The sequence below is a fragment of the Archocentrus centrarchus genome, chromosome 18 (assembly GCF_007364275.1).
Source record: "Archocentrus centrarchus isolate MPI-CPG fArcCen1 chromosome 18, fArcCen1, whole genome shotgun sequence".
NCBI lineage: Eukaryota > Metazoa > Chordata > Actinopteri > Cichliformes > Cichlidae > Archocentrus > Archocentrus centrarchus.
Window position 1 is genome coordinate 22,481,023 of NC_044363.1, and position 103,194 is coordinate 22,584,216.

General features: G+C 41.0%; 4 protein-coding genes, 1 long non-coding RNA gene and 1 pseudogene across 9 annotated transcripts; 4 read left to right on the top strand and 2 right to left on the bottom strand.

Moving 5' to 3' along the window:
• Positions 1-9,360: 9,360 nt before the first annotated feature.
• per1b (period circadian clock 1b) lies at positions 9,361-31,740 on the top strand. 5 transcript variants are annotated; one of them, XM_030753195.1, is made up of 20 exons: positions 9,361-9,536; positions 17,667-18,574; positions 19,619-19,872; positions 20,110-20,231; positions 21,270-21,471; positions 21,560-21,754; positions 22,562-22,640; positions 22,818-22,924; positions 23,422-23,575; positions 23,875-24,145; positions 25,214-25,322; positions 25,527-25,686; positions 25,766-25,881; positions 26,012-26,158; positions 26,715-27,122; positions 28,116-28,900; positions 28,983-29,169; positions 29,467-29,680; positions 29,893-30,043; positions 30,142-30,634. In XM_030753195.1, the coding sequence occupies exons 2-20, from the start codon at positions 18,165-18,167 to the stop codon at positions 30,400-30,402; spliced, it is 4,332 nt and encodes a 1,443-aa protein (XP_030609055.1). In that variant the 5' UTR covers positions 9,361-9,536; positions 17,667-18,164; the 3' UTR covers positions 30,403-30,634. The 5 variants fall into 5 exon arrangements, with proteins under 5 accessions (XP_030609055.1, XP_030609058.1, XP_030609057.1 ...); XM_030753198.1 differs by having other exon boundaries at positions 29,893-29,968; positions 30,367-30,634; XM_030753197.1 differs by having other exon boundaries at positions 29,467-29,540; positions 29,951-30,043.
• A 1,786-nt stretch (positions 31,741-33,526) lies between these two features.
• pcolceb (procollagen C-endopeptidase enhancer b) lies at positions 33,527-41,802 on the top strand. Its single transcript, XM_030753865.1, has 9 exons — positions 33,527-33,677; positions 34,840-34,948; positions 36,801-37,059; positions 37,254-37,378; positions 38,906-39,042; positions 39,192-40,015; positions 40,126-40,206; positions 40,564-40,734; positions 41,435-41,802. Exons 1-9 carry the CDS (start codon positions 33,592-33,594, stop codon positions 41,563-41,565), a joined length of 1,923 nt encoding a protein of 640 aa, XP_030609725.1. The 5' UTR covers positions 33,527-33,591; the 3' UTR covers positions 41,566-41,802.
• A 3,927-nt stretch (positions 41,803-45,729) lies between these two features.
• Positions 45,730-47,556, bottom strand: LOC115797081 (transmembrane protein 272-like). Its single transcript, XM_030753558.1, has 5 exons — positions 47,538-47,556; positions 47,152-47,228; positions 47,009-47,059; positions 46,708-46,872; positions 45,730-45,950 (listed from the first exon to the last, which is right to left on the bottom strand). Exons 2-5 carry the CDS (start codon positions 47,204-47,206, stop codon positions 45,730-45,732), a joined length of 492 nt encoding a protein of 163 aa, XP_030609418.1. The 5' UTR covers positions 47,207-47,228; positions 47,538-47,556.
• A 2,784-nt stretch (positions 47,557-50,340) lies between these two features.
• On the top strand, positions 50,341-54,114 carry LOC115797369 (cornifelin homolog B-like; annotated as a pseudogene).
• A 5,952-nt stretch (positions 54,115-60,066) lies between these two features.
• On the bottom strand, positions 60,067-64,511 carry LOC115797585 (uncharacterized). The gene is made up of 4 exons (XR_004021436.1): positions 64,403-64,511; positions 62,766-62,940; positions 60,188-60,264; positions 60,067-60,095 (listed from the first exon to the last, which is right to left on the bottom strand). It is a non-coding gene; the product is annotated as an uncharacterized LOC115797585 (long non-coding RNA).
• Positions 64,512-65,601: 1,090 nt separating this feature from the next.
• LOC115797399 (cornifelin homolog B-like) lies at positions 65,602-69,088 on the top strand. The gene is made up of 4 exons (XM_030753968.1): positions 65,602-65,711; positions 67,240-67,350; positions 68,098-68,246; positions 68,602-69,088. Exons 2-4 carry the CDS (start codon positions 67,242-67,244, stop codon positions 68,767-68,769), a joined length of 426 nt encoding a protein of 141 aa, XP_030609828.1. The 5' UTR covers positions 65,602-65,711; positions 67,240-67,241; the 3' UTR covers positions 68,770-69,088.
• Positions 69,089-103,194: the final 34,106 nt, after the last annotated feature.

Consider the following 103,194-nt stretch of genomic DNA (forward strand, 5'->3'; position numbering starts at 1 on the left):
GTCGGTTAGCAAGTAACAAGGAAAGAAAGAAATGTAACTTGATTACTGCCTTTTCATTGGTAACTATTAAAAGATGTGTTGAAGACTGACAACTATTAGTTTCAAGAAAATGCCTGAAGCCTGTCGCAGATGACTTTGGGCACATGAATACATGCAGGCTTGCAGTCTATCACAGGGCTAAGACAGAGAGACGGACAACCGCACACACATATCTACACAGTTTAAATCACAGTCACCAGTGAACCTAACACGGGTGTCTTTTGGACTGTGGGGGGAAGCTCACACACACTGTAAGAAAGAAAGAAAAAAAACGGAAACTTGCTTTCGCCACTTTTTTTTTTCTTCACATTTTTATTTTTGAAATTTCTGGTTCCCTTTTTTAGAAAATGTAAACATAACCAAAAGTTTGAGTCAGTAAATGGAAGTTTTGAGATAATAACGTGTTTATCTTTTTCATTTTTGTGGAAACAAGAACCCTAAAAGATGGGAAAAGTTAGAGGGCAGCCGTTAGACGAGGGGTGGGCATTCAATTTTCCCATGAGAAACTGGGACTGCTGTGGAAAGCTGTGAAATCAGTTCTGCTCAATATTCATTTTATCTCTTTATAATCTGCTACTGGTGAGACCAGATGTTAAATTAGGCAATGAAAATGTGCAACAGGCGTAGTAAAAAATGCCAGAACTTTATCACAATTTAATCAGCATTCCCAGTTTGTCCCATTTCAATCCCAGCCTATCCAAGCTTACCTTACAAATCACTCCCTGTTGTAGTCACTGTACAGAGATATGTGAGTTTGCTGGCACCAAAAGATGTCAGCTCACATTAAAAAGGAAAAAAGAAAGAAAGCTCAGAACGCAGAGCTTTAACAGGAAGTGGCCTTGTAAGTATTTATTTACTGAATCAGAGGTAACGCCCTGTGATTAGTTTGTGTGGAGCCGATTGCTGTGTTTAGGGGCTACAATCAGAATCAAGAAATACAAGAACTTGACTGATGCGAGATCAGACATCTGAACATTTGCTGTCAAAGCTGCAAAAATAACAAGGACATTTTCTTTTTTCTTTTTTTAAACTAAGCTGCACAGATCCATGGTTAGAGCAGCCAAACACAACTTTGTGATTTCCCACAAAATGGCAAAAAAAAAAAACAAAACAAAACAAAAGAACAGTAAGCCAGTCTCTGGTGGGGAGTTTATCAGAGTGTTTGGTAGTGAAATGGGACAAAATGCATGATGTAAACATATCCTAATTTCCCATTGACCTCACATGTGCAAGTCAGGGACAGGACAGGGACACAATTTCTGTCAGGAAAGCACACCAGCCAAGCTAAGACTAGCTCAGCTGGCATTTAAAAGGCTACTATGCTATTTCAAGGGTAAATTAATTAATGCTGTGCCCAGCATTGAGATGCTGTGATTCACTATAATCATGTGAACTCAGTGACAAGGCCGGTTAGAGGCCTTCAGCAGGTGCAGTGATGCTGCAGACACACTAAGTGAGAGTGTCCTTTCCTTTTTTGAAGCTGTTTGCTTGTGATCACAAACACTTTGGCTTTCTGGTGCAAAGAAAGCTTAACCTAACCTCATGCATGTCTTTGGACTGTGTGAGGAGGCCAGACTACCCGGAGAGAGCCCACACAGACACTGGGAGAACATGCAGACTTCCTGTGAGGAGACAGTAGCACCCTGTACTTCCAAAGTCTTCTCTCCTTTTTGATTGTTTTGTTTAAAAAAAAAAAAAAAAAAAAAAGCTCCACATAAGAAGAGTCAGTAACGTAAAGTCAGCAAAACTTCAGGGACATCAATCTGTCCATTTAGGAAGCATAAATGAGGAGGACATGAACAGGAAGAACTCCACACAGAATGGTCTCAGCCATTCTGTATAGTATATGAAGGCAGAAGGTAACTGATCCGAATGAAGCACATAGGTCCTGATTTGCATATAAATATAAATTTACTCATGTGCTATGAATGTGTGTCTTCTGTGTTGTGGTTCATGAGCCTATTTGTAGTTCAGAATCTGAAATTTGCCGCGTTATGTAAGACAGGGATGCTCTGATGCCTCTGACGTTGCGTATCAGTCTGATGCATTCCGTTCAGTTCTGTGTTGTTCTCTGTTTACACCAGCAGATGGCAGCAGAGCTCAAACTGCACAAAAGTTGTCTCTGCGAAATCAAATCCCTCACATTTTTCTTTGAAGTCTATTAGTTGAATAAATAAATAAGTGATTAATTAATTCCAAAATGTTCTTAATGTTTTACAGGGGGAAAACTAACCATGACCACAAAATATCCCTTTTGTGTTCATCTTCAAATTAAAATTACAACTGACTGTACACAAGGTGGCGCACTTTACCCACACTAAATGAACACTGCAGCCAGTTATTTGAGCTGAACAACAGAGTAAACGGAACTGACTCACTTATTACTTCATTTACAGATTTTTTTTTTAACAATCAGCAATTCTTAACAAAAAGAAAAACAATTTACAGCAAACATGTCCTGTGACTTTTTGCTTTTACGCATTTTTGAAACTCACATTTAAATGCAACTTTAGAGCACTGACATGATCCAATAAGGCCCATTAGCCCCCAAATAAGATAGAGATAGATAGATGGGAGTGATGTGGAGGACTTAATCTGCTTGCTTGCCAGCATCTCTACCACGCTGACCCATGAAGAGGGACATAACAGCAATCTGAGGTTCTGGGCCCCTAAAAGAGGACCTGATCTGTGGTATCACAATGTACAGGATAGAGATGAGAAGGGAAGCTGGGAGGATGTGTGCAGAGTGTGCAGGCAGGGCCATGTGGTGACTTAAATGCCTCTGTGGCATCTCTGTATGCGTTTTATACACCGTGCACTCACCTGTTGTCATCTCTGTACTGCATGAAACACTGTAGCTATCAAAAATTGAACACTTTGTTGAGTTAATTATTTAGAGTGTTCTGCAAAAGATGGGTAACAAAACAGTGAACTGACACCTAAATTAAATAAATTACACGTAGCATCCAAAATCATAGGGTAATTACAGTCTTTCCATCCTGTTCAGCACATTGTTTAAGATCAATTAAACAAGTGACTCCCAGAGTGGGATCATTTATTTGATTCAGGAATACTTTATATCTACAGTGCTCTAATGTCATCAATTATGGTTCGTTTCATGATCATTTTATAAGCAACAAAAGAAGAAAAACAAATAGCAGGAGCAAAAATGACTTCATGTGTTACAGTGTGGAAGAATTATTTTACCACCAAATTACAGATGAACCGGGGCAGCTCACTGGTTGAGCAGGTAACCATATGGCAAATAGCTGAAATGCACCTGAGTTTGAGCCTGACCCGTGGCCCTCTGCTGCGTGTCCTCCCCCGCTCTCTCTGTTCCTGTCTTTCCTGTGTACGCGTCACTGCTGAACTATCGAATGAAGATAAAAAGCTCTAAACTACATCTTTAAAACAAATTAAAAACTGTAGATGAAGTCATACTTTGATCAGCAACCAAATGCAGGGAAGTTGTTTTTTCATCCTTTGCTACCTCCATGCTTCTGTGTGAAATAAAATCCAAACGTGGTTTGTACATGTGAAATATTTAAAATATTTTGATCTGAAACATTAAGAATATTTGGATTACTGAAATGTCTGTCAAAATCATGCCTAATTATGGAATAATTACCAACAAACTACACTGAAATAAAAACCTAAAAAGCATATAAACATTTCCTGTGCTGTACAAGCGTGACTGACATATTTAAAAGTATTTTCTCGATTCCTGATTTCGTAGTTTTTTGGGGTTTTTTGCCACGTTCATTTGTCACGCTTATATGTTTCAGATCATCAACCAAATTTGAATGTTAAACAACAATAACCCAAGTAAATACAAAATGTAGTTTTCAAATGATTAATTTATTAAGGGAAAAAAGGTATCCAAACCTACCCGGCTCTGTGGAAAAAGTAACTGCCCCCCGTCTTAAACCATGAATTAACTGGGTTCATCTTCACCAACCACACCTGCGTCTGATTACAGCCAGTGCTGCTGAATCAAGAAATCACTTAAATAGAACCTGCCTGACAAAGTGAAGTAGGCTAAAAAAATCTCAAATGCAAAACAACATACCAAACAGCTAAAGAAACAGCTGAAACAAAGTCACTGACATCTATCAGTGTGGAAAGGCTTACAAAACCATTTCTAAGGCTTTGGGACTCCAGTGAACCACAGTGAGAGTCATTATCCATACATGGAGAAAACTTGGAACAGTGGGGAACCTTCCCAGGAGTGGCCGGCCTACCAAAATTACTCCAAGAGCTCATCGACAACTCATCCAGGCGGTGACAAAAGAACCCAGAACAACATGTAAAGAACTGCAGGCCTCACTCGCCTCAGTTAAGGTCAGAGTTCATGATTCAAGAATAAGAAAGAGACTGAGCAAAAGTGGCACCAATGGGAGAGTTCCAAAAGAAAACCACTGCTGACCAAAAATAACACAAAGGCTCGTCTCACATTTGCCAAGAAAACATCTCGATGATCTCCCAAACCTTTGGGAAAATATTCTGTGGACTGACGAGACCAAACTTTTTGGAAGGTTTGAATCCCGTCAGGATCTGAACGACTTCCTGTAATTGATGGAAGCATGAATTCTGCTCTCTACCAAAAATCCTGAAGGAGAAAGTCCAGCCATCAGTTCATGTCCTGAAGCTCAAGAGCACTTGGGTTATGCAGCATGAAGAAGATCCAAAAAAACACCAGCAAGTCCACCTCTGAATGTCTCAAAAAACACAAGTTGAAGGTTTTGGAGTTGCCCAGTCAAAGTCCAGACTTGTCCTTAAAGAGGCCGTCCACTCTGGAAAACCCTCCAATGTGGCTGAATTTAAACAATTCTGCAAAGTAGAGTGGGCCAAAATTCCTCCACAGGGCTGTAAAAGACTCATTGCCAGTTATCACAAATGCTTGATTGCAGTTCTTGCTGCCAAGGGTGGTGCAAGCAGCTATTAGGCTTAGGAGGCAATTGCTTTTTCACACAGGACCAGGTGGGTTTGGAGAGCTTTTTTCCCTTAAACAAAACCATCATTTAAAAACTGCAGTTTATATTTTACTTGAGTTATTGGTATCTAACATTAAACTTTGTCTGATGATCTGAAACATGTGACAAATATGCAAAAAAAACTAAGAAATCAGGAACGGGGCAAATAATTTTTCATGCCACAGTGTATGTCTTATATGGACCTGTAAATGGGAGAGGCTGAGGCTACTGGAGGGTTAAACTCCCTGTGCATGTCAGCACACATGTTGAACTGCTTAGAGTCTGGCTGGGTGGCCAGCAGTGGAGACAAAACAGTTCAGGAGGCCAACCACGACAAAGAAATGCCTCTGGTGGCTTGACTTGGCCAACATCAGCGCAGGAGGTAAGGGGCTGATGATGGCAACAGAAACCCTCGGGTGGCAGGGCTGGAGGCTGCTGTCGGAGGAGACAACAGGACACCTCTGGTGGTTCACCGGGGGGCTGGCATCGGCGAGGACATCTCCAGTGGCTGGGGATGAAGGAGATGGGATACCTGTGATGTAGGCAGTGTCAGGCCTTTGGACTTGGACACAGACTCTGGACACTCTGGCGGAGCAGAACCCACTGGTCCGGGCTAAGGAGACTCAGACTGTTCCACAGGCCCCTGCTTCAGCCCTAGGAGTCAGCAGTGGGCTGAAGCAGGGGCCTGTGGAACAGTCTGAGCTGTCCTCATCCCAGAGGCAGGTACGGGTGCAGGGATAGGCTGCTTGTTTGCTTGTTTAACTCATATTGTTTGATTTCTTTGACTCAGAAAAAATGAAGATAATGTGAGTGTTGGAGAGTAGATCAGGTAAGTATGTGTGTGCTCTCTCATCTCATAAGTGCTGTTTAGTATTTATTTTATGAATACATTATTTTTGTATCAGGGGCATACTGGCAATGCTTTGTCATTAGTAAGGAAATATTTAAGGTTGTTTTTTAGTACGTATCTTGTGGATTTTTCTCCATAACTTCTTGCCATGGGTTTACCTGAATTTCTTTAGGTACTGCAGGCAGTTTGATGACATAACAAAGCAGACTGATCTTCTCTGTTGTCTTTGTATTTCCACTGCCAGCATACAGAAGGATCTCACAGAAGAAAATGTGGTCCCTGACTCTCCTGCTGTCATGTAACGTCTGTGTGGCAGGCAGGAAGGAGGACCCCAACGCAGGACACGCCAGGCAAAGGTAAAAGGTGACTCACTTTATTTACAGGTGCTGAACAAAAGGCCAGACTAGGCAGGGCTAGTGGCGAAACTCAGGGCAAAAACACCAGACTTAACTCACAGGCAGAACAGGACACACAGCAGGGAGACGAGACCAGGAAAAGACAACGACGCGACAACAGGCACTGAAAACACTAGACTAAGATACACGGGGAACTGATGAGGGAAGAGGAAACAGGTGGGAACACAGGTGACACTGATTACCAAGACGAGACCAGGGGAAACAAAACCGAACACAGACAGAGACCAGACGACTATCAAAATAAAACAGGAAGACAGATGGGGGAACCAAGACGCAGACTTGACACAGAATACTGGGAGAACACCAGGAACTAGAAATAACTAAATAAACCCCACAACCAAAAGGACAGAACAGACAAGATAAAACAAATCACCCCCGGACCATGACACCTGCCACCTCCTCTGCCACAGTCTCACCTCCAGCGGAGCCTCTCAGGAAAAAAGAAAGAAGGCTTCCTGGTGGCGCAGATGGCCTTTCTTTAAAGTAAGTTTAACAATGAAAAGAAGAAGCTCTAAACAAACTACGCTGGAATGTGTCTGTCTTGTATGTGTTTTACTGGAGTTATTTTTAACTAACAGAAAAAGCCAAAAGTTTGTCCTGAAAATGAAGACAAGGCAGAAGACACGGTCCTGCCAGCCGACCCAGAACAAAAGTGACTGAGGCTACAGTCTGCACGAGCTCACCACAGCTGGACAACAGAAGATCGGAAAAACGTTGGCTTGTCTGCTGAATTTTGATTTCTGCTGCAACATTCAGATTGTGGGCTGCGGTGTTCACCCTATTGTTGCTGAGCATGGTCATCCCCTTGTGGATACAGTGTATCCATCTTCTGATGGCTGCTTCCAGCAGGATAACGTCACGAAGCTCAAATAGTCTCAAACTGGTATATTGAATGTGTCAGTGAGTTCACTGCACTCAAATGGCCTCCACAGTCACCAGATCTCAATCCCATTGAGCACCTTTGGGATGTGGTGGAACAGGAGATTCTCATTAGAGACGTGCAGCTGCCAAATCTGCAGCAACTGTGTGATGCTGTCGTGTCAGCGTGGACCAAAATCTCTGAGGAATGTTTCCAGCACCTTGTTGAATCTGTTCCACAAAGAATTAAGGCAGTTGTGTAAGGAAAAAGTGGGTCCAACCTGGTACTCGCAAGGTGTACCTAATAAAGTGGCTGGGGAGTGTATATTCTAAAGAGCACCTCATGGTGTTTGCTGTTTTTGGTTCAGTGCGGGTTTGTGTTTTTCTTCATACAGTCTCGGTGTTATGCTGGGGACATGAAGTGGACACGAGCACCTGTTGTCAGTCACTTCCACCAGAAGTTTGGTTTTGGTTCGATTTAGTTGTAAATCTAAAGCGATGAAGGTCATACTGAGACTCTTTTTAAAGCCGCTGCAGAGTAAAGCTGGCACAGTCTGCAAAATCCAAACATCAAATATACGAACCCTCAGTGGAATCAAATAAATCTGTTGCTGATATGTAACAGGATTCCATACTGATACAGAAGAGTATCCATGAATGCATATTTAATATTGCTCCACATGCTCATATATAATTGCTGGTGTATGGCACACTATTCTGCAGCTCTCTGCAGCTGCACGGCTCCACTGCCATTTCCAGCAAATGAGCTCAGACAGGCCATGTGCAGGTTTCTCTCCACCAGAGGCAGCCAGGCAGCGAGGCCAACTAAACCAGTGACTGAGGAAGAAAGTGGAGCATTCAGACAAGAGGATTTTGTGGGGTTGTTGATCTGTGCATGCACAAATGTGTAACTTGTATGTATATACATTGTTTGTTGTGTTTAAGATCCACTTTAAACTAATGTCTAAGATAAAAGTAATAAATGCTTCATGTTGTTTATTAAATAGTAATTTTGGCAACTTCTATCCATTTAGAAAACCACCCTGCTGTTTACAAAGAAAAAAAGAATCCATAAGAAGATCGGATAAATTTGACATTAAAGGTTTTGCGCATTGTTTATTTTATGTTTACCAATGATCTGAGTGACACTACTAACAGAGGAAGGGCTCTGTCCGAATTTTTTTTTTAATACTATGTCACTGATAACATTTTATATATTTTTATTATGTTATTGTTCGGGATGGGAGGTGTCGCAATCAATAACGTAATGTACAGTCACTGATCAACACCAGGCCGAGCTGGAGCCTGTAAATCTCATAACGCTGTGTTTTTCTTTTAATTTGTCACTTATTTATAGTAATTGCGCACAGGCATGTGCCCTACATCTGCGTTGTTTACAGCCACTGAGCAACCATCCCATTGCCGCGTGCCTCTGGAGAGGGCATACAGAGCGAATGACGTCATCGTGCTGGGAGCACGTTGAAGTGTACATGTCTGGGCCTTGCCGCAGCCGTAAATACGAAGTAAAAGCGCAGCATAATCAGCGATTTGTTTTTCTCAGCATTTGGGGGCGGGGGGTGCGGGGTTGGACAGGAAAGTTTTCTTACGTCCCTTCTATAACTGTCGAGTTAGTAAGAACCTCCCCCCCCTTCCCAAAAAAGAAAAAAGAATCGGGGTTCAGTTATTAGTCTTTTCCAGGATGAAGCTGCCTTTAAGCTTTTCAAAGAACAAACCTACAGACCAAGTTAAATTAACTTCCACAGTATAACATCTAATATATATGATAATACAAAACTGTTATTCCGCAGATGCACGCAGATGAAGAAGAATATTTCATACTGGTTTCAGCAGTTAATTTGATAACAACAAAAAAATATATAAGCGCAGTATTTCAGTATATAACTTTGGCCTACACAAAACTGCTTATCTGAAACGGCTGATCTTTTAACCAGCTGCGTGTTGAAACTATAAGTGGGCTGCTACTGCGTGCGTTACGGTGAGCTGCAGGCGGCTACACCCTCTCGTGTTCCAGAGCGTTTTTGAAGGGAACTCAAGACCAGTCACTCTGCAACGTGACCGCCAGGCCCCGTGCGGCTAGCCACGCCCCCCTCAACCAATTAAAACCCGCCGAGGCGGGCTTTGGGCGGAGAAACTGTCACATGCCATCCAATCACGACGGCGATTTCAATATTAGTTACCAGAACATGTACGTGCACGTGTGTCCCTGCGTGTAAACTACAGTTGGTGGAAGAACAAAAAATGTCTGGAGAGCCAGTACTGACCGTCAAGCGAAGACAGTCGTTGCTATCGGGATTTATGCTGACTATTTCAAGACTTTTGAGTACCTCACCGTGGGTGATCGAAACGATTGCGTTATTGTTATTTTGAACCATATTTAAGGTAAGCTTTGTTTTGAGTTTGTGTTACAGGTCGGTGATGCTTTGTAGCTAGCATGTTAGCTGTTATTATACTAGCTGTGTATCAGTGTACAAACTGCAAGAATACATGCATTTAACTGCTTCTTATTATAGCTGCTGTATGTGACTCAATATCATCTATAACCTGCTTAACTTCGTGTAATCAGCTGCATTAACAGTATAAATGTATTTCGAAGAAGAAGCTCACACCGTGAACTAATGTAACACTGCAGTAATAACTGGATCTCCCCAGTTCACAGGACCTATTTTTCGTGAACTGTGCGAACCTGGTCCCTTGCTTTCTGCGTGGTGGACGTGCGCATATGAACGTTGCACAGTTTGCTAACAGGGCAGGAAAAATGCCCCCCCCCCCGCCCCCCCTCTCATGTTTACGTTATGCTTACTAGCTGTTAGTTATTAACTTTATTTTATATAATGTGACTTAATTAACGGTTCCTATTTTCAAGTTACAAAAGATAATGCCTTCATATTTTTAATACTTAAGAGGCAAATGGGGGATGGAGGGGCGTAGTGGTCCTAACTGCTAGTTATGTTAAGCATTAGGGTTGGACTCTGATTGAGGTACTAAAGCAACAGCAAATGTTTGCTGTGTGTTTTAACCACACTAGTGTAAACTGCACTTCCAGCTAAAAGGGATTCCTAGAGGCCTCTTTGCTAATGTACACATAATGTTCTTGGTGCAGGCATATTTTACTGAAAGCCAAACATAGTTTTTACAGCTCTACTCTCACTTTGTTGCCCTCCATATGGTCATGAAAAGAAATTAATATAGGGCTGTTTCACTTGTGCATTTACTGTAGACAGCTGCATGCCTCTGCTCCTGTGATTCAGCAGTAGCAGTCCACTCATGCCTGTGATTTGTACTTTGTGCAGTCGCCTGCAGAGGCTGCATTACGTTGTTACTTTGTCATTTCATTATATTAAAAAAAAAGGAAAACATCGCACACCCCTGGTGTTTTCATTCAGCCAGTTTCACTTGGCATCTGCACCAAAATCTCGTGACATTTGAGATGGTGTCCTCTTCCAGACTTGTAATCCCCTCTGAGTGGCAGTTTGACAGTAAATTTTCCATAAACAGTTCAACACACCAGATACCACAGTTTAGAGGCTTGAGGGTCCAACATGAGCCTGCACAGATTCAACCCTGCAGCTCCTTGCAGAAGCTTCTTGCACCCTACTGAGTGACCGTACAATGTTGCACAAAAGCTACTTTCAGCTGCTCCCTTATTCACAAAGGGTCGCCACAGTGGATAGCTCTACATGTTTGATCTGGCAGATTTTTATGCCAAATGTCATTCCTGACACAACCCTGAGGGGATGTGAACTGGGAATCTTTTGCTTTTTTAGGCAAATGTGTAAACTACTAATCATTCCAGAAGGCTTATAGAAGAAACTGTAGAGAGAAGACAAACTGTCTTTCACCCAATAAGTGACCCATCAGAAGGTCTGAGAGAGGACTGTGGGTGGGCAAGAGATGATGGCTCTTCTAGCTCATGCATTAAAAAGAAGTCAAACTTGATTTGTGGCACCATGGAGGCGTGCTAATGTTGCATGAGGTTGACAGGGGAGGAGGAGACGGGCAATGGTTTTCTCCACATTGCAGTCATCTTATCATATGCATGTAGGATAATGACTCAGCTAATGAGACAAGTAAACAGTCTTGAGTTTCCCCTCACAGTCAAACATCAAAGCAAGAATGAGTCATTTACCAAAAGTTTGGTCAGCAAAAAGAGAGCACAGTGTTCTTTCCCTTTTGACTGCGCAGGCGTTGTTCACAGCTGTCAAAAAAAGAAACACTTTTTGATGATTCAGTATTTTGCTCCTTTATTTGAAATAAAAATTGAGAAATAGGTTCAGAAAATCAAAGAAGGCAGAGGGATTTGAGCAGATAGCAGACTGAGCATTAGTATCTGTCTTGAAAAATAAAAATAAAAAAATATCAAGGTCACCAGACTTACCGCAAACTGCCGAGAAATAGCTCGCTTTTTTTTTCTTCTTAGGTTTTCTCTTTAAGCAGCCTTGTTTCTGGTTTGGTTTTGAGGTTTTACGCTCAAAGCTGCCATAGCCTCACAGGTTTTTTTCATTCTTTTATTATACTTTCATTGTTAAAATTTCTAGCTGAACTTGTTCAAGACAAACGTGAACAAGTCTGCGTGTGTGTAGGGTTTTTACTGGAGTGTTTCAGGCTTTTATTTGACCTTCTCCAGATGTGTTGAGGTTTGCTGGCAGGCAATCCAGAGCGTATGCAGACATGCATATCTTCATGCACCTGTACTGTTATTAAATGATCAAGTTACCACATGTGATGTCTAAAAGTAGTAATTTACACCAGTTACTTGATTTTTTTTTTTTTTTTTTTTTTAAATGTCAACAAGTGAGACTAGTGAAGAGCATGTTTGGTTTGGGAATTAAAGGGGTCCCGTTATGCTTTCCTGATTTTCTCTCACATATTTCTATATGTGACTTCAGACTGAGACAGTGAAGCCATCAATAAGCAGGATTCAAGGCTGGCTGGACTTTTTGGGGTGTGTTACAGCACAGTTTACCAAACACTGGAAAACCTCTAGACTCGCTGTTTAGGTTATAAAAATTCTTTTCAAAAGCATCTCAGTAAACTGATATATTTCCAACTGAATCCAGACCACAGGTCACGACATGGAAGATTGACTCAAAGGCACGAATGAGTGTTTGGAGATTTGCTGAATCAGTTTTCTTTAGTAAGGGGAACAGATGTGATGTTAAGACCAAAGACTTGTCTTGACATTTAGGTTGTCATTTAGGCAGATTTTTGTGAAAGTTTGCTCCTTTTTTTTTTTTGGTAATCATAGACTACTGATAACTTAGTTACTCCGAGATCAATGAGTAATAAATGCCCAAGTGTGGTGTACTGATAAAACTTTGGCTTAAATAATCACACATCATCCTCTCAGATGTATGTCAACTAGTGAAGCATAATGGGGTCATAAAAAATAAGTTGACTGAATACACATTGATTCTGATCTAGTGGTTTTTATAGCTCTAATGGTTTGCTTCTGAAAAGGTCTGTTCTCCCGTACGTGTCCTGAAATGTGAACACCTCAGACTCTGGACAAAACTTTCTTTTAAAATCCGTAGCTTTTAATAAATTCACGCTTACTGCCACGTAATTCTGGTGTCTCTGAAAACTGCAACTTTGTGATTCATGAAGCACGGAAAGAGAGACTTTCAGAAATGATGATCCAGACACTCTCTTTATCAGTCATAAACGTTAAGCCAAAACATTAAAGCCACGCTCACAAGTCTCGGATCATTTTTAATGTCTTTATGTTATGCACAACCCACAGGCTCCTTCCTGTTTACACCAGCATACATGCCACGTGTACATGACATCTGTGCAGGTTTGCTTCTAAAACAGCAGCTTAAAATGAAAACCTCTGGATCCAGATGTAGTTTGGGTGTAGTGTTGGCTGTTGTTTTTTGGACTTGACAGGTTCGGGGCAGGTACTCAAAGGACTGTTCAAACATCAAAGCGTATACTACTAGTACAAGTATGACATATACTACCAGTACAAGTATGGCCTAGCATACCTGTACTGACTTTCCAACCTTATTTGTGGTAGTTGTGGTAGCTCCAGCCAAAACAATGAGCACTAATTGAGCTTTCTGCCATTTGTTGACTATAAATTGACAACATCTTGGATCATGGCTAAGCTTACAGTTAAAGCAAGACAGTGAGAAAGTTGCCAGATGTTGTGGTGTAATGCCAACATGAAAATGAAAATAAGCTGTCCTGAAAATGAAGCTAACAGGATATTCATCAGGATTTATTTCCATTCGTTCAACTGTTGCTGAACCACTTTATTGCACATTTATAATATCCAAACTAGGTTATTGTAACATGGGTTTCCACAGCTTGGATTATAAAGTGCCTCAAAGGCTGTGCAGTTTGGAAATACAGTCCTAACACAGGTTTAATTTATTTTGTCTTAAGCTGGAAAACTTTATTTTGTTGTTTAAATCAACTAAAATACTTTTATTTCGTAATCATATAATCATACAATTAATGCAGATACAACAAATGTAAATAAATCCAAAATGTGCACATATATTCTGTAATATATGTTTAATCACAGTATAATAATGCAGTCTCTAGCCCTGGGTGCAGTCATGGTGTGGCTGTGGTGAGAAGCGGTGCGCCCTTTTTTCTGAGTCTGGCTCGTGCTAAGCGTGCGTCTCTGCCACTTAGATGTACATCATGTACAGTACACTGCCGCTCACAATCGCTGGTCATAAATCAGCTCGCGCATCTGTTCGCCATGTTGCAAATTTAAGAGGTAAACCTCTGGGCGGAGCTGAGACCAGTGTCTGGCAGGCCCGTCTGGGAGCGGTGGTTTCGACGCGGTAGCCCAGCCTCTGTGTGTCGCGCTCTGTCATTGGTCGAGCGAGCTGACCAATCAGCACCCGGCGAGACCTGCGGAAAACACCGCCGCGTACACGTGCCGCATGTACACAAAAAAAGCACAGAGAAGCAGGGATGCTGTGCAAGCGCTGTCAGACTGCGCTGTGCTGACATGTGGAGCAGTGGGCGCTGATGCCGGTGAGGGGAAATTGAACGAACATACTTGTTTAACGCGCGCGTAAGGTTACAGAGATGGTGTTGTTAGTTTGAGCTCAGTGGAGTAGTTCACACATGTTCATGCGCGGAGCATCGCCACACCTTCCTGCAGCCTCCGTCTGTGCTTTACAGCAGGGAAGTATCTCATGTTACTCTGAGCTCGCTTCAGGTGGCTGTTGTTTGGGAGAAGCGGTGCCTGCTTTGTGTCTTGTGCTACTGTCCCAGTGCAGAACTTGTGGTGTCATATAGTAGTTGTGTATATTATGGTTGTTGTAGGGTACCAGAGATTCTCATTCAAGTTAGAGCTGCTACCTTAATTTTAGAACTTATAAAAAGCCTTTATATATACACAGGATATATGTTTGTCTTTTCAAAATGTACTGTTGCTCAACAGTAATGTAGTTACAGTCACTTTGATGACACCTATTTCTATGACTGATTAATTACTCCAGTTTTTTGTTAAAATGTCAAAAAATTGTTTGTATTCACATTTGAGGAGGAGCAATCATTGAGCTGTGTGCATTGTTCCCTTAAATCCAACTTTATTGACTTATTGTTTCAGTTTGAACTTTTTAGCTTCAGATGCCTCCTTTTAAGGCCACCCACCATAACCCAGCTGCAGCACATTTCATGAATACAACAAAGTAGCCTCCTCTGGTGTTGAGTTTCATGCTCAGCATTGTGTTGTGTTCTGTTTGCTTTTACAGCCTCCAGGTGTAAAACATTTGCAGGTCTCTTTAGACATGTGATTGTTTTAGACTGCTCATGTTATGCAGATACTCACATTTATTAGTAATTACAGTCATTTTCCTTTTTTTTCTGTGTGAACTATTGATGCTCTGATTGTGACATTCTGGACTAGTACTGATATCGATGTTTAAAATAATAATTTGGCCATTAGCTGATGGTTTTTTTTTGTTTACTTATTCTCCATTTGTGCTAAGGAAACAGATAAATTCTTCATTATAAAATAATATTTACTGGTAGGCTCATGATTTGTTTGACATGTTGGTGTGTCCTTTGTGTAAAGCCTTACAGTTACAGTGTTTGTATCAGATCACTTGCTTCATTACCATCATAGTGAACAGATTTATGGCCAACTGTTGGAGCAGAGCCCAGCTAGAGTCAAGTGGAGAAACACAGTTTCATTGGCATGAATGCTGCATCGCTTCTTTCATTCGCTGTTTTATATTTATCACTCAAGTGAACGCATGATTTACTTAGCCCCTGCAGACATGAGTTCTTTGCATTTTTGATTACTGTCTAATCATTACCACTTAATTTCTCTCTGCACATGTACAGGGCCATACTGTCTGTCAGAAGGTGACATCTCACATGTCTTTTTGTCAGTCCACATGGCAAAGATGGTCAATATGCAATGATTTAAAGCAGAGACAATTGAGAAATTCACAGTAGAGTGTGTTTGACAGCTTTGCCTACTTTCTCTTAAGTATAATACTGATATGTTTAGAGCAGTCCCGATAGGGATAATGCTGTTTGAGGTGTGGTTGTGTAACGCTTTACAAAATAAGATAATTGCAAACTGCTGAATACGAACTTTTGCATTTCCAGATCAAGTACATCTTTGTATCTTTTGATCAGTCGTGCCACTTTACAGGTAAAACTCACAATGAACATCGACCTGCTAGTTCATCTGACTTGGCCAGGAAATTTGCAGGACAGAAATGTACATTAAATGAACCTCATCCAAACTCCTGTGACCCTGCTGTGGATGTCTTAGAGACTCAGGTCTCATGGTGTTGGGAAACTGATTTGCCTCTGTGCCACACTGACACAGCCCAAATAGACTTATAATGAAGCATGATTCACTTAACCTTCTTGTTAAATGTGTACAACACGGGGCAGCCGTGAGCAAGGCAGATTAGGTGTAGAAGTTGAGAAGAAATTTAAGATGTTTTTTTTCTAAGTAATGTGTTAGTCTTGTAGTCAGCATGCCTTGTTACGTTTTCTTTCCCACAGCATGACAGACATATCTTGCATAATCAGGGACTGGTCGTATAACGTGCATTTCCTGTGAAGGTGGGTGGCATACTGGCTCATACTGTCAGTGGCTTGCAGAGATACCTCACGGTCATGGGTTCAGATCTGATCTGGCCTTGCGGTGTGAAGTTTGCATGTTCTCCTCGTGTCTGCGTGGGTTTGTGCTTTCCTCCTATATTTTCACATAGCCTCTCTGATTGGCTGCAGAAACTGAGGTATACAGGGTGCAGTGGGTGGACTGCGATGGTGCATGCAGGTACTGTAATAGTTGAGCACAGTTCTTCACCACCACCTTTGTGTGTGTTTTTGCCATCACCCGTGGAAGTGTGCATGGATGCCAGCCTGCCTCACACCCACTCACGCCCTGCTTGCATATTTCTTCATCATAATTGGTCCTTCCCTCTGCCCAGTCTGGCCATAGTACATACAGTTTGTCATGTGCAAGCGTGCATCATCCATCTGACCAAACATAATGCTGATTAGCATTTCATGCCCAGAAAGGAGGCAGCTTGGTTACGGCGAGGCAGCACTGCATGAATTTGTTAATCGCCTCTCCCTATCTACAGTTTGTTACGTTTTAAGTTATTTATGAGTTACGGTCGTCACAGGCCCTCATCACTTGTTATCTCCTCTTGTCCCCTCAACCGTAATGGGCTGTTGCGTAAGGACAGGTATATCTGAGCATATTTAAACCTGTCCTGAACAAATGCCGCATCACAGCATCAATGCACACCTGTCGTAGGCAGGTAAAGAGGGTTGTGGGGCAGCCAGGTGTATAAACTTGAGAGGATTGACGACTGAGTAAGAGGCTGTGTCGTCTTCTGGTTGCGTCTGCAGGTCTTAAAGGATTATGGGGTGTCACCGCTGCTTGAGGAATAAATAGCACTAGACTCTTACTTGCGTAGGTGGGCTGCATATATATATACTTGGAGTTGCTTCCCGATTATTATTAGCGCTCTCTGATGTGAGCTTTGTTCTCTCCTCCCAGCATACTGCTTGTTTTGACTGTCCTGGGGATAAAAGGAGATTGAGCTTTGACGACTAACCAGTGTCCTATGTCACTTTGGCACCAACACATGTTCACCTGATCTATATTCAGATCCATGCATACGCAGTTGTAACATGCAAATAGAAATAGGAGATTATTGTTATTCTGTGTGCAGGATGAGGAGATTGTTTTTTTTTGTTTCCTAGATAATCTGAGTAAAAGGAGTACAGCTGGGCCCTAAACAAGAGCGCGCACTCTTACACTGTGACATGTAGCCCGCATCGCTCGGCAGGGAAAACATTTCACGCCGTATTTGATTCTTCTTCTGAGGCTGACACGATAAACTGATAAGCTTTTTTTTTTTTTCTTTGCCTTTTTAAAGCTGCAGTCCTTGGGTGATACTAGAGAGACCATGACAACAAGTGTTTTATAATCCTAATATTGCTGTCCTCTCTCTCTCTCTTTCTCTTTCTGTCTGTGCCCATCTCTCTCTCTCTCTTTCATTTCAGGTGGCCTTTAGCGCCTAGAGCAGCACATCTCTAAAGAAGCGAGAAGACCAGATACAGAGTGAAAGGAATGTTTTTTGCTCTCACCGAGAGCTGTTTTTCTCACTCTCCCTCACAATCTCTCATCCCATCTGTTGGAGCACTTATGCCAAGGCTGTTTCATAACCAGAAATTCATGTCTTGTCTGCAGCGCTTTGAGTGACACTTCTTCCCAAGATAATTATTGTTCTGTTTGTTTAGAAAGACAACTTTTGCTTTTAAGTGATTTGTAACAACCTGCAATTTTTTTTCTGAAAATCTGCAAAGAGAAGATTTTCAAAGGAAACAGGAGAAACGATGATGCGCTCTGTGTTTTTTTTATTTTAATTTTTAACTAGCAGCCAACAACTATGATTCACAAGTGTGTACATAGCAGTCCCACTTAAGTTAAAGTTGCTGCTTTTTTTTTTGGCCTTGGCTGACCCCCTCAATCAAGCTGTACCAGCCTCATCTTACACTAGTATGAGTTATGACAACTCTAAATCAACGCCCAGCAGCAGCACTTGGGGGCGAATGGCAGGGGGCGACAAGAAAGACCAGGAAGCGGAGTCCCAAGGGTTAAGTGTGCAGAAAACCAGCAGTGGTCAGCTCGGTGACAGTGTCACCCAAACGGGCCAGAGGAGTGGAGCGGGAGGAGGCTCATCCCCCAGCGAAGGATCTCGATCCGGAGGTTCATCTGGAGATCAGAGGGGGCCGGCATCAGATGATATGGACGGGATCTCAAGTGGGAACGACTCCGGAGAGAGGGAGAGTGAGGGCGGGATGGAGAGGGAGAACAGGTCTCACGGGCATCAGTCCGCACGGAGCTCCCACAGTTCTTCAAACGGCAAGGATTCTGGCATGATACTGGAGACTACAGAGAGCAACAAGAGGTAAGCGAGGAAGAAGTCTGCAGCTTAGTGTGTGTTTGTGTGCGTTCAGGCTGAATTCAGTATAAGTTTAATCAGATTACAGTGAATGAAGTGAGTGGCTGCCTTAAGGCCCAGTGTAAGGAGTCTAAGAATAAAAGTTGGAAATGAGTAGATAAAGATAAAGACATTATAGCTGTGTGCTTTCATTATCAGACAAATGTCAGTTTCACTGATGCAGACAAACAGTGCTGTGCCCTGATTTAACTGTTTTACAAATCAGAGTATATATATATATATATATATATATATATATATATATATATATATATATATATATATATATATATATATATATATATATATATATATGGTGGCTGGTTAGGACCAACTTTTGGTTGCATATACAAAAATGTTTCAACTTTTTTTTTCTGAGTTCTTTGAAATCAGAAATGTAATTTCATTATACACGTTTACCATAAAAGCATTTGAGTGGAAACTTTATGCAAAGATGTACTGATCTGCCACAACAGTAAAATTGCCTGCCTGATATTGCTTAGGGTCTCCTGATGTCCTGTTGGAATGAGGCAGTGGATCATTTAGGTCGTGTGGGTTGCAGAGTTGCGCCTCCGAGGATTGGGCTTGTTCCGGTGCATCCCACTGTTGCCTTATTGTACTGCTGTCTGGGGAGTTTGGAGGCTGGGTACATACTTTGGGCTCTTTGTCATGTTAGTTGAACTGGTTCTGAGCAGTTTTTGCGGTGTTGCAGGGCGCATTGTCCTGCCGGGAGAGGTGGCTGCCGTTGGGAGTGTCGTTGCCATGGGGGGGTGCACCCTGGAATAGGTGAAGTTGTCGAGAACCCTCTTCTCTGCTTCTACCCATTTTAATCTGAAAAGCTTCTTCTAGCTGTCAGAGTGGACATCAGTAGCTGAAACTGCCTATTTAAATAATATCTTTGCATTTTTGGTTGCCTGGTCAGTGCTGCTCGTGCAGCAGCAGCAACACTGTTGATAAACTCATCACTCTTTCTGTGAACGTTGATTGTCTGAATCTGTCCTGCTTACCCAGCTCCAACTCCCAGAGCCTGTCACCTCCCAGTGGCTCCCTGGTCTACAGCCTGCCATCGAGCAGCTCGGAGCACGACCCCCACTCCACCTCTGGATGCAGCAGTGGCCAGTCAGCCAGGGTCCAGACGCAGAAGGAGCTAATGAAGGCCATCAAAGAGCTGAAGCTCCGACTGCCAGCTGAGCGCAAGGTCAAGGGTCACTCCAGCACTCTAAACGCACTCAAGTATGCTCTGCAGTGTGTCAAACAAGTCCGAGGTGAGGGTCTCTTTTGTTTTTTTTTCTCTTTTTATCATGAGAGAGACCTGTTTAAGGAGCTGGCCGTTCTATTGTGACAGACAAAACCCAAATAATGAATTTTAGGCCCTTAGCACATTCTTAAATATCTCTTCAGGTTAATGTTTGTTTTTCTATTATAAATGTTGTACACTTAGATATGTAATGCCACCTATTTTCATATTTACACCCTGACTGAGAAATGTTTAATGTTTCCAGCTAACAAGGAGTACTATCACCAGTGGAGTGTGGAGGAGTGTCACGGCTGCAGCCTGGACTTGTCCACCTTTACGATCGAGGAGCTTGACAACATCACTTCAGAATACACCCTCAAAAACACTGTGAGTTTAAATAGTTATCCACTTATTCCCACGTCTTAAAGCCACTCTTAAAGGTGCAGTCTGAGTTATGTTGATTGAGAAAAGTGCCTTATTACTGTAGTTAATGATTGTTTTATTACTTTTTCTACCTCAGGGTTTAAGATGTAACTTGAACAAAAGGAGGATTGGTTCAGTTTAATGGGCTTAAATGCTTTAAGAGAATTACCGATAAACTAATAAATAGACTCTTTACCTATCACATCCTCAAATAGCTACACAGTGTTCAGGTTTTGCTCATGAAGGGCATTCACAAGGTTTATTTGAATGAAATGCAGCAGCGTGACGCAGTCCAAACAATTGTCTTGCTTTCTCTGCTTACATTCAGGACCAAACTTTGGTCAGAAATGATTTTTTGGTTCCCAAGTGCTTCTTTAAGTTGCTTGGCACAAGCTGGCAGCTGGGGCTGCCTCCTGGTCACTGTCAGTCGGGGACGTTCATAAATTCCCACCATCCAGAAACTCTGAGAAGGAGCATCTGCAAGTCATCAAGGCATGCCATTTAGAGATTTTAAATGGAGATTTAGAGATTCAGCCAGAAAAAATTGATAGGAAGTGCATTTGGTGCCGCAAACTACCACACGGGCAGTTTTGAGTGTTTTGGCAGGTGCTTAGGTGTGTGTGTGTGTGTGTGTGTGTGTGTGTGTGTGTGTGTGTGTGTGTGTGTGTGTGTGTGTGTGTGTGTGTGTGTGTGTGTGTGTGTGTGTGTGTGGATGTGGATGTGGATGTCTGTGGGCATCCAGTACATACAGTCATGAAACTTCAGAACGTGAGTAGCTGGGATCAAAATTAATGTTGAATTTGAAGGTGGGAGCAGTCTTCAATGGTCTCTAGTTTGTCTTTAATATTCTTATTTTTTTGTGCTTGGCTTGTGTTTAAAAATATCCTTTTTCACACTTTCTTCTTCCAGAAACAGGAAATGAAATAATGTGCCCTATAAAAGATCCCAGATTGTTGGAGAAGCTGAAAGCATGCCTCATTAAATTCCTTCTGTTTTCTCCAGGACACGTTCTCCATGGCAGTATCATTCTTGTCAGGGAAGGTTGTGTACGTATCGCCCCAGGGCTCATCCCTGTTGCGTTGTAAGCCCGAGTGTCTCCAAGGAACCATGTTTTCTGATCTTTTGGCTCCACAAGACATCAGCACCTTCTACAGCAGCACGGCACCCTGCCGCCTGCCCGCCTGGGCTTCCTGCATCGGGTCTGGTGAGCATATGCTGACTGAAAATGGGAACAAGACTTAAGCTGTGTTTTTCTTATGTTTCCTGTACTGACTGACTCTGGTCTCCCCCAGTGTCTCCTCCAGTCGACTGCACCCAGGAGAAGTCCATGTTCTGTCGGCTCAGTGCTGACCGGCCGCAGGGCGGCGAGATGCGCTATTACCCCTTTCGCCTCACGCCCTACCAGCTCACCATCAGAGACTCGGACGCCGCTGAGCCGCAACCCTGCTGCCTGCTGATCGCAGAGAGGGTCCACTCTGGATACGAGGGTATTTGATATAATCCCATGTTGTCTGTATGTACAGTTGTTTGTGTATATGTCAGTTTTAAATTACACATTCATCACCAGTTACTCTGTTTATTTGACACTGAGAGGGAGGACATTAAGTCACACACAACTAAAAAGATGTACCAGAATATTTTATATTACATTTTGATGTAGGATCAACATAATGCCTTGCACTTTTTTTTACAGCAGGTGAAATAGTAAATCCATCCACTGGAACCAAATAATTACCTTAAGTTTCCTCCTTTACTGTTATAAAGATAAGGACAGAAATGTTCTTGCATGTAAAATGTAAGCAGACACCAGTGAGTGAATAGAGCAGCACAAAAAACAGCGTTTGGTGTCAGCAATAAAGCCAGCAAAGTAAAAACTGCGTTATGAATAAGTAACTTATGGTCTGACATGTGACAGGTTACTAGTTTGGTTTCAGAGGGTGTGTTTGTTTGGGTGAGACAGGATGAGTGGGCGGTGCGTTGGTGTTATTTCTTATGACAGGATGTTGCAGTGGAAAATGAAACGAGTGAGCCTAGAGTTTTCAGGAAAACAAACAAACAAAAGAACAGAGTCTAGTGTGTCTAAACTCTAACAGGTGCAAAGTCTGCTTCCATTATAGCTCTGGAGGAAATGTAAATACAAGAGACAGACACAGCGCATGTGGAATGCCATATTCCTTTGAATATGGATAATGTAGACACTCAATACTGCATGCCAGTGCCAGACACAAAAGGTCTGTTTCACCCTCCAAACATACAGTTTTTCTCATCTGGTCTGTGCCCTCTGTCCCCGTCAGCTCCTCGCATCCCACCCGACAAGAGGATCTTCACCACTAGTCACTCTCCCAGCTGCCTCTTCCAGGAAGTTGATGAGAGGTCAGTTACCCTACCTCTGGCCCTTTTCTGTTTTTAAACTTCTGTAGTGACATGGACTCATAAATTCACATTGGATTTGGAGACAGCTTCTTTTCTAATTTCACTTCACTTCTATGGATGTGTGCAAACTAATAAATCTCAGGTGTCTAACATTGAGGAAATGTGCTGTGTTTGCAGGGCAGTGCCACTGTTGGGCTACCTCCCTCAGGACTTGGTCGGGACACCCATCCTGCTCTACATCCACCCTGAGGACAGGCCCATTATGGTGGCTATACATGAGAAGAGTAAGCCTCTTTAACCCTTTCTTCGAAACGTAGTCACACACGACAAGCCTCACCTGGGAGTTTTTCTTATTCATTGTCCCCTGAAAGCATCCCTGAAAGAATTCCTACAGGGGAGGTTGGGAGTGGGCATAAAGGTTAAAGGTGCAGGCCACCCAAAAACAGACTGATAGTTTCTTCAGTAGAAAACAACCTTCCATTATAGCTTTGATGAAGGCAGAAGTAAAATTGTCAGAATTAACTGGATTTTTTTTAAAAATCTCATGATAAGAATGGGAAACTTTAATTTTAAAATTGTCACAATGTCTCTTATTGATGAAACCTAACATTGTTTGGTTTAGGCTTGCAGTGTTGCAGCTGTTCCTGTCTGTATTTGGGATGTTATTTGCAGGTGTATCTGTCACAGAGAAGCCCAGGGCTGAATAAACTGTTCACAGCTTTCATAGCTGTTTTACAACTCGGCACACTCACACAATGTCTGCTTTGTCATCTCTGTTAAGTCTTTCAGTTTGCCGGGCAGCCGTTCGACTACTCGCCCCTGCGTATGTGCGCTCGCAGCGGGGAGTATCTCACCATGGACACCAGCTGGTCTTCCTTTGTCAACCCCTGGAGCAGAAAGGTGGCGTTCATCGTGGGACGGCACAAAGTCAGAACGTAAGTTTTTCCCATCACTCTGTTCATGAACAGATTTTGTAGTGGTTGTTTTAGTGAAGTTTCAGGCTACTTGTTGTTGAAGGAGTAAGCCTTGTTCATTGGTCATCTGACCTTAAAGCCCATCAGACACACATTTAATACTGCTTTTAATGATTGAGGAAGGAGCTTCTTAAAAAGTGTCAGCCACTTTAAGTGAACATGAGAAATTGCAGACTTGGAGTTTGTTTCTGATATACTATTTTTCATATAGTTTATATCAGATAAACAGTTGTAAGATATGTCCCTTTCCCTGTCTCCAGGAGCCCCCTGAATGAAGACGTGTTCACCATGCCGCAGGACTGCGAGAGTCGCACCACCACGCCCGACATCGTCCAACTGAGTGAGCAGATCCACCGGCTCTTGGTGCAGCCGGTGCACAGTGGCAGCTCTCAGGGCTACAGCTCGCTTGGGTCCAGCGGCTCACGGGGCTCCCACCGCTCCAACCAACAGCACCTCAGTGCCTCGGCCGCCTCTTCCAGCGAAAGCAACAGCCCTGTTGTAGATGAAGTCGCGGGCGCATTGCACAAACCTGTAAGTCTGAGAAAAGAGTGTTTTGGGGTCTAAATACAAACAAAGGCAACTAATTCTGGGCATGCGTTTGGTTTCATGCATAGCTGAGTTAAACTTCACCAGTTGTGTAAAAAATTTTGACCACATCAAATTTTGTGTCTGCACTGACACTAAATCATTTTAAAGGGAACCTATTATGCCGTATTAAGACAAAGCAAAAGTTTAAAATTAATTACTAGTGATGCAATAGTGGTGTATAAACACATGGAGAGTCAACAAAAGGTGAGTGAAGAAGAAAAGCTCAGTGCATCATGGGAAGCCCCCAGCAGCCTAGGTCTATTGCAGCATAACTGATGGAGGGTCTGTGTGAGAGTGATTGTGATTGTTTGGAGACAGGTCGCCTTGTGATTGACAGTGGTTGCCCAGAGGGCGGCGGGTGTTGCACATTCAACCTCTGGGCAATCAGCTGGTCACTGCAACTACTTGAAATCCGGTCTTTAAGTCTGATGTCATTTCCAGGTCCAAATGCTCCTAAATAAACAACAATGGCATAACCAACGACTGTTCACTATTAAAGGTGATTGTAACATACCTTATCAGCTGCAGCCATTTCCGCTTCTCATTCTCATCGGCAAAATCACGTAAATGGAATTTTATGTCATCACTTAACAACCGGATAGGTGTCCAACTTCAAAATCAAGTCACCAGGCAACTACCAATTTTTTTTTTTCCCTACTTGCAAGGAGATTGCCGTGCTTTTACTCTAGCGTGACTAAATCATAAAGCAGCTTATTTCAGGCATTAGATGAACAGAGGAAGGGTTATTTTTAACTATGAATCATACAAGGCTACTCTAAAAATTATTCAGCTGGAAATGAGCTCATGTCCCCTTTGTGAAATGTTTTTGTTCACAAGCCTGTTTATCACCTCGTTTTGATACAGCCGCGTTTTCCTGGGTAATATTGCATCGTATTTAGGTTGTAGTGTTACGCACAGGCAATATGACACATTGGCAGAAGATCCAGACTGGTGTCATTAACTCATTAGATCTGCAGCTGATTTTCCTTGTTTTTTTTTTTTTCCCCCTAGATGACGTTCCAGCAGATTTGCAAAGACGTCCATATGGTGAAAACAAACGGGCAGCAGGTTTTCATCGAGTCTCGCAACCGCCCACTGCCAAGAAAAAACACCGGTACAGGTAAGAGGATGGAGTTATAGTTTTAGATCTGCAGCACGTGCCGACTTGCCTGTCACAGGAGAATAAATGATGACATAAGAATAGTAAATAATAAATTATGGTAAATACAAACAAATGTTAGTTTTATTGCTGTACCAAGAAAGACATAAAGTTCATAATAAGGTTGTCCGTTTAATTTCCTGATCCTCTTTATTCATCATCCAGGCACAGCAGGCATCAGAGCGATCAACAGTGATCCAATCAGAGGGTTGATAGCGGACATGACAAATCCGTGCAAAAGTTTGGTCCCTGCACCACTTGTACAGAAGGAGCCGTCTACTAGCTACTCCTACCAGCAGATCAACTGTCTGGACAGCATCATTAGGTTTGTGCACAAACCTAAAGTTGTTTCTATGTTGTCATTATTTTTCATCTTTCCACTTATCCTGTGATTTCTCACACAGGTACTTGGAGAGCTGCAACATTCCTAATACTGTTAAAAGGAAGTGTGGGTCTTCCTCCTGCACTGCCTCCTCAACGTCTGATGATGACAAACAGGAGCCCAGCGGCAACAGCAAAGGTACTTTTCTATGTCCTGGAACTAATTTGAGTTGTTAGGCAGGTAATGATGAAGGTAATTAGCTAGAATACAACAAACCTGGTTGATGTTGTATCTGTCCAACTAAATTCTGACGATGTTGTCTCTGCAGGTGGTTCAGTTAACCTCGTAGGTGAACCACCTCCTCTGCCTCCCCTGACCATGGCCACAAAGGCAGAGAGTGTAGCCTCAGTTACGTCTCAGTGTAGCTTCAGCAGCACCATCGTCCATGTGGGAGACAAGAAGCCTCCCGAGTCAGGTGGGCATCGTTGACACTGACACTCTCCTTCCTGGAAGCTGCAGTACGAGTTCCTTGCACACCCTAAATTTGAAGATTTTTTTTTTTTTTTTTTTTTTTTTTGATGTTTAAGGTTGACGTTGAAGTTGTGCTGTTTATGCTTTCATTTTGCAATTGAACCTGTTTCTTTTGTAGGTATACGACCTGGAAATTTTCTGGTTGATGTCTTTGTTTTTCGTTCTTCTGTTATGCTCACTGTTTTCTTTTTAAAACCCACACTGTGTTTTTTTTTTTTTTTTTCCTTGATATTCACCACCAAAATTATAATGTTACATCGGCTCCAGTGAAGAGGAGGCTTCCAGTTAACACACTCCTGTTTATCTGCTGCAGTAGATGTTTAAGTTTGCTGACAGTAGCCACCTGTAGCTCCTGGTCATTCCTCACTAAGTACAGCTGTGCGTCAAAATGTGTGCTTGTGGATGGAACAGTTATTTGCAAAATGAGTCATCTTTATTTCTTTTTTATATCATTACACCTCGCCTTCTCGTCCTCTTCTCTTCTTCTCCTCCTCTCACAGACATCGTCATGGAGGAAGCTCCTACAACTCCCACGCTGGCTCCTCCCTATGCTGCACAGACTCCTCCCACTACCATCACCCTGACTCCTCTCGCAAGCAGTTCAGCGCTTCCCACAAATGCAGCCATCGCTCCTCCTCTCCCTCCCCCTCCGCCACCACCTCCTCTTCTCCCTCAAGCCAGCCAGCCAGATAGAGACAGCCGGAGAAGTGGAAGTGTAGGAGGCGGAGCAGCGGGAGGTGGAGGTGGCCGGCTGGGTCTTACCAAGGAGGTGCTGTCCGCCCACACTCAGCAGGAGGAGCAAGCCTTCCTCGACCGCTTCAAGGACCTCAGCAAGCTGCGTGTTCTCGATCAGACGGTGTCTTCGACTGTGCGCTGCCGCACCGCAGCTGTCAACCCTCTGTCACAAGGTAGGAGCACACTATCAGCCTAAAACACACACACACACACACACACACACACACACACACACACACACACACACACACGCTGTTTACTTACACTAAATTATTTGGCTTCTATCACTATCTGTCTGGCAGTCCACCGAATCAAGCTTTAGGTACTCAGTAACTTAGCCAGATAGGGTAGATACTGGTGTACAGAGAATTACCAGTCACTGTTACTGATAATCAATCAATCAATAATCATTTGTTAAGCTAAAACACCAAACACTTGCTGGATGAACGTTTAGTGTGTTTCCTCACTTTTATTGATTTGAAATAGTTTATCTTGGACCGTTGATCATACAAAACAACCAAAGTGTAGCAAGAATTTAACACTGAATGTTTTGTATTGAGTAGCTGTTTCGCATAATGGAGAAAGAAGTATTTAAAACTTTACTGACTAAAATCCCACCCTTATTTTTAAGTAAAAATAGCAGTGCTACAGCATAAAGTTACATCATACCTATAAATGTATGCAAAAAGGAAATATTTATACAGAGTACCTATAACAGGGGTCTCTAGAGTTACGCGCCTCTTATGCCTACCTCCTGTGGCTCCTTAAAGCTTTCACAAAAAACTGAGGGCTAAGTCGAGATTATAAGGCTCAAATATATTTTGCAGCTCCATACAGTTTTTTTGTGGGGTCTAAAATTGCTTAAAAATGCCTTTTTTGATAGTAAAGGTTGCTAATCCTTGACCTAAAGTTAATGTACTGACTATTCAGAATGCAGCCTTACATACACAGCAATGTTGGTTTGTAATATATGATTCTACATATTGAACTGCATCAATTGATTTCTTTATACAGTGTATTACTTGAGCCAGTTGCACTTTATTTTTGGAAACTTGTATCATACACCTTCACAAGTCCACCGTCAGTACACTAATGTCTCTGAGGAAATGTCTGTGATTTTATGTGAAGCACCAAACTGAATGCAGTGTCTCTTCTATCTGCCACAGGAGTGCGTTGTTCCCGTGACTACCCAGCTGCAGGAGGTGGCACCGGTCACAGACGTGGTCGGGGCGGTAAGAGACTCAAGCACCAGGAGTCTTCTGACCAGCCCAGCTCTCTGGGCCTGAGTGGGAGTCGACAAGACCCCAGAAGCAGCACTGCTCCCATGCCTCTCAACGTGCCTCTCGTTCCTCCCACAACCTCATCCTCCTGGCCTTCTGTAGGCTCCCAGGCTAGCATGCCCTCTGCTCCTTTTGCCCCTGGTATGCTTCCAATCTACCCTGTCTACCCACCTCTTACACAGCCGTTACCTGTCCCAGATCCGTCACGTTTCCCCCCTGCCCAGATGGTTCCTCCCATGATGGCCTTTGTTCTACCCAACTACATGTTCCCGCAGATGGGAGTGCCCATCTCTCAGCCAGGCTCAACTCCCGGACACTTTTACAATCCTAACTTCAGTTACCCTGGGGTCCCCACAGCCACTGTCCCTACTACTTTGTCCAACCCAGTGCCCACGCCAGGCACCTGCGCCCCGTCTCGCAGTAGCACGCCGCAGTCTTACACTCAGACGCCAGTCGATCGTGAAGGTGCAGAGTCTCCCCTCTTCCAATCCCGATGCTCCTCCCCTCTCAACTTGCTTCAGCTGGAGGAATCGCCGAGCAACCGGTTAGAGGTTGCCACGGCACTAGCAGCATCTCAGCAGGCTTCGCCTTCGGTGCAGGGCGGAGCAGCCAGAGGACAGAGCTCAGCCAATCAGAGGAGCTCGGATGATACCTCCAAGGAAAATGAGAATGTAAGAGTTCAGGATAGGATGTCTAAACTAAAATTCAGCTGTTTTTCATGAAAGACTTAAATTTTTATTTCCCTTTCATTAGGCTGAGGCTAATGAGTCCAACAATGATGCCATGTCCACCTCCAGCGACCTGCTGGACATGCTGCTCCAGGAAGACTCACGCTCAGGCACTGGCTCAGCTGCCTCTGGTTCAGGGTCTTCGGGAACAAGATCCTCGGGATCAGGCTCCGGTTCCAATGGCTGCAGCTCATCTGGCACCAGCGGCACCAGTCAGTAGATTAATATTATCAATAACATCTAGTTTAAAGTCTTTAATTTAATGATTTCCATCTTGGGGATTGAGAGTTCAGGGTCACCCTGACAGTTGCTTGTTATTAGAAAATTAGATCTTAATAGATGAAAAATAGATAAAACAAATCAGAAACTCTAAAAGTTGCCAAAAAACCTAAAATTTCACTTAAAAACAATGTTTTGATTGAGATTCTCTTAATCAGCACTTTTAATAATGTTTTATACTGAAGCTCAGACAGCAAACTCTCTGTCCAAAAATGCTTTTCTCCTTTTAGTCAGTAGCCAGGGGACCCACACCAGCAAGTACTTCGGCAGCATCGACTCATCGGAGAACGACCATTCTCGCAAACAGCCAGCAGGGGGCAGCAGCAGCGCGGGAGGAGACGGTGGAGAGGAGCAGTTTATCAAGTGTGTGCTGCAGGACCCCATCTGGCTGCTGATGGCCAACACAGACGACAAGGTCATGATGACGTATCAGCTGCCTGTCAGGTACAGCACTGGGCAAAATGTCACTGAAGACTCATTCATTCAGCTTTCAGTACCAGTGTTTAAAACAGAGCAGTCCAGTTACTGTAGTATGGAAGAGAAATGTGTCCAGATGTCAGATTAATTTCATGTGTCACATATTGACCAAGCAGTTATCAGTCCAGAAAGGCAAGCAGCTTAACACTGTTCCACCTTCTTTGTGTCTTCATCTACAGGGACATGGAGACGGTGCTGCGAGAGGATCGTGAGTCCCTGAGGAACATGCAGAAACACCAGCCACGCTTCACAGAGGAGCAGAAGAGGGAGCTGAGCCAGGTCCATCCCTGGATCCGCACAGGACGCCTGCCACGAGCCATCAACATCTCCGTAAGCACAGCAAATCCAGCCTATCCCTCATCGAGGTGCGTTGTGTGATCTTTTGTGTGGCAGAAAAGACAGGAAGTTGCTTCTCTCTGTGCTTTCAGGGCTGTACCGGCTGCAAGTCCCCCCCCGCCGTTCCTCCAGCTGCACCGTTCGATGTGGAGATCCACGAGATGGAGTTGTGCAGCGTGCTCAAGGCTGAGGAGGAGAGCGCCGGCGAGACGATGAAAAATCTCTCGGAGACAGCTCACCCGGAAGACGAAGAGGACCAAGGCGTTGATGATAAAGGAACCAAAAAGCAAGACAGCAGCCAAGACATGGCAGCAGAGGAGCAGAGGATGGGATCAGACAAAAATGAGACTTAGCTGCTTAAGCCTGACAGGACTCACCACATAGGTGGCCCAAAGTGAAAAGCACTAGCGCTCATCATGAGCTTCATCATGAGGCAGTACGCACCTTGCAGGACTTCCCGTGCTCAAAGCATCATTACACAGGGTGCAAAATGAGCTCTGCTGGGATGCTGAGGTGCATATTGATCCGGAAAACTTCCATTTATTGTTGGACAGCAGGTCAGGGAGGACATGTTGATTCCTTGAGTCTGATTTTGATGTCAGCAGTCCAGGCACGCACTGTAACTGATAATTAAATGCTTTGGAAACCACCGGACACGCACACTCAGTTTTAGAGAGTGAATTAGTCGTGTTTTTTTTTTTTTTTTTATTAAAACTGTTCTTGTAGTACATGGTGTATTTATTTAAGTTGTAAAATAATCAGAGGAGGACTAAGGTTATTATGTTGCAAAAGAAAAAAAAAAAGCGCCTTTACATAAAGATGGATGTGCTTCACTGATGTTTTCATCTTTCCCGTTCAGCGTTAAAGCCTGTGAAGAAAGAAGGGACTTTATCTGACTTTTCTGAATGTTTCTGTTCAGGTCTCAATCCTGACTTCTTCTTTCTTTTCTTTTTTTGTTGTTTTGTTTTGTTTCTTCTTTTGTGTAAACCAAGCCACCCCCACCCCCCCCAAAAATTAAACTACTTTCACCTGATAGAGAAAATGTACAGTGAGAACCAAGTTATTTTGTAAACATTGTGTATATTTTTATACTTTGATGCACTGCAGATGGAGAACACCCATAAGAGGGAGTGTACTGTAAAAAGTGTATTTGAAAACCTATTTGTTATACTATAGATCGCAGTTTTTGGAGTGGGGAGAGTTTGTGAACCAGCAGTCAAGTTGCTTTACTCGAGAGGCAGCGTGGCATTCGCTGGGAGACCGGCCCGAACCTTTAAAAGGTTCTACTCAGCTGGGAGTTAGTTTGATCATTCATGTGGTTTCTCCACGGCGAGAACAATGAACAGTGCCACAAACACTACAGTGTATCCCAAATTGCCAGCCCCCTTTGGTGCTGTAAAGCCTGCAGCGAGAGGGAGAGCTTCTGTTTCGCCAGTGCTTGCTCGTGGTGGTGAGAACATTTTTTTGAAAGCGGCAGATGAAACTCTTTTAAAAAGTCCTTGAAAGAGTTCGGAGAGTGTTTGCTATCGTCTCTATTCCTCTCTGTCCCTTTCTCGCTCTCTTCTCTGTGGCACTGTTCTGGTCATGTGATATCCTAAGTTTCATGGTGTCAGTGGTGTCTGCAACAGTTTCATATTTTTGAAGTTCTTTGTACAAAAAAAGACAATAAAATGACTTAAAATGCCTTTAAATGTGAAGTCCAAATTTTTTTTTTCACCTCGTCCAGAGTTAGCTTTTTGATTGCATCTCGTTGCAGTCTATTTTTGTTGGTGGGTGTTTTGCAGCCGTTGGCGTGGATACACAGAAGCATCCAGAACAAACTGGAAGCAGGGAGCGGATCAGGGCAGCTGCTTTCTTACCCGACCGCAGTCTCCTTCTCCTTCAGCTGTGGTTTCTACCCAAAGTGGTCACCGCAGCTTAAAAAAGACAAAAGGCACGTCCTCCTTCAGGCAAACACAAAGTGGCAAAGCTGACTTCATTGCATATTATGATTATAACAGTGGCAGCAATGATTGCAATGTGTGTGGGTCTACTGGTGGAGAACTGGTATTAATATAATAGCTGAAGATACTCCATCTTTTCATACAATAAAAATGAGTCTTGTAAAAGAATATTTTGCTGTAGAGTTCAGCATATTTCATGCTTTCCGTAATTACGTTTAGGAGCACTGTATGGTTATTTTGGTTACTGTAATTTTTAAAAAATATTCCTGCATTTACACTGGATCGTTTTGTCAGTTATTCTCTGCTGAGGTGGAATTTGTGGAAGGAATTTAATCTTTTTAATGAACCGTCACTTAAATTGTGCTTGTGTGCCCACAGGCTTTAAAAACGGGAGTCGGCATCCATGCTGGCACCAGTACTTTGAAGTAAATGCTAAGTTTGCATGCTAACAATGTGTGGCCAACAGGAGGGATTACTACCGGCTGCAACCAGGACCAAGTTTAAAATCACCGGCACGGCACGCTAGGAGAACATTAAAAGTAAAAACACACAGGAGTGGGCGTCGGTTTCTCGTTTAGGTTATCATTGTTAAATTATAAAGCACTAATAGACACACCCACAAACAGCTCTTTGGAAAGGTGCATTGTAGTCGTCATCCCCTCCACCTGCAGCTCTGACAGCCAGTGAGCAGAGGAGGCTCATTACAGTCAGTAATGTTTTTAGGTTCTTTAACCTTAAAACATGTACTTACAAATATGTACTGATTAGTGTGCAATTACAGCTTCAAACAAATTGATGCATTCTCATAAATTCAGAATTAATGCATTAAAAATACATAAGAGCTGGTGCCAGTTTGTGGAAGCTGTCATGTGTTTGGTTTTCTCCAAACATGGTGCTGTGCATCACGGCCAAACAGACGTATAAAGACTCAGAGTGTGTAAAACATTTTGCTCAGTGTAACCATCTGCACCTCTGCAGGTTACAATGCCCTGGGCAAATACACACTTCTTATCACATCCTCCCACTGAGTTTGTTGTGCTGTATTTACAACTTGAATGCAAAAACAGTTCAAATCTAAACTTCACAGGAACAAAAAAGAAAATCAAACTAAATTACACAACTTCACTGCAATCCATACAAAGGTCATTTCACTAAAAGTCAAAAACCTGAACCTGATGGTTGATGATGGCTAACAAATGCGCGGCTTGTAGCTGGCTGTGCAGTGAAGTGGTCATTATACACGCTGCAACACAGGCCCTCTGTTAGCACACGCCTACAGAAACTTACATTCTCCATATGCTTCACCTAGTAATGAACAACACGAGCTCCACTCTGAGCTCTCCGTGCATTATGTTTGTGAATCAGTGTAAGCAACACCCGATACTTTCATCAACCTGCGTCAACCAACTTCATTCATCCACCTTGTCCTTTCTTCACCTTCCCTCCTTAACACACCACCATCTCACCATCACTTCCCCTCCGTTCCCCGTCTCCCCTCCCCTTTTCAAAACCTTGCATCTCTCCACGCCTCTGCGCTGCTTCTCTCTCCTTCTTTTCCCTTCTGTTTTCCCGTCTTTCCCAATCTGGGAGGACAGCAGGATGGAGGACAGGGAGTGGACCGTGTGCCTTCTTGTCATTTTGGCATTGGGGTGGACTGATGCTCAGACTAACGACACTAACTTAAGGTGAGGTGTGTGCAGTAGTTCAGTTCTTTATGTATGGGCTGTAAATGTGAATCTTTGTGAATCTTTTTTCTTTTCTATATCCTGAAGACCATGTGCACATGTGGCAAGCAGTTTTCAAGCCCACATCTGAGCCGATTAACTACCATGCATGCGTGAGACTGTTTCCTCTCCTGGTTGCAGTATTATGATTACTGAAAGCTCAGTAGAAATGGAAGGTTGCAGTGTTGGAAAGATGTGGTTGGCATCCCATAAACACACAGACAGACAGGCGTACACATAATGACAGCGTGCCGTAATTTATTGTGATTAAAAAGGGCAAATGTGCAGTGGTAGCGCTCTCGTGTCAAATAGGGGTTTTTTTTGTTTGTTTTTTTTTTACAGCTGAGAAGTAAATTTTTTTAAATGCTTGCTGAACCCTTTGTTTGCACAGACTTCCACACAAACAAGGTGTAAATTGAACATGAGAGACAAACAAATGCCTGTGGGCTGTTCAGCTCCAGAGGGTCAGAAGGGAGGGACTCCAGCGCTGGGATATTTTAGCCGAGTGTGGCCTTAGAGTACCGCAATAGACACACCATGCATGCCTGAAGAACATAACAGAAACGAAAACAAGCTGGAAAACAGCTCTACAATGGAAGGGATTATACATTCAGCCCCACTGAGTGCTGTGGAGTAAAGTTTAGGCCTGAATTCCAGCTGCAGAGTTTTGGGTGAAAACCAGATGTCAGATCAGCCAACATCTCAATTAACAAGTCTGGGCCCGGCCAGTGCAGCAAAATTAAAAGTCGAAGCTGGCGCTGCTTTGATGTGTGTTTATCTGTGTGTGAAAGAGTGGGTGTGTGTGTGTGTGCCACCAAACCATGTGTGATGAGGCTTGTGCGCAGTGTTTGCAAAGTGAGTCTAGTTTTCTTGTGGTGCAAAGTGTGGAGATAGCACATATACTGAATATTAGCCATATACCATGAGAGTTCACTGGGAATTTCTCCGGCCTCGGAGAACAGAGACAGACTGTGCCACTGTGGGTTCAGAGTGTATCTAAACACGTGTGTGTCTGTGTGCAGGCTTTTACCTCAATGCTCTTCAGTATAGCTGCATAAGCAAGAGACATTTCCTAAGGTACCCAGCACATGAAGTGAATGGCAGGTTTTCTTTTCTCTTTCAGGCCAGTCTTCCTCTGTGGAGGCCACCTGGTCACAGACTCTGGTATCGTGGCCAGTGAAGGTTTCCCCAGCTTCTACAAACCCAACAGCAAATGCATCTGGTACATCACTGTGAGTCATGGTCATCAGCTGTGGTGTTTCAGGTTGGGACAGGGGTGTAGTGAAACGGTGGTAGATGGAAACCTATGCACATGACTAGATGTTACGAACGTTTTGCATCACCTTGCTTCAAAACGCTGAAGCTGAATCACTTTAGTGCCAAAAGCCTGTGATTGTTGTGCGGCATTAGACAAGTAGAAACAAATAGTAACAAAACTAATGAAATGGAGGTCACGCTGACTCCTACATTAACCACAGGATGAGAAAGAGTAAAAGGGAAAGCACCACCAACAGCCTCGCATTAATGCCATTAATAAGAACCAAAACATTAATTCACAATTCCTCGGTTAATGCTGACAATTATGATTCACCCACACATAAATAATAACAACCTTATTCCATTTGCTGCAGAGCAGTTAGACAGTATATCCCACCTCATGATGCCCGCTTGTTTTCACTATCACTGTTTATGCAGAGGACCTTCAGAAACATCACAAGCAGAACTAAAACTAACTGTGCAGTTATGTGGTGTAGTAATAATCTGAAAGATAAGGTTCCTACTTTGATAATTCACCATTTTATTCCTATGGGTATTCCCTTTGGTGCAGCCAATGGAGCCACTGCAGCATTTCACATGTGGCAGCTGTTTAAAGGGCTCCAACTGGGATCTTTGGCGACAAGGTTTAAATTCAGCACTGGCACCAGGTTGTGGCTGGTGAGGGCCAATTATCACTGTTTGCAGCTATTTTTTTAAGTTGCAATTGATGCTGTCCACATAGAGTCACTTTGATTAGTTTGAAAGTTATTTTTAGCAGTACTCCACATCTGTGTTACATCTATGTTGCTTCTATCCTAGGACACAAAAGTACATAAAGGAACAAACAGCTCAGACACTCCCTTTACACCTGTCATTAGTACCTGGGGAGCCACCCGGGAGCCGCTGCCAGTCCTCACCGAGGCCTTCCCAAGACCGCAGTCTCAGGGTGGTGGACAGGGCTCAGCATGGGGACCCTGACTGGTCTGCAGCTATACAGCCCCATACACAACAAACTGTGATGCATTGTGTATTCTGACACTTTTCTATCAGAACCAGCATTAACTTTTTCTGCAATTTGTCTGTTGGATCGGACCACACAGGCCAGCTTTTGTTCCCCATGTGCATCAATGAGCCTCGACTGCCCATGTCGCTGGTTCACCACTGTTCCTTCCTTCCTTTAAGATACATTGTAGCGATGTATCTTAAAGCCTGTTCCTTTCTTGGACCACTTTTAATAGATAATGAGCACTGCAGGCCAGGAACACTCCACAAGAGGTGCAGTTTTGGAGATGCTCTGAACCAGTCGTCTGGCCACTACAATTGAGCCCATGTCAAACTCGCTCAAATCCTCACACTTGCTCATTTTTTCCTGCTTCTAACACATGAACTTTAAGGACAAAATGTTCACTTTCTCCATATATCCAACACAGTAACAGGTGCCATGACGAAGAGATAATCAGTGTTATCCACTTCACCTGTCAGCAGTCATAATGTTATGTTTGATCGGTGTATCTGTCATCATGACTTCAATACCCTCTTTGTCATCTAGTAACTCACAGGTATAACAAGCCTTACACACATGTGACACTTCAGTATCATCAAGAACACGTCAGATTAATCTGATTCACTTTGAGTATCTTCTTGTTGTTGTCAAAGTAGTACGAGCAGGACAGATAATTAATCATAATGTGTTAAATAATCTGTGGTATAACATTTTTTTCTCCAGCAAAAACCCAAACCATGTTGCTCCTGTGTGCAGGTGATACTGAAGAAAGCACGCCCTTACAAAACATTTACTTCTCTTCTCCAACATGTTATCCCCTCCAGGTCCCAGAAGGTCATGTGGTCATGCTGTCTTTCCGCCTCTTTGACTTGGAGGCTGACCCCACCTGCCGCTACGACTACCTGGACGTCTACAATGGTCACTCCCGATTGGTGCAGAAGCTAGGTCGTTTCTGTGGGACCTTCAGACCCGGTGCCCTCATCTCCACCTCCAACACCATGATGTTGGAGCTGGTGACGGATGACTCTACTGGAGGAAGAGGGTTTCTGGCTTCTTTCAATGCAGGGAAGCCACATATGGAAGGTGTGGACAAGTAATTCTGCAAACATGTTGCTGGGGCTTCAGCACACAGTTTTGTCTCTTCCCTGCAAACACAGGGCAGCACTGTGGTTGTGGATCTGGTGTTGTTTATTTGTATAATCTGGCTGTTAATCTAAACTCAGCATATCATGGCAGGTGCCTCTTTTTAACGCCATGTTCTTTTTATTTCCCCACAGAGAACCAGTTCTGTGGAGGACGGCTGACCAAATCGCAGGGCTCCGTCAGGACGCCCAACTGGCCCAACTCTAATTATCCAGCGGGTATCAGCTGCTCCTGGCACATCTCTGTAGAGCCGAGCAATGTAAGCTGATCGTGCTGCACTTCATCCTAGTCTTGAGTATAAAACATTCCCTTTTAAAGCACCTCACATCAGAATTTCTATTATTATTAGATTTTTTATTAATTAGTAGCATTAAAGACTTGCTTGCTTATATCATCAAAATTGAAAAAAGTTAAACCAATTTTTTATTTATTTTTATTATGATTATTTATTTATTTTTGGCATATCAGCCAAACAGCTTAATATTACTTAATCTATACAATTATTTTGACATGTTTGAGTGTATGTACCAGTCATTTCCTTTACACAAGCTAGAACAACAAACTATAGAGATGAGATGAGTCCCAACTATAGATAGCTAATGGCAGGAACCACTGACAAATTAGCAAACTAAGTGACATGAATGGAAAGTGCAGTAACCATATATAGCAATAGGCTACCAAGATAATTAATCCACCTTAGAGAGTTTTACTTTCCAAAGGTTACAGTGTTGTAAAGGGGCAGCTGAAGTCATTGTTAGCAAATAGCAAAGCTGCATCATCTACTCAAACTAAGCAGAAAAGTGACCAGTGAAATATTTTAGATTCAATGACTATTTAAATATACAATATAGAAACCAAAGGTGCTTTCTGTATCTTTAACACTTGTGACATTAGTAAGTATGTTAAATTTAACTTATGAGTCCACAAATCTCAGGCTCTCAGCTCTACATTAGAGACATCCACAGCTTTTTTAGCTAGCACATTCTTTTTCTTAATCAATAAATAGATAAATGCAACAGCACCACGGAAATAAGTCCAACAAAATAGATGGACATTAGGCTCAAGAGTTAAAGTTAAACAGTTACATGTTCTTTACATAATAATAAACAGTATTGTTAGCTTTGTAAAAATGCACAACAAAGCTAACATTTTTATTTTTTTATTTTTATTTTTTGTGCCAGTAAATCTGACAATGCACTGGGCATGTAAAAACTGCAAAACAAGCAAGCAAACAAATAAAATGCTCAAAAACAATTCACATATGATGCATATAGCAAACAAAAACCAGGCTTAAATCCTTATAAGATACACAGATAGGTCGCAGCAAGATTAGAAAATAGACACAAGAGCTGCAGTATCTTTACAGTTTTCATTTCCTTGCACCAAATATTAGACAAAATCGAATTTCAATTGTATGTGCAGCTGAGTATGTTAAATGTCTCGTGTTGGAGGAACAGGAATAAATTGGTAGTAAAGCGGCCCATCACAAGGAAGTGTTGTACCTGATACACCTCATGCAGTTTATGTATGTGAGTGTGACAGCAGCCTTATGACGAAGTTAAAATGAAAGAGCTCTTTGAGTGCCTGCAGGCCTGATCATGTGTGCCAAGAGATTGAACTTAAGGAAAAGAGAGGGAGTAAATGCCCCTCTGTCTTTAAGAACTCCACCACCACCTCCTGATGGCTGCACTGTACATGGTTCATGAAAATTAGTCAGGAGTAAACTTGTGGCAGCTCCATTTCCTGCCAAGAATTTCATAGTTTTGTGCTGCCACCTCTTTTACAGGTGATTGAGGTGAAGTTTGAGAAACTGGATCTGGAGCCTGACATGTACTGCCGTTATGACTATGTAGCATTGTTTAATGGGGGGGAAACAGATGACTCGAGGAGGATTGGGAAATTCTGTGGAGACAAACCACCAGGGTGAGATTACTGTTCAGAAATAAGCTAATTTAAAATAAGCTACATACAACTCACAGCAGAGCTTTGCCAAAGTTTTTATAATCTTATATCTCCTTTCTTCCACTTGTCCTGCTCTTTATCCTTTCTCCCTTTCCCTATACCTTACATAGCACTATAGTGACAAATGGGAATGAGCTCCTTGTCCAGTTTGTGTCTGACCTCAGTGTGACCTCAGATGGATTCATGGCCTTCTACTCCAGCGTGCCTCGTGGGTCCCGCAGACCCACTGCTGGAGGTGACTTCATCCACAGACCGGAGATCACCTCCACGATACAAACATCAGTCTTGAGGCCGAGCAAACCCACCAAACCCACCAAACCAACCCTGAAACCAACCCCCAAACCCAAACCAAGCCCCAAGCCCAAGGCCAAACCCACCCCCAAACCCAAACCCAACCCCAAGGCCAAACCCACCCCAAAACCCAAACCAAGCCCCAAGGCCAAACCCACCCCAAAACCCAAACCAAGCCCCAAGGCCAAACCCACCCCAAAACCAGCTCCCAAACCCAAACCAAGCACCAAACCCAAACCCACCCCAAAACCAGTCAAAAAGCCATCAGGAAGGCCACCACTAGTAAAGAAACCTCCACTACGCAGACCTACTGCCAAGCCAGCAGTCAAACCCACATCTAAACCTACACCAACTAAACCTACACCAACTAAGCCTACACCAACACCCGAATCTAAACCTGGAATTAAACCTACACTTAAACCTAAAGTCATTAAACCAACTCTTAAACCAAGAATCAAGGCTAAAACCACACCTAAACCTGGACCGAAGACTAAGCCCACCATAAAACCTAAAGTGAAACCAGTGAAGCCGACCCCTAAGGCGGAAGTTAAACCAACAGTCAAACCTAAGATGAAGCCCACATCATCACCTAAACCAGAAATAAACGCAACGGTGACAAAGAAGCCTGCTGTGAGCACGAAACGTAAGTAGAATGAAATGGCTCTTGAATGTCCAACCTGCTTTTTGCATCCCTGTATGTATTTGTGCTTACCTGTATTAGAAAGTGTTTATTGCTGCATTTTTTTCCTGTAGCTTTACCACTGAACCCACTGTGCACACAACCTTGTAAGAGGACAGGAACCCTCCAAACCAGCTTCTGCCCTCATGACTTTGGTGAGCTACAACACAAGCTGCACTTTGAGTTTTGCAGAGCTTTGCTCCATCTATTTTCACATCTTTACATTTACAAACTATCACTTGTTTCAGCACATTTTCCCCTTGGTGATGCATGCCTTTCTTGTGATTCTAGCTCAGGTTTTTTTTTGTTTGTTTGTTTGTTTTTTTAGCGATGGGTATTTAATTAATAATCGGGTTCCTCAGATAATGGTTCAAAGAGTTCATGGATGTTTGGCCAAAACATTGGCACTAGATATTTGAAGTTTAAACATAATTCAATAGTACTTTATTAAACATCATAACCTTTGTCCCTTTGTGACCGCATCTCTCTTTATATTTTTTTCTTTGTTTCAGTGATTACGGGTAAGGTTACATTTATAAATTCTGGTCCAAGGGGCTCAGCAACCATTGAGGTGTCACTGATCAAGGCCTATAAGAGAGGAAGCCTCAACATCACCAAATCAGGACCTGTCAAGACAGTCACACTGACTTCTACCTGCAAGAGATGCCCTGGGCTAATCAAAAGTAAATTATTATTATTATTTTCTTGTTCTTCTTCTTGCAATTTTTTTCCCCATATAGTATGGATTGTAGTATTATGGTATGGTTAAAAAACCTCTGTGTATGTTGAGTACCAGTTTTAATGTCTTAATGTTTAAAAGATGTCAGATTGTCAGATGAAAGTTTAGATGTACTTTTAGCGGTGAACCTTTGCCAGTTTTATTTTATTTGGGTTACCTTTCACAGCTTTTTGAGTCAAGATAGTAAACACAAAAACTCTTTGTACTTTTGGGGAGATAATCAAACTATTAGAGTCTATTAGATCCTGGCCTTTGCCTTTTGTATTTGAGGTACTGCCACTGAAGAAGTCAGTTCAATGCCAAACTGTCAGTGTATGCAGATGATGTTATTTTGTATTTAACCAATATAAGCCAACCAAATATAAAGGCAGCAATGTAGCTTATAAAAAAGTATAAAAGGTGTCAGATTACAAATTATCTAATTTAAAATATGGAACTTGTGTGTTTCCTTTGGGATTATTATGAATAAATAACTGTCACATAAAGAATAGGGAAAAGAAAAGAATGGTGCAAATTGATATAGTTTATTTTCAGTGTTTGTCCTTTAATGGTTTCCCTTTAAAAACCTCAAGCTGCTCTGATGTGGATGTTAATGATTTGGTATGTGGCTTGTCCTGACATTTTTTTTCTTCATTCTTGTCCAGGCCGTAACTACGTGTTGATGGGAAAAGTTGACGCACAGGGCGACGGACATTTGAGCCCCTCCAGCTTCACCCTCCTCTATAAGCCTATTCATGCCAAAGCACTGGATGTCCTTTCTCGCAAATCATGCTAACATCATGGCCTAAACCACCAATCAAACTGATAGCCCTGACTCTTTAAAAAAAAATTTAATTTTCATTAAGAGTGAAAATATTATAAGCAATATCCTACAGGATTTTTTTTAACATAATAAAATATGGCTGCGAGCAGTTACACTTTAAACATACAATATTAAATATTACATTTTGTATTTTGTATGTAAATTATAAAGTTCCTGTGTTAAAAGATACATAATTAAACACAGTTTTGGGGGAAATATTAGTCTCAGCTTTTCGTGGTACAGTGTGAGATGATTAACAGGGGCACAACAGCAGCAGAGGAAAACTACAATGCTGCCTGGCCATTTGACAAACAGGTGAAGTGTGTGAACATAGAAAGCACTTCCTTTACTTTTTTTTTATGTTGTTATGATCATAGATGGAGTTTTGTGCCCACACTACAAAACAAAACGAAACACAGAACTGGATGAACAGCACAAAATGCTGTACAACACAAAGATCTTGGAGAGCATAGCCAGAAACATCATTACGCCACTGACTAGCAACAATACGGTACATGGTTGTAAGGGGTAGCGGTTGTGCATAATGACTTCCTGAAAGCCACTCCAGTGACCTCCAGATGTTGACCAAACAGCTGCTACAGATGCAACCTAAGTGTGAAAGCAGCAGATTCAACAAGGTGCTGGAAACATTCCTCAGATTTTGGTCCATGTTGACATGACAGATTTGTCAGCTGCACATCCATGATGAGAATCTCACATTCCACCACATCCCAAAGGTGCTCTGTTGGATTGAGATCTGGTGACCGTGGAGGCCATTTGAGTGCAGTGAACAGCATGCACTCAGATGGGGACTCAAACCAGCGACCCTCCGGTTGCAAGGTGAGCACCTACCTACTGTGCCACTGCCACTCTTAAGTTTCCTGTTCTTAGCTGACAGGAGTGGCACAGCAACAGAAGACTACACAGGGCGCCAATCTGCTTTAAGTGTGGATGTGGTGTATGTTCAGAGATGCTCTTCTTACACCTTGGTTGTAAAGAGTGATTCTTTGAGTTACTGTTGCCTTCCTATCAGCTTGAAGCAGTCTGAACATTCTCCTCTGACCTCTGGCATCAACAAGGCATTTTCACCCAGACAGCTGCTGCTTACAGAATATTTCCTCTTTTTCAGCCCATTTTCTGTGAACTGCACAGATGGTTGTGTGGAAAATCCCAGCAGATCAGCAGTTTCTGAAATACTCAGTCCAACAACCATACCACTTTCAAAATCACTTTTCTTTCAAAATCACATTTATTCCCCATTTTGATGCTCATGGGGTCATCAGAATAAACTTTTGCAGGTCATCTTGATCATGTCCACATGCTTAAATGCATCACATTACATATTTGTATTAATGGGCAGTTGAACATGTGCACCTAATAAAGTGCACATAGTCAGAGGACAAACATTCAAAAGTCTAAATTATTAAATTGACTAAGTTCAAAGAGTCACAGTAACTGGTGGGTTGATCAAACTTGCCAGGAGAGGGAAGCTGAAGTACAGTGCACTCCATAAGATTTGGGACAAAGACATTTTTTGTAGTTTTGCCTCTGTACACCACCACAGTACATTGCAAATCAAACAATCAATATGTGACAGTCAAGTGCAGACTTGCACCTTTAATTCAAGAGGTTTACAAAGATTTTGCACAATCTGGTTAAAAATTACAGCCAATTTTATACAGTCCACCTTTTTCAGAGGTTGTGACATTGGCTTTTTTTTTTTATTGGGGTGTGGTTTCTAATAGATACGTTTTACTCTCTTCTGCACTACTTGTCTTACTGTGTAAAATAATGTTGCCTAGGAAGTGACTTGCATCCACATTTACTGTATGCTTTGTAGATTATGAGGTCGTTCAGGGTTTAAAGCAGATCCTGGCTGGTAGTAAAAAGAGGATGGAGAAGTAGTGGGAGACCAAGTATGCTAGTGAGAATTCGTTAGGTGGTTGCAGAAGCAGAAGTGAGAAAGCTGCAGTCATGAGTTTCCAGAAGTTTTTCATCATACTGTAAATACAGAAATCCACAAAAAAAAAACCCCCACAGCCCCCAATTTAGATTACTTTAGACAAGTTTATTCAACTTTTATACTTTCTCTGGTAACTGTTCCTTGACAGATCTCAAATGGGCCAAACCTCTGGAATAAAATGACCTTGAAGAAAATGTTTTTGTTTTGGGATAAGAGCACTTCATCTCATTTGTAATGACTGTTAAAGAGGTCTTCTTAGGTCAGGTTTTTCTCAACAGCATGAGGTTTCTCTGTTAGTACAAAATTCCTGTTTTCAGTTCCCACTCTGACATGTTTGTTCTGCTCCACCCTTTAGTGTAAAAATGTAGTGGATGAAGATTAAAGAAGATACAATACACCAAGAATAAGGACAGCTACCTTTTTCTTTCATTTTTTTTTTACAGTATTATTTTCTAACAATGAAAACAAACAGCACTAGCTTCTTTGGCATGGAGTACTTTGTAAAAGCCTTGACTGACCTGTGATTTCTTTATATTTTGTTATGAAAATGGGAAGTATGTGCAGTGATTTATTGAAATGTGCAAAAATACATGGAAATGCAGTACATGAGTCAAAAACAGAGTTTGTACAATTCTAACAAGCTTTAAAGTCAATATTTGATATGATCACCTTTATTCTTCAGCACAGTCTGAACTCTCTGAGGCAGCTTTCTTCTCATTTCTTTAAGCAGTCTTCAGGAATAGTTCTCCAGGCTTCTTGAAGGACATTCAAAGCTCTTCTTTGGATGTTGGCTGCCTTTTGTTCTGTTCTCTGTCAGGATGATCCCACACTGCTTCAATAATGTTGCAGTACAGGCTCTGGGGAGGTCAGTCCATGACTGATAGTGTTCTGTTGTGTGTTTTTCTATCCAGGTATGTTTTTACTAGTGTGTTTGGGATCATTGTCATGCTGAAAAATGAAGCTGCTGTCAATCAGACTCTTTCTAGTTGGTATTACATGGTGGATCAAAATCTGACTTGCTTTTCTGTGTTCAAAATGCCATCAATTTTGACAAGATCTCCAACACCACTGGCTGAAATGCAGCCCCCAACCCATGACAGAGCCTCCACCGTGTTTTACAGATGGCTGCAGACGCTCACTGTTGCACTTCTCTCCTGACCTCCTCAATGCATACTGATGATGATTTGAACCAAATGTTTCAAATTTGGATTCATCATTCTGGATTTTCAGTCCAGTTCTTGTGTAACATGACAGACCTCGGCTAATAGTACTTTGGGAACTACCTTGTGTTAGGTCAGTATTAAGTAGGATGGTGTTATATGGCTTAGCAAACATACAAACAAACAATAGTGTGAAAATGGTCAGGTACAAGGACTAGACTGAAAATGGGTGAAAAAGCAGCCAATCTCCAAAGAAGAGCCGGAAGAACTATACTCAAGAGCACTTACACACACTTATGCACTCAGGAAGACAAAGTTATGTGTAGTTAACAAGCATTTTGATATACAACTCCATACGCTCTCTGGCTAAACACGTCTCTTCACAATTCAGCCTGACATATTTTGCACTTTTTTAGCAACCACTAAGCCCGATTTATGTACACTTGTACACAAATAATGACATTTACAATTTGCTGACATTTGCTGTCAAAATCATTTTAAAAGAACATTAACTCCTAAACTCTGTATTTTACACCTGCTTCGAATGTTATCAGTCCATTAAATGAACGTTATTAGCAGTTATCAAACCCATAGTTAAAGGCCAGGAGGGGCCGTCTCCACCTCATAGCCGGTCAAAAAGGTTGTTATCATCGTTCTAATTGAGGATCACTGTTCCGGTGTGACATGAACTGGAGTGGATGTCTGGACTGGATCTCAATTAACGGTTTACTGAGATGGCTAGCAGGTGCAGGAGGGCCAGCCTGAACTACACTTATGGGACTGATAACTGTTAATATTGTGCATTTAATGGACTGATAGCATTTGAATCGGCTGGTATTTTACATGTAAACTGTGACATTTCTCTAAAACATAAAAAAAAGTGAGTTCATGTATTCACCACTATAAAATTAAATGCTCTAAAAGTACACAAGACACACACGAAAACACTCTTTAATTCCACCAAACATGCTGACTGTGTTTCTTTTTTCATTCCAGTCAGATGTATTTCGATTTTTATCCCCGCAGCAGCCTTTGAGTGTCATCATCATCATCATCATCATCAGCCTCTTGTCGCTTGCAACAAAAGTAGGAGAAAAAAAGCACACCTAAGAGGATGTAGGTGAGGTTGGTGCTCCAAAACGCAAACAGGTAGAGCGTCCTGTTGCAGTACGGATCGGCTTGTGTCGTATTTTTGTTGTAGTTGGGTTCGTAAATGGAGTACATCAACACATTACCTGAAGAAATGTTAAAAAAAGACCAAGTTAGTGATGCACAGACATGCTTGGCCACTGCGACGCAATAATTCTTATGACCATGAAAAAAATGCATGTTAATGCAAAAATTAACTGCTTTTCAAATGTGATGTTTTAAAAAGCAACTTATTATTTCTTCCTGTGCTGCAATGTTCATTTCCAGCTCCATAATTTATTCCTGGACACTTTTGAGGAGCTTTGCATGATTCACAGTTTCAAGTCCTCATTTCCATCACACCGGGCTTTGGTTCCCAGTATAAAGTAGCCGTTTCCCTCTCACTGATATCACGCAGAGCTAACAAAAGCAAACTGAAACCTGAGGTTTTCATGTACTGTACTCACATTATTTCAAACCTCAGCCAGGTTTAATATGAGCATCCACTTTTATTACGGTATTTACACAAAAGAAAAAGAAAATAAGGTAAAGCACAATGAAAATCTTTTGAATCAACTTAATGTCGTACACTTCCAGCAAGCAAAGAGGAACAATGATATTAATATTATTTGGATTGATGGATGGTTACATGAGCAATTACAGTATTAGTTCTGCTTCTAGTTCAGTTTTTGACCATCAGCTAGTCAAGAAAAAAAAAAGAGCAGCAGAGGAAAAGTCTGGCTCTTGGCTGAGAATCTTTTTTTCTTTTAATATTTCTGCTTTGCTTGTGCAGGTTATGTGTAATATTTCTAAAATCAGCTGCCTTCTGCTGGTGAGAAACTGGATTTAACTCTTAAAGCTCACCTGCGATGAACCAGCAAATATAGAAGACGATGGACACGGAGCACAAAATAATATTGCACCAGTTGCAGCACGAGCTCAGCGCCAGCAAGGCGGGTATGAATATGAAGAAGACCAGATAGACGGGGATGAAGGGCTGCCTCGGACAGTCACTGTTGTATGCTAATCCTACAGGGCACAAGAACAAAGAGAAAGATGAATTTCTTTATTGCGCACTTCCGGTTATTTGATTTTTCAAACTTTGTTTCCGGCACATCAAATGAATTCAGATGAATTCAAGTCAGTAGGTGCATGTCTCACTTACCTATTACCCCTTGAGCGATGAACACGATATCAAAAATCACCAAGGTACAATCTGAAGGGAGGCAGACACGTTACAGTTTCAAACATTTACACCACACAGCAGCTGAATCGAAACTTTTCAAATGGTCCAAATGACTCTCTCACTTAATATCACTGTTCGAGGTCCACAGACGCGTCGTGGCCTGCCACTCTCTGGCATTATGAATGGTTATAAATCGAACCTACAAAGACACAGAGAGAGCCACAAGATAGACTCCAGTTGTCTATATTTGTCAGCTAAATGGTAAATGAAATATTTCTTCCAGAAGGATGACGAACCACAACTAGAGTTCATTGGTCTGTGAAAGCAAAACACTGTCAGTACAGTCTCACCACAGACAAGTTTCTACAAGAAATGAACCAAAAAAAAAAAGATTTACAATAGAAAATAATTCATAAGCTCTAAACTTTACGCATGTGTCAGAATAGTTAGCAAAGGAATCTTAAATGCATTATGTGGAAGACTTTAATCAATCTTTCTGAAGGCTCACCTGTTTGTGTGTCTGACAGGACTTCTTTGAAGAGAAACATTGTTGCAGGAATTTATGATGTGGGCATGCGCATGTTGTCCAACTTCCTTTTATAATGTCTTTCACATCAATGCTTGTGTTCTTTGCGTTCCCTTTCCATTACAGCCACATGTCAGTGAGGAGTCACTGATTTCATCAGGAGCAGAAACATTTACTCACATCATTTTGTATCTTGAACCATTTGTTTGAAATGTCAGCAAAATTATATGAAAACTACAAAATAAAATGTAATAAAACTTATTGAAGTGGAACACACACACACCATGTTTTTGTATCTTTTCTAAAAGCTTTTTTTTTTTTTGTAACTCTTTGAAAAAGTTTCCAGAAGCTTCATGTTGCATACAGAGTCTCACAGAAACATTTATATTATTCAGCTTCACAAAGCCTCTGATAACGATTCCTTAAACTCTATTTATAACAGTTTGCTGTGTGGTGGGAAGGTTTTGGACTCAAACGCAGCTTTATTGTTGTCGGGTGAAACAAACGCACACGTGAAACCAAGAAGATCAGCGCAGGGGAGCACACAGCCGCGTGAGACGACACAACAAAGAACAACACACACACACGCTCACAGGATAACGAGAGGAGAGAGAACAGGCGGGATGCACGGCTGGAGCCCATAGACATAACGTAAAAACACAACACAAGACACAAAACAACTGTTACCACAATAAAACAGGAAGACGCACAAGGGTTAACCTGACAGAGGGGAGGACAGAATAACCAGGCAGGGGAATATGGAAAGACAAAAGGATAGAAGCAGCGCACACAGCACTGACTAAAACAAGAGCTCAGAGTGAATAATCACAAAAATAGACAAGGTGTCTGAAGCAACCACTCAGATAGCAGCTTATTAACTAGGACAAATAGTGAGACAAATGAATATATATATACAAGGCCACAAGGGAGGTGATAAAGAATACTACAAACAATGCTACAAAAAAGAAACAAAACTGAAACGTAGGTCATTCTCAAAATGCAAAAGAAACAATACCTCAAAGCTCAAACCCAGGGACCATGACAAAATTCTTTATTCTTTATTATGTCAGGTGTTTCTCAGCAGCATGAGATCCGTCTGCTTTCCTGTTTTCAGTTCCCACACTGATGCTTGTTCTGGTTTTATTGATGGTTTAGTGTTCAAAATGGTATTTTCCATACAGTAGGCTATGAAACAGGACAGCTTCTCTCTTACAAACAGGCAGCATGGAGACTGCAAAATCAACATACTAGAACATGAAGTGTACATAAAGTTTAAACATACATATGAATTACGTTGTCTTGTTACCTTAAATTTGAAGAAATTGGACAAGTGGAGGAATAACGCAGAAGAGGCATGCCTAAAATTTATCGACAGCAGATGAACGGTGGCTTTAAGAAAAAAAATCCTGCAAAGACCTGACACATCACTGTTCACTGAAGCCCCACCAGAAGAAGTCAGGAGAGAGCTATCACTGTCATGGCTAAGGGTTTCAGGTGGACTCAAAAAGCAGACTGGAGGATTCACAGTTCATTGTGTTTATTTGTGGTGGATTATGCAACAACAAATCCACAACCTCCCAGTTCCAGTCAAGAAAGGATGCCTGATTAGTCAGATCCTCAATCCTCCTTCCCACAAGATCACTCACTCTCAGGTTGCTCACACCCAGAGTCCAAATATTCTGAGCACACGGGAGAAGCAGGTTAGTCGAGGTTTTCTTTAGCTCGAGGGAAGCAAATGTACAAACACTGGAGAGCCGATTCATTCGTTAACTAGTTTTGGTCAACAAGCCGGCATCCAGTGGATGTCTTCCTCCAGCACACAGATGCAGTAATCAGCTCGGGTGCTCAAGGAAACAAGAGCTGGAAGAGGACCCGCTAAAACACAAGGTGTGGTTAGTGAAGGCACACGTGCAGGGTGGCTGTGGCTCAGGAGGTAGAGCAGGTCATCTGCTAATTGGTTCAAATGTTAGCTCCCATAGAAAAAAGTGTTTGAGTGCAAATATGTTGCATTAAGTGCTCTATAAGAAGTAGTCAACCAGTCTTGATTTATTTCTTGTTTTCCAAAAAGAATGGTTTGGAAAATTCCCCCCCACCACTTGTCATTTTCAGCTAATAGTAATTTTTCTTTTTTGGTAATCCAGTAGATATTTAACTACATAAGTAATAATATTTTACCATTCTTCAGACAGGAAGGAGTGCAGGAAGGTGAAGACATCCATACAGAGCATGTAAACAGCACAAATCTGACCCAGTTCATGTTTTTAATCCTTAAATAGTGCAGGAAACTGTTTTTGTTTGTGTGCTTATTTGTGTGTGTGTGTGTATACAGTGAGGGAGACGATCATCTCTGCTTGCCTAAAGTTATGTGGTATCATCTGGACTGATGTGTTCACAGACTGCATTTTAATCATGATTTTAAAGGCTGCAGCCATTGCTCAACAGGTACAGTGGTCAGGTGAGTCCACAAGTCTCCACTTCACCTCAAATTGCCCTCATATGAGCACAAACAAATCTTAAAAAGGTCTACTTAGCAGTGCGGAGCTCTCGGCACAAACAGCAGTAGAAAAATAAATGAGGTTTTTATTGTTTCTTTCTTTCTGTAAATCCCCTTTTCCACCATTTTAAGTATTTATTAATGGATTAATTGTTCATAAAGAATTAGTTATTTATGAACTAACATTACTATTAATGTCTAAATTAATAGAAGAAATTAAAAAGCAATTGGTAAATAATTGAGTAATGAATATTTTATTATCAAATCATAAAATACGTTATTTTGGTGTGGCTCTCGGGGTGTGTTTGCGTGGGCATGCCTCCACTTCCACTTTCCTGCTGTGATTTCTTGTTAATTGCAGAGCTGTGAGCACTCAAAGCTCAGAGACCCACAGAGAAGGTAGGACAAACATTTTATACTGATGAACAACTTAAATAATATTAATATTATTATAATTTCAGCTGCTGTAACAAAATAACTTTCCAAATATGAGTTTAATGCACTAATAACTATTTATACTTATAGGGATGGATGCTAAATAAATGCATCCATAACCACAGAAGTGACCACAGAAGTGACCACTTACACTTTCTCTGTGCGTTTTTTTTTTTTTAAATGAAGTAGCAGTGTCAGGCCAGTATGGTATTTTAACATACTATATCATTTTGATATAACATATTAAATTTTTGGCTTCCTAAAGGTGGTATATCAAGCCAGAGTATTTCATGCTAAAGCAGCTTCCTCATAATGCATTACTTACCTCGTGGCAAACTGGAGGAGAACCACTGTTTTAAAAAAAGCAGAATAAAGCTTAATGCTGCTTGATGGTAGTGTTTCTGAGCTCTCAGCTGATTGCTTGAAGTCTTTTGCCATCTTGTGGAGAGAGAGAGAGACGCGTGCTGCTCCTTCGCTCTCTCTGGCTGTTTCAGAAATGAAAGTGTTTCATGGTGTTAAGTTGTGCTGGGTGATGTTGGCTCACTGTCTTTAATAAAAACCATTCCTGACCTGTCAGTCGTGCTCTGTTCAGATTTACTTTGAAGGAAATTCGTCAACTATTTGTGTAATTTGTGGACGTGGCGTCGGTGAGCCTCCACTATTTTTTGGACTCAAAGTTCAGTCACCCAACCCAGTCAAAAATTTCAAGATACTTTAGAGAAAGGGACGATGCTTCCCCATCTTACACTGTCAGACAGTAATTTTGGATATTACATTATATTTACATTTAAGAACATCAATTAGAAAGTAATTTTTTTTTTCATATTACTCCAAAGAGGTTTTATTTTAATTTAATCCATGAATATTTGATTGACAGCTTACAACATACAGCAAAACAGTGTACAGACTATTAACAGACACCAGCTCAAAAAATAAAAAAAATACAGATAAAGCATTTATCCTCTCACACGTGTAACAAAGACCACATTGTGGACAGGAAAGCTTTAAACCAATCTGTTACATTTTTCACAGTCTAACATTGGATTTCGCCACACACAGAAGATTTGACCGCTATAATCCTCTACTCTGTGTCTTCATATCTGCCTTGTTTCCTCCAGGCATGGCTGTCAACCAGCAGCCCACCCAGGTGGTGACAGTCATCACCTCCAGGCAAAACATTGGGCAGTGGAGCACCGGCCTCTGTGATTGCTGCACTGATATGGGCTCCTGTAAGTCCACCGAATTCTACAAACAGCAGTGATTTCTGTATCGACCATTTCCTCAGACGCTGGTTCACACTTTGGTTGTAGGGAAGTAGCTGAGTGTCAGAAGGCAGTAAAAATTCAAGAAAGTCTCTGAGCAGATAAAATATCTGTGACTATCTCACCAGAAAGTCCAGGTGGCAACGTCATGAAGCTTTAGACCATTTTATAATATTTTTCTAATGAGAATTTAAATGCTCAAACTGACCCTGTAAAGAAAGTATAAAAAAGTTGTCAAGCCTCCTAATCTGGTCACTCTGTGCTTCGGCTCAGGGAACGCTGAATTTGGTTTCATTTAAGGTTCCATGTGCTCCCCCTGGGTTTACACTGGTGATCCACATTACACCAGTGTAAACCCTGAAGGTAACTTCATGTCACAGCTGTTTGTGACCACACACAGAGGACTGCTGTAGTGGTTCATAACAATAACATGCTGTAACGTGACTGACTTGTTAGCTTTAAGTAAACTCACAGTGCACTTTAATGGTCCTCTCACAGAGGAGGATGAGGTTGAGGCCCCAAACACTGGAACCGCAGGTTATTAAAGGATTATTTTAATTTAACTGACTGGAAACTGGAGCAAACTCATGTGATCAAGAAATGTAAACAAATGACAACTGGAAACTTTAGGATAAACAATGAACCATGAGATGAAATGACCAAAGAGAACACAAGCAGATCATGAGACGAGAAGAGGAACAGAAGCACATGCACCGGAAACACAGAGGGAAATGACAACAGGGCGAAGGAGAAGTGTTTAAATACCCAGAAAACTAACTGACCTAACTGACCTGGTGCAACACATGAGGGCAGACACCGGCAACGTTATCAGAGTTCAGCATTCGTTATTTGATTTCTACCAACTCCTTAGTGAATTTTAAAAAAGCTGCTAAATGCAGCCAAAACATGTAAAGAGTAAAATTTTAAAAAAGGAGAGCATTAGTTTGGACAGCTGAACAATGAGCTGAAACTCTCCATGTCTTCATAAAGTAGAGTGAAGCTGCAGTTTTTGTTGGTTCTCTGTAGTTTAAACAAGAAAAATTCAAAGTGTTTGATGTTCACGTTGCCATTTGATGCATAGTTAATATAAATATCTAAAAGATGGACAATATATAAAATATATCTGTATATTTTTCTCCCTCAAGGCTGCTGCGCCCTTTGGTGTTTCCCCTGCATGCAGTGTGATACAGCCAATAAACATGGCTGGTGCTGTGCCATGCCACTCCTGGATTTCTGTGGCGTGGTGTCCTGCTTACTCCGCAATTCCATCAGAGAGCGCCACAACATCCCAGTAAGGCTAGAGGGGGATATGTTATAGACTACACTTAAAAGATGGATGTGACCCTTAGAGGAGGTGCAGCTTTGAAACATCTGTGTTGGCTTCATTTTTAGGCCCTGCAGGCTGCTGCTCAGGGTGTAGGGTTGGGGCATTTTCAGATAACTGATACTGATAGACCCCAAAAAGTCCCAAGACTGATCTTTGGATCCACTGCCTCATTGTATATATGTGATTTGGTTATAAAATTAAGTTCATAACTTAGTTTATGTGTTGCACTGACAAAGAGTAACTATATCATGCAGTACTATGAGTGGGGAAGAAAACTGCACCTGTGGCTGCGTCTATTGGCTAATTCACAGATATTTTGTTCTAAACAGCATTTTAAGGGCCGCAACTTTACTGTTTGTTACTCTCACTGCTTCAGGCCTGTTTCCAGCTGCAGCAGGTTACTGTTCCTGCACGGCATCAAACGGCTGATGGTGAATATAGTGCAGCTTTCAGCAGCAAAAGAGACTGCAGTCATTTACATCTTTATTGTTAGTAAAAATACATTTAAATGTAGTGATCTGAAATTTTAATGCAGCACTTTCAGTAAATCACAGGAAAAAACCTCCTGTGTGTGTTTCCCTTTCTGGCCGCGTTGACTTGAGTGTAGAATAATTAAGAATCTGTGTGAGCATCCTTCACTTTCCTCTTCTTTTTGTTTCAGTGCTGTTGCTGATGCTGTAGTATTTCCCACATTTTAAACTGTTACAACCATGACAGCTTCAAATTAAACCACAGGAACTCCCGCTGCCTGACTCTCTCTCTTCTTCTTCTCCATCCTGCAGGGCTCGTTCTGTGATGACTGCTGCAAAATATGTTGGTGTTACCCCTTGGTCTGGTGCCAGATGCATCGTGAGCTGAAGATCAGGGAAAACCAGTAGCCTCGATGATGGTCACCATGCAGGTCGGCAGGAGATATGAGTCACACAGACGTACTGGTCTTAACAAGGAAACAGACTACAGGCAAATAAAGGCTTGTGGAAATGGAGGAAATGTTAACATGCCTGATTATCAATAAACATTGCAGCATAATAAAAATAAAAAGAATGAGCTTCTTCTTTCACTTTCAGCTATCACTTGAGCAAACACTGATGGATAAAACCACCATGGTGCACACTGAAGGAAGACAGAACAGACATTTAATCACAAATGAACCTGTTCACCAGCTGCAGTTGTGTCAGGCCTGCAGTTGTGTCAGCGCTTTCTTACCTGTTGTTACTGTTTTCTCTGCCTTTTGGACTTGTTTTAAAATTCACCAGCACAGACCCAGAAGCTTTAGTTGTCTTTATTTGTGAGGTAAATGAAAGGATAGACTCCCAGAAAGATGACAAATTGTGAAAAAGTGTGAACAAAGATTTGGAGAGATTTCTACAATTATATATATACATGTAATTATACAATTAATATCAAAAGTATTCACTCGTCTGCCCTCACACGCACACATATGAACTTGAGTGACAGCCCATTCTTAATCCATAGGGTTTAATATGATGTCTCAGCTCTAATTCATCCCAAAGATGTTCTGTCGGGTTGAGGTCAGGACTCTGTGCAGGACAGTCAAGTTCTTCCTTGCTTTGTGCACTGGTGTGCAGTCATGTTGGAACAGGAAGAGGCCGTGCCCAAACTGTTAGGTTAGGATTAAATTCAGGTGATTTGATTATGTGATTTTTATTGTTTGATTGAGCTTTTCCCTTCAGCTGATTCAAAATGCTGCAGCTAGATTACTGACTAGAAAGAGAGAGCATATTTCTCCCATATTGGCTTCTCTTCATTGGCTCCCTGTTAAATCCAGAATAGAATTTAAAATCCTTCTCCTCACATACAAGGTCCCCATCTTATCTTAAAGACCTCATACTGTAGTACCATATCACTCCAACAGAGCCCTTTGTTCTCAGACTGCTGGTGTGACCCACACAAATATGTGGTCACATTTGATTATATGTATAAAATCTTGTATCTTTCACACGGTTTGTGTACAAGTAACATGAGATTTAATAAGTCTCCCAAGCACTGTGCTGCAAGCGACTGTGTGTCACTATAGACAGTAGAGGGCAGCAGAATGCCTGCCAGAAAGGAGTTGCCTTAGCTGTCATAAGCTTGTCATTCTGGCAAGACTGACCAGGCAAATGGCAGCACGTTTCTTCTGCTCATTATTTCTCCTGTTTTACAGGAGTGTTATCTGTCTTCACGCCCTCTGTAACAGGGCCTGTTACACTGGCTTACTTGTGGTTCCTCGGATACTGAAGAGTAGAATGGGAGGCAGAGCCTTCAGCTTTCAGGCCCCTCTTCTGTGGAACCAGCTCCTAGTTTGGATTCAGGAGACAGACACCCTCTCTATTTTTAAGAATAGACTTAAAACTTTCCTTTATGATAAAGTTTATAGTTAGGGCGGGATCAGGTGACCCTGAACCACCCCTTAGTTATGCTGCTATAGGTGAAAGCTGCTGGGGGGTTCCCATAATGCACTGTTTCTTTTCATTCACTTTATTTACGCTGTTTATACTTCACTCTGCATTTAATCATTAATATTAATCTCTGTCTCTCTCCCACAGCATGTCTTTTGTCCTGTCTCTCTCCCCTCAGCCCCAACCAGTCACAGCAGATGACTGCCCCTCCCTGAGCCTGGTTCTGCTGGAGGTTTCTTCCTGTTAAAAGGGAGTTTTTCCTTCCTACTGTCACCAAGTGCTGCTCATAGGGGGTCATTTTGACTGTTGGGTTTTCTCTGTATTATTGTAGGGTCTTTACCCACAATACAAAGCGCCTTGAGGTGACTTTGTTGTGATTTGGCGCTATATAAATAAAATTGAATTGAACTGAACTTTTGCTTTGCCCTTGCTAGATTGCTTAAATATCCCATCTGCATTTGAAGTCTAAAATGTGGAAATCCCCTTTTTGACTCTTCGTATAACAGTAAAGGTAAACTTGTACACGAGTATAACATCCTTTAATGGTTCTTACAGGTTGTACTAGTCCTTAACATTAACAGATGGGCCTTTTTTCCTGGCCACTAAAGTAATAATGTAACCATTTTACAACCAGGACATAAAGGAGAGTTGCTTTTGAAGGGGGCGTGGTTGGTGATTGCACTTAACTATTAGGGTTGCTAGTTGGTTGCATAATCAAAGGCTAGTGGGGTAGACACCTGGAGGGGAAGGGAGCATTTAGAGCTAGGTGAGTCTCTTCACCACTATTCCTGTACAGGAGTAACAGGCTGATCTACAAAGTACCAAGCCAAAAAAAAGTGAAACATAAATAAAGGAACAACTAATTGCTTTTTGTATTTTTCTTCTTTTAGAAATATGAAGTAGGCCATAGGATTTTGGCAGAGAATGCACTATCCAAGTTTCAATCTATTATTAATTAAGAGTTTCATTTCAGATTTCCAAGGCCTCGTTCACAAACTAATACATTACCACAACCACAGGTTTCTCAGCAGTATGAGATCTGTCTGCTTTTCTAAAACATTTCCTGCTTTCAGTTCCCACACTGACACATTTGTTCTGTTTTTTATTCGTGCTTTAGGTTAAAGAAAATCACATGGAACATTTTTCATAAACTGCCAAAAAAGGACTAAAGAAGTTGCAGTAGGCTGGTAAAAGGAATAGCTTTTTTTCTTATACAGTATTTTATTTTATTTATTTATTTTTTTAACAATTCGCAGCAGATGACTGCCCCTCCCTGAGTCTGGTTCTGCTGGAGGTTTCTTCCTGTTAAAAGGGAGTTTTTCCTTCCCACTGTCACCAAGTGCTGCTCAGAGGGGTCGTTTGATTGTTGGGCTTTCTCTGTATTACTGTAGAGTCTTTACTTAACTCACCTCGAGGTGACTCTTGGTGCATTTTGTTGCTATATAAATAAAACTGAACTGAAATGAATTACAATTTAACAAAAAACAAACAGCATGGATACTGCAAAATTAACATACCCGTACATTGATTTCATTAACAAACAAATGAATTAGATCATATACAGTCTTGCTTACATTCAGTAAACAAAGGAAAGTGAAAAGCGCCAATAACCTACTACTATTAACTTACTATTATTTTTTATTAGCATCATTTATTTCTTGTTAGAAAACCACAAACTGAGTTTATTGTGAAATGTGTATTTCTCTATAACGAATCCATGAAGCTTCTGGAGTCGCCCGAAGTCCCAACCTGAACCCTATTGGAAAGTTCTGGACTTAAACGTCGGGTCCGTGCCAGGAAACCAACCAATTTAAGTGAAGCGTAAATATATTTTAGAAGATCATCTGTAAATTGTGTAAATGTATAAATACATTCATTTCAGTAAAAGGAAATCTTTTGTGGTGTAGCACTAAATGTGTGACACAAAACCAAAGTAACTTCAAAGTAACAGCGACGACTTACTGCTGCAATTCCTGGTCTGTGTCAAGTAGTTGGCGAGTGTTTGCAGACTTGTCAGCATCTTCCATTCAAACCACTGGAGACCTCACCAATCTGCTAGCATCCAAAGCAATCACAGGGAGGTTTTTGGTCTAGCACTACATACCGAGTTGTAAGCTGGATTTTCACTTAGCAACTGTCAGTTGTTATACTTCTATTTCTCTACTGATTGGAGGTTGCCAACCAGTCTCTAGGTCATTGGGACTGAGACCTGAGGAGGAAAATGCAGTTTTGCAGAACAGTTTATTGTTGATTCTGTTGTGTTCAATTTTGGGTTTGTGTCGAAAAACAAACAAAAACAACTAATTATTCTATTGAAGTTTTTCTTCACTTTATTCCATTTTTTCTTTTTTGTAGTTTTATCAGATTCCTTTTGAAAGCTCTGGCTGTTGGCTGAATGCATTATGAAATCACACGGGCCTGTGCCTGCAACGTTTGTTGGTGTTTATTTTTTCTTTTCAGTATTAATGGGAGAACGGTCCTTATCACATTTTTAAGAAGACAATTGAATAGTGGAACATCCGTGATACACAACAATATAATGCATAATAAAATGTAAAAAGGCAAGGCTAAGCCACTACACAACATGTCCTGCACCCCTCAATGTACTGTACAGCTTATTTACAGTGTAAGATGGGGATTTTTTTTCCCACTAAAATACCTCAAAATTGTACATTTAAATTTTTCTTGCAGTACAGTTCTTTAATCTTTCCTGTATTGTCCCCTTATTCTACTGCATCCACTGCTACGTTTTTGTAGGTAAATATAATTACATGGTAATTTCAGGCAAACCAGTTAACAATATGATAACTTCCAAGAAATAAAATGTAACATCTGTGCATTAGAATTCATGTACAATGAGCTGTCGGATTGAAATTATACTGTAATATTGAAACTGAATTGTTTGAGCCTCATTATTACCACCAGACTCTATTTTTTTACAGCAGCAAAAAGAGAAAAAGAGCAGTCCTAACAGGGTGTAGGTCAGGTTGGTGCTCCAAAATGCAAACAGATAGAATGTCTTGTTGCAGTAGACAATGGCTGTTGTTGTGCTCTTATTGTAGTTGGGCTCAAACTGGGAGTACAGCAACACATTACCTGTAAAAAAAATATATATATATTTTTAAAATATTGCTGTAATGTATTCATTTTCAAAATGTAATAAAAGAATAAAAGCAAGAAAGAGCTTCGGAAACTATGAAGTTTCTTAAAAAAAAAAAAAAAGTCGTTCATTGAACCTCAGACAGAAGGACAGCTGCAAGAGGGAAAGGGAAGGTTTACAAGATGATAGTGAGACCTGCGGTGATCTATGGTTTGGAGACAGTGGCACTGGCAAGAAGACAAGCGGCAGGGCTCAAGATGCTCAGATTTTCACTGGGAGTGACCAGAATGGACAAGATTAAGATTGGAGACAAAGTTAGAGAGGCAAGGCTGAGCTGGTTTGGACATGTGAAGAGGAGGGCTAGTGGATATACTGGACAAAGGCAGCAGGAAGAAAAGAGAAAGACCACAGAGGAGGTTCATGGATGTAGTGAAGGAGGAAATGCAGAGGGTTGTTGTGACAGAGCAGGATGCTAGGGATAATGTGAGATGGAGGCAAATAACCTGCCTCTATCTGATCCATTAAAGTTTGTGATGTGAAGATTCTCCTTGTATATTCAACCACAACTTTTTACTCTGTGACCCAGTGCAGGAACAGTTACCTTACTCATGTAGTCATTCCCTTTCCAGCTCCGTATTTGAAATTCTTTTATTCCTGCTACTGGAATAGCTTTTTGCATGATTCACATGCAAACAAATGTTTAGATCACGCTGTCATCTGAAATTTCCCACTTTCTCTTTCTCTCTCTCTCATATCTCATATATATATATATATATATATATATATATATATATATATATATATATATATCCATCCATCCATCCATCCATTCGCTTCCGCACATCCTGTTAAGGGTTGCAGGGGGGCTGGAGCCTATCCCAGCTATCATAGGGCGAGAGGCAGGGTACACCCTGAACAGGTCGCCAGCCTGTTGCAGGACCATATATATATATATATATATATATATATATATATATATATAGAGAGAGAGAGAGAGAGAGAGAGAGAGAGAGCCATGAGGACAATGTCTAGGCCTTGCATGTTACTTTGTTTTTCCTCTGCTATCTTGTTGCTTAGCCCATTTAGCATTTTTTGCTGTGATATGCAGCCTGTAATATTTCTTGAAACAAAGCTTACAAGCAAGGAACCAGCAGCAGAAGAAGACAATGGGCACGGAGCAACAGACAATGTTGCAACACTGCATTCTTGACACTGTGCACAAGCCCAGTAACAAACATGCACATATGATTCCGTAATTAAGGACGCATATGGGAATAAAGGGCTCTCCTTTACATTCATCCGTTTTTGAAGCTATGGGGAGCAAGAACAAAGGAGAAAAGAAGCGTCACTCCATCCGCCTCATCAGTTTTAATATGCAATTTTTAATTATTTGAGTTTTCAAACATTTTCAAACATTTCTTTTTGATAAATTCAATCTGAACATGACAACAAGTGCATCGTTCACTTACCAACTATCGCTTGAGCAAAGAACATGACGCAGGAAATCATAAAGATACACCCTGAATGAAGGCAGATAGAGTGTGTTTTCAGTCACAAATGACACTCTGCACCATCTGCACATGTGCAAGAATTTTCCACATCACTCTCTCACCTATTATTGTTTTCCGAGGATCATAGGTGTGTTGTGATCTATCACTCCCTTGCATTATAACTGGTTATACATTGGACCTAGAAAGAGACAACGAGAGCCACAAAATATTCTTCAGTGTTTGTACACAGCACAGGCCTAACATTATGATCACCTGCCTAATATTAAGTTGCCGTCCCCCTTTTTACTGACAAAACAACCCGGAACCATTGAGGCATGGACTCTACAAGACCCCTGAGGGTCTGCTGTGGTGCCTAAATGGTAAATGAACTGGTTCTTGTATTGTGTTTACTCAAAGCAACAGATGCTTTAAGTCCTTAAGTTGTGAAGTGGGGCCTCTATAAATTGGACTTGTTTGTCCAGCACAGCCCACAGATAATTTCAAACCCTTCCTGAACCATTTTTGCTCTGTGGCAGGGTGCATTATCCTGCAGAAAGGGGCCACAGCCATCAGGGAATACCGTTTCCATGAAAGGGTGTACATGCTCTACATCACTGCATAGGTAGGTGGTATGTGTCAAAGTAACATCCACATGATGGCAGGACCCAAGGTTTTCCAGTTGAACATTACCCAAAGCATCACACTGACTCCACAGGCCTGCCTTCTTCCTATAGTGCATCCTGGTGCCGGGCCTTCCCCAGGTAAGTGATGGGCCACCTTCTTCCATTGGTCCATGGTCCAGTTCTGATGCTCATGTGCCCATTATTGGTGTTTTCAGCGGGTGACAGGGGTCAGCATGGGCACCCTGACTGGTCACCAGCTCTGCAGCCTCATACACAACAAACTGCAATGCATTGTATATTTTGACACCTTTCTATCAGAACCAGCATTAACTTTTTCAGCAATTTGAGCCACAGTAGCTCAACACACGGGCCAGTCTTCGCTCCCGATGTGCATCAATGAACCTCGGCTGCCCACGTCTCTGTCACTGGATCCCCACTGTTCCTTCCTTGGACCACTTTTGATAGATACTGACCATTGCTCATTGGGAACACCCCACAAGATTGGCAGTTTTGGAGATGCTCTGACCCAGTCGTCTAGCCACCATAATTTGGCCCTCGTCAATCTTGCTCAAATCTTCACACTTGCTCATGTTTCCATTTTTCAAACACATCAACTTTGAGGACAAAATGTTCACTTGCTCCCTGATATATCCCACCCACTAACAGGTACCATGATGACGAGATAATCAGTGGCATCCATTTCATTAGTCAGTGGTCATAATGTTATGTCTGTTAAACGGTAAATAAAAAGGTAGACTGAATTCTGTAATTTATCATTTATGGAAATTCCCATAAACCTCTGTTTAAAATAAACAAATAAACAAACAAAAAATAATTTTCTGGCAGAAAGTTAGCAGCTTTTTCAACAGAGTTTTACTACTTTTTTTACAGTACAAGTCTACCAGAAGAAATGAGCATGTTAAAAAATGCACTCTAAAGAACTTGTAAACATTATGCCTGAGTAAAAATAGGTAACAAGTTAAACTAAAGTTCACTGCATGAAAGCAGCAAATAGACTGTTGCAGGCCTACCTGTTTGTGTGTCTGACAGGACTTCTTTGAAGATACAGAAAAGGATTGTTGCAAGAACTTGGCCACATATAATGTGGACATGTGAGCGTGATGTTGTTTGAACTTCCTGTTACAGTGTCTTTCACTTTAATGTTTGCTCTCTTTGTGTTCCCTTTCCATTGCAGTTATATCAGTGAAGACGCATTAACTGAAACCATAAATATACCCGTTTACCAGGATAATTATGTATTTATTTGTAAGTCAGCAACAATATATAAAAACTATAAAGCCAAATTGAAAATGAAGAACTCTTCTATGTGTATTTTTTTCAATATTTTTTTCTTGAGGAAATGTGAGCTATGGGTTTGCAGAGAATGCACCTGAGTTTTCTTCTAATGTTGCAAAGAATTTTGTGTCTTTCACTTTAATGTTTGCTCTCTTTGTGTTCCCTTTGCATTACAGTTATATTAGTGAAGACTCATTTACTTATTAACTGATACCCTAAGTACTGCCATTTACTAAGATAAGTGTGTATGCATTTGTAAGTGAGCAAGATTACATAAAAAGTATAAAGCCAAATTAAAAAGATGGGTTTTTTTGTTTAGGAAATGGGAGCTATGGCACAGGGTTTTCAGAGGATGCACAATTTAAGTTTTCTTCTACTGTTCCTGGAGCTTGGAGATGTTTCAACCCTCCTTCGAAAGGCTTCTTCAGTTCTCTCAGCCTTTTGGGACTTTTTTTTTTTTTTTTCCAGGCTCCAGAGAACCTGCACAGAATTACTCTTCTAGTGTTAGTTCAAGAGTTTTCAATTTCCAAAGAACTTTTGCATTCACAGACCAGAGAAAAACAGCTACTCATAATGTCTCTGTCAAAGAAAAACCTCAGACACTTATGGTAGTAGGTCATGGTTTTTCTTTTTTAACTAATACTTTTACTCTTTGAAAAAGTAGGGAAAAAATGAAAAAAACCCCGTCTCTATCTGAATATTTTGATGCGACATTTCTTGGCAGTACAAGGTCTGTCTGCTTTTCTAAAATACATGCCCACTTTTCAGTTCCCACACTGACCTGTTTGTTCTGTTTTTCCTTCTTTTTTTCTGTTGATTGCTCAGTATGAAAAATACCGTGTCAGATTATTCCTGCAACAGTCAGGGTTATGATTAGATAGATGGGTGATCAGAAAATGGTGCATCCCAGCTATGAGGGGCCACAAGCCAGGGTACTCCTAATGCCAGTCCCAAGCCTGAAGAATAGAATAGAATAGAATAGAATAGAATACCATTATACAGAATGTACAATGACACTGGAACGCTGCTCCTGTTTCAGTGCCACATTGTAGAAAATCCACAAATAAATATATAAAATAAAATATAATGTATACGAAAATTAAATAAATGTATAAATATATTCATATAAACACGATGTACAGCGGATACAAGTATTGCACTTGGTGAATCAATAATTGCACAGTATGGGAGTGATGGGTATGTCATGAGTAGAGGATATTGCTCAGTTACTGTATATCCAACATAAAGTTGCTGGGGTGCTGGAGCCTATCCCAGTTGATTTGGGTCAAAAGTACACCTTACACAGATGGGGGGGGCTACTGTATAATCTGTTGTCCATTGGGTTCTAATAAATTTTGATGCAACAGCATCAAACATTGCAGCATAGTGCCTGCCTGACCCTCTGTTCTCCTGTGCTGACTTAAGCAAACACCAGAGCAGTAGACTGACACTGTTACATTTGCTAGCTGTTCCTGTTCCTGAGAGAAAACACACTTCTACCCTGTGGAGCGAAGAATATCTGCAATGCTATCCAGAGGCCACTAGATGCTCTCCTAATGCCCACACAAATCTCTGATTCATCTATATTTTCTAACCATGCACACACACAAATAACAAAGGCCTGGTCCTCATAGAAAACTTAAAGACACAACAATAATTCAATAGTTTTAATTCCTCTTCTCCTTCTTTTTGTGTTTGTTTTAGGTCAAATTACAATTGAATTAATAACAAGAATGAAATAACACATAAAAAACACAAACTACTAAATGAAAAGGTTTGACATTTAGCTTACCTGTTTTTTAAAGCATACTGTACTCCCTCTCACTGTTTGGTTTCACCAATTCAAAGACCAAACCATGTGAACTGTTCCAGACATTTCCTGACATTTAATGATTTATTTATTTATTTTAAATAACATACACTAATCTTTCATCTTTGCATGATGCCATCTCTTAAACGCTCACCTCTTGGTAATGTCTCATTGGTGATAATTAAGTTTCTGATGTTAAGTTAACAGATCAGATGTCCTCTGTCCTCTACCTGCTTCCTTATTTTTTCAACTTTGATGTCAAGCCTTTATTTATTTATTTATTTTTGTTTAATTGTCTCACTAAAAACAGCAACTACTTTGGTTATTGCAGCCTGAGCTAAGGAGGAGATATGGAAAGGTTAAGAAGCTATTGGGGATATCGTCTCCAGATTTATAATAACTTTATTTGTATAGCACTTTTCAAAGTGCTTCACGGTTTGAATAAAAATCTCATATAAGTATACATGTTACAAACATACACACACATAAACAGACACATAATCAACCATATGCTAAGGCATTCATTCCAACACACACACTAATATACACACAAATAGCTGCAAAATATATCCCAAGTTAAAGGGGAAAAAGCTTAAGGGAACGCTTACCTATAAAATGTGTTTTCAGCAGTCGTTTAAAACAAATCACAGACTCAGCCGACCTGATGGGCTCTGGAAAGCTGTTCTTTCCTGACTGAGGTCACAGAGCCAAAAATGGGTATGGGTAACAGCTGGAAGAAGGAAAAACATCACCTTTAACAACATGTCGTAAAATATGTTGGTGTGTTGGTGGCAGGTTACAACTTGCAACTATCCCACCAACATATTTCCATGCTGAGCGTGAGATGCAAAAACTGTTTGTCTGCATGTATCACGGGAAAAAACAATTAAGAACCTTCCTGTTTAATCAGGCTTTCTCTTGATATTCTTTTTTGTATGTTTGATTAATTTTTTTTAACACAGTTCTTTTTTACTTTATGTTTTAATTGTTGATCAGGGCTTTGCGATGCTTATGCCTGTGAAAAGCACTATACAAATGACCTTCACTTACTTACTATTTTATCATTCTTAGCTTGTTTGATGTGCAGATGCTCACCAGAAATGGGTTTTGAGAAAATGTCGAGGAACTTGACCATCAGCAGCGCCTAAAATTGACTGTTTTTTGTGTTTGTATCGCTCAACTTCTCCAAATAACACCCATTTGCCTCATTGTTTAGCTTCTCTCTGTATCGTGTTGTGCTGATCTATCAAGGGTCACAACATGGTGGTGACTACCCTGAATACACTCATGAGCTGGAAGTTTAATTGTGTTCTGCATGCTTCAACGTGTATTTCTGTCTCCTGAAAAGTAACTCATTTCACATTTTCTGTGTATGTGCATGTAACCCCCCCCCCCTCCACACACACACACACACACACATACACACACACACACACACACACACACACACACACACACACACACACACACACACACACCTCTCTACTCAGTCTGTGTGTAACTCTACATTACCCCCAAGTGGAATTGTGTGGAACTGTCCAGGACTAAATGGGTAGCCTGCATTTTGCCTGACAATAAAAGTAACTTAAACTTGCTACAATAGATACAGTTTGTCTCTGAAGTGAACCTTCCTTAAGCAGAGCATTCATTTACAAGTCATTTGTAAATTAATTTACTAATTCACATTTTATTGCACAATTAATTATTAAATCACAAAATGCTGTTTCAATGCATGTGACTCTCCTGGTGCTCCCTGCGTGTTTTGTGTGTGTGTGTGTGTGTAGGTGTGTGGGTGTGTCCATGCAGGGCACTCTCCACCTTCCGGAGCCACTTTCACTTTCTGAACTGTGGTTAAACGCTGACTTTTCTCTACTTTGTCTCATTTTTCTCTGCAAAGTTCAGCGAATCAGAGAAGAGGTAAGAAAATCATTTTGTTTTTTTGTTTTTTTTTTACTGATGAGCAACATAAAACAGTCAGCAGTCAACTTGTGAGACAATGTAGTATAATTTTTTCTCTGGCAGGCAGAGAGTGATCATATGTCTGCGGCGCCATTTGCTTTGTAAACTTTTCAGTTTATCAGCTGTACATCTGGCCGGAGTTACAGCTGTGCTCAAAGGTTTTACATACCCTGGCAGTGATATGAATGATAACACAAAAACTAATAAAGCTTAAATACCCTGGAAGTTATGGCATGATGACATACACACAAGATGACACACTTGGGTTTAAACGAATACTAAAGGTAACCATCCTCACCTGTGATCTGTTTGCTTGTAATTTGTGTGTGTACATAAAAACCAGCGAGTTTCTGGTGTCCTGACAAGCCCCTCTATGTTTCATCCAATGCTGCACTGATGCTGTTGGACTCCAGGCCACAGAGAAAACAAAAGGATTATCAAAGGATCTGCAGGAGAAGATAGTTGAACTTTATAAAACAGGAAAAGGATATAAAAAGATAGCCAAGGAACTGAGAATGCCAATCAGCAGTGTTCAAACTCTAATTGTGAAGCGGAAAATGAGGAAGTGGAAACCAAGCCACGGTCACGTAGACAAACACAAATTTCAGCCACAATTCCCAGACAAGCGACTCTCAGGGGAAAAAAAAAAAAAAAGTGGTGTGGCTGTTTCAAGACACACAATAAGGAGGCACTTGAAGAAAAATGGGCTGCATGGTTGAGTCGCCAGTTTCTCAAAGCAGCCCGCTTGTGATATGCCAAACAGCACAGAGGCAAGTTATTTGGAGTGATGAGACCAAAATTTATGGGCCACAGCCATAAGTGCTACATTTGGAGAGGACTCAACAAGGCCTATGATGAAAAGTGCATCATCCCTACTGTGAAACACGGAGGTGGATTGCTGATGTTTTTTTGTTTTTGTTTTGTTTTTTTTTTTTTGTTTTTTTTGGGGGGGGTCTACACAGGCACAGGGAACTTGGTTGAAATTGATGGCAAGATAAATGCAGCACATCATCAGAAAATCCTGGGGAAATTTTTCACTAATCAGCAAGATAGTCGAGAATTTACAGGAACTGGAGGCATTTTGCCAAGAAGAACAGTACGTTTTACCATCTGAGCAAATAAAGCGCCACACCCACAAATACCACAAGACGTCAAGCTGTCATTGATGTTAAAGGAAGGAAAACACATTATTAAGAACTACCGTATGCAAACTGTTTCTGTGGTCATTATGATCTAAAAAAAAAAAAGGTCAAACATGAGTGAAAGAAAAGATTTTGTGTTATCATTCATATGCTCTGAAAAACGGACATAAATATATTACGTTTTCTTGTTCATTTACATGTACAAGGAAACATCCTGTTATACATATAAGAACGGTGACACTGTGGACAGTAGTGTTTCAAACCAGTCACCTAGCACTGGATTTCTCCATAATCACTACAACCCTTTGCTCTGAGTCTTCATTTCTGTGCCTTGTTTCCTTCAGGCATGGCTGTCTACCAGCAGTTCACCCGGGTGGTGGCAGTCACCACAACCTTTGAAAACTCCGGCCAATGGAGCACCGACCTCTGTGATTGCTGCTCTGATATGGAGTCCTGTAAGTTAACTCAGCAAACTCAGCAAACAGCACTGATTTCTGCATCCACCATTTCCTCATAGTTTGTTTCAGACTTTGCAGCGAGCTAGCACAGTGTCTCAAGTCAGTATAAATTCAAGAAGGTCCCTTGGTGGACAATATGTCTACAATGCCCAATCAGTAGCATCATGGAGTGGTTACACTGCAACATTAAAGCCACAGAAACACAGTGGTCAGAGTACAATTTATCACGATTTAGTTGAGCCATGCAGTTCTAAAGAAAGGCCCCGTGGGTGTCAAGATTAGCACGTGATGGCATGGGCGAAGGTGAGGAGGCATAAACGCTGTGGTGTAGGTGCTTCTGCAGGTACAAGCAAACATTTTCATAGGTGGTGTAAGAAAGGCTGCCCCAGTTTGATGGTACACTCACAGAGGAGGTTGAGGAGTGAAAGACTGGACCCAAAGAAAAGTTATTAAAGCATTATTTTCATTGAACTGACTCGAAACTGGAACAAACTCATGGGATCAAAAAATGTCAAAAAAAAAAAAAATTTAAGGATAAACAATGAACCACGCGATGAAATGACAAAAGAGAACACATGCAGATCATGAGATGAGGAACAGAAGCACGTGCGCCTGCAAAACTGCAGTTTTGGTTCGTTCTCTCTGGTTTGAACAAGAAAAATTCAAAATGTTTGTTGTAATTATTATAAATATCTAAAACATGGACACTAGATATAATATGTCTGTATTGTTTCCTCCCTCAAGGCTGCTGCGGCTTTTGGTGTTTCCCCTGCAGGCAGTGTGATACAGCCAGTAAACACGGCTGGTGCTGCTGCACGCCACTCCTGGATGTTTTCTGTGGTCTGGCATCCTGCTTAATCCGCCAATCTATCAGAGAGCGCTACAACATCCCTGTAAGGCTGGGTTAGGGGTGGGGGGGGAGTTGAGGGGTGCTAAAGGCTACACTTAAAAGATGGATGTGACCTTTAGAGGATGTGCAGTTATGAAACATCTGCATTGGCTTCTTTTTTAAGCCCTGGAGGTTGCTGCTCAGGGTATAGATAGGCATGATTTGCTTTGTGGTCGTGCTAATCTGTGTGAGCAGTCTTAAAGCAACGCTTACAGACCCTCTTCATTTTGATGCCAGTGCTGCTGCAGATACTGTAGTACTCCTCACATTTTAAACTGTTACAACAATGGCAGCTCCAAATTAAACCACAGTAACTCCCACTGCCTTATCCTCTCTATCTCTTCTTCTCTGTCTTGCAGGGATCGTGCTGTGATGACTGCTGCAAAATATGTTGGTGTTACCCGTGTGTTTGGTGCCAGATGCATCGTGAGCTGAAGATCAGGGAAAACCAGCAGCCCGCCACTGCGGCTGTGATCACCACACAGGTTACCAGGGGATATGGTGCAACCGTTTTTCCTGTGGGTTGAAGCCATATGTCACTGCTAAAGCTGGATGTTTTCAGTATCTATATATATATATAATATATATACTGCAAAACACATATATTTCTGTCTTAATTTGTATATTGGTTTCATGCTGCTTGTCATGGTGATGGATGGGTGTTTGGGTCACATGGAGGTGGTCACGGCAGGCATTTCAAAGGTGACACACTCACCTGCTCTTAATCATGGAGGAGAGAGGTTAGCTGGGTTGCCGTAATTTATTGTTGACCACTTGCTTTGCTGTGCTGCTCATTGTTATGCAAATCATACTTGTCACTGTTTTAATAAACACCACAAAAACACATATGGACTCAGTGTAGTTCTGTGGAGGCTACAGGACAGCAGCGCGTCACAAATAGACAGGGCCCAGTCTTTTCTCTCTAGTGACTTAGGCCTTTGAAGTTGCTACATTTACACAACATCGTGGCTGTTGTTATAGTTGTCTTCTTCTATTTAAAGATCTGATTTTAACCAGTGTTCAGAGAAAAACTATTCATATGCACATGTTATTTTGATAGGTTAGTGAGAAGGACATTACAAGTAACACACTCCATTTTGTACTGAATCTTGGGGCACCTCAGGGACATGCAGTGGGCACACTGCCCACTCATATAACTGTTCACAGTATTCCGATATGTACAGATGAAACAATTGCGTGTGATAGTGGAACCTGGTGGGGTGATGCACTGGTCCTTGAATGAGCTGCTTCTTTCAGGTATCATTTGAGCAAACACTGATGAATAAAACCACCATGGTGCACATTGACAGGACAGACTTTTAATCGCAATTAAACCTGTTCACCAGCTGCAGTTGTATCAACAATTGTGCACAGTAACAACAGTAACCTGTAACCTGTTGTTACTGTTTTCTCTGCCTTTTTGACTTTTTATAAAATTCACCAGCACAGACCCAGATGCTCTAGTTATCTTTATTTGTGAGGCAAATGAAAGGATAGACTGCCAGAAAGATGACAAATCATAAAAAAGTGTTTTTGTGAACGCTAATATTGGAACTGGTGTAGCACCAGTCATGCTTTTAGTTATGCATGTACTCATATGCAGTGTTTCCCGATACTGCTGATAGTTTCCAGCCCAAAACTCATTTAAAAAGCAATTTGACCACATATAAATGCGGGCATGTATGAGAATTTTGTTATCTAAACTTGCTGCTACAATGTCTTTCACTTTAATACTTATTGTGTTTCGTTCCCTTTACAGTTATATTGGTGAGGATTCACTGATTTAATCATGAATGAAGCATTTTCTTTGTATGTAAAAGTACCAAGCCAGCAAAACTTACTAAAGAAGTGAAATGAGTAAAGGAAAAACTTATTGCTTTTTGTATTTTTTGTCTTTTAGAAATATGTTGTGGGCCGTAGGATTTGGCAGAGTATGCATTGTCCAATTTTCAGTCTATCATGAGTTTAGATTTCAGATTTCTAAGGCCTCTTTTGCATGTACAAATCAAAGTAACACATTATCACAACCATGTGTTTCTCAGCAGCATGAGATCTGCCTGCTTTTCTAAAACACAGTTCCTGTTTTCAGTTCCCACACTGACACGTTTGTTGTTGTTTTTTTTTTTAATTCATGCTTAAGGTAAAAAAAAAAAAAAAAATCACAAAACAAGGTTTGACCAAGTGGATGAAATGGATGGAGGAAACACAGGAGAAAGTGACACTGTAAGGAGGTCACAGAGGAGAGGGCGACCAGCAGAAAGACTCACATATGACACTGGTCATATGACACTGGTCATATGACACTGGTCATATGACACTGGTCCAGTGGCGGTATGATGGTGAGCGATCATACCGCCACTGGAGAACGGATATGAACTCCCTCTCAGCCAGCCAACCCTGCATGTCAACTCAAGGTTTTCCATCATTCTTTTATCCCATCCATCCCCAACCATACTAACACAATTGGTGCACTCTCAAACACTGACGGTTCTCACAAATAAAAACAAATGTTGGGAGACATTCTTTGAATTGGGGTTACCCTGTTGAAATCATCTCACTTCTGAGGTGAAGTATCAAAGGGGATAAAGACAAAAACAGTCACCCCTAAAGGTTTTTTTTTTTTTTAATTTGTTATATTTGTGAATTTGACTGTCATTTAAGCATGTTTGTGAGTTATGTGCAGTTTCATGTGTTATGGTACCATTCCACAGAAGGATGCAAGAGGGCGCCTATTGCACTCGTGGTATGGAGCAGTTTTGGGGCACAGAGGAACCTTCCTGTTATGAAGCTATGATAGCTCAACGTGTGTGCCTTTTGCTATTCTTTACCACAGCACCACATGTTGGGACAGGACGCTAAGTTGCCCCTCAGATGACAAACCTAGGGAGGCAACAGAAGGACCCTCCTTTCCAGAATCCTGGCATAGACCTTACCAGGGAGGCTGGGGAGTGTGATCCCCCCTTCTTAAAGGTCACTATCCCAGTCTGCCAATCTAGTGGCACTGCCCCAGATCTCCACATGACGTTGCAGAGTTATGTCAACCAAGACAACCCTACAACATCAAATGCTTTTAGGAACTCAGGGCAAATCTCATCCACCCTAAAGGCCCTGCCACCAAGGAGTTGTTTAATTGCCTCAGTGACCTCACCCCTCAGTGATGGGCAAGTTGTCCCCCTTGTCGTTCCACTACAGTAGGCCTGATTATTCAAGACCTCATATTATATTCTGGATTTAACACAGACCCAGTGAAGAGAAGCCAATATGAGAGAAACATGCTCTCTCTCTTTCTGAGCATGATGTTGTTTCAACTGCCTTTTACGGTATTTTGCTTTAATGCTTGCTGTCTTTGTGTTCTCTTTCCATTACATTTGTATCATTTAATTTATGCAGTGCAGCTATTTACTTAGATAATTATGTATTTGAATCATTTGTTTTTATGTCAGCAACATTGCATAAAGACTACAAAGCCAATTTAACAAAACAAATAATTCTGTTTTGTTTGTTTTCTTTGTTTCATTTTTTAAGGAAATGTGAGCTATGGCACAGGGTTTGCAGAGAATTAACTTCCTCTAGTATTACCTTAAGAGTTTAGGATTCAGATTTACAAAGAACTCCTTTGCTTTCACAAACCAGAGGAAAAACATAACTGACAATGTCTCTGTCAAAGAATAACCTCAGACATAGGTCACGGTTATTCTTTTCTAACTTATACTTTTATTCTTTGAATAAGTTGCAGGTACAACAGACAGTTTCCATAAGCCTCACATTGGTACTCACAGAAATGTTGTTGCAGATAGATTTTTACTTTAAGACAGGAGCACTCTCTCTCTCTCGTTTGTCCCAACCCACTAAGACCTCTCTATCTGAAGATTTTTGTGTCACAAGGTCTGTCTTTTTTTCTAAAATATATTTCCTGTTTTCTTTTCTCACTGTTCTATTGATTGCTCAGTGTGAAAAATACCATGCCAAATTATTCCTGCAACTGTTGACCAGGATCAAAGAAGATGGTGCTGAAGATGTTGTAACCCAGTCATGGGTCGGCCACAAGTCAGGTTACTTCTAGTGCCGGTCTGGATAAATGGGAAGGGCTGCTTAAGGAAGGAAACCTGGTGTAAAATCTTGGCCAAATCAAACATGCAGATTATTAAAAAATGAGATTTGCATTTTAGTAAAGACCTGGGTTAACAACGGCAGGTGCTGTTGGCCAACAGGGTGCGAATGGAAACTGTCCTACTGTTGGCCAAAGACAAAGACATATCTTTCTACTGGCCATGAGCATGGAGCTTTCAAGTCCTGAATCAAAACACTAATATCAACGGTATTAAATCACACAGTAATCTGTAAGACAATACACTGAGAGCAGCCCTTTACAAAATGGTGTTATGCTAATTCTTTATATTTAACTGTGAACTTTTTTGTGTGTTCATAAATGAACTTAAACCATTTTTTTTACTAAATTTGTATAGTCACCGGTTTATTTTTTCTCCTGAAAGGACCTATATCACAGGTTACATGCCTGCAAATATGTTTCTTACTGAACCCAAAAGCATCACAGGAGTGAAAGGATGATAAATTCAGCATCATTTCTGTGCTTATTTTGGTTTTTATTGGTAACCACCGTGGGCTGTGGATGAGAAAATTATCCACGTGTTGTCACGAACTGCATCAGTTACAAGTGGCTTCTATATCCAATTGGTTAGCTGTTTTTTGAAATCCAAACCATAATAAAATGCTCATATTTATTAGATCTGATGGTTTTCTGAAACTTATTGCTTGTGTAATGATGTAGTCTCTCCCCCATTTCCTTTTTTCTGCACAGTACAGCAATAGTGCGATTCCCAAAGTACAATTCATTTATAACACAGGAAAACACAACAAAAACTAGAATGTATTTTTTTGTTTGTTTGTTTTTCATTTGATGGTATGGTATGACGTTTTAAGTATACTGTTTTTACTTTGATTTGGTGCCATATTAAATGTTTTTAAGATTCACATCGATTCAAAATAATTTTTATAGTATCAAATTCCAACAAAAATTTGCATATCACTGGTTTATTTACTCAGGGTGCTTTATAATGTAAAGACCCTGGTGTATTAGCAAGAAACCCCAACATTTAGGTGATCCCCTGTGAGCAACTTGCTCACAGGGGATCTAAATGACCTAAATGTTGGGCCCCTGTGAGCAAGCACTAGGCGACAGTGGAAAGGAAAAACTCCCTTTTAATAGGAAGAAACCTCTGGCAGAACCAGGCTCAGAGGGGCAGCCAACTGCCACGGCTGGTTGGGGGTGATGGAGAAGAGAGCACAGGGAGACGAGATGAAGTCAAGATGGTAATTTAGTCATCACTGCTGCCCTTACAGCAGCACCTGAAGGGCTTTGTTAAAGCTTTTCCCACTGCTGAAAAGAACCTGGCAACTTTGGACCTCTTTCTAGTTTCGAGGAAGATACCAAGATTGATATCCAGGTGCTTCAGAAGAGCTCTGTCAAAAGATGAGCCTTCTAAACTCAGTGCAGCTTCCAAGAGCTGGTCTGGAGATCTGAACTCCTTCATAACACCTTTCGTCACGGCATTGATGAATCTCCACATTTTATTTTCAAGTTTTGTCAGAGATTTGGCCTTTTGGATTTCCAGCTCCACGACTTCTGCAATTACCTCTGTCAAACAGATGGTCACCAAATGGACTTTTTCTCTGTTCACAGCAGTTTTTACGCTATTCTTACATTTTGAAATGACCCGTGCAAAAAGATGGTTGATGAGGTGACTGGCAATTATCTGAGAAAATGACTGCTCAGTTTGTGAGAGTTCCTGCTCTGTGTTTTCAGAGGTTGGTGGGAGAGTGTGAGAATCTGTAGGTCTTGTGTGAGGGACTGGTGAAGGCTCAAAGCTTGTTTCTACACATAGGTCCTGCTCTACTGCACTCACGCAAGAGATGGGTTCAGAAGCTGGACGTGACTGTGAGGCTGATTTAGACAGTCTGTCCCTTTCTTTTTCCTCTGCTGGCATTGGTGCAACGACAATCACATTTTGGATGTCGTCACCAGAAATGTTGCCACTTTGTACAGTTCGAGCTAATGTTGTTGCCGCCGTGCTGGGAAGCCAGAGATTTTGAGCCTCCTCCTCAGCCTCTATGTGCTGCTCAATTTCTTTAACAATTTTTTCCAAGAGTGCCTTGACAGCCTCAGCAGCAATCATTTCAGCTGGAGTCCAGGGACGCTGGGGGCTTTCAGCCTTTTCTTCAACTTTGGTGCACTGGACTATTTCTGAAGAAGCTTCAGAACATAAATTATCCAGGTGATTAACTATTAATCCAACAGCATCAGCTGCAACTATTTCTGGTGGCGTGCTGGGAGGCCGGGGACTTTGAGTCACCTCCTCCGCTTCTGCGCACTGCTCGAGTTCTGCGCTATCATGTAACAAATTTTCATTACTGCATTCATCTACGATCATTTCTGATATGATGCAGGAAGAACCATTGCTTTCCTCCTTGGGTTTCATGCCATTCAATTCAAGGCTCTTTTTGCTTGAATGTAGTGGAATTCAGCCATTGGTGATGTTTCTGTTTTCACTATGATTATTAGCGTTGCTCCGAAAATCAGGTTTCTGTAAGTTTTCAGAGTGTGATGAGCGCAGTCTGTACGTCTCAACTACGAACACCTAATAACAGATTGTGAATCTCCTCGTGTATTTAAGACCTTTCAATAGACGTGCATGCGCGTACACCCGCGGTCAGTTTAAAATGTCTTTGATCACTGACATCAAAACCATGGAATGTTCGCGTGCCTTTGATCTAAACCTTTAAATACACCCCAGACCTCTCAGGCGCTGCAAAGATTTTTTTTTTTTGTGGCAGAAAGGATCAAATTCTTGGAGACTGTGACTGCTGGAAAAGGTGGAATATTATAGAAAACTTCAGTTCAAACATCAAACTACACAAACAGAATAAGGTAAAAGAAACAAAAAAAGCTGAGCATTTTGTCATCTGCATTTCGATAAATTAGTTTTATTCTTAATGAGCAGGTCTGTGGTATCCCGAGGACATGATAAAAGTAACATTCAGCACATTGCTGTATGTTAATATCTACAGTAACATTGAGTTCTTAATATAATGTTAATATATCGCATATGTGTATATTATCTGATCTATTTGGATGCAGACAGCTTTTAAATTTGGTTAACAGTGATTATTTTAAAGTCCCATCACAGAACATTTTGTTGACGTGTCATAAATATCTAAAAATCTGATTGTCTTTCTAGATGCCAGGAGAAATGGGAACACTGGATTGCAGGTATCTAAAGTTACCTCAGGTGACCCCGGAATTCCTTGCAAAAGTCATCACCCACTATGTGGGAGATATTTCACATGAGTAAGTCACAAGTTTAAAGTTATCAAGCAAACAAGCAGCAGAAATTATCACTAAATATACACGTGCATACGCTGCGTTTGCTTAACCATATTTGTCTTTTCTTTTTTTTTTTTTTTCCTTTCAGTGAGTGGATGTCTTTGGCCAGTAATAATACTGAAAAGAAAGTTTTCCTTGTGTAACGTGAGGGTTCGGGATATGCCACTGATTCTCTCTTAGCTAAAAGGAAACAGCACAATGGAGACGGATAATTTTCTCAGCTGCCGCTTTGTTTACTCCACCACACATTTTTGTGCACACCACAACTTCCTTGTTCCCACTTCTCGTGAGACTCACACAACCAATCAGAAGCCAGGAACTCCTAGCCTTAAGTAAATGTGGGAAAACCACAAAGGTACATTCAACACCGCATTAAAACTTCACTGAAATGTGCATCATTAAACATCCTAACGTACTTACCAAAAACATGTAAACACTAAATATAAATGCAAATATGTATATGCTTAGCTTCTGTAACCGCATCTCTATAAACTAACTGAAGTAAAAGTTTACCTCTAAACTTTACATTTTCCTCCCTCTCTCACATAAGAAACATCCTCGTTTCACATAGGAAAGGAAAAAAAAAAAGAGAGAAAGAGAAAATAAAACAAAGCAGCAAGCTACAAGTAAGAGAACAAAGAAACCCCCCCAGCACAGTCATTTCAAAACATAGTCCTTAAGGTAACTGGGAGTCACCACTGGACGTCTGCTGCCTCGCAGTGAAAAAGTAGATCCTTGGCCAGTAGGTGGGGAGGGGACAGTGTCCGGGTGGGGAACAGTCAAAACATCAGGTCGAGGAGAAGGGGGCAAAGGGGAGGGAGAGTTGAGCTTTGACTGAGTAGGGGGTCGTGGCTGACACACCTGAGGGGCTGATGAAGGTGCAAGGCTGTGGTCATGCATGTTGTCGTTTCTCTTAGCCTTGGATGTGGAAAATTTAAAGGGCAAAGCACCTGATAATGCAGTCAACTGATGAAGCTGAGGCTGTAGCGGTATGTCACCAGTAGGTGGTTTGTTCCCAGTTTCAGGGAGAGGTGCATTGTAAGGTCTGAGACGATTATAGTGAATAATCTGAGACTTGTCTGATTGATCCAGGAGGTAATGAATCCTGTATGTGACACCAGGGGATTCATCCTCAGCACCAAGGCACTCAAGTATCTCAAAGGGGCCCTTCCAATGGGGAGCAAGTTTCTGTTTTGCTGTAGTGGGGTCATTTAACCACACAAAGGCACCAGGAGCATAAGTGGGGTGTTTGATGCCTTTATCATACTGTTGCTTCTGCTGGTTATGGGCAAAGTCTCTGTTCCCGGCAGCAGTACTGAAGGCGGACTGAAGCCTCTGAGTTAACTGTTTAACATAATCAGCAGGCGAACCTGGGGTACAAGAAGCAGGCATGTTGTTAGGTAACAGCATGTTAGCAGGCATCCGTGCTTCATGTCCATGTGTGAGAAAAAATGGAGTAAATCCAGTAGTAGAGTGAGGGCTAGTGTTGTAAGCCAAAGCAACTTGATTGAGACAGTTATCCCATTCACCAGGCTGCTGAAGGAGTGACTTCGCTAACTGATCAATAAGAGTTCTATTGAATCTCTCAATCATACCATCACACTGAGGATGATATGAGCTGGTACGTGTTTTTTGGATTCCCAGCAGGTGACACAGGTGTTTCACCAGATCAGATTCAAATTGACGTCCCTGATCCGTGTGCAGCATTTCAGGGATACCATGCTCACAGATGAAGTTTAGTAATATAATTGCTGAGCACGTTTCAGGACTTTATCTGCTGCCAGATGACCTGTTACTGGGTTTCCATGCAGCAGCTGCAAGAGGGTGTCTTTTAAACCCTGAGGAACAACCCACTGGTGCAGCAGTGACTTCGTGGAGGTATTGAAAACTTTACGACAAAGTAAACCATTATACAGGGTAAGTCTAGAGTACTCATGCCAAAGCACTTTCTCCACGGGCGAGCGTTTTTTCATGTGCCAGTGGGGTGGTTTCCGACCCTTAGCTTTCCAACCAATGACCTCTGACAGTACAGGATCGTTTTGTTGCTCCTCTCTTAGATTATCCTCCGGTAACTCGAGCACAAAGGTGGATGAGACAGATGGTGCATCACAATGCAACTGTGGATCAAAAGACTCATTGCGTGCAACCTGTTTGGGGTCAGTGCTGCAGGAGCTGTGGTCAGGTGGGCTTGAGCAGCTTTTATCAGGTTGTAGGGTGGCTGGAGCACTACAAACCATGTTCTGTTCTGTGGGCATAACAGTAACAGGGCGGCGTGACATGGCATCTGCATTGAGGTGGCAGTGGCCATCTTTATGGATAACAGTCCATTCAAAAGGATCAAGTTCCAGGGCCCAGCGTGCACGTCGACCAGTCCTATCACTGTCAATGGGTATCTTTCTGAGACCCAAGAGTGGTTTGTGATCTGTGACAATAACAAACGGCTGCTTGTAGAGGTAGTGACGAAAATGTCTTACTGCCCAGACAATAGCCCAAAGTTCTCTATCATAAGTTGACCATTTTCTTTCTGCTTTTGTGAGCACATGGCTAGCATAGGCAATCACTTTCTCCTGATGTCCCTGTTTTTGAGCTAGCACAGCACCAATAGCAGTGGATGATGCATCAGTGTAGAGAGAAAAAGGCAATGTGAAGTCAGGGAATGAGACCACTGGAGGGTTTGAGAGTGCATGTTTCAGATACATGAATGCATCATTACACTGAGAAGTCCACTGGAAAATTGCATTCTTTTCGGTGAGTGCATGAAGGAAGACACTGTGATGTGCAAAGTTCCTAATGAACTTACGGTAATATGAACAGAGTCCCAAGAATGCTCTTACTTCTGTAGCTGTGCGGGGAATAGGCCAGTCTTGAACACTTTGCACATTTTTGGGGTCAGGCTGAATGCCATTTTTAGATACAATATGGCCTAGAAATTGTACCTGATCCTTGGCAAAAAAACATTTTGTTGGATTCAGCTTGAGGCCACTTGACTGGAATCGGGAGAAAATTTCTTCCAGGTGCTGTAGATGTTCAGCAAAAGAGCGGCTGTAAATGAGGACATCATCCAGGTACACTAAGCAGGTTTTCCAGGGAAGCCCACGAAGTACCATCTCCATTAGCCGCTGACATGTAGCTGGAGCATTTGTAAGTCCCATTGGCATAACTTTAAAGTGATAGAGCCCACTGCCTGTTGTGAAAGCTGTCTTCTCACGGTCTTCCTCTTCCAGTTCAACCTGCCAATAGCCGTGCTGAAGGTCCATGGTGGAGAACCAGGCAGAACCTGAGAGCGCATCCAGCGCATCATCAACTCTGGGGAGAGGATGAGAGTCTTTGATTGTCACTGCATTGAGTTTTCTATAGTCAAGACAAAAACGCCATGTGCCATTTTTCTTTCGCACTAACACAACTGGTGCAGTCCATGGACTGTAGCTTTCTTCAGTGACATCTGCCTTTAAAAGGTTGTCCACTTGAGTCTGTATTTCTGCTCTTTGTTCGGGTGTTACTCTATAGGCTCTCTGTTTAATTGGTGTGGTATTAGAGGTGCGAATATGGTGCTTGATAATACCTGTGCGACCTCTGTCTTCTGGATGCTTACTGAAGACTGCAGAATATCTCTCAAGAAGTGATTTTAGGGACTGAATTTGAGAGGGTGACAAGTTTGTTTCATCTATTTCAACTGGTGGGGACAAATCAGATACAGGCAAAGTTGCACAACATGTCTCATCAAGTGGTATGATGTCAACAGATGAGCCTGAATGAAACTCACCAATGTGTTGACCAGAATGCAGCTCTATGTCGTCACTGGAGGGATTCAACACACGGACCACAGTAGTACCATTCTGAACCTCACTGAGAGAGTGAGCCAAAATAATGTCACAAACTGGATTTGGCATTAGGACACCATAATAGTCCGTCGGCACAGGAGAAGCAGGTGTGGCTGCTGACACACAGGCTGTGATGAGAGTTTCACTCATAGCTGGGATTTTGGTTGGTGCCAGCACTGAAACATTACAGCAGGCAGCCACCTCATGTCGTTTGGGTAACAGGGGAATTTTCATATCCCACCGCTGCCACCAATTGTAACGTGAGGGTTCGGGATATGCCACTGATTCTCTCTTAGCTAAAAGGAAACAGCACAATGGAGACGGATAATTTTCTCAGCTGCCGCTTTGTTTACTCCACCACACATTTTTGTGCACACCACAACTTCCTTGTTCCCACTTCCCGTGAGACTCACACAACCAATCAGAAGCCAGGAACTCCTAGCCTTAAGTAAATGTGGGAAAACCACAAAGGTACATTCAACACCGCATTAAAACTTCACTGAAATGTGCATCATTAAACATCCTAACGTACTTACCAAAAACATGTAAACACTAAATATAAATGCAAATATGTATATGCTTAGCTTCTGTAACCGCATCTCTATAAACTAACTGAAGTAAAAGTTTACCTCTAAACTTTACACTTGCACTGTTCGACATGTGCTGTGGAGTTATAAGGGAAATCAGCGCCCTGGTCCGGAAGGTTGTGGAGCCTCAGGTTCTTGCGTCGGGCCACTATCATTCAGTTGGCGAGGCTGGGTGCAGATACTGCAGAGTGCCAGAGAGGAATATTCGAGCTTGCTTTACAAACAGCCTTTTTCACTGTTTTCATGAAGCCCTGGATGTAGCGCAGGAAAGCTCCTACATCTTGGATCAAATAGTGAGAATGTTTTCAGAAGCCATTACTCAAAAAGTAAACGCATCGCTGGCTCAATTCACAGGATCAGTTGACGTTTTTGACTCGCCGACAGTAGATTGTGTCTTACAAATGATGAGTAAAGTAGAAGACGTTTTTAAATACATTCTGGAAGCCCGTGAAACAATCAAGGACGAGTCATGTGACAACAACCTGGCATGCCCGGAAAAATTTGAGCAGGACAGCACAGAAGAGAGCTCATCCTGCACGAATCATCTGAATCCTGAGCCAGACCCACAACTTTTTGATTGCTCATCACGTTTGCCGTCTCCTGGTCACCCAATCAATGAGACCTTTCTCACTGTGCTTCTTAGGAAGCTAGCTGACCACATCGCTGTAAAAACGAGAACATCCCTACTAAACATGGATCTTGCTCAGTTAGTGTGTGGTGTAACAAGGAGGACTAGGGGCGTGCTGAATTTTGCTCCCACTCAAAGTGTTGGCAGCCTGCACATCTCCATGTACAAAGAGCTGTGCTGGAAATTTAGATCCAAATACACGCTGCAGGCTGCCATGGAATCAGGAGATGAAGCATTTGAGTTTGCTGTTTCAGAGACTTTAAAATCCCAGCTGGACAAATCTAAGGTCTCTAGGAAAAAACTGAATATTTTCAAGCATGAGATTCGCACACCAGAACCTCACAGGGAAGAAGGGAGCGAGCAAACAAAGCCCTCACCTTCAAATAGATCACTGACCAGAACGCTCAGGAAGACGTTTTCACGCTGGACTTCTAATGTTAGGGATTTTTTTAATAGGCCTGGACAGTGAAATGCACAAACCTGACTGTAAATTTAAAAAAGAGACATACTGGAAAGATGTAACCATCTTTTCAAAAAAAAGTTTATTTGCAACTATTTTAAACGAATGCACAGAGTTAATGATTATAGGACACAATCTACTGAGTGAATGAGAGTATCAACTTTTCTCACCCCCCCCCCCAACCAGTCGCGGCAGATGACTGCCCCTCCCTGAGCCTGGTTCTGCCGAAGGTTTCTTCCTGTTATACAGGAGTTTTTCTTCCCACTGTCGCCAAGTGCTTGCTCATAGGGGGTCATTTTGATTGTTGGGGTTTTTTTCTCTAATATTGTTGGGTCCTTTGCCTGACAATATAAAGGTTTACTTTGATGTTATATATACCGTACCAGTGACTGGTACGGTATATATAACATCAAATTGATTTATAAGCACTGTTGTGTTTCTGTGTTGCTCACTGGAGAAGGGTTGAGGGGTATTTTACTTCCTCAGCCTTGTGCAGTTTGCATGTCCCCCCCCCCCCCCCCCCCCCCCCCCATGTTCCTGGGTTTCTTTCATGAAACTCTAAATTTTTCAAAAATAAATTGGAAATTAAATTTCAATGTGCTTTTTCTTTCTTTTACTATTTTATTAGTGTTTAAGCTGCTGTATGTTTTACTTAGTATCAGAAGAGGCTTAGTCAAACTTGATTCATTTGCACCAACTCAGCTAAGACTCACGGTGCTCAGTTCCACTTAAACATGTCAGTAGATAGTTTTTCATTTCATTTCACAATTATTCTGTTTTGTTTGTAATCAAGTAAACAAGGGGTTAACAATTCTAGCAGTACTGTACAAAAGTCTGTGACTGCACTGTTACTAACTCCTCAGTAAGGAAAATAGCTATTGGATGTCCTTAAAGTCGCTAGAAGTCGCTATATGAAGTCATTACCTAATTTGCATAATTGGTTATTTGCATGTAGTTGCAATCGAGGATGTAGGAGAGAGGAATAACATCTTTGGAGAGACAAAAAGTGAAGACAAAAAAAACACCCTAAATATGTTTAGAACTACTAGGGCTGGGCGATATGGACCAAAATATCTAGATAATTTTTACCCGAATGGTGATATACGAAATATATCTTGATATTTTTTTTCCTTCCCAAAAGGTATAAACAAACATTTCTGAGTCAAAGCTACATGTCCCAACTGTAACACAGACACTTTTATTAACATTCAGCTGTAGGTGTACATGAGAAATTGCTCAAAAATAAACCACTGGCATATTAAAATAATAATGCTTCTCAAATAAATGAATGCTTTTTTCCTTCATAACAAAAGACTAACAGTCGTGCTATTAAAATGTAAACAGAAAAGATACAGAGCAAAAACATTAAAAGGCTGACTTATTCTTTAAAAAGCCAGAATGCAGTGAAGTAGACTTCACCAAAGTGCTTCCTCCTGTGTAAGATAACAAAACATGTAAACAGACTGAATGAACATGAAATAATAACATAAAGTTTTATACGTCAGTGTCTGATCCATGCTGCCTTATATCAGACAGCCGTGTATTTTATTTTGTGCTTAATTGTTACATTTAGTGTTGATGTGTGTGTGTGACCGAGATGAGTATGGGACATTTTTGAAATTACGGAACAAATCGCGTCCCGTATCCGTTCAATACGGGACGCAACATTTAATTGCCAAATAAAGGACGGCTGGCAACCCTAGTGTCAACCTCTGCAAAAATAAAGCGCCAATTAAAATGTTCTGGACCTTTGAAGCACTCCATCATGATCATTTCATATGGTCCGTCGTTAAATAGCGCTCCAATCACTCATACTACAAATCCCACTATGCGCTGCAACATCTGCCGCGCAGATGCAGCGGCATTCAAGCTATCCGGAGGTAAACCTGTGTCTTTTTGCGACGTGCGGGGACGCGAGTGGATTGTTGGGACGGATGCGGGAGAAGATGCAGAGACCTGCACAGGTGAGCCGACTGCATCACACAGCAGGAACGGCTGCGAAGCAAAGTCCTGAAGGCGAAACGTGTCATAAGCACCGTAACACAGACAGTGAACTCTGTAAGAGGTGAAGGTTTAAATCAGCGGCAGTTTTGTCCTCTCAGTGCTGCGCATCTGCACTCCATCCTGCGTTTTCCACCACTCACAGCCCAACACCAAACATACATGAACTTACAGCCAAGAAAAGATGCCACGCATCTGGCTCTGAGATATGACATGAGAGAGAGTATAGCTTTTGAGCTTACTGTTTCTTCTTTCTGGAATTTGTTATTCGAGAAATTTGCATCAGCTTGAATTAAGCAGAAGAGAATGGGTGGATGGATAAAGATTTCACAGGAACCCTTGAAATGAACAACACTCCTCTAGAGTTTATAGACCTGCAGATTTTCATGTGTCTTACGTAAAAAAAAAAGTGACTGTGAAACGGTTCATATCAATGTTAATTAAATTCTCTTATGCTAACGGTTGCTCTTTAATGCCACAATAAAAGCCTATTACAATCTTTAAACCCAGAACTCAGATGGAGGTCAGCTGCTTGTGAGCTGCTATTGCTCTCTAACTCACTTCTTTCATCCCGATCAGGGGCATCAGACTCATCACAGAATGGGGAAAACTGAAATCATTTTGCCTGGTGTTAATTTGATATTTTATTTACCGTGTTGAGGAAAAGTTGTTGCATTTGGGCTTTTTCAAATTCATATTGATAAATAAAATATTGTGAGTTTTCGACTGTTCAATAAATGTTAGTCCTGTTTGACCCACAACTTGGATGACGATTTCAGTTGTCTATCAACTCTAGAGGAGAGTTTTTCATTCCAAGGGTTCCTGTGAAATCTTTATCCATCCATCCATCCATCCTCTTCTACTTATCCTGATCAGGGGATGGAGCCTATCCCAGCTGGCACAGGGCGAGAGGCAGGGTACACCCTGTGACAGGCTGGCAACCTGTACAGGGTGTACCCTGCCTCTCGCCCTATGTCAGCTGGGATAGGCTCCAGCCCCCCCACGAACCTGAACAGGATAAGTGGAAGAGAATGGATGGATGGATAAATAACACATTTCAATGGTATAAATGTATTATATAGCATCATTTATACTTTTTGAGTTGGCTGAAGTAATAAATGACCAATTGCACTTTGAAAAATTAATATCAACTAATGCCAAAGATTGCTAAAATATTACTTTCACCACTATTATCTACCTGGATATTCTCTGCCCAACTGAAAGGCCTTTGTTAGTGACCTCTGCCTCTGGGTCGAGGGTTTGGGTCTGTCAGGGCCAGGGGGTGGGGCTTCTCTCTCCTCTCTCGTTTCTGGAGCTCTGCGTTTTCTTCCCGATTTTTCATATGTTTGTATAAATTGTATAAATTTGTACACAGTCCCTTTACACAACCACGAAAAGCTGTTGGAGAAGATTCAACTTGATGGCTGGAAAGATTTTTACATTTACAGTACAAATACCACAACAGCACACAGAAACTTGCAAATACTCAGCACTGCAGGAGTGAAAGTAAGCCGGTACGGTCCGGTATTGCATACCGCTAAAAGATTCTGCGCCGGTAGGCAGTACCGGCAAAAGTTGGAGCGGCTGTCTGTTGTAAAGCCGTCATTCAGAACCGCTCACGGCTGTACTTTGGGTCAGAATAAATCCGCTAGCAATAAGCAGTATAAAACACGACGTAATCAGTTAATAAATTGCTTTTTTTTCTAATTTCAAACTGTTTCTGAACTGTTCGTGCTATGCTGGCGCCTCAAATCTCTAGTGTCTCTCCCCTCAGAGATCGAGGTCAGCTACATAAAATGCACTGCATCCGTTCCGCTTACGGGACGGATGTAGTGCATTTTATATGGCAGGCAGACCCTCCTATTTTGATTGACACCTCGTTCGGCCAATCATGTAATTGGCTGCACCAAAATCAACCAAAAAGCTACGTGACACCCCTGGTTAGTATTGGCGCTGGAAAACCCATTTCCTAATATGATTGGCCGAATGAGGTGTCAATCTAAATGGGAGTGTCTAGCCTTTCATATAAAACGCACTACATGGACAGGACACTGCCAGTTAACAGGCAAGGACAGGGATTTTCCGGAGCCAATAATAACCAGGGGGCGTAGGTTTTTTCAGGTGATTTTGGTTCGGCCAGTTAACAGGTTAATGTTGGTCTGCTTTTTACAAACTCTCTCAATTAAAAGCAAATAGAGATTAACTAATTGTGCTTCATGTTATTTTGCTCAATTTCAGCAACACAGCACAGCTCAAAAACACTGCTTATGACCAGAGATTTTATATATATATATATATATATATATATATATATATATATATATATATATATATATATATATATATATATATATATATATATATACATATATAAATATGTGTGTGTGTGTGTTTGTGTGTGCTTGCCATAGTACCAGCAAGAATTTAAAACTACTTTAAACCCCTGGCGCAGTGTGTCAGAGCGCTGCATGTGAGCTGAGCAGCCCTGTGACACGCTGACAGGAAATCAGCTGGTTTATGGTCGGGGATTTTTTTCACTGCTGTAAGAGAAACTGAGCCAGACAAATACTAAGATAACAAAACCTGAGCTGACCTCTGTTTCACTTTCAAGTGAGTGTCCTCAAATGACTTTGTGTTCACAGATCCCTGAATGATTCTTGTTTATACTTTTTTATCTTTTATAGTTTAAGTAGACATATGGACCTGGATCCATTTGCAGCTCTAAATCCAAGTTAAATAAATGAATAAATCCCAGAGAGCTGAGCTGTAGTACAGAAATAACTCAAATAACAAAATATCATTTTAAGTCTGTGTTAATGTCTCTGCCTTCACAGGTTGGTATGAATGAGCCTCACAGAGCTGCAGCTATAGCTGAAATATTAATGTAATTAACAATGATAATAACATTGTTGTGAAACAGTTATTTTTTATTTATGATCCTATGTTTACTTTTAATGGAAGTAATGCCAGGGATTACCACGGTGGTATTACTTTCTCTTTCACTATGCTCCTTTTTAATTGCGTGCAATGTCATCCAGCCACACTAACACTTGAAGCTGAACACGGTTTATATTTTCTCCACAGACTTGGCTGTAAATCTCCAAAGCAGGTAAGATAAAACAAAGTTTTATCTGTTTCTCTTCAGGTTACTTCTGAACATATTACAGAGAATATTTTGGTGAGCTTCAGCCTGATTCATTTCTTCATGCGTGATGATTATTGTTGCTCCTAAAACTGGTGAATTGTGTGACTTACTCTGTACAGCCTTTAACCTGCAGGAGGATTACTGATGAGCACACTTTACAGTCATAGTGGAGCGTTTAGTTTAGCATGCTGGTGAAGTCAGACTGTTCAGCTCCACTTTATATTAACCCAGTAGATAAACTAACAGAAGCTCTGTGTGACTCTGAGTAGAAGTTCATTCTTTAAAACCAAATAATGTCAGTGGACTACGTTTACATTTACAGTGGACTACATTTACACTTGTCCAGGTTGTAGGAGCAGGTGCACCTGTGCTGGTCAGTTCCTCTGCTGATTATCCCATAATAATAACAACAGGAAAACAGATCCCATTGGACATCATAACCAGAGTCTGCGAGCCATGGAGACTGCTTCAGAAGCTCAGAGAAAACTACTGGAATGGCTGTGAGTCTCTGAATAAGGACAAATCCATTTAGAAAAAAATATCAAGCTTTCTTACGAACGTGTGAGTCAGTGTGCTGCTGAAAATATTCCAATTATGTCTAAAGCCCCTTTTTATATGGGACTAACATTAAAAGGGGGGTGAGAGCCAGAATATTCCCTCTGGTTCCTGGTAGTTTATATCATTGTTCATACAGATATTAAACTCTGTGGAATGAAAACATTAGTTAATATGGACAGATGGACACTCCACAGGACAAACTGAAAACAAAATTAAAAATGAATAAATCCAAAAATCCACTTAGAAATTTTAATTTAAAGTATACTAATAAAGAAGGAATAGTTATGTAGTTATAGTTATTTATTAGGTAAGTAAGTATATATATCCAAATTTGAGCCGACACACTGGACTTCTCTGAGAAGTCAGAAATTAATCAAGCAAAACATTCAACTATTAAAACTAAATTTTATGTTCGATACTGCAAGGAAATCACTGTAATTTGGCATCTTTATCAAAAATAATGATGTGCTTTTCTATTTTTTCTGCTTTCTTTTTAAAACAGCAAATTTATAAATTCATGAATACCAACAATAATTATATGCAAACACACTAGTGAATTAACTATTACAGAAACATAAAAAATCTTTTTATAATTAGTAAATCCGTTGATTCAGGGCAGCTGTGGTATAAACCTTACACTGGGTGGTGGTCTAATAAAAGCAATGTACAATTCACACAACTTTTCATTATCCTTGTCACACCAGTCAGATAATTTCTGTAAAAATGTTTGAAATCTTGGAGAAGTAGATGAACAGATTCATGATAGGAAATATTTTTACAACTGAAACCCAGACGTAGAAATCTGCAGCTGCTGAAGGTGAAGTTGTCTTTAGTATTACAGTCATAATTGTCTACATTTGCTAAAATACTGTTTTCTGTCATTTTCACAGAAGGAAACTTCTAAATGATGAATATATCAGAAGCTTTGAGGAGAGGAAAAGATTAATAAAACTTGCAACAGAAAACTGCACAGATGAAACAGTTCTGCAGTGGCTGAAAACAAATTCAGAGGGTCAGACCTTCAACAAGCTCGTGGACATGTTTGATTTCCTGAAAAAACACATCAATGAGGAAGAAAAGAAGAACCACAGTGACAATGTTCACATCACCTTTGTGGCACATGGAGCAATCAGAGACTTCATGATCCCAGCCAGATGTTTGCTGCCTCTGCCCACCATTACAGATGTGGTCCTGTATGCTCCCTGGAATTGTCCCACTTCAGATTTGGAATATGGTATTGCTACAGGAAAACTGAAGCCTCAGCACAGAGTCTTTTACTGTCTTCAGAAAGAAACCTGTAAAATCCCAGATGACAAGCATCGACCTCTGAAGCTGCCAGACCACTGGAACTCAATGAAGAAGGCTGTAGGATGGAAGATCCCGAACATCACAGTTAGCCCTCTGCGACCAGATGATGGTGTGTGGAAGAGATTTGAGTCTCTCGCAGCAAAATATGGTCCACCAGGAAGAGACCGCATCATTATCCCGTTCATCCTTCCAGAACGGGAAAGTCAAAGTGTCCCGTTCTCTGTCGTCATCTTGGCTCTGTCCCTGGTGCTCCTCTCTTCCAGGTTTAAAGCCACCGTTCACTTGTCTGCCTGTCTGAGTGATTTGTCTACTGGACAGAAATTTGACAGGAAGTATCTGCAGGAGCAGTACGCCTGCGCCATCGACGACACTGTGATGACATGTTCATCAGATACATTCGAAGTGAAGTGGCTGGATTATTTTATGAGCCTGTTTTATTAGATGTACTCTGTGTAGATTTTGTGGTCAGTTCAGTGTCAAATTCTTTAAAACTACACAATGGTGTAAAAACACTGATTGTTAAGCTCTGATGAACTGCAAATATTTGAATATGACTTTATCAGAACTTCATTGTCTAATTTAGCTCCATGTTGACATGAAGGTCTGTATTCATTTAGGGTGACTACACAAAACTGTACGCACAAACTCTGCAAAAACTCTATCTATGCACTGAAATCACATTAACTGAAGGTATTTGTTCTATTAATTATGAAATCAAACCCCCTTTAGAGATTATGCATTCTTGGTTCTGTTTGTACTTTTCTGATTTTTTGATATAAACCTAAATACATATGAGGCCACATTTTAATTTGTGCAGCTGAAACAGTGGAAAAATTCACCTGCTCTGCTCGGTACTCGCAGGCAGAAGTGCAAAAAACCCCAAAACAAACAAACCAGGAACTCAGGTTTGTTCAGACAGTGGCATGTAAACAAAGTCAACATGGTGGCTTCAAAGAGTTTCAAGCTCGAAGTGATGAATGAAAATACTGAGCAACTTCCCACAATAGCAGCTGAAGTTAAAGTGAAGATTTAAATATTAAATGATTTGCACTTTAAATGGGACCTTTACAACTCATTCGTTCTACAGAGCACTGTCTCATTCACACACAAACTCATATACAACAGAATTGTAATGAAAAGTGCTCTCCTGCCATCAGGAGCTATTTACGTTTCAGTGTCTCTGTATTAAATCCTCAGATATAATGGGCTAGTTACACATTAGTTAAGAGACATTGTTTAGGAATATTTTAGCTCATCTGTGAATGAGAGGGAGGCAGCTGTAACAGTGAAGTAGTGACATCCAAAGCAACGGACAGCGCACAACAGAGGTGAAGAAGAGAGTGCAGGCAGGGTGGAGAAGAGTTAGAAATGAGTTCATCAGAGGAACAGCTCAGGTTGAGCAGTTTGGAGACAAAGATAGAGAAACAAGGCTGAGAAAAGGAGCAGCTAGAAGCAGAAAGCAGCAGGTGGAAATTACAGAAATTACAGGAAATTAAACTCTTTCGTGATGATCCAAAGTCTTTGGCGATTTTAGTTATGGGCTGAAAAATGTATCTGATAAAATGCATACTTTAGATAACAGATCTTGTGAGATGGGCTGTTTTTTAAAAAAATAATAAATACAATGTTTTTTAAACTTTATAAGTTCCTGACTGTCTAGCCATCCAGTGGGTTCAGACTGCAGTTCAACACCAACGACCATCCATGTGTCTACCTTCATATTCTTCCTGCAGTCTCATTTATGGCAATAAAATGACAAACTTAATTATATTTGAACAGAGAAAGGCCGTGTTAGCGTTTAGTTTCAGTTTTTGCACTGCAGCCTGTGCATGTATCACAGGTGTTTTGGTGTTTTTGTATTTAAAGTAAATGTGTTAATTTGTTTGAAAAGTTTCTGTCCTTGTTTTTGTTTAAATGTGTGTCTGATCTAATTACTGATTACCACTTGTCGTACATGTTTGTAGATGAAGTCATATATAAATAAATATGTGAATGAAATGAGCATTTTCTCATTACAAGAGAGAACACATGAAATCTTTTTAGTAAAATGCTGCCCCCCTGTGGTGACAGTTTAAGTTAATTACTGAAGAGGAATCACGTGCATTTACATGAACCCATGCACCTCAGTGCTCTCACATGAACATGAATTAAACACAAGCACGAAGGAACAGAGAACAGATTAGTACGACTGAACATGCGTCACCTTTAAAGTCCAGAAGACCTGCTGCTTCAAATGAGGATCTTTGATGTTACACTTCCTGTAATCAAATTCAAATTAAAAAGCCTAGGTTTTGAATTTACAGAAACCCTGTGATTGTCAGTGGGGCTTTTATTGTGAAACATTTTAAGGACTCTGCAACAACAGCTGGACAGGATCAGGTATGATCTCACCTGGATTATTAACTGGACATGCATGTAAGGCCAAATAACTGAACCTCATTATATATTATTGCAATCATATAAAAATAATACATGAGAATAGAAATGTTATTCCAATCTAAATTTTAATTCTAATGAATGCAGTCAGCTTAAATCTGTTATGTAGGACACAATCTGTGAAAGGGAATTTAAACACAGCTCTGTTCTCTGTGTCCTCCATAGTAGAGGGTGACTGTGCCTCCACCTAAACACAAACATGAGGATACTCAGGGGTTACAGTGGGATTCAGAAGGTGGAGGAACCCTAAGATCAGCTGTAGTGGCTCTGCATGGGGAGAAGAATCACATCTTTCCATTGTGAGCTCCAGTAAATGATGTTGGTGTGCAGGCTGTGATCAGCTGACCTGCTGCTGCTGCTCTGAGGTTTACTGCTCTGTGTGGATGAAGTGAATTCACAGAGATGTAACCCAGTATTTCACAGCTATCTGAGCTGATCTCCATCCCCTACACTGACAGCATACAGGCTGTAGAAATGTTGGATTCAGTGAATGAATCTCAGCATCAGCAGCTTTGATTCAAACTCATCTCTGCTGCACTGATGTAACCAGTAACTCATCTGAATAATTTTAGTTTTATTCGACGAAATTATCCTAAGAATATAGTCGACAAATCTACAGTCGATTTAGTCGACTAAAATATAAAGAGTGTAAAATGTAAACGCTTTTTCTTCAGTTCCCTTGAATTAGTCATTATACACACATACATTATACATTATACATTATACATACTTACACAAATTAAACATTTATTAAAAGTTATGGAATCTTATTAATAATATTAACATTAGCGTTTCACCTGCTTCCCACACACCTGATCATTAACACCACCTTCCTGAGATAATACGAGCGTTTTACAGCAGGACACGCTCTGAAAGGTACAGGGCAGTGTTCAGGACTAAGATCAGGAAAGGCTAATCCACCGCGGTGTGGAGATTTTCTCTAAACACAAACGCTAAACTGGGAAAAACACTTTACCCTGCATGACATTAAAATGCTTACCTTTGCATGGAGATCTGGGTGACTGGTTTGCAGATGTTGTTTAAGATTTGTCGTGTTTTTACCCGAGACAGTTGCCCCACATGGTTTACACATCGTTTTGTTTGTCACAACGTCAAAGGAAAAATGTGTCCATACATCGGCTCTTCTCTTTCTCCCTGCTGACATTGTTTACATCACTTAGTTTTATCGGAAGTAAAGACAAATCACAGACTAGTTTGTCCTTCCTGGATTTAGAGCAAATTTGTGCAACTGTGCGTTTGATTGGATGTTTTCCTAACGTGTCCCGCCCTGTCACAAAATTAAATAAGTTTTGATTGGATGTCGTCCCCGCCAAGCATTTTCGTCTCATTTTCATTCGTTGATGAAAGTGTCAATTAATTTCGTTATCGTTTTCATCATTTTAGGTAGTTTTTATTTAGTTATCGTCTCGTTATCGTCATGAAAAAAAGGATCGTCGACGAAGACTATGACGAAAATATTTCGTCAACGAAATTAACACTGCTGTGCACCAGTCCAACACAGAGCTTTACTGTAAATACAGTACAACAAAACTAACCTGCTTATTATGTTCTAAACTGCAGTATTTTCATACAATCTTTGAATAACACAAAGTCAACATACCTCCGTTTGTTTTGCACTCATTACCTTTAAATCTTACCTCTCTTCTTCCTCTCCTGTCCTCTTTCTCCTTCTCTGAGTGAACTTCTCTTTCTTTGTTCTCCCTGGAAATACAGCAGCTCTTCTTTTAGCGCTGTGTGACAAACTGCACACACTTTGTGTGTTTGCTGATATTTGTTGAGCAGAGAGAGCAGTAGTTATAAATGTAGGAAGCAGTGTTAAAAATATGTGGAATAGCTGGTAACAGCAAAATCTTTGTAAAACCATTTGAATTAAATGCCCAAGGATACTTTGGCATGCAGCCTGGAGCAGCCAGGACTGCCAGCCTTCCAATTAGTAGGTGACCTCCTGAGCCACAGCCACCCAATGCTGGTGGAAGTCAGTGGACCTGCCACATCTGGGGCTGGTGCCTATCCCAACTTTTCACAGGGTGAGAGCAAGGGCACACCCTGTACAGGTCACCACCGTACAGGTGGTGTGCAATACTGCAATATTTGGTATTGATCTGATACCAAGTAACACTGGGCCTCATACTGATACATTTAAATTAATATTCATGACAAGTGTTTTGTGAATTTTTTTGTTTGGATTATTAATTAGGTAAAACCCAGGATACAGTTTATAGGTAAATAGAAAATATTTAATCAGAATAAAGGTTTTTGTACTTAAACAATAGAACAGTAACAAAACAACTTTCCCCATACTGTACATTCTTTATTCAAGAAACAAATCCAGACATCACAAAGTGTACAAAATTATCACTAAAGAGCAAATTAAAACTTTTTTTTCCCAGGTAGAGTGTTCAGAAAGTATAATACAAAATTTTTATAAAAAATGATCACTTCATTGCTCTCTTTTCTGGATTTTTTTTAAATAAACAAGTTGTATAAAATTATTACTCCACAACAAACATTGTAAAATATTTAAAGCAAATTCCTTTTTTCCCCCCAAGTAAAATATGTTTAGTGTACACAGGAATAAAACATTATTTCTCCTCTTAAGTGCAGTTCTTTACTGGCTTTAAAAAAAATATATAAAAATAAAAAGAAATTAGCGAAAATGTAATAAATAAAGTGTAAATAACTAAACAACCTCCCAAACCTTCAGTTCAAAGAAATATTCCCAGAAGCCTCTCAGTGAGCCCTTTGCAGAACAGGGGCTCTGTTTAGAGGTTTTTGCTCAGGAACAGTATCATGTTCACATCTTTGGCTTTTATTGCACATCACCTGTGACTTAGTTACTGTCCTGCCTTTGAAAAAAATTTATCTCGGCTGGCACTGATGTTGTAACCACTCCCAGGTGTTTGTGCCATTAAAGGTTACTACAGCCAGAATCTTGTCCGTTATTCTTCTGTGATTCTGGTTGATTGTGAACAAATATTGTCTGCAGAGTCCAGGAACAGGACACGTTTCTAGCACATATGTCAGCATTTGCCAGTTTTCATCTATGATGTGGCATGATACTGTTAAATATGCCTCTGTGGCTCTTGATGTCCACATGTCAGTTGTAAGCACAACATTGTTCCCACCCCTCAATGCCTTTCTGACCCTGGAGCAGCGTCTTCATAAAGCGCTGGTAGTTTCCCCTCCATTAAAGATTTTCTACTTGGAATTTTGTACCCTGTGTTAAGTGTCCTCACAAAATTCCTGAAGCATCATCCTCCACCACAGAAAGAGGTTGTAGGCCCTTCACAGTAATTTCTGCCAGGCTCCTCCTGATCTCCACTGCTCTCGGGGAATCAGCTAAGTGAAATAATAAAATAATAAAGTCTGTAACACATTTACTTGTGGTTTCAATATAGTAATCATGCAGTTTCCCTTCCACAGCTAACACAAAAGGGTAATTTAATTTAATCAAATCTGAGCCATATCATATTTAGTAAAATTGTTTCATTTCCAGTAAATATATTCATTTAAATAACACATGGGCAGCACTGTGGTGTAGTGGTTAGCACTGCTGCCTCACAGCTACAATAACATCTAGAAGGTCTGAGTCCACCTTGGCCTTGGGCCTCTCTCTGTGTGGAGTTTGCATGTTCTCCCCGTGTCTCTCTATTATCTACCTGGATATTCTCTGCCCAACTGAAAGGCCTCTTTCAGTTGGGTTAGTTCAGTTAGTGACCTCTGCCTCTGGGTCGAGGGTTTGGGTCTGTCAGGGCCAGGGGGTGGGGCTTCTCTCTCCTTTCTCCGTTTCTGGAGCTCTGCGTTTTCTTCCAGATTTTTCATATGTTTGTATAACTTATAAAGTTATACTTATTTGTACACAGTCCCTGTACACAACCATGAAAAGTTGTTGGAGTAGATTCAACTTGATGGCAGGAAAGATTTTTACATTTACAGTACAAATATCACAACAGCACATAGAAACATACAGATACTCAGCGCAGTGTGTCAGAGCGCTGCAGGTGAGCTGAGCAGCCCTGTGACACGCTGACAGGAAATCAGCTGGTTTATGGTCGGGGATTTTTTTCACTGCTATAAAAGAAACTGAGCCAGATAAATGCTAAGATAACAAAACCTGAGCTGACCTCTGTTTCACTGTCAGGCGAGTGTCCTCAAATGACTTTGTGTTCACAGATCCCTGAATGATTCTTGTTTATGCTTTTTTATCTTTTATAGTTTAAGTAGACATATGGACCTGGATCCATTTGCAGCTCTAAATCCAAGTTAAATAAATGAATAAATCCCAGAGAGCTGAGCTGTAGTACAGAAATAACTTAAATAACAAAATATCATTTTAAGTCTGTGTTGTGTTAATGTCTCTGCCTTCACATGTGTGAATGAGCCTCACAGAGCTGCAGCTATAACTGGAATATTAATGAAATTAACAATGATAATAACATTGTTGTGAAACCGTTTTTTTTTTTTTTTTTTATGATCCTATGTTTACTTTTAATGGAAATAATTACCACGGTATTATTACTTTCTCTTTCACTATGCTCTTTTTTAATTGCATGCAATGTCATCCAGCCACACTAACACTTGAAGCTGAAGACGGTTTATATTTTCTCCACAGACTCACCTGTAAATCTCCAAAGCAGGTAAGATAAAACAAAGTTTTATCTGTTTCTCTTCAGGTTACTTCTGAACATGTTACAGAGAATATTTTGGTGAGCTTCAGCCTGATTCATTTCTTCATGCGTGATGATTATTGTTGCTCCTAAAACTGGTGAATTGTGTGACTTACTCTGTACAGCCTTTAACCTGCAGGAGGATTACTGATCAGCACACTTTACAGTCATAGTGGAGCGTTTAGTTTAGCATGCTGGTGAAGTCAGACTGTTCAGCTCCACTTTATATTAACCCAGTAGATAAACTAACAGAAGCTCTGTGTGACTCTGAGTAGAAGTTCATTCTTTAAAATAAAATAATGTCAGTGGACTACGTTTACATTTACAGTGGACTACATTTACACTTGTTGCTCTTCTCCAGGTTGTAGGAGCAGGTGCACCTGTGCTGGTCAGTTCCTGTGCCGATTATCCCATAATAATAACAACAGGAAAACAGATCCGATTGGACATCATAACCAGAGTCTGCGAGCCATGGAGACTGCTTTAGAAGCTCCGAGAAAACTACTGGAATGGCTGTGAGTCTCTGAATAAGGACAAATCCATTTAGAAAAAAATATCAAGCTTTCTTACGAACGTGTGAGTCAGTGTGCTGCTGAAAATATTCAATTTATGTCTAAAGCCCCTTTTTATATGGGACTAACATTAAAAGGGGGGTGAGAGCCAGAATATTCCCTCTGGTTCCTGGTAGTTTATATCATTGTTCATACAGATATTAAACTCTGTGGAATGAAAACATTAGTTAATATGGACAGATGGACACTCCACAGGACAAACTGAAAACAAAATTAAAAATGAATAAATCCACAAATCCACTTAGAAATTTAAAGTTATACTTATGAAGAAGGAATAGTTATGTAGTTATAGTTATTTATTAGGTAAGTAAGTATATATATCCAAATTTGAGCCGACACACTGGACTTCTCTGAGAAGTCAGAAATTAATCAAGCAAAACATTCAACTATTAAAACTAAATTTTATGTTCAGGAATGCAAGTAAATAACTGTAACAGTAATTCGGCATCTTAATCAAAATAATGATGTGCTTTTCTATTTTTTCTGCTTTCTTTTTAAAACAGCAAATTTATAAATTCATGAATACTAACAATAATTATATGCAAACACACTAGTGAATTAACTATTACAGAAACATAAAAAATCATTTTATAATTAGTAAATCTGTTGATTCAGGGCAGCTGAGGTATAAACCTTACACTGGGTGGTGGTCTAATAAAAGCAATGTACAATTCACACAACTTTTCATTATCCTTGTCACACCAGTCAGATAATTTCTGTAAAAATGTTTGAAATCTTGGAGAAGTAGATGAACAGATTCATGATAGGAAATATTTTTACAACCGAAACCCAGACTTAGAAATCTGCAGCTGCTGAAGGTGAAGTTGTCTTTAGTATTACAGTCATAATTGTCTACACTTCCTAAAATACTTTTTCATTTTCACAGAAAGGAACTTCTGAGCAGTGATTATAACAGAAGCTTTGATGAGAGGAAAAGATTAATAAAACTTGCAACAGAAAACTGCACAGATGAAACAGTTCTGCAGTGGCTGAAAACAAATTCAGAGGGTCAGACCTTCAACAAGCTCGTGGACATGTTTGATTTCCTGAAAAAACACATCGAAGAGGAAGAAAAGAAGAACCACAGTGACAATGTTCACATCACCTTTGTGGCACATGGAGCAATCAGAGACTTCATGATCCCAGCCAGATGTTTGCTGCCTCTGCCCACCATTACAGATGTGGTCCTGTATGCTCCCTGGAATTGTGTCGATTCAGATTTGGAATATGGTATTGCTACAGGAAAACTGAAGCCTCAGCACAGAGTTTTTTACTGTGGCGACAAAAAAACCTGTAAAATCCCAGATGACAAGCATCGACCTCTGAAGCTGCCAGACCACTGGAACTCAATGAAGAAGGCTGTAGGATGGAAGATCCCGAACATCACAGTTAGCCCTCTGCGACCAGATGATGGTGTGTGGAAGAGATTTGAGTCTCTCGCAGCAAAATATGGTCCACCAGGAAGAGACCGCATCATTATCCCGTTCATCCTTCCAGAACGGGAAAGTGAAAGTGTCCCGTTCTCTGTCGTCATCTTGGCTCTGTCCCTGGTGCTCCTCTCTTCCAGGTTTAAAGCCACCGTTCACTTGTCTGCCTGTCTGAGTGATTTGTCTACTGGACAGAAATTTGACAGGAAGTATCTGCAGGAGCAGTACGCCTGCACCATCGACGACACTGTGATGACATGTTCATCAGATACATTCAAAGTGAAGTGGCTGGATTATTTTAAGAGCCTGTTTTATTAGATGTACTCTGTGTAGATTTTGTGGTCAATTCAGTGTCAAATTCTTTAAAACTACACAATGGTGTAAAAACACTGATTGTTCAGCTCTGATGAACTGCAAATATTTGAATATGACTTTATCAGAACTTCATTGTCTAATTTAGCTCCATGTTGACATGAAGGTCTGTATTCATTTAGAGTGACTACACAAAACTGTGCGCACAAACTCTGCAAAAACTCTATCTATGCACTGAAATCACATTAACTGAAGGTATTTGTTCTATTAATTATGAAATCAAACCCCCTTTAGAGATTATGCATTCTTGATTCTGTTTGTACTTTTCTGATTTTTGAGATAAACCTAAATACATATGAGACCACATTTTAATTTGTGCAGCTGAAACAGTGGAAAAATTCACCTGCTCTGCTCGGTACTCGCAGGCAGAAGTGCAAAAAACCCCAAAACAAACAAACCAGGAACTCAGGTTTGTTCAGACAGTGGCATGTAAACAAAGTCAACATGGTGGCTTCAAAGAGTTTCAAGCTCGAAGTGATGAATGAAAATACTGAGCAACTTCCCACAATAGCAGCTGAAGTTAAAGTGAAGATTTAAATATTAAATGATTTGCACTTTAAATGGGACCTTTACAACTCATTCGTTCTACAGAGCACTGTCTCATTCACACACAAACTCATATACAACAGAATTGTAATGAAAAGTGCTCTCCTGCCATCAGGAGCTATTTACGTTTCAGTGTCTCTGTATTAAATCCTCAGATATAATGGGCTAGTTACACATTAGTTAAGAGACGTTGTTCAGGAATATTTTAGCTCATCTGTGAACGAGAGGGAAGCAGCTGTAACAGTGAAGTAGTGACATCCAAAGCAACGGACAGCGCACAACAGAGGTGAAGAAGAGAGTGCAGGCAGGGTGGAGAAGAGTTAGAAATGAGTTCATCAGAGGAACAGCTCAGGTTGAGCAGTTTGGAGACAAAGATAGAGAAACAAGGCTGAGAAAAGGAGCAGCTAGAAGCAGAAAGCAGCAGGTGGAAATTACAGGAATTACAGGAAATTAAACTCTTTTGTGATGATCCAAAGTCTTTGGCGATTTTAGTTATGGGCTGAAAAATGTATCTGATAAAATGCATACTTTAGATAACAGATCTTGTGAGATGGGCTGTTTTTTAAAAAAATAATAAATACAATGTTTTTTAAACTTTATAAGGTCCTGACTGTCTAGCCATCCAGTGGGTTCAGACTGCAGTTCAACACCAACGACCATCCATGTGTCTACCTTCATATTCTTCCTGCAGTCTCATTTATGGCAATAAAATGACAAACTTAATTATATTTGAACAGAGAAAGGCCGTGTTAGCGTTTAGTTTCAGTTTTTGCACTGCAGCCTGTGCATGTATCACAGGTGTTTTGGTCTTTTTGTATTTAAAGTAAATGTGTTAAGTTGTTTGAAAAGTTTCTGTCCTTGTTTTTGTTTAAATGTGTGTCTGATCTAATTACTGATTACCACTTGTCGTACATGTTTGTAGATGAAGTCATATATAAATAAATATGTGAATGAAATGAGCATTTTCTCATTACAAGAGAGAACACATGAAATCTTTTTAGTAAAATGCTGCCCCCCTGTGGTGACAGTTTAAGTTAATTACTGAAGAGGAATCACGTGCATTTACATGAACCCATGCACATCAGTGCTCTCACATGAACATGAATTAAACACAAGCACAAAGGAACAGAGAACAGATTAGTACGACTGAACATGCGTCACCTTTAAAGTCCAGAAGACCTGCTGCTTCAAATGAGGATCTTTGATGTTACACTTCCTGTAATCAAATTCAAATTAAAAAGCCTAGGTTTTGAATTTACAGAAACCCTTTGATTGTCACTGGGGCTTTTATTGTGAAACATTTTAAGGACTCTGCAACAACAGCTGGACTGGATCAGGTATGATCTCACCTGGATTATTAACTGGACATGCATGTAAGGCCAAATAACTGAACCTCATTATATATTATTGCAATCATATAAAATAATACATGAGAATAGAAATGTTATTCCAATCTAAATTTTTAATTCTAATGAATGCAGTCAGCTTAAATCTGTTATGTAGGACACAAACTGTGAAAGGGAATTTAAACACAGCTCTATTCTCTGTGTCCTCCATAGTAGAGGGTGACTGTGCCTCCACCTAAACACCAACATGAGGATACTCAGGGCTTACAGTGGGATTCAGAAGGTGGAGGAACCCTAAGATCAGCTGTAGTGGCTCTGCATGGGGAGAAGAATCACATCTTTCTATTGTGAGCTCCAGTAAATGATGTTGGTGTGCAGGCTGTGATCAGCTGACCTGCTGCTGCTGCTCTGAGGTTTACTGCTCTGTGTGGATGAAGTGAACTCACAAAGATGTAACCCAGTATTTCACAGCTATCTGAGCTGATCTCCATCCCCTACACTGACAGCATACAGGTTGTAGAAATGTTGGATTCTGTGAATGAATCTCAGCATCAGCAGCTTTGATTCAAACTCATCTCTGCTGCACTGATGTAACCTGTAACTCTGACCATGAACACAGCCTCTGTGCACCAACACAGAGCTTTACTGTAAATACAGTACAACAAGCTAACCTTCTTATTACACACTAAACTGCAGTATTTTCATACAATCTTTGAATAACACAAAGTCAACATACCTCATTTTGTTTTGCACTCATTACCTTTAAATCTTACCTCTCTTCTTCCTCTCCTGTCCTCTTTCTCCTTCTCTGAGTGAACTTCTCTTTCTTTGTTCTCCCTGGAAATACAGCAGCTCTTCTTTTAGCGCTGTGTGACAAACTGCACACACTTTGTGTGTTTGCTGATATTTGTTGAGCATTTAGAAATGTTGCATTTACCTGCCACACGTAGGGTTGCCACCTTTCACAAATGAAAATAAGGGACACCCACCACGGCTTCTCAGGGCCGTGACCAACATGACCCAAGTCTCACATTTCATCTTGTGTTTTTTATAAACGGGTGATCAAGAAAGCAGTTAGTCATACATAAAAAATAAATACTTTTTTAGCAATTAAGACTTTATTGCAGAAGATTGCTGCATGTAAAGTGCTGTTAAATAAGGCTACATGACATGCATCGCTATTTAAAGACCTCACAGCTAGAATGACATCTAAAAGGTCTGGGTTCGATTCCACCTTGGCCCGGGCCTCTCTGTGTGGAGTTTGCATGTTCTCCCTGTTTGTGTGTGGGTTTCCTCCGGGTACTCTGGTTTCCTCTCACAGTCCAAAGACATGCAGTTACTGGGGTTAGGTTACGTGGGGAATTCTAAATTGCCCGTAAGTGTGAATGTGACTGTGAATGGTTGTCTGTCTCTCTGTGTTAGCCCTGCAACAGGCTGCCGACTGCCCCACCGACCCTGAACAGGATAGATAGGCTAGAGAATGGATGGATGGATGGATGGATATATCAAAGTGCAATGACACACAACTTGCACACAAGCTATTGCACAATTAACTTAGTAAATGATATACTGTATGATCTGCAGAATGACAGTAGCACTAGCACCATCAAAGTCAAGCTTTTAGCTTGACTTTTCATTTTTTCTCTTTCATCTTTCTGAGACATTTCATATTTTTTAAAAGACTTTTAAACAGTCTTGTCTTGTCTTGGGACAAATCATTTTGTGGGTCATTTTATGATATGTGGGCATATCATAAAATCACATAAATCACTAAATAAAAATCATAATATTTGTGCCAAAATCCCCCAATTATGTTTTATGAATCTTTAAAATTAATATGCAAATGGAATTTGCACTTTTTTGGTGGGATATGATTTTGCCAAAGTCTCAAGAATCAGAGGTTTACTGTTAATCTATTGGCGTGATTTGTTCTTTCAGTGGTCATATATACTAATACAACTGTATATTCAATTGATGACCATTTTGATCAACACCCTAAACAATCAATCAAACCAAACTAGTCTACTAAAGCACAATAGGAAACTGAATCAATAATAACATAAAGTTTTATATGTCAGTGTCCGGTGTTGCTCTCCTGATCCATGCTGCCTTATATCAGACAGCCCGCCGTGTATTTTATTTTGTGCTTAATTGTTACATTTAGTGTTGATATGTGTGTGTGACCGAGATGAGTATGGGACATTTTTGAAATTACGGAACAAATCGCGTCCCGTATCGGTTCAATATGCTCTGTAAATGATTTCTCAGTCTAGTTCTGTAGGCTACACAATCATGGGGAAGACTGCTGACTTGACAGTTGTCCAAAAGATGACCTTTGACACCTTGCACAAGGAGGGCAAGACACAAATGGTCATTGCTAAAGAGGCTGGCTGTTCACAGAGCTCTGTGTCCAAGCACATTAATAGAGAAGCAAAGGGAAGGAAAAGATGTGGTAGAAAAAAGTGTACAAGCAATAGGGATAACTGCACCCTGGAGAGGATTGTGAATCAAAACCCATTCAAAAATGTGGGGGAGATCCACAAAGAGTGGACTGCAGCTGGAGTCAGTGCTTCAAGAACCACCGCGCACAGACGTATGCAGACATGGTTTCAGCTGTCGCAGTCCTTGTGTCGAGCCACTCTTGAAGAAGAGACGGCGTCAGAAGCGTCTCGCCTGGGCTAAAGACAAAAAGGACTGGACTGCTGCTGAGTGCTCCAAAGTTATGTTCTCTGATCAAAGTCAATTTTGCATTTCCTTTGGATATCAAGGTCCCAGAGTCTGGATGAAGAGAGGAGAGGCACAGAGTCCATGTTGCTTGAGGTCCAGTGTAAAGTTTCCACAGTCAGTGATGGTTTGGGGTGCCATGTCATCTGCTGGTGTTGGTCCACTGTGTTTTCTGAGGTCCAAGGTTATAAGTTTTAGAGCACTTCATGCTTCCTGCTGCTGACCAACTTCATGGAGATGCAGATTTCATTTTCCAACAGGACTTGGCACCTGCACACAGTGCCAAAGCTACCAGTACCTGCTTTAAGGACCATGGTATCACTGTTCTTAACTGGCCAGCAAACTCGCCTGACCTTAAACCCATAGAAAATCTATGTGTTATTGTGAAGAGGAAGATGATACACCAGTCCCAACAATTCAGAAGAGCTGAAGGCCACTATCAGAGCAACCTGGGCTCTCATAACACCTGAGCAGCGTCACAGACTGATGGACTCCATGCCACGCTGCATTGCTGCAGTAATCCAGGCAAAAGGAGCCCCAACTAAGTAGTGAGTGCTGTACATGCTCATACTTTTCATGCTCATACTTTCAGTTAGCCAACATTTCTAAAAATCCTTTTTTTGTGTTGATCTTAAGAAATATTCTAATTTTCTGAGATTTGAATTTGGGGTTTTCATTAGTTGTCAGTTATAATCATCAAAATTAAAAGAAATAAACATTTGAAATATATCAGTCTGTGTGTAATGAGTGAATATAATATACAAGTTTCACTTTTTGAATGGAATTACTGAAATAAATAAACTTTTTCATTATATTCTAATTTTATGACCAGCACCTGTAGATTCAACTTGATGGCTGGAAAGATTTTTACATTTACAGTACAAATATCACAACAGCACATAGAAACATGCAAATACTGAGCGTGTGTCAG

Excerpts from the sequence above, each read along its gene's own strand:
- per1b (XM_030753195.1), top strand. The coding sequence starts at position 18,165 with ATGAGTTATGACAACTCTAAATCAACGCCCAGCAGCAGCACTTGGGGG. Across the intron at positions 21,472-21,559 it reads GGCTTCCTGCATCGGGTCTG|TGTCTCCTCCAGTCGACTGC; the intron begins GTGAGCATATGC and ends GGTCTCCCCCAG. Across the intron at positions 22,925-23,421 it reads GGTGGCTATACATGAGAAGA|TCTTTCAGTTTGCCGGGCAG; the intron begins GTAAGCCTCTTT and ends ATCTCTGTTAAG.
- pcolceb (XM_030753865.1), top strand. The coding sequence starts at position 33,592 with ATGGAGGACAGGGAGTGGACCGTGTGCCTTCTTGTCATTTTGGCATTG. Across the intron at positions 33,678-34,839 it reads ACTAACGACACTAACTTAAG|GCCAGTCTTCCTCTGTGGAG; the intron begins GTGAGGTGTGTG and ends TTTCTCTTTCAG. Across the intron at positions 37,060-37,253 it reads AGGGAAGCCACATATGGAAG|AGAACCAGTTCTGTGGAGGA; the intron begins GTGTGGACAAGT and ends ATTTCCCCACAG.
- LOC115797081 (XM_030753558.1), bottom strand. The coding sequence starts at position 47,206 with ATGCCAGAGAGTGGCAGGCCACGACGCGTCTGTGGACCTCGAACAGTG. Across the intron at positions 47,060-47,151 it reads ACCTCGAACAGTGATATTAA|ATTGTACCTTGGTGATTTTT; the intron begins GTGAGAGAGTCA and ends GCCTCCCTTCAG. Across the intron at positions 46,873-47,008 it reads CATCGCTCAAGGGGTAATAG|GATTAGCATACAACAGTGAC; the intron begins GTAAGTGAGACA and ends TGTGCCCTGTAG.
- LOC115797399 (XM_030753968.1), top strand. The coding sequence starts at position 67,242 with ATGGCTGTCTACCAGCAGTTCACCCGGGTGGTGGCAGTCACCACAACC. Across the intron at positions 67,351-68,097 it reads CTGCTCTGATATGGAGTCCT|GCTGCTGCGGCTTTTGGTGT; the intron begins GTAAGTTAACTC and ends TCCTCCCTCAAG. Across the intron at positions 68,247-68,601 it reads GAGAGCGCTACAACATCCCT|GGATCGTGCTGTGATGACTG; the intron begins GTAAGGCTGGGT and ends TCTGTCTTGCAG.